General features: G+C 38.7%; 2 protein-coding genes across 3 annotated transcripts; one reads left to right on the forward strand and one right to left on the reverse strand.

Moving 5' to 3' along the window:
• Positions 1-5,068: 5,068 nt before the first annotated feature.
• On the forward strand, positions 5,069-86,187 carry med13l (mediator complex subunit 13-like). Of its 2 annotated transcripts, none has more exons than XM_002939191.5 (31): positions 5,069-5,340; positions 20,304-20,541; positions 43,346-43,430; positions 44,204-44,287; positions 47,260-47,405; positions 48,329-48,517; positions 51,054-51,242; positions 54,949-55,114; positions 55,705-55,803; positions 55,916-56,635; positions 57,850-58,069; positions 59,906-60,011; positions 63,437-63,546; positions 64,317-64,410; positions 64,659-64,879; positions 65,397-65,602; positions 65,688-66,616; positions 68,151-68,330; positions 70,042-70,265; positions 70,909-71,068; positions 72,216-72,552; positions 73,878-74,097; positions 74,623-74,811; positions 75,764-75,987; positions 76,433-76,575; positions 76,654-76,812; positions 77,995-78,153; positions 81,714-81,847; positions 82,710-82,871; positions 83,029-83,141; positions 84,191-86,187. In XM_002939191.5, exons 1-31 carry the CDS (start codon positions 5,269-5,271, stop codon positions 84,321-84,323), a joined length of 6,411 nt encoding a protein of 2,136 aa, XP_002939237.3. In that variant the 5' UTR covers positions 5,069-5,268; the 3' UTR covers positions 84,324-86,187. The 2 variants fall into 2 exon arrangements, with proteins under 2 accessions (XP_002939237.3, XP_004910681.2); XM_004910624.4 differs by having other exon boundaries at positions 64,662-64,879.
• MGC75582 (MGC75582, possible similarity to act2) lies at positions 25,480-27,296 on the reverse strand. The gene has a single exon (NM_204024.1). The coding sequence runs from the start codon at positions 27,254-27,256 to the stop codon at positions 26,123-26,125; it is 1,134 nt and encodes a 377-aa protein (NP_989355.1). The 5' UTR covers positions 27,257-27,296; the 3' UTR covers positions 25,480-26,122.
• Positions 86,188-144,179: the final 57,992 nt, after the last annotated feature.

Below are 144,179 nucleotides of genomic sequence, written 5' to 3' on the forward strand. Positions count from 1 at the left end.
GCAGACTAAGCAAAAAATTGGGCATTGTGTATAAAATCTGTCATATAAGCATAGACATCAGTCGACAAACCCTACAACTGCAGGTGGCCAGGTATGGACAAGTGTGGAGAACCACGGCGTATCAGGAGTCAACTTGGGGGCCCCAGTTCCTTTTTAAAAAACTAACTTCATTAATCACTCATTAAAAAAAGTACACAAAAAAGTACATAATTGTGTTCTTGAGAAAGGAGATAATTTCTCCACATTGTGTACTAACAAGCAATGTCCTCAGGAAAAGCTGTCCCAGCCACAACAGGACAACCCTCAGCATTAGACAATATCTTTGGTAGTATATAGAATATTAGATAACCAGCTCAAGAAAATCTAAATAGTTTCTTAATTATATGTAATAATGTATGAATGTCAGTCACAATCATTTCCATCCAATCCCATCCCAAGTCCATTGATCTTTGCTGAAAACCAAAAATAGAATCTAAACTCATTCAAAGTAAATCTGTTTGTAATGCATATGAATGTAGTCGAACAGCCACCAGACACTAGAACTATGGGTATGTATGAAATTATAAGTACTCCTATCCACATTGTGAACACATTATGTCTGTCAGACACAAGGCGCCTCTACCTGCAACTGATGAATCAAAATTGCTGTATAGGCCTTGTGGCTGTTGTGAATTTAAAACATCCTAAAATGCACAGGGACTTGTTGGCTGAATGGAGACCTTACAAGAGGCCATACATAGGCAGGGGGGACAATCAGAACTGCAGTAAGTGAAGAGAAGCTGCAGCTTCACCAGAGCCGTCAACCAACCCCATGTCATGAGGGAGATAATGATCCATTCCAGGCCTTTTTGAGACCTTTTTCCATGTTATCATTTAGTGTGAAGAGGAATTCAGACCTAAAAAACAGAATCGGATCATTATCTCCCTCATGACATGGGTTGGGATGACAGGTCTGCTTCACTTCCTCATCTGCTGATGCAACCTGCATTGGCTGACATAGTGCTTCACTGATTTTTCAAACCTGCTCTATTAACAACTTAACTGATATCCACAGGGCCGCTGCTGCCATGAGACAAGTTGAGAAACTAGCCTAAGGCACCAGCACCTGGCAAGTTACTGGGGGTGACGAAAAGCCGCTCCTGGTAAATTAAAGAGTGGAAATTCCAATTTCAAATTGGAATTTTGGCTATTCTAGTGAAGAGATTGCTAATGCACTATTTGCACTAGAGATGCAACCCCCCCTTGCCCTACTCTGATGCAAAAAAGCTAAGCGTGGAGGGGGGGCGCCACCAACTTGCCTCAGGAGGCCAGGACCCCTAGGGCAGCACTGGATATCCATAGTATCCATAGTCCATGGATATAATTCGTAGTATACATGAAATGGTAATTGTATGAAACAAGGATTTTACGGATATGTGTATGGCTCTGTTTAAACAGGGTAGTTCACCTTTTAGTTAACTTTAGTGTAATGTAGACATTACTATTCTGGGGCATTTTGCATTTGGTCTTCATTTTTTTTTCTCTCATTTAGCCTTCTGTTTAGAAGCTATCCTGTCAGGTATTTTAGCAGCTATCTAGTTGCTAGAGAATGGTTTGAACAAGAGATGGGAATATGAATAGGAGAGGGCCTGCATAGTAAGAAAAAAGTAACAATAACAATAAAATTGTAGCCTCACAGAGCAATGGTTTTCGGCTGCCTTGGTCAGACTGCCACATGAAAACTGAAAAAAGGCAGAAAAGAAAGGCCAATAATTAAGAAAAAAAATGGATAATAAAAAACAATTCATTGGATTTTTACCCATATTCATATTGAGGGTTTAGTTCTCCTTTAAAAGTAATAAACAAACATCACGTGCATTACATTTATCTAAGTTTAGTGGTGCTCTTACTCCGGATTCCAAGTTAGGCATCGCCATGTAGCATTATTTTGAGTAATGACAAGAACGACACTCACATGCATTTAAGAAATTCAGACAACTTTACTGAGGGACAGATTTACTTGTATTGAAGCTTAACATTTCAGAGAACATTTCAGAGGAAGCAGACCCTGCGACTGCAAGAGTGAGGAACAGGTTATTGGGAGTCAAGTGGGGAACTAATGAGCAGTTGCATGATGTTTTATAAAAATGATAATTATTAAAGTTTAGGGGGGCCCTCAAATGACTTAGCTGTGGGGAACAGTAACTGCTAAGTGTCATCAAAGGAGGAACATCTGGCAAACATTTGCAAAGAGATAGTAATTGAGACATGATTTTGTAGTGTAGGGACTCAAGTGGGTAAGCAGGCTCAAGGTAATTCAGCTGAGCTCAGTACTACATTTGACTATAACTACTATGCTCTTACATGTCATCTTAAAGATTATAAACTGTGCACCATCTTTAAACTGGATTTAAGATTAAGTCCCGTCAATAAAGCAGGTATTGTGATTTTGTTCAGAAACCAAAATCCAATAGCAGGTGTAGACTGGTGACCATTATTCCACTTGTGAACTGTCATCAGAGCTCTCCAACTATCTGTATTAAGTTACATGAACCTGATCATTATAAATGTACTTCTGGGTGTGCTAAACCAGACAAAAACATATATCACACACCAAGAGGTTTGATTCAGGTGTAGATCATAAACATCTGTCCAAATCAGATCCTAATGCATTTGTTACTAAGTTCCCTTAACTACATCCTGTTCATCTGTACTGTATCATAATTTAAGGGCTTACAATGCCAGCTCAACTATACTTGGGGCCGGGGGCATGAATACAGAGGAAGCAGACCATGCAGTAGCAGGGGGCCCAGGAGTGCAGAGGATCTAGTGAAGCCCTAATTAATCAGCAATTTCAATATATTGTAGTAGAAAAAGTCAACCTTCCAATAATTTGGGCTGTAAATTAAATAAATGCGGTCATAGGAAGACTGTTTTTTTTTTTTTTTTTTCAAAACCCAGTTACGATATTAGAACTTTTAGAGCAGAATCCTGCATTGAAATCCGTTTTTCAGAAATGCAAACAGATTTTATTATATTTCATTTTGAAACTTCACATGGGGCTAACCATATTATTAATTTCCTGAGGTGCTACAGCCATGTGACCTGCGATCTGATAAACTTCAGTCACACTTTACTGCTGAGCTGCAAGCTGGAGTGATATCACCCCCCTCCCAGCAGAAAATGGGAAGGAAGCAAGATAGCAGCTCCCAATAGATATCAAAATAGCACTCAATAGTAAGAAATCCAAGTCAGGCTTGGGACTCCTCCAGTTACATGGGAGTAGGAGAAAAAATAGGTTACCTGAAAGCAGTTCTAATGTATAGTGCTGGCTCCTTCGGAAAGCTCAGACATCCAACTCATGTGCCTTTTGTGCCTACCCCTAATTCCAGCCCTGCCTTTGAGGAACATCAGTAGAGAGGAAATAAAGTGAAGTGAAGGTGGAACCAAAAAAAACAAAATTAATGGACTGATCAGAGAGCAGTTGGGGTCTGCTTGCTCTATAGCTTTATCTCCCCTTCCTGCTGCCCTGCTACCTGATAGCTAGTGAGCGGGTATGGGGGACATGAGGAACAGAAGGGGTGGGCGGGAAGGGGGACACTAGGAGCAGGAAGGTGTGGAACAGAATGGGTGGGTAGTGCTTGTATTGAACACCAGGTCCTTTCAAAAAAACACAAGGTCTAGGACTGCCACTGTCAGAAAGGTTTGAACCATAAAAAGATGGTTCAGGAATTCCAGTAGAGTACAAGAAGATTTCTACAAGTACATAGTTGATGGTTTCAGAGACTGCAGAGATAAACTGGATGAGCATTGTTAGACTTTGCAAGGAGGTGCTCATTGTTTACAGGGGTTTATGAACCTCATTACCCTGTTAAATAATAATAAAAAAATATATATTTTTACTTAATGCGCCCGATTGTGCTTAAAAATGGTAACCCCGGTATTTTTCATCAATGTCCCATATTGTGCAGAAAATAATGTTCATATAAAAGGCAGAAAAGATGGGACAGCAATATATAAATAGATACCATCAGTAGCCAAGTAAATGCATGGCAAAGATCCCAATTCTAATTACAAGTAAAAAAGACTGCAAGGGAACATGATCGATTAGCGCAGTACAACAGGTACTCCAGATTCCATTGCACAATAGCGAAACGGATAACAATAATATAGTACAATAACCCTGCTGATTGTACTACTAATAGGCTGTATGTTCTCGCCCAGGATTCCCATACACACAGCGCCCTCGCCTGGCGTCGCACGGAACATTCGGGCAGAGGCCTGCTGTAGACACAGGGCTCGATTTGCCTCCCCCTCCTCGCCACGTGACCGGCTCCTGCCAATCGGGCTCCGTGTTGTCGCAACCGGACGCCATTGCTGCTGTCAGAGAGGCGAACCTACGGTCAGTGTGTGAGGCACAGGAGAGCGGCGGGATAGCCCGTGCCCGAGTCAGCTGTGAAGCCGGTGGGACAGGGAACCTTCCGAAGCCCTAGTGACTTCTGCGCAGGATTAGACCAGGGCCTTACAGCACAGGCTGCGCGGCATTCACCACGGAAGAGGACAAGGATCCCGCGGCCTCCTTCTGTGACCGAGAACCGTACATCTGTCGCTTCGTCCAGATATCCGTGCGGCGGGCATCTGAGCAGGGGGGCATCGCTGGCCACACAGGCGCCTCAATGACAGACGCTTGCGGGTTCTCATGTGACTGACATGGAAACGTGTCCTGTGCCATGAGTGGCACCAGTGGGGGCTCCTGTATCTGGCACCACCAGGATCCCATTGGCTAAGGATTGGTACCTGCGGGGCCCTAACTACCCATTGCCCGCTTGGCTCCTGGGCCTGTGCCCAGCACTGTGGGCGCCCATGCATACATTTGAGTGAGTGGGAGCCGGTGTCGGGGTATTGACGCCGCCAGTGACAAGCCTGCAGTATTGGATGTCGGTATCCTGGCACTGGGCGGCCTGGCTGCTGGACTTGCACTGCATTCCCTGACAAGCAGGGGGAGGCCGCACTGTTTCCTTCCTCTCTTATCCCCCGGCCCGGAGCGCCCCTCCCCCACCCGGGTGACTCATTGCTCTGCGCCGCCGGACTATCAGGAAAGTCAGGGTTTTCCTCGGCACCCTCGGGGTTTCCCGGGACATGGCCATAGTCACCGGAGCTTAGTTCTACTCGCAGCCCAACTGCGGATCTTGCGTGGATCGGACACTGCCTGCTCTCTTTCTGATCGGAAGCCCCTCATTTGAGACCTTTAGTCATGCTCAGCTTTGGTAGCCAGGCTCCCGGTGGATCATGACTGCGGCGGCTAACTGGGCGGCCAACGGGGCGAGCCTGGAGGACTGTCACTCTAACCTCTTCTCATTGGTAAATGCCATTTATTTCCCCTTTAAACGGCTCCACATCCTGAAGCCCTCCAGTTGTTGTTAAGCAGCACTTAGGCGCTGGAAGTTGTAGTTCAAGGACAGCTGGGGGGGGCTCAGGGTAGACACCCCAAGGGCCTTCCTGCTCTGAACACTGCCAATGGCTTCTAACTGCTGAATTGTCTCTCTCTGTCCTTGTCATATTGGTGATGTCATCTGGCTATTACATCTGGCTATTACATAGCCCTAGGAATATGCTCTCCACATGGGTTGCACCAGACATCTCTTTATTCTGTTTGTGGACCACTTCCACTTTGTGTCTGGAGGATGCTTGCTTTTGGTTTAGCCTTCCCATTGGCAGCAAAAACAGAATCTTTTGTCATCAAAGTATCTCTTTGATTGTAGTATTTTCCTACTCATCTTTACTTATAATAACTGCTATTTACACTGTTTACGTTGTTGATATGAATTGCTAGATTATTCAATATGTATATGTTTATTGAGACATGAGTGTCATTAAAATTCTGGATGAAAAGCTGCAGCTTCCATGAAAATGTCTATGAAGATTCTCATTCATCCAGGTCATGATATACAGTATCTAGTAGAATTAAGTCTAAAACAACTGGACTTTTCTGAGTTTTTCTTGAAAACGTTTCACCGCTCATCCAAGTGGCTTCTTCAGTTCAAATGACTGAAGAAGCCACTTGGATGAGTGGTGATACGTTTTCAAGAAAAACTCAGAAAAGTCCAGTTGTTTTAGACTTAATTCTACTAGATACTGTATTCCATGAAAATGTTGTGTTTTTGTTAGGGTATTAAAGTGTTTCCTGGTTTTGTTTGTTTGTAAGACCTGTTGTAGTTAGTCCTTCAATTTAGTGCATTTTATTGCTGACAATGTTTCATATTATACATTTCATTTGGTTTTTGCAAGTTTTCAGATTACAGTCCATTGGTAAAGACACTTTTAAGAATAGTTGTTATTGAAACTTTCAGAATATTTATCCTGAGCTTTAGTTGGTTGATTCTTTATGGAGGCCTGGTGAGATATACGAGGATGTGCTTTCTATTGGTAGTTTTATTTTTGCCCAGATTGATTTGCCTTGTATGTACTTGTTTCTTTAAAGGACATGTCCAGCCCCAAAATATTTTTGCCTAGTAAAAGAAAACATAATTCAAAGCAACTTTGCAATGTATATTCATTACAAGTTTGTAATGGTTTTTGAATTGTTTGTATATAGAATTGCTATTAAAGCAGTGTTTGCCAGTCCTTTTCTATTCTCTGCCCTGGAGCTCTGGCATTTGAAACAATTTAACACAAGCCAGCAGACTGACAGACCTGCCTTGCTGGAGCAGACTGGCTTTTGCAACATTGTTTAAAAAATAACAACCAGGAGTTCAGCAAATGCTAAAAAATGTAAAAAATTTTTAGAAACTTATTGGAAAGTTGGTTCTAATTATGTTTTGTTTTATTAAGCAAAACATTATTTTGCATGTCCTTTAAGTACACAAATGTCTGTTTATACCAGTGACAAAAAAATTAATGTTATTCAGTCAAAGAACTGAACTTTGTGTAACAGAAGAGCTGTCAGTCCAAATTATAGCTGCATGAAACATTACATTATAGTTACCAGTCTGGAGTTTTGAGTAGCACTTTTTTGTAGGCTATCACTTTGTCATCATCTTAGTTTTATTGATTTATATGTACTGCTTCTTTTTATAGTGGTCTTAAGTACATTACAAAGCAAAGAGGAGGCTGTTAACCTGCTTAAATGATTGTGCATTGTGGAAGGAAACACATGTGGGCATGTTGTTCTGTGTCTATGTGCTGTTCAATGAAGCCAGGTTGGCTCTATTGGCAACAATTTCCCAGGGGACATTTGGGGGCAGAGACGAACACCAAATGCAAGGCTGAAGTCACTAGTGGTATTTTCTCCAATGATGCAAAACAATGCTGCTGGATGTCTCTAGCGCAGACTGGCAATGACAATAATGTTAACTGACTGTCGCTGTGCACGCAGGGAAGTTTTTGTGTAGAAATCCGCACTGTATATGTAGTGACAGCCAGTTGCCATTTAAGTCTATTTCAGTCTGCACTAGATGAACCAGATATTTCTCCACTTTACAGAGATTTGCTGGAGGAGAAAATGGTGTGTGTGGAATTAGCTTAACTGTCCTTGATCAGATATTTTAGTTTACTTTGTTATTCTTTGTACTGTCTGTGGGAAAATGGACTTATGTTGGATACTGTTGTATTTGACCACAAACATTTTTCTATGTGCATAAAGGACCCACACATATACAGCTGTCATTTTTTTTGCAGTGAAGCTTTGAGCAATAATATTTTGTACTTCCCACTCCTACCCCTCAAACTTTTTTTGTTAACCTGTGAGATCATGTAAGTGTTTGTATCAGCACTAGCCCATGTGCACCATCATTTGGGAGGCTCCCATAAGTCAGTGTGATATGTTAGCTGTCTGTGGGAAATAGATAACACTTAATACACCAAACTGCACATTAATCAGACAGTCATTTTTGTATTTGTATATAATTTGTACATCATAGAATTCCAGGACTTAACCACAGGAACAGTGTATTTACCGTTTCCAAACTTTGGCTAGTCTCCAGGTTGCTCTTCCCATGCCTTGCTAATTGTATATGCTGTTGCATTTACATTTTTTAAATTACAGAGACGTGTGATTTACTGAGTCATTTTCTGCTTGTTTCCTTATTTGCTCTGTTTATAATCATACAAGGCATATGTCTTTATATGAATATATGCTCTTTTGATGTCTGAACTAGTAGTGGAGATTTTTGAAACATTTTCAGATTATTCAGCTCTGCAAGTGAAGATATTTCATATCATATTTTATACCCAGGCTTAGCTGGTCTTTTTATTTGTAGGGCTAAACTACACAGGGGAGTTTGAAGAGATTTTGTGGTTAAGACTTCATCTGATGTGTCTATAAGATCCGCTCGCTTGGCGATGTCGGCCAATGGGGCCAAACGATCGGATTACATTTGCGGCAATGGGGCAGTCGGTTCGGGGACCGCATCAACGAGCCGATGCGGTCCCCGATCTGACTGTATTTTCTAACCTGGCTGATCGAGATCTGGCCAATTTCAGGCCAGATATCGGTCGGCCAGGCCGCTCTGTTCTGCCCATACACGGGCCGATTAGCTGCCGAATCGGTCCATGGGACCAATATCGTCAGCTATAGTCGGCCCGTGTATGGGGACCTTTATGCATATGCTTGAGAAGAAAAAAATCTTGTAGACCCCATCAGATATTATCTTGTCAAATGTAGCTGCAGCATGCAGTGTTTGCATCCGACAGGCATGTTGGATGACACTCCCATGTAGTTAACATATTTCAGTCTCATTATTTTTTGACCCATGCAGCTACATCAGACTTGTAGGTCTGTTGATCTGCCAGCATCCTACCAAGTCTCCCATGTTGTTTAGCTTTTAAAGTTTCCCATTTTAACGCTAGCTCAAGTGGCACAATTGCTCCTCCATGTGTATGCTGCTTCTTTTATTGTATTGTTTAACATGTTCAGATTTGCTCGTTTGCCAAGGTCACCAAGGACTTGAATAGTCTGTTTATATCTGCCCTTGTATAGCCACCTTTAGTATCTTCTCTCACCATTCATGTGCGTCCACAAGTTTTTTGGTGACTGATGTTACTCCACTTTTTAGGAGAAGGTACAATGAAGTTAGTGAAACTATTTGTAATACTGACGTGCTTAAGATTTTTGTTTCCAACAAATCTGTATTGAGCAAAATTATAACAGTATAGCTTACAATCATCTTATATTATTTGGAAAAAAGATAATTTTAAATCAGAACTTAACATTCCACAGTAGCAATTATCACTGGGCACATTTACCAATGCTTCAAAGTTCCTTTAACAGCAGTTATGGAATGGTGTGTTCAGTTCGGCTCATATTCAAGATGTGTTCAGAGTTCTATTTTTTAATTGAGATGGGCACTTTGTAAATGGACTGAAATACTTTACCTGTGATTGATGAACTAGGACACACATTTTAAATCTCTCTAGAGGCAGGTGTGCTGTTTGTAGCCTGTAGTCCATACATGATTTTACCTCATTTAAAGAGTAATACTCCTACTTGGAACATATTCATTGTATATCTGTGCAGGAAACCGTGAACACAGGTAGAATATCTATAAAGCACTCATGTACTGTATTTATCAGGAAGAGATGTTACTCAAAAACTGTTTTTGCATAATTTTAAAGCATTATTCAGTATTTACTAAGTGCAATTTTTAAATGGTTTTAATGTAATTTTTATATTAAGTTGCAATTAAAGCAGTATTTGTTGATCCATTGCTGTGATACTTTGATACTGACCCTTGACACAATGCAGCAGAAGTCAGTTCTCTAAGTCTGGTAATGAGGTGTCTTTTTCTACATTGTTTCATGAGTCAGAACCAGAAGTCCAGAAACAGCTAGACCAATACTGCTTTCAGTAGCAATTACATTTGCAACTAACTTTAAAATCATTGAATATTTTTAACTAATGTAAAAATGTATGTGTAGGGTTGGAGCTCGCTTTTATTTGTCTCTACCTCAGGTGACAAAAGAGTTGGAAAACATGAATGAACATGAAAGAATGAGTGCCACTGCATATAGTATACTTTACATGCAGTCATCTGGCTTAATAGCAGAAAAATACCTTCTTCCAAATTTTCCCTGTGATTAAATGTGATTGCCATGTGTAAAGTGCTCAACGTGTGGTGACCCTTATTCTGCTTTTAAAGGTTTTATTGTATGCTTTGTCGCCTGTGGGAGAAATAGTGAGAAATTGCTATGTGTGCGATTGCAGGAGGGAATAACTGAGCTTTGGTAGTCAAATGATCTGCCTTGCAAGGGCTTAGCATGGAGTAGCTTAAATTTTCTTTTTGCTGTAGCTCATGAAGTAACAAAAAACAAAGATTTTTCATGATTATTTCAAGAGACAAAAATTATGTTCAGTCCTATTAATTGCACTTATGTTTAATGTTGTGGAGCTCTTTCTGCTCATTACAACCAGAATTCTGCTCTCATAGTTTTGCTGGTGGGCCTTGCTCAGCTTGCTGAGAAAGTTTTTTCCATTTTAAAGCTTGTTACATCTGTGCTGTGTTCCCACAAAGTAGGGGGGCACACAGCAGCGTCAGACACTTTTGTGGTTCGGCAACTGCTTGGCTTTGGTTTTGCATGTTTTCCTGCTGAATCTTAATGGTGCTCAAAGATGTTTGCACAGATACATAAGGCCCTCTGCCCATGCATGCCTCTTCATATTGCTAGGTGTTAGTATGAACGTGGGAAAACAAGTTAGAGTTTAGTATTGTTTGGAGGGAGTATATTTATGTTGCGCAGCATTTATTTACCTGTGTTTTTTTTACCTTCACTGATCTACTACAAGTAGAATAATGCTTACAAACACATTTTCTATGTTACAGTATATCCTTACTGTACAAAAAACAAGTCTGGTGGGATACATCTTCAGTGTAATTGTGTTTTGTTTTATATTAGCCCTTAACTGACATTTTACTGACCATTTATAGATCTAGAAAAATATAGGATAATAAATAATACTCCCATCATGCATCAATAGTAAATTTGATGTTACATTTTTCTTTTTAATCTGGCCACACAAGGGCTCTATTTTATTAAAGGAACAGTAACACTAAAATATGAAAGTGTATAAAAGTAATTAAAGTATAATGCTCTATTGTCCTGCACTGGTACAACTGGTGTGTTTGCCTCAGAAAGTCTACTATAGTTTATATACACAAACTTTTGTGTTGCCAAGGGGGCAGCCATTCAAAGGAGAAAAGGCACAGGCACATAGCAGATAACAGATAAAGCTCCATTATATTCTACAGAGCTTGTCTGTTATCTGCTATGTAACCTGTGCCTTTTCTCTAGCTTGAATAGCTGCCCCCATAGCTACACATCAGCTTATTTATATAAACTATAGTAGTGTTACTGTAGCAAATACCTCAGTTTTACCAGTGCAGGGCAACAGTACATAATATTTTAATTACTTTAAAATTACCAACAATTTTTGGCGTTAATGCTTCTTTAAAGTCTGTGGTCAAGGTCAGTGCAGTCACGGCTGATTCCCCTCATATAAATAAACAGTCCAATCAAGGTGGAGGTATTCTATATATACAGTGCATGTTTGTTTTACTGTAAACTTTGCTTACTCTTTTAAAACATTTAAAAAATTAGTTTATATAGTGCCCTAAAAAGTATTCACCCCACAGTTTAATCGCTAAAACAGAAGTAAAAATAGATCTTAGCAATAAAATAACACAAAATAATTGATTGCATAAGCACACACCCCTTTTTAATAAGGCACACCTAGGCAATCATTGGTTCATCCAATACTTTTTTTCACATAATAAGTTAGTAAATGGAGATTACCTGTATGTGGTTATGGGGTTTATGTGATTGCAATATAAGTACATGTGTATCTGATACAAGTGCTGCACCAGTTGCAGGTCAAGAGTGATGGTAATTAGGGTACTTTGTCGCCTGTGTAAAATAATCTTCCCTGTGGCAAAAACGCATCTGAAATTTTCAATCCACATTAATAGAAATCACCACATGGAAAACACTTGTAAGTAAGTTTGAACTGGTGTAATCATAGGGGGAGATTTATTAAGACACGAATGCACGGAGTGTTCACACAATTTTTTTTTGTATGCTTGTGAGAAAGATTCGGAAAGGTTCTGCCGCTGTTTACAATTGTTTGGTACGAAAATTTTGTGACTTTCAGATCGCCAATACAATATTATCGTGACTAATACGATTTTTTCGTAAGCATTTTCGTGATATTTGCGATCTTCAGAAGTGATCATATCCAATCCGAATTTATCCCATTAAATCCCATTCGGGATTCGAACTCGTGTTTTAATGAATTGGCCCCTTAGTATAATGCAAAAAAAGACATTTTCCAAAGACAAGTACCAATTCTACCATCACCCTTATGGGAGAGTGGCAAACAGAAATACAAATACAGGATGGTGTCTCTACCACCAAGTTATTAGCCTACAGCAAAGCAGTAATGGCAGCATAGAAACATAGAGACACTATGGGGCCCATTCATTAAAGTATGAATTTCGGATTGTTAAAAGTACGATTGGAAAAAATTCGGAGTAACCATGATAATTTCTGATGTATGTAAATGGAGCTAAAATTCGTGTCGTGGTTGTACGAAAATATTGTGGTTGCAAGTTTAGAAATTTTCGTATTCGAATGATCGTAAATGGTGCAAAACCTTTCTGACTTTGAAACTTCAAAGCATGATTTTGGAAGCCTTCCATAGGACTTGATAGCACTCTGCAGCTCAAACCTGGCCAAAATATAGCCACGATACCAAAGCTTGAATGAATTCCGAAATTTTCGTTGTCGTTTCGAAAAGTACAACATTTTTGTGCAATAAAGAATGTATCTCGAAAAGAATACTTTTTCAACGATATTATTGTTAACACTACGAAAATTTCAAAATTTTAGAAAAAATACAGATTTTTTCAAATCGTGGTCATCATGCTTTAATGAATGGGCCTCTATCTGTTCAGGTAGATGAATCCTTTAACTAGAGCAGTTATCTTCTTACCTCTCCATTGATAGGCTGCTGGGTTGGTTGGACATTACTAAAGAGAGCCTGGAGTTTATAGGAGCACAAGTGACAAGGGTTAGGGATTAGAAATGTATTAAAATAGCTTGCTTCATGTCATTAATTTTTTCTTTTATTATACTGCTTTGTGTTTTAGTATTTAGATACTAAAAACATTGTATTTTAAAGTACAATTGTTACATTACGCCAGGGGTCCCCAACCCTTTTAACCCATGAGCAACATTTAAATATAAAAAAAGTTCCTGGGGGTGACCAAAAAAGTCTGTTATTGGTTATTTTGTAGCCCTGTATAGACTGGCAGGCTACAGGAGACTCTGGTAGTACACATGGTCTTTATGCCTCCAAAAAAGAAATTCAAGAATGAAGACCTGCTTTGAGGCCACTGGGAGCAACATCAAAGGGGTTGGGGAGCAACATGTTGCTCGCGAGCCACTGGTTGGGGGACCACTGCATTACGCTTATAGGAATATGTGCCAGATACGTAACTGTTTTATCAAAACATTTGGTTTAAAAGAATGCTACTTGCTTTTATACTGTAAAGCATGTTGTGACAATTATAATGTCACTAAAACACAAACATCAGTTTATTATAGCAAGTCAGTTGTAAGATTTATCATATATATACCCAAACAAGGGTACAAGATAACCATTTCTGTGTTGGTTCAGTTTAATCTATTACCCATTTGTTTTGCCAGTAAACACAGGGCACTGCATCAGTCATCGAAAACTTAGGGGGACGTTTACTTATGTTCGTGTATTTTTCCAGATTCTGTTTTTTTTTTTTTTTTTTGCTTAAACATTATCTTTTGCAGAAAAACAAAATTTTCTCCATTTATTATGTGTCAAAACATGAATGTAAAAATACAAGGTCGTGTAGAAGTCAGTGGGAGCTGTTCAAGGCAATATTTTTGCAGTCTTTTTACTTCAGGGTATTGAATGCATTCTGGTGTCTGAGGTTTTTTTTTTTCTTTAGCTGTGTTTTTTTTTTTTAGAAATAAAATATTTCTGCTTTTTTCATTTGTTAGTTTAGTAGTCATAGAAAGAACTCTTAAGCTATAAAAACTCAAATAATGGTAAATCTGTCTATGGTACTAGCACACTGGTATTTAAAAATCCTGCCTGGGTCCAGCCAGAAACATAGAAGAGATATGTGGTTTATGGAAGGGAGGTGAACTAGAAGAAGGGAGGCGTAGGAACTAGAACTGAATGCTTTTCTGTATCCAGGAAGAAGTACAACAAAATCAGCTTTCAACCCATTTCTCATTACCTGCCCATGATCTGCATTGCATGGGTACTTGTTTAGTTTAGTTGCAGGAGTCTGCCTTGCGCCAGCCTTCATGTAAAGAAGGATCATGAGCTAGAATGTGTGTTGTAGTGTGTTTTTGCATATTATATTTGTTATAGTGTTTAGGAAGCTCCAACTATGTTTATGTAATACAAAAGAGCCATGAATATCCTGTAAAATATATCTTTCTAAACATTTGCTTTGTTATGTCCCTATTAATAATTGGTGTTTAGAAAATTGTCACATGATTTACTGAAGCTTATACAGGTGTGGAATCCATTGTCTGGAAACTCGTTATCCACAAGGTTACAAATTACATGAAGGCCATCTCCCATAGACTCCATTTTAATCAAATAATTTAAATTTTCTCTGTTTCTCTGTATTAATAAAACAGTACCGTGTATTGGATCCTAATTGAGTTAAAGAATTAAGCCTTATTGGAAGCAAAACAGTCCTACTGGGTTTAATATTTAAATAATATTTTTAGTAGACTTGAGGTAAAGGGATCCTAATTAAAGAAAGACCCCTTATCCAGATTACCCCAAGTCCTGAACATTCTGGATAAAGGATTCTATACGTGTATATTATAAAAAATAATCTACTCCCTGTTTTAAAATATATATTAAATATCACCTATATAAAAATAGTTGGCCTTCAGCATCATGCCTTTATATGGTCATGGAAGATAAATGTAAACTATGCTTTTTTTTAATTAGGATATGCATTTTGATTTTTTTTATGCTTTTTTTTTATTTTTGTTCTTTTAGGTAAAGCTCACATCAACTTAGAGTTTTAAATCGGGCAATTTTTTAATATGTTGTGATTTTAAATTGAATTTTTTTCCTGCAACATCCCAGTTTGACATTTAAATTTTTCTATTTTATTTTAGGGTCACTGACCCTGGTAACAAACAAAACATAGAATGTCAGTATCTAAGATGGATAGGGAAAGTCTTGAATATAAAGCTAAAGAAGAATTACAAAGGATGCCTCATAATGAGCCTTCTTTCTAGTTGCGGAGGACACTTACTCTGGATAATAGATACATTCGTTTGAATTGTATTTAATTTAGAGGCGGAATTGGAATGCAACTAATGTAGAAGCCACAACAATTAAAAAGATTGACAAAAAACAAAGTTTGTTTTATTAGCCTCATCTATACATCTAAAGTATTTTAATTTAGTTTGCATTTCCCTTTAAATAGTTTTTCAAAATATGAATGAAAAGTTCATTTTGTACACAGAATATTCTCTGTGTGTGATAATACCTCAGAGCTAGCAGTTTGACTGAATTCAAATCTGCAACAATAATATGTCTGTAATCTGATGAGTATATTTTATACTGAAACTGGATTACAGTGTTGTTTTTTAGTATTGCTTTGAAGTTGTAGATGTGCTTAAAGCCTCTCAGATGCTTCACATTGGCATTTGTTATACTCTCATTTAAATGTGTGGCCTTCAGTGTTTACACTGTTTGTGTATTTTTCAGCATGGATTTGTAGTTGCATTTTCATTCATTCATAACTTGGGAGAACCTTCTTGCGCAAGCTAGTGTGCTATGAGTATATGATGGTCCGTTTCATACTGATTCAATGCCAGATGATTTTCTCACTTTGTGTTAAATACTGGGTAGCTTTTAGGCATTTTATGCCTAGAACTGTAAACTATGCACTTTATTCTGTTTAACTCCCCTTCTGTAACAATATATATGATTTATAATACCTCACAAATTAAATATGTACATCCTTTTAGTAATATATACATTGTAATATATAAAAATTAATTTGGATTCCATATTTCTGATTTTTTTTTTTTTTTTTTTTAGCATGATTTTGTCTCAGTTAGTAGTGACCCATGTGGAAGTTCTGTTCACATTTTGCAGGTGGAAATTACATTGCAACAGTGCTTACCATGTTGGAAATTTGGTGCAAGGTGCCAATATAGAGGAACATTTTTTGGCTCATGTAGGTTGTGAAAAGATGGTCACTGTTTTTACCCAGTTGTGCGCTTTGTACTGCACCATATATTAGTAATTGAGCCATTATGTGTCATAAACATCCCTTAAACAATAGTTTATTCAGACAACCATATTTTCCAGAAGCTACAATTTCTGAAGGATTTAAAATGTGTAAATATTTATTTCTGCTTCATATTACAAAGCTGCAAATCCTTCCTAAAGTTAGTGGTTTTTAGAAAATTTCCTGAAAAGCAACTTAGAACTCGCATTTTATAGCATTGTATCTCCCAGATGTTCTTTGGTACAAAGACAGAACCTGCTCTCTAACCTGTTACCAGTCAGTAATCAATCACTTACTTGAGGGGGGGGGGGGGGGCATATGGGACATAACAGTTTGCTTTTGGATCTGACCTGTGTGTTCAGGATCAAAAGCAATCTAAGTGAACATGTGGCCCCCCTCAAGTCGCTGACTAAATAAGAGGTTAGAGAGTTGAAGGGAAGAAGTAGTGTTCTGGCTATTATGTTAGACATTCCCTCACACCAGCCTCTATAGATTATATTTTTGGCTAATTAACTGTATTAGAAACATTTTTTATTTTGCACAGCCCCCGCATCTTTTTTTCCAGTTTTATTTTTACACTGAACTGTTTCTTTAAGGTGAGATTCTGTGATAGCCAGGGTGCGTAGGATTAGCCAACTATGTGGCATGTTCAAGGCCCAAAATGTTAACAGTGCATACACTTTCAGTCTCTGCAGATATAACACCATGCATTTGTTTTGCTTTTGTACAGTAACTAAACTATAGAAACCATATATTTTGGAAATTACACATTCTTCTCCAAATTGCAAATTAAAGAACTTATCAACCAAATGTGTTAAATTGATTCAAAAGCCAGAGCCACCAGGGCAGAGAATAGAAAAAAGAAGTCAAACACTGCTTTTAATTGCAATAATATATTCAAATACCGATTACAGATAAAACATTTTTAATGAATGTATATTGCAATATTGCTTAGAATTATGTTTTCTGTTTGGGTTGACATGTCCTTTAAGAGATTTTTATAGAATTTCAGAACTTATCTTACAATTTACAGCATTTTATCTACCATATGTCTTCTAAATAGGTTTATAACCAGTATGCATAGGGTTACCCAACTATCTGCTATGTAGGTACAATAAATGTCAATAGTAGATATAGATTTCCCTGGCTGCATAAAAATGCCAAGAAGCAAATTTTTCATTTTTACAAAATCTCCACAAATGCCAGGTAGATGTCTGGTCACCCCCACATATCTATATCCAAATAAATATATTAATATATGGCTTTCAATATTTTGTACAGCTTATTTTTAATATACAGGTATGGGATTCCTTATCCGGAAACCTGTTATCTAGAAAGTTCGAAGTACGGAAAGGCCATCTCCCATAGACTCCATTATAAGCAAATCATTCTAATTTTTAAAAATGATTTCCTTTTTCTCTGTAATAATAAAACAGAACCTAGTACTTGATTCCAACTAAGATATAATTAATCCTAATTGGAGGCAAAACAATCCTATTGGGTTTAATATTGAAATGATTTTTAGCAGACTTAAGTTATGGAGATCCAAATTACAGAAAGATCCCTTATACGGAAAACCCCAGGTCCCGAGCATTCTGGATAACAGGTCCCATACCTGTATATAGGTATTAAGGAGTAAGATCTTCCTTTGTGTTAAAAACAGCTTCAGTCCTTTGTGGAATGTTGCCATATATATGTCCAGAGCTGTGTGTAGGGCAATATTTCACCATGTTTCAAGAATAAAAGCCCTCCAGGTCTTTAAGAAATTCAAGATAATGGATTGCATTCTGTGATCTCATAATTACTTAAATATTCAAGTATTATTATTAACATTATTATTATTAACATTTATTTATAAATAGCCAACATATTCCGCAGTGCTGTACAATAAGTGGTTTTCATAGACATACAGAGTAACATATAAGGCAATCAATAACCGATACAAGAGGTGAAGAGGGCCCTGCCCAAAAGAGCTTACAATCTACAAGGAGAAAGGGTTGAGACACAAGGTGTGGGAATGTTTAGATCTGTGATTGGAATGGCCATGAAAAATATCTGACTTCACCCCGTTGATCACAATCCTACTCTTACATTTATTTGGCTATGTGTATAGCAATATAATCTATTCATCCATATCATTTTTGGATTATGTGGAAAATGTGTTTGTCCCTATAAGGTATTCATATTTTTTTTAAGTGGCTTCATAGTCCTTGGGCATTATAAGATCATGTAAACTTGTAAAGCAATCATCTGGCCTAACTTCCTCAAGATGACTGTCATATACCTTTGGGGATCTGTTATCACAGTAGGTTGCAGACAGTGGGGCTGGAATGCTTGATTTGCTTTCTTAAAATGTAAACATGTCTGGATGTGGAAAAAATAGTAAAAGATAATGCTAAAGGCCATATTACTTTTTTCCCCACATTCATCAGGGGTCCAGATTTTGCAATACTAATCAGGTTATGCATCTTGTATGTTGGACCTATATCCAAAACTCTAAAAAGTAAACATTCTGATTATTTTCAGATTAGGTTTAGAGGGTTAGAGGCTCTCCATTTTGGTTTTATGCCAATGTATTATATAATGCTATTAAATGTACATAGTATGTGAATTCTTTCTTTTTTCAGAGGGCTTCATTTCTGCAGAGGGCTTTTTGGCTCCATTTAACCCTGCTCACTGTAACCTCTCTGGTTATTCCACTTTCTTTACTTCTGAAACTCATCATGACTTAGGTTTGCATGGGGGAATCAATTTCCTGGTGTTTAAGTGACTAGCAAATGCTAAAAAAAAATGCTTTGCCTCTAATAAGGATTAAGTATATCTTAGTTAGGATCTAGCACAAAGTAATGTTTTATTATTACAGAAAAAGAAAATATTTTTTATACATTTGAATTATTTGCTTATAATGGAGTCTACAGGAGATGGACTTCTCATAATTCAGAGCTTTCTGGACACGGGTTTCTGGATACCGAATCCCATACCTGTATAAGATTTTGCATTTTTTTTTTCTTTAAAAATAATGGTTAATTAGGAAAAATACAAATTTTGATAAATACAAAGGGCTGTTTCAAAACTTTTAAATACTGTACTATGTTTTTAAGTAGCCAAAAACACTGTTTTAAAGTGCCAAAAATATTCCCCCCATGACTTACTTTGCAGTCTGCATGTTCCCTAGACGGAAAGGGAACACAGACTGATTCAAATTCCAGCAGGAATTTGCCAGGTGGTATCCAACTCTATAGCACTATTATTGTTCACTATAGCCTTGTGCATCTGTTTGTGAACATATTCTTGCTGGTTTCCCCAGTGAGTGTCTGAGCTGGTACTCATTTGCTAGTTTCTGTGGTCTTTAAATGCAGAGAAGGTCTCCTCTAATCTAGTATCCAAAACTTGCACCTTTCATTTATTAGTATGGCTTTCTGAAATCTTCATCCACTGCTACAACTTCCAGCATTCCCTTAGTAAACCAATGGATGGCAGTATATGCTGGGAACTGCAGTTTTCAAACAGCTGAAGCAGCCAGAGATGTTAGGTTTTACCTTACTCTTCCACTGTTCCATTTTTGCCGACAGCTTTTAAATTAAAAATTACTGGCATTTTGAAATGTGGCAACAGAGCTCTGTAACACCATAGATTTTCTTGCTTTGTTTTTCTCTTTGCTTTTTAACTGGGCTACAATTTCCAACATTGTCCAAAACCTTTTTTGTTAATGAGTTATCAGGATATAATCAAAGTTTTACTTCAGATTTATATTATATAGTATTTAGCTGTTTTTTTTTTTTTTTATTTCCGTAGCAGTGATTACACATGTATAGGATTCTTGATGAAACATAGGTCAAAGCACCTGGGATTGCCCTTTGTGCTATTGCCGTTATGGAGTATGCAATAATAAATGACTGTGTGTAAGGATTTAGTAGATTCTGTTTGGATAAGTTATTTATTATTACACATTTTATTAGACACTGAAGCTTTTCTTAAAGTCAGAACAACAGCATTAACCTTAACTTTGTTCTTCCCAAGGCTGAACTGACTGGCATCAAATGGCGTCGCTACAGATACCAGGGGCCTGGCGAATGTGGACCAGTCATCTCTGCTCCTGCCCAAGACGATCCCATTTTGCTAAGCTTCATCCGCTGCCTACAGGCCAATCTTTTATGTGTGTGGAGACGTGAGGTCAAACCTGATCGGAAGGAACTCTGGATCTTCTGGTGGGGTGATGAACCAAACCTTGGTGATGTTATACACCATGAATTGCATAGTAAGTGAATATTCTTTTATCACCTGTTTTAATCTTTATATATTAAAAGTTTGTATTTGCTCTGTCATAAAATGATTACATTGTAGATTTTTTTAAGCAGAGTATAAAACAAGTCAATACTTAATTTTGATGTTATTTTAATAGGGTCCGTAGATTTGGTGTACACCCAAATCAAGTCTTATTAGTGTTGCTTCCTGATTCTGACTCTCCCTTGTCAGTATGTGGACCATGCCAGTACTAACCTATTTAATGCTACCTGCCAGGGTTTTGGGGATTGTAGGAAAAATGACCATGGAATCATTATTTCAACAAGAAATTAACAGGTATGCCACTTCCTTTTATGGGAAAAGTAAATACACTCTGGGCTCTAATAGCTGGTATTGCCCTCAAGTAATAGTCTCTCATAATGTTCTGCCAGTCTCTGACATGTACTGGGAGATATTTTGTCCCACTCCTCCGTTAGAATTTCTTTTGCTGTGCTAAGAAATGTTGCACACGCATCTCTCACACATCCACATCTCTTGGTACTGTGGCCAAAAAACTCTATCTTTGCCTTGTCTGTCCAGAAGTCCTGATCTATGCTTAGGTGCGAATGATAAGCTGGCCATATACTGAAAGATCTTCTTTGGCTAGGTCACCAAACGAGCGGATCTTTCCCTGCTGTTGGCCGATTTCCTTGAAATCAACCCTTGGGACAAAAGATCAGATCACATAGATGGGATGCAGGCCCTTGGGGCAGGGACCTCATCAACATACCAATGCATTCCTGCCAGAATGGGATTTTTAAACCTACCTGATTGACATCAGTTGGGTAGGCCCGTCTGAGGGCCCCTATACACAGGCCATTGTACGGCAACCTTTAGTCTTGCCCTGTTGTTTTTTCTGGACAGCAGAGGTTTCCACTGGCACAAAGTAAAATTGTGCACCTTGACATCAGAAGTAGGGTAGAGAGCTACCTGTAGCCCCCTTGGTAAAATTTTGGGGCTCTTGTGTTCTGCTCTAAAGGGAACCTACAGGGATGGCTTGGCCTGAAAATCTTCTCCAATTGTAGATGATCTTCCAGATGTTGTTATGGGCATCTAAAACTTCTTTCTAAGGCATCAGAGAGCTCTTTCAATGTAGGCATGGTTATACCACACACAAACAAATCATCATATGTAATAAAAGGCACTTAGTTTGCCAGGGAGCAGTAACCTATAAAAACCTATAAGATGTTTGATTTTAAACAAGTGACCAATACATGCTTCCTGTTGATTGGTTGCTATAGGTATTGCATAGCCCATACAGCCCCATAAAAGTCATTTGCACATAATTCTTATTTTCCACATGTGAAATTTGAATTTATATTTATTTGATTTTACAATGGAGCAAAAAATGTAAACGGTACAAGGTATTTGTTATATCTCCCTTATCTACCAATATTGTTAAAATGAAGATTGAATATCTGTATGCCGAAAAAAAAAGATACATTCTTGAAGCATTTTTTCCAGATGTAATATCTGAAAGATATTCAATGAAAATGTTTTTTAAATATTATTGATTACAGTTTATGATTGAAAGTGTTATTAAAAGTGAATAAATATAGTATTTGTAGTAATTGTGGGGCAACAGATCCTTTGTATGTACTACCAAAACCAGTATTAAAGGTTATGAATTGTGCAATTTTATGCTATATTTGAAACAGTTGATGGTCTAAACAAGTGTTTTTTGTTTCAGTCTGGTGTAAGACCATTGCTCATATCTTATTTTCAAATAATAATGTTTAGTATGACTTATAAATGCAGCCTTAGCTCTTAGGAATCTAGTAAGAATTCCCAGATTATTCCTGCTTTTTTTTTTGTGAGCTATTGTACAGCTGTTGCCAGCTCTTTGTGTATGTGAGCCTGTATCAAGGCTGTACAGGCAGTCATGTTTAATTGAAATACTAACATTAAGCTATTCAAGCAGTATAAATCTTTTATAAGGTACCTTGTCTTAGTGGACATGGTAGATTCATTCCTGTTCATCCAGCTTGCCTTGAATAATACATGATTGTTTTATTTTTTTTTTGTTCTTTTCCTGGTTATGATAATAAAATATTCACATTTGTGGTGGTGTTCTGTTTGATACAGTTGTTGCTGAAAAGTGGATTGAACTGTTTGTACTTACATGGGTTTTGGAAAAGATTGTATATTACTCAATGTGCTTTAAGGCTAATGCCATTACAGCATGTCTGGACTGGGATTCAAATTAGGCCCTGGAATTTTAGGTACACAGAGGCACAAACAGCCCCCCACCAGCCTAATAAATAGTGGCTGTCTGTAGCATCTTACAGCAGCCCCTCTGGCATTTGCCAGAATCCACAGATTGCCAGTCCTGGCCTGCACTACAGCCTGATGCTGCCAATACAGACTGCTATTGACTTTAATGGCAGCTGCCTGTTACTGCTCACATGGGGGTGATCTTGGTCTGGAAATGCACATTTAAGCATTTTCTTGCCAGAATCAACCCTATGTGACATTAGCCTGAAGTGCATAAAAATCTTCTTAAAAGTCATATTGTTTATTCAGCAGATTTGAGAAAAAGGCATTAAATTAAACTCTCACATGCATAATCCCCTATTCTGGTCACTTCTTCAATTCTCTTGTCACACTGCTGTTAGGTCACAGAGCTGTTGTCTTGAACCCTAGCACAGTACTATGGCAGCTTCAGCACAATTGTCTAAAATGTTTATACTGGTAATGCATTTTTCCCCCATGATTTTAAATACCACTGGTCAATACCAGGCACACACAATAGATTATTCTTCTTACAGTGCATTGTATACAAAATGTTGTCGCAGTGGTTTTGTTCCTTCTCTGAACCCTCACTGGCAGAGTTTCTATGGCGCTGCTTTGCGAGTAGGATTCCCTCTCCATAGCTATTAATAGAGCATGTTACATTCCTGAATTTGCTGACACAGAGCAAAAATGTTATGTGTTAAATTATTTGTCTCATGGTTTAGTCTGAACTATAGATTGTGATATTATGGTATATGATCTAATATATAAAGGGGCGGAAAAAAGAAAAAAAAAAAACTTCTGTTACAGGTTCAGGAGTTATAGTATATGCAGCTGAAGGATTGTCTCTTCATATTTCCATTTATAATATCTGAAGCAGAGGAGAAAAACTGCATTTTACAATGTGTTGGGGTAGATTATTTTTTCCCCTGGCCTTAGGTGTATCAGTACCCATACCGTACCTATTTAAGGCATCACTTCTAAAACCGCAATTAGGTCTGTACATAGTAGTGTTATCTACACCTAGAAGCAACTTCAAAACCAAAGTCCAAAACCTTTCTAAATTGGGCATTGTATTCAATAGGAATTGCCTGAAAAGTATAGCTTTTGCATATATTAGAAAGCCAACATGCAAAGTTCTTAGCATAAACATTAAAACTGTAATTTTTAACTTGTAGTTATACATATCCTGATGTTATATATATATATATATATATATATATATATATATATATATATATATATATATATATATATATATTAATATTATTATATATTAATAATAAAATATGGAAATATTCATCAACACAGAGGATAAAACTCTACTGTGCCACTCACTTCCTGGTTCAAATGTTATCTGGGTTAGTGACTTGATGGAATCCTTAGGACAATCTTTGCTAGCTTTTCCTTTCCTAAGCATGTGGTCATAATTGCACAGTGATTCATTTGGAATCAGTATGCCTAAATGGAGCAAATGTGACTACCAAAAGAGCTCTGTAAGGTTTTTTTCAGCTTCTATTTTCCTATATATAGACAGTATTGCTTTATTCGTCACAAGGTATCAGGCTTTTTTTTTGCTTTTACTATTGTAGGTAAATTAAAATATTTGCCTTTGTCAACACTGCTTACATTTATAAATGTACCTACAAAAGTTTCTGCTTCCAGCTTGGATGAGTTTGTTCTGCCAATAAGATTCAATATATGAATATCCAGCTGATAATTTCCTGCAGCTTACCAAGGCATTGCTGGGACCTGTAGTTCAGTAACAGATTGTGTATCACTGGTGTAATTTCACTGCTGCACTGAATCATTTTAACAAACTGGGGCTGTGGGCTTCTACCTAAATATGCATACGGTCACCTTTAAGTTGCACTTAAGTATGGTGCTAATTGATGAGACTGGGGAGAAAGTTATGTATATAGGTATTGAACCTGTTATCCAGAATGCTTGGACCTGGGGTTTTCTGAATAAGGTATGTTTTCATAATTTGGATCTCCATACTTTGTCTACTAAAAACCCATTTAAACATTATTTAAACCCAATAAAATTGTTTGCCTCCAATAAGGATTAATACCTTTACTAAATTATGATCTGTCAGGGGACCAAATGGAGAAGCTGTACTGTATGAACACTGGGGAATGAGCTATGAGGGAGCGGTACTTGTAGGGTAACTGTAGATCATGTAGCTGTAGTGGGGGGGGGGGGGGATGCATAGTTAATGGGCAATGAGCCGTGAAAGCATGAAGTTGAGACAAGTGAAACAAAGGTGATGCGGGAAATACATATAGGTTGCAGGAGACACAGCACCCTGCATTGGGATAAGAACTGTGAAAGGGTGTGAGGAAGATTGGGTACCTCCAAGGGTCCTGTCACTCCAGTCAGAAAAGACCTCAAAACAAATTTCTATTGGTGTTGACCTGTAGCAGTCTTTTTAATGTATAAATAAACACATCAAAAGATTGAGTGAACCAATATTCTACTGTTATTTCTGGCTTCTCTAATAATGTATTTTAATGCTTACCATTGATATAATAATTATATTATACCTTAAATCTTTTAATTCCTTAAACGCATAGTATTTTTATGCTGATGTGCCACACAAATGTCTTTTTGTTAAAAGCAAAATGCTGTATGCTAATAATTCAACAAAACATGCACAGAAAGTATGTGTTGAGGCAAATTGAGGATTGCAAAACATTTTATTATGTTCTCCCTTCACAGTAAACAGAATTTCAGTGCTGAATGACCATAGAAAACTAAATCTACATGTCACATATTGTTATTACCTATCAAGATGTAAAAAAAAACACAATAAATGTACATGTGAATAATGATACATATAACATAGCAGCAGTTTGTGCCAATTACATCATGGATTTAGGTATTTGCAAAGATTTTGGAATGAGCCATATTTTATTAAAAAGCAATTAGATAAAGACAATGCAGGTTGCACCAACTCCCCCCCCCCCCCTTATACTACAGGTATTCAATAAGCTTTCCACTCGAGTAGTTGTTATAAAGTAACAAAGCTACTGAAAACATGCACTGTTGGAGGGTTACGGCAGGCATCTCAACATTGATATATATCTACCCTCTTCTCTTTTAAATTAGATTGTAAAACAGAAGAGTTTGTTTTAAATTAATGCTTGAAAAAGCGAAGAATTGATTGCTAAAATGTAATTAGGGAGGTAAACTATATCTCCATGATGTCACTTACATATTAGTCTCTGTAGGTCTTCATTGTACCTTATGGTAAACATTATTTTTGTTTTATACTGTGATTGCTGCACTGATAGAAAAACTTGCACCATACAGTCACAAGCTTAGAAGCATTTACGGTGGACAATGGAAGGTCCAGCTTCATCGTATTCTTGCTTGGTGATCCACATTTGCTGGAAGGTTGAGAGAGATGCAAGAATAGAGCCTCCAATCCAGACAGAGTACTTGCGTTCGGGTGGTGCAATGATCTTGATTTTCATGGTGCTTGGAGCCAGAGCAGTGATTTCCTTCTGCATACGGTCGGCAATACCTGGGTACATTGTGGTACCACCAGAGAGAACATTGTTGGCATACAAGTCCTTGCGGATGTCAATGTCACATTTCATGATGCTGTTGTAGGTGGTCTCATGAATGCCAGCAGATTCCATGCCGATGAAAGAAGGCTGGAACAGGGTCTCGGGGCAGCGGAAACGCTCATTACCAATGGTGATAACTTGACCATCTGGTAATTCATAACTCTTTTCCAGGGAAGAGGATGATGCAGCTGTTGCCATTTCATTTTCAAAGTCCAGGGCAACATAGCACAACTTTTCCTTGATGTCACGCACAATTTCCCTTTCTGCTGTTGTAACAAATGAGTACCCACGTTCAGTTAGGATCTTCATGAGGTAGTCAGTCAGGTCGCGACCTGCCAGGTCCAGACGCATGATGGCATGAGGCAAAGCATAACCTTCATATATGGGGACATTGTGGGTGACACCATCTCCAGAGTCCAGCACAATACCAGTGGTACGACCAGAGGCATAGAGAGACAGCACGGCTTGGATTGCAACATACATGGCTGGCACATTGAAGGTTTCAAACATGATCTGTGTCATCTTTTCTCTGTTGGCTTTTGGGTTAAGTGGAGCTTCTGTTAGCAGTGTAGGGTGCTCTTCAGGGGCAACACGAAGTTCATTGTAGAAGGTGTGATGCCAGATCTTTTCCATGTCGTCCCAGTTAGTGATTATGCCATGCTCAATGGGATACTTCAGGGTGAGGATACCCCTCTTGCTTTGGGCTTCATCCCCAACATAGGAGTCCTTCTGTCCCATGCCTACCATGACTCCCTGGTGACGTGGGCGACCCACAATAGATGGGAACACTGCCCTGGGAGCATCATCTCCTGCAAAGCCAGCTTTCACCAGCCCAGAGCCATTGTCACAGACAAGAGCGGTGGTCTCCTCATCGTCACACATGGTTGCTTGTCTTGAAAAGTTTGACTGACCGAGCGGAAGGACGGTGTTGTATGTTACTGCTGCAGCTCTTGACTGTGTGTTTGGGACTTTATATATTCATTGCCAGCCCCTTTTCATTTGATTTGTTTTTTTTTTACGCCTTAGGTCCCTTCCCTAGTTTAGGAATGCTTTCTGTAGAAGAGGTGGCTTCATTTGCTTAGCCATATTTGGCTTTGATAAGACCAGCCCCTGCCACCAGCCTGGATTCCTTCCTTACATGGGGGAGTGTCTTGTCTCAGGGCCCTGTCGAGCCATACAAGGGTTTTTGTCAACTGTAGTCCCTAGCATGACCCAGCCCCCGGAGTGTGGATGGTAAAAAAAAAAAAAAAAAAAAAAAAAAAAGAAGTTGAGTGACAATGACATATTCCTGTGGGACAGCTGAGGAGAGAGAGAGAAGCTACAGCAACTGACTTTTTAATCTTGGAAAGCTAAAGACAAATAAATAGTGTGGGTTTTTGCAATGGCAAGGGACCTCCTTCCTACTGTGTCTCATACCACATGGCACTTATATATATATATATATATATATATATATATATATATATATATATATATATATATATTTATTTATTGTATTTATTTATTATATCACTTGTCCTCCCTGTGTGTAATTTTGTATTCTGTGAGATTGTACAGCGATGCGTACCCTTGTGGCGCTTTATAAATAAAGATATACATACATACATTAATTCTGTACATTTTATTTAAATATTGTGTGATGTTTTTAATACCTATAGAAATATTCTAACAAAAAGGTATATTTGAAAGAGAGATTATTTAATTTGTGAGCTGCTGTTTACATAACAGTAACTGCCCTGAGGCTTTATAATCTGTATGTTGAGCTACAAATGTATCTTCCTGGAGATAGCTATTGAAAGAGAAGAACAACTTTCCATCATCTATTTCTGTGATTAATGAAACTAATTCTGAATATTTGTTTTTATATATTATCAATAGTTGTGCCAAGCCTATTTAGATAACTTAAATGCCAATATATGGTAGCATTAGGCCCCTGTCACATTTTCTCGGCTTCAGTTGTTGTTTTTTAGTCAGGTGGAGAAAAGCTGATCCGCTTTAATACGGCCTCCTTTAAGATTTGCAGACAAGTTTGGGTGCACCACCCACATATGTAGTAAATTGCAGTTAAACACTAGTGGTGTGCGAGGTAGTTAAATTAATAATATACAAACAAATCAAAAGAAAATGTTTTTAACTGTTTTTGTGTAGTACAAGACAAGCATTTAAGAATACCGTCTAATAAGTCTATGTTGATAGCATAAACACTTTTTGTAGGATTTCTAAAGTAGACTTATTTTGAAACGGCATTAATGCATGGTGCTCCAGTTTATAGAAATATCCCTTATATGAAAAACTGCTGTGTTCCATACCCTATCCCTATACTTTCTTTTCATGCAATTTAGCCATAGTCTAATTGATCCATATTTGATGGCCATGCCAATCAAATAGTAAACGATTGCCCCAAGGCTAATGATACATGGGGCTGGGTTTCGTACGATAATCGGTGCGTGTATGGTATGTCGGCGAGTCGACCGATATCGCAGGAAGTGCTGATATCGGCCGACTCGCCGATCGGACCAGTTGGAAAATTTTGATCGGGCGCCATAGAAGGCGCCTGACCAAAATTCTCCCTTCAGATCTGAATTGGCAGAAGGAGGTAGAAATCCTATTGTTTCTACCTCCTTACCTGCCGATTCAGCCCTGAATGGTGTGTGGCGGATCTTACGATGTTTCGTGCGACCTATGGTCGTACGAAACATCGTCAGATCGCCACGTGTATGGCCACCTTTAGAAAAGCCGTTTCACTTATCTTCTGTGTGTAGCTTCTCTGACAAGCACAGTGTAGGCCATTGTGCAGACACACAGACAAAAAAGTTAAAATTCATCACTGCTGCTTCCCATTCATTTAAATTCACTTAAATGGAGAACAGATTGCAGCATTGGTCCTGTAGCAGAGTATAGTGCTGGACCAGTACCAGAACTGCAGCATTTTCAAGTGAATAAAGCCTGTGTGCCATAGCCCCTGCTAACAGTGTGTGATAATCAGTGCAAATGGCCTAGCAAAATTGTGCAAATGTTCTACTTTGGGTCATGTACAAAGTAGGGTTTTGCTTCACAAGTATCTAATGTGTGCCTATATCCAAAAGAGCGAAAGCTATGTTTATGGCTTATGACAAGTGATACTGATTTTATGCCAAGGTTTATACCATGAATATCCCTAATAAACAATAAGCTCATACTAGGTTTATGTGAAATGTGTCTTATGTAATATTTAATAAACTCAAACAAAAATTTGGTTACTTTAGTTAAAAAATACCTGTAGGACATTAGTGCTATAGAGTCCTTTAGTAAAAGGTGGATTAGACACCTTTTCTGCTTCCAAATTAAAATATTAAAAATGTACACACAAATTAGAGGCACATTCTAAATTGGGGATTTATTTGTCACAACAAATTTGCACAGATTAGCTGTAATCTGTGTATCAGATTTAGAAATATTTTATCCAATACAGAGGCACTTGAAAGTTGTACAGATTGATAAAGGTTTTAGCTGGCTTGTCAAGTGGAATAACTACATAATTTTATATGAAGCAGTGTTTCTTAACCTGTGTGTGTGTCCATGATACCGACACGCACACAGGTAAACATTACTGCTATACTATAACATGAAAAAAACTGAGGTTCATATCTGCCTCTTTACTTATTTATGGGTGTCAAAGCTGATTTTCAGGTACTCTGAGAAAAGGTGAAGACTGCTAATACAATTAAATCTTATAATGGTATAGTTAAGGAGACTCCATATATTACACTGTTTTTATCATTGTCAGCATTTGGAACTTAGTTCTGCTGTCCAACTAATTTGTTAATCTGCAAACCCAAATGTGTGTGTGGACCCAGATGCACTTGTGTGAATAGGTTCCAATTCCCAAATAAGGAAGAAAGTTTGGTATCTATGTGGAGTTGATATACATATGCCATGAATGGGCTTCCCTATTAACTTCAGATTGTCACAGACCAAGGATCACACCATGCCTCTTAACTAGGGAAGTGACAGAAATAGGATGGAATTTTTTAGAGTAGGCGGGGGGGGGGGGAAGGCTTTGGATCAACCAAGGAGAATTTCTAAAAAAGACAATGTAGAGCTGTTAAACCAGCTGTCCCAATGCTTGTGTGTTCCTCACTCATATGCAAACATATGGCAAGACACTTAAGTGTTTGCTTAGAAGCAGTGCTCGGTAAAAAGTGCTGGAACTAGTGTTTGAAATTTGCTTTAGTTTTGTTTGAATCAGGCCAATTATAGTTTAAAGTAGTTAAGGAAAGTTATGTATGTTTATTTTTATTCACATACATGTATGGGACCTGTTATCCAGGGATTTCTGAATAAAGGGTTTTTCTGTCATTTGAATCTCCATACCTTAAGTCTATTAAATAATCATATAAACATTAAATAAACCAAATATGATTGTTTGCCTCCAAAAAGAGAAAAAGGAAATATGTATTAAAATGTTGAATTATTTCATTAAAATGGGAAATGGCCTTCCTGTAATTTGGAGCTTTCTGCATAATGGGTTTTCAGATAAGGGATCCCATGCCTGCAGTTCTACTTAAGTGCACAGCACTACATGGCAGAAAAAAAAGTTAATAGATGAAACGTATCAATACCATAATGAATAGTACAAATAAAGTACTGTTACACCTAAGATTATGGGGCACATTCATTAAAGTAAGAATCCGAATCCCGAAATCCGATAATTTCTAATGATTGCAAAAGTCACGAACATTGTGTTCGTTTGAATATGAAGATTTCGTACTTACGATCTGAAAGTTCAGAAATTTTTGAATTGAAACAATCATTTACGATTGGCGATCTGAAAGTCACAAAATTATCGCATCCCAGCGATCGTAAACAGTACAAAACTCTTCCTGCCTTTGAGCCTTCAGTGCTTGTTTTTGGAAGCCTCACATAGGACTCAATGGCACTCTGCTGCTCCAGCCTGGCCCAAGGATAGTCACAATATCGAAGCTTAAATGAATCTGAAACTTTTGTACTCGTTGCAACAAATACGATTTTGTTGCGCAAATTGTCACAAAGTACGAAAAAGTAGGAAGCAAGTAACTGGAATCCTATTGTGTGCCTAAAAGCTTGCCACCCTGTAGTGATTCCACCTTTCCATCTCCTTTAAAAACAGGTTGACGTATCTCATGCAGTTACTTACTGACTAAAGTGGACCATGGTTTAAATTTTGTAATTTAAAATACCATTCACACATGGTGTTTCTCTGTTAGGCCCCCATTTGTTTTCTGAGCACTCCTTCTTTATGAAATCCTTAAAGAGGTGCCTACTGGCCATGCTTAATGCCTCTACTCCAAATAAAATCAATCCGGCGTGTGCAGAGTAATTTTAGATAGTAAAAAAAAAGTTTACTTTTTCTTTAAGTGTGCATTTTGTGCCCAAAATCTGCCTTGTTTGTGCTGTAACAGGCAGATTGTATTCAGACCAGTTACTTGTTTCATGTTGTGCTTCTGGCCATAAGCAAATCACTATGTGTATACTTCTGGTAACAAAAAGGGAAAAGAGGTTTACTGTACCAGTTCTATTCGTTAGCTGCATTCAAAAACAAGTCATACGTCATATGTCCTAGAATGCATATCCCAATGATGTTGGCATCAACCCTGTACAGCTTACCATAAATCTGTGCTTGTGCAAGTTAGATATCAGCTCAGCAAGCACAGAGCAAGTGCTGGCATTGCTTCCCTTAAGGATTGGCAGGACAAGGGAAGCAGCATGAGTCCAGGGAATGAATGTGGGATTCTTTATTTAAATGTATTAAATAACTAACATTTTGGACCAACAATATGGCTCTTCTTCAGAGTACATCATGGCTTTTTATTAAAAAAAAAAAAAAGAAAAAAATCCTGAGAGACCTGGAGTTTCTCTGCATTTAAATATTTACATTTGCATAAGTCAGTCCAGTGAGCAACAGGTATTCAGGTTGTCTTTTTGTAAAATGATAATGCTGTGTTGATGTGAGAACCGAGGCACTAAATTTTATTTTGTCTGTACTGGCACAGTGAGCCTGCAGTATAAGTACATATTATCTTTATCATTAAGGGGTTCCACTGCAAAGGATGAGCTACAAACAAAGCTTTTATACAGGTTATGGTGCTCTAATCTTTTAATGTTTTAATGTAGTTGCCACATTTCTTCTTATAAAGCTTTTAATAAGTAATGATAATAAGCAATAATAATGTTAATAAGTCATTAGACAAGTGCCAAATAGCAGACAAAAATATCCAGATAACATATATTTGTTGCACATTACTCAGCTCCATTACTTTTAAAGCCATGACACATTCCTGTACAAGAAATTAGACAAACATATTAAAATAAATGTAGTGGAACAGAATGCTAGCGTGCCCTTCTTCTCAGAGCCAGTGAATATATATACAGTAAAGTCTCCAAGCAAGCAATACCATAGTAGCATTTTGTTGTACTCTTTTGTTGGAAAATGGGTATAAAAAAGTAGAAATACCCACAGATGAATGAATTATTGTTTGAGTTTATCTTCTATTTATCTAGTATGCGTAACATGCTGAATGAAAGTACAGGTATAGGATCCCTTATCCGGAAACCCATTATCCAGAAAGCTCCGAATTATATAAAGGCCATCTCCCATAGACTCCATTTTAAAGAAATTATTCTAATTTTTAGATATGATTTCCTTTTTCTCTGTAGTATTAAAACAGTACCTTGTACTTGATCCCAACTAAGATATAATTAATCCTTATAGGATGGAAAACAATCCTATTGGGTTTACTTAATGTTTAAATTATTTTTTTTTACTAAACTTAAAGCGCGGAGATCCAAACTACGGAAAGATCCCTTATCCGGAAGCCCCAGGTCTCGAGCATTCTGGATAACAGGTCCCATACCTGTATTTCAGATTTACTAGTAATAGTGGTTGAACAAAGTCTTAAGTAACAGGACACATACATTCATGTTATCCAGAATGCTCGGAACCTGAAATTTTCCAGATAAAGGGTCTTTCCTTTACTTGGATCACCATACTTTAGGTCTACTAAAAGATAATTAAACATGAAATAAACCAAACAGGATTGCATTTTTGCTAACAAGGATAGATGATACCTTAGTTAGGATCAGGTACATGGTACTGTTTTATTATTACGAAAAAATAAATTATTTTAAAAATGAGAATTATTTGCTTAAAATGGGTTTTCTGGTGGTGGCATGTGAACAGTGTTTACCTAATTTGTGTTCACTTCATTCAAAAATTACTATTTTGTGTAACCTAATCTAAAACCATTTTCATATTTGTATAAAACATCAGTAATAATATTGGGAAATAAAATGGTAAAAATATTTGCATATGTATTTATTTGCATTGGCATAATAAAATTTTTGCCAGGTTTCATCGCCAAAAACGCCCATTGACTTTAATGCGTTTTGCAAATTTTCCAGCAAAATGGAACTGATTCAGCTCATCACTAGCCTTCTAAGTCATATTTTTCCCTTGTTGAATTTTTAATAAGGATTTGTGTTTTTGAGGGATATTCTGTCATGAGGCACCTTTAGCCAAATAGGTAATAGTTTCTGCAGGGATCAGAATTCTGCTGCAAACAACTTGCATCTACTTCAGACACAAAGAATGATTGTTATGCATTGGAATTTTTGTACCAAGTCAGCAAAATATATTAATTCCCTAAAACAGAATAGAAAAGTTGGAGCAAAGTTGGAAAAGACAAACCACTCTTTAAACTGTCAGAGGAATTATTGTTCTATATTGTTGGTACTGATTTATTACGAGTTGGAACTTAGCATACATTGGGATCTACTGGACAGTGTTGCTTGCTTGCTTGCTTGCTTGCATGCATGTTGAGCAAAATTAAAATTACTGGCTTGGGTCCCTTACGGTGTTAATGACTGAAAATGTAGTGCGTATTTCTGCCTGTCCTTTAAGGGACAGGCGAGTGGTTTGGGAGGTTACATATCTTCACAGGCCATCTGTCTCCCTGCCAAATTTAGTAAAATCGCACACGGCTATATTTGAATAGCTATATTTGTCAGCTAGGCAAGCCTCAGGTTTCCCTGCTAGTCCTGATTGTATATTCTCACCTAAGTGACAGGAACGATAAAATGGATTATATATACAGGTATGGGATCCCTTATCCGGAAACCCGTTATCCAGAAAGTTCTGAATTACGGGAAAGCCATCTCCCATAGACCCCATTATAAGCAAATAATTCTAATTTTTAAAAAAGGAAATTTTTAAAAATGATTTCCTTTTTCTCTGTAATAATAAAACAGTACCTTGTACTTGATCCCAACTAAGATATAATTAATCCTTATTGGAGGCAAAACAATCCTATTGGGTTTATTTAATATTAGAGCTTAAGGTATGGAGATCCATATCTCTTATCCGGAAAACACCAGGTTCCGAGCATTCTGTATAACAGGTCCCATACCTGTGTGTGTGTGTGTGTGTGTGTGTGTGTGTATATATATATATATATATGTATACATACAATTTATAATAAATAGCATTTATCATTTATTTGACCTTTTTCTTAAGGTTGTTGCATTTTAAATAGTTTCTAACCTATGAAAACTGGAGCAACAAGAGATCCTCTTGTTTTTAACAGATTTTTAACATATTTAAGTTATGGAGATCCAAATTACAGAAATATCCCTTATCTGGAAAATCTCAGGTCCCAAGCAATCTGGATAACCGGTCCCATACCTGTATATGAATTCTTATAAGGAAACACCAAGGAGATGAAACATGGGTACCTGGCGCCACCTAAAAATATTTCAGTGATGTAAACCCAAACATAATAATTTATCAAATGAAAGAAGTAAGCCTAAGCAACTTTCCAATACACATTAATTGCACATTTTATAGTTATTTGTAAATATAAGTGTTATTTAAAGCTTTATCTCTGAGGCCCTGTTAGTTCTGACTTGTGAAACAATGTAGTAAGCATGCAAGGCAGACTTCTGCTGCATTATGTCCGGTGACAGAACCAGAAGTGTGGAAAGAGAAAATAAAGTTTTTAGCTGCAATAACATTTACAAATAATGTGAAAACACTAAAAAATATTAAATGCATACATATTGGAAGTTTGTTTAAAAAAAAAATATTTTAGGCAAGATGTTGTTGGAAGAGTAGCACTATAAGGCTGTTTGCATCAAATAGCAAAACAGAATATACTATATGGCCAGAAGTATACAGGCAATCGGTCTAAAATTTGTTTTTTTGGGGAGTGGTTAGAGGCAAACACGATTAGCATCACCACGTGCAATGCCAACCATTGGCTGGAGTGCTATAAAGGTAACTCACGTTTGAGTGGAAATGTGTCCTCTGGTGTGATATATGGTATATCAGAATATTGCAGTAAGATGAAAAAGTCCGACAGAATGGGTGTAAAGAACTTGACTGGTCTGCACAGTACCCTGCCTTTAATCCTATGAACTCCTGTGAGATGAATTCTGATGCTGACTGCTAACCAGGCCTAATCACCCAACATCAGTGCCCAGCTTCACTAGTGTGATCTTGTGGCTGAAGCAAATTCCACCAAGATTGTTCCAAAATGTAGTAAACAACCCTCCTATAAGATTAGAGGCTAGCAGCAAAGGGAGAACCAAATTCAAATTGATACCCTTGGTTTGAAAATTTGATGTTGGACCTGCAGATGTCTAGGCCTTTGGCCTTGAATGTTGACCATGTATACTTTGGCATGCTTCTTCCGCTTGCTGTGACTGGCATGCAAAGTTGCATTGAATCTTGGGTGCATTTATCACAATTTGCATCACTTTATATTGATTTTTTTGAGCCTCAATCTGCAGCAAGTAATAAAAGTTTTGGTTACTCTAAATCTGGCCATACACCAAGTTGACTGATATCAGGCTAATTAATTGGATTACAATGATGATGGGCAATTTCAGGCTAATTATATCAAATTACAATGATGGGCATAGGTGCTGTCAGAACAAAGACTGTATCAATGAGCCGATGCCCAACCAGCTTCTGGACAATTTTTGGCCAGGTATTGATCAGAAAGGGCTCATCTGGGGCCCCCATACACGGGCAGATAAGCTACTGAATAGGTCTAAAGGTCTCAAATCAGCAGCAGCTTAAATCTGTCTGTGTATGGCCACCTTAAAGGTGCCCATACACGAGCAGATCCGCTCGCTTGGCGATGTCGCCAAGCGAGCGGATCTTCCCCCGATATCCCCACCTACGGGTGGGCGATATCGGGGAGCGTTTAGGTTAAAAAAAAAATAATCCGATCGTTTGGCCCTGGGGCCAAACGATCGGATTATGTGGGTGGCAATGGGGCAGTCGGATCGGGGACCGCATCAACGAGCCGATGCGGTCCCCGATCCGACCAGATTTTCTAACCTGGCCGATCGAGATCTGGCCAATTTCAGGCCAGATATCGGTCGGCCAGGCCGCTCTGCTCTCCCCATACACGGCCCGATTAGCTGCCGAATCGGTCCAAGGGACCGATATCGGCACCTATAGTCGGCCCGTGTATGGGGGCCTTAAGGCTTATGGTACCCAGATATTTAATCATTGTTACTAAAGTAGGCTGCTTCTACACAATATAGAATGCCACATATCTCAACTGAGTGTCGTTTTCTAGATTAACCTTGCTATGAGCACTGCAGTAGGTAGATAACTTTGTCTATATTCCCTGATAATAGAGGTGAGGATTTAGAGCAACCACATAGGGCAGCAACGTGACTCATGTAAGTATTGCAATTATAGTGACAAAAGCTCTATGTATCACAAACTTTAATATAATGTATATAATATATTTTTATATAAAACAGATAAATGTGAAGACACATGGAGCTACTTGTCACAGCTACACAAATAGACAATGCTGATCATTTACTGATAACTGTCTCTATGTGTGTTGTAGCTGAAGCAATTCTCAGTTTTGTCTATGGCAGGGTATTTTCTGGTGTTAAGTAGCAGGGACAAGTAGCTGCTACTAAGTAGCTCCATGTGTTTTCACCCTAAGGGCAGCCAGTGTCTACTAGGATTAAACATGTCTTAAAACAGCTTTTTACTTCCTCAGTTGACTGATGGGTCTCACATGAAAGTAAATTTTTTTTTGCACCTTCAGTATACAGAAGAATGTGTGCCATATACACTTTTTAACCTTGCCCCTGATTATTACATTATTTACAATAGTTATAGATTCCAGCATGGAGGAGTCTGTTCCCCTGAGATTCTCACCTAACTGCTACTGACTTTGGTGGCCTTCTTGGGTTAAGTAATTCTTACAGATTAAAAACTATTTTATCCTTGTGTATACTGCAATTGAAACGGAGGCTTGTAAATAAAAGAAAAATAGTTTGCTACTAATGAATTAATAACTATGTTTTTTTTTTGTTTATTTTAATCCCACTCCTTTCTGGGAACAGAATGAAATAGTCACAGGTTGAATATATATCTCAACAGCTGACATTACAGAAACAAAGTGAATGTGCAGTGATACCTTCAGCAGTGTGTACATAGAAAACACTATATGACCAGAAATCTCTGGCAGCTGCCTTTCCAACAACACCTACCGTTTAACATCTCATCTCATTCTAAAAAAAAAAAAAAAAGTGTTTGGATGCAGAGTTGGTCCTTCTTTAGCTGCTATAATAACCTTTGCCTGTGGGTCACAATAATCTTAAAAGTACCTTTCTACAAACTAAAATTAGAGTTATGGTATTCACGTAACCACATAAAAATGCTGTGTTCTGTCTTATATCCTATGACCGTTTTTGCACTTTAAAAATTAATTTGATATTTTTTCCATCTTGTGTTCCATTACCAGCTCACTGTCTAAAGCCTTACAGCTTTGATTCAATGGTACCTATCTTTTTTTCACGCTGAGTGTGCTCCCTAACTGGATACTTATGTATCAGATCTAAATGTGTGGAATTAAATTTATCAGTTTTGTGGTATTCAAGTATATTAACTAATATATCAGTGCAGAGAGCAGCAACCCAAGTGCATATGCTCTGTAAGTGAGTACAAAGCTTCTCATGTCCACAGTCGGAGCTGAGTCTGTGCCACCAGTGCCCTTAGCTTTAGTTACAACTTATGTCTGACAAGGCAAAATGAAAATAAGGAATTTGTCAAGAAAACCAATAAGTTTGATTCAGGTTGGTCCAACTGAAACAGAATTGTGTGCAGATCTGCATTCTTTTACTTGTGGTCTGTGAACTCAGGTCCATTCACCTTTGTTGGAAGCCATTTACCTCATGGTAGGGATGATTTTATAAAATAGGTGCTAAATTGCACCAGCGCAGTTACTAATAGCAACCAGTGAGTGTTTGGGTAGCTTACTCAAAAAAAGATTAATGTTTCCTTTGCTTTTATCTTGTTTGACTGTGCTGGTGCAGCCCAGCACCTGTTTTAGTAAATCACTCTTGTGCCTTGCCAATGCGATATGTATTTATGAGCAAATCTGTCTTGTTTCGCTTTGCCAAAATATTTGTGAAAAGCATTGAAGTTTTCACAGTGACTTTTTCTGAAAAACTGGCAAAAAATTTACAAAACAGAAAAAATTTGGGAACTGTGACTACTGCAAACTTTTTTGATGCAACTACAACTTTTCCCTCACGCGGTGAGATTTTTTTCGTGGCAAATTTTTGCAGACATTTTGCAACAAAATCTGCCAATGGCCAAATGTAGAATTTCATTGCGAATACATGCCTGCCAAAAAATTTCTCTCAACTACCTAAGAGCCTTATTCACAGTGTTGAATCCTTTCTTATAGATAGGAATGTGGCTTATGAGGAAAAAGAGTTTGGGGACCTTACATATTATTTTATGTATACCCCTGCATTGGTGACCTACATTTAATTTGTAAAGCCAAACAAGCATAGCTGAGACTTTGGTTTAAAGTCTTTTGAATGTTTGAAAGGAACGGTAGAAACATTCATTTTTTCAGCTTGTTTTCTAATGAATGTGCTTTACGGATCATAAGTCACAATAATGCAGTTCACAATTGTTAGATAGGCATCTAAAAGTGCTGCTAAAGGAAAAAATATGCTTCTGTAAAAATGCTGTGAAATCTAGTGGTATTTAATTGAGGGTTTGGCAAAACGTATAGGTAGCTGTTGTACATCTGCTATCTAATTTGAAAAAGAGCATTGGATTACATATTGTAAGGTAACACTTAGCTGGCATTGGGTACACTTTCCTAAAGAGCTGATGCATAATAATATAGCAAGAAGCAAAACAAAAATGCAGGTGCAGCAAATATCTTCACTGCAGAGCAAAAATGTGTAAGATCAGTTAGGTATTCTTTGTACCTTGATCTTTGTTATTCCTTTTCCATTCTTTATGAGAGTGTAGTAAATGTTTATGAAGAAAAAAAAATAACATGTCATTTCCTATTACAGTTAAGTTTTACTGGCATTATGGCATAGATGTGCAACTAATGGCTGATAGTAAAGGATGCTGAAACAGTGTATGCATTGCGGTGGAACAGATGAATTTCCATAAATGTAGATTGTAAGCTCTTTTGGGCAGGGCTCTCTTCACCTCTTGTATCGGTTATTTGTTGCTTTATATGTTACTCTGTATGTCCAATGTATGAAACCCACTTATTGTACAGTGCTGCGGAATATGTTGGCACTTTATAAATGTTAATAATAGCATGTCAAAATCATATCGCCATACTCTTATTTTAACACCTCTTAACCAAAGTAACTACAATATTAAAAGTAGGGTTTGATATTCTGTTTAAGAAGACAGTACACCTCCTTTTCAACATTAGCTCAATAAATAGGGCTTTTGCTAAATATTATTTTTCCTGGTATTTTAATTAAGAAATATGTGTGGGTTTTATTTCTTGCTCTGAACAGGTCAAAATGTAAAAATGAAACTTAGCAGCCTACTCCCTGATCTCTGCAAGCACAATCATAGCAAATCAACAATACTCCTAGGCTAATGCTCAGAATGCTCTTGCCGAGAATACGCCCCCTATGCTTGAAAATCTTCCTATCTGTGTATGCACCCAAAATCATTAAATACACTTTGGTGCAGGCACATGTAGCCGATATCTGCCGAAAAGGCAAAGTCTTGGTTTATTTTTTTGCTGGATATTGGCTACATGTGTCTGCACCCAAGCGTATTCAGTGCTTTCAGGTGCATACACAGGTAGGAATATTTTAAAGTGTAGGGGCGTAAAACACTTGCAGAGAATACGCTACGTGTGGCATTAGCCTAAGGGCTCATAATTATGAGTGTTTTTTTTCATGTTCAATGCATGTTTAGGGCGCATTGTTGAATGCACAACACAATATGAGATTTTTGCACTCAGTATGTGTTTGCAAACGCATAAAAGCATCGGCAAAAAAGAGTCATGTGCTTATTTTCACAATTGATCAGCCTGTTCTCTGTCATCTTTACCCAGGCAGAGAAAAAATGGACCACTAGCCTTAAAGTGTTTTTTATTAGAATGACTGAGGTAAGAAGGCTAATCATGGCAAAGTAAAAACTCCACAGCGACTTACAAATGTTAGTAATATATTTACTAACAAAAATTGCCCTAAATTGCACTAATTTAATAAAGGGTCATCTTGAAATAGTTATATCGGTCTGTTGAAGCAACTAAAGGAAGTGTAATGAGTACCATGAGTTTATTATTATGCAGAGAGACCTCAACAGCCCATTTGTCCTTGTCTTTTTTTTAGGGTATTGTAAGTGTTAAAAGCTCAGGGACATCTGCTGCACTGTGTCTGGAAGTGTGGCAAAAGGACAAACTGACTAAATGGAAGGGTTACTGACATTCTCTCACTTGTGTGTCGCTGGAACTGGGGAGTTCTGAACTGTGATGTGTGTGGTTGCGTATATCTGCCTCCCTTTTCTTTGAGAGTATATGCTATACATAATTTGCTATTTCTGCATGGCAAACCTGTTTAGGGCACTCTGCCAATTTATAATATAGTCTGTGTGTCTTAGACCTGCTTTAAAACTCCATGTGAAACAAAGCTGGAGTTATGGACAAAGCCAGACAAATTTTTAATGCCCTCTAGAGTCTAAAGTAGCACATTTTAGAGGGTTTGTGTTATCCCGGCAAGGAAGATTAAATGTGATAAGTTAAGAGTTTTTGCTAGAATTGTTTTAGGGCCAAAGTACATGGCTTGTTTGGTGTAGTCATGCATTGAGTAGTTCCACATCCCCAAGTGTACAATATTGAAGGTTTTCCATTCCTTTTAGTGATCCAGCAAGTAGGGTCTGATGTAGGATATCCTGGTTATAGGATGTGGCTGGAGTTGGCAATTTTGAATTGATTTTGTTGAACTGTATGTAGACATTGATATTTTTGAGAAAAAAAAATCACTTAGCCTTCATTTTCTATTTTTTGTAGTTTTTGAAGTGCTTAACTTTTTTCAGCAGCTTCAATTTAGAATTTCATCAGTGATCTGGTTGCTAATGTTCAGTTTACCATTGCAACCAGTCAGTGGATTAAATTAGACACTGGATGATAAATAGGAGAGAGTCCGCATAGAATCAAACTAAAGTAACAATACTTAGGGGCACATTTACTTATGCATGAACGTTCCGACCGTTCGCTCGATAGGTCCAATCGTATTTTCCACGACTTTTCCGTACCATGCGTGACTTTTTCGATGCATGCGCGACCTTTTCGTATCTTTAGCGCACAAAAAACGGATTGGTTTTGCCGCTGTTTACAATCGTTCGGTACGAAAATTTTGTGACTTTCGGATCGCCAATACAATATTATCGTGACTAATACGATCTTCAGAAATTTTTGTTTCCAATTCGAGTTTTTCCCGTTCGGGATTCAAACTCGTGTTTTGATAAATCTGCCCCATAATGTTCTGGTAGATGTGTCTCCTCTCCTGCTTGTATATGTAACCTAGTTTGTAATTAGGCTGAACTAGAATACAAAAATACAATCTACAATTAGTATTGATCTTGGTATATGTGGTTTATGTTTGTGAGTGTATAGATAGGTCAGTATAGGTTTATATGTGTGTGAGTTTAATTGGTAGGGTTTAACTTGATGGACTTTGGTCTTTTTTCAACCGAACCTAACTATGTAGCAGAAAATGTCCATCAGATCAGCTGTTCTTTATATTGGTATTCTGTTGTAAAGCTGAGTGCATCTAAAATACTGTGATTTCATTCATGTGGAATAAAAAAATGCCACAGGAAAAAATAGCTGCATTTGCAAATGCCTGGTGTTCAGAGCCAATACTTTCAGTAAGGAGGAGTGTCTGCTGGATTCAGACAGCCAAGGCTGCTGCACCCCCTCCAGCTGCCAGCCATTAATCCTTATAACCAACCTTAACCCTCAGAGTTCCAAAGTGGAGTGGAGTGAACTTTATTCCTTTATGTGGACTTTGTGAAGTATTGCCTTCAAAAGGAATAAAAAACATAAACCACAAATAATGTGGACTTTTGAGATCTTGGAGGAAACCCCAAAATACACGATTGAAAATACTTTTGAAAAAGTCCTTTTTTAATTTAAATTCATCATGGATAACTAAGCTAGCATTACTACATGTTAATGGCAAAACAATCCTGATCCGAGGCGCTGCCTAATGTGCTATAGGCAGAAGTATGTGTCTGGTTACTTGGGGCTGAACAATTGTGTCCTCTCTGTATTGCCCAGGCCTGCCCCAGGAAAGCAAACCATTTTTATCAAGGTAAAGTCTGCTTTCTAGTATTGTTTATGCTGGCCCAAAACATTTAGGTTAGGTGAGTTCGGCCTGAATCTACCCCTGCCCTTGCATACCTGTGATGTCCACATGCTTCAGCCCCTCCACTCGCCGTCGTTTATATATTTGTGCATGCCCTACCTCACCCCTCGGTGTCATTACGGTTATTAATGAGGGCACTATGGATTGCGTAGAGAGGGGACAGGTTATGTTCGACATCTACGGTCACCTCTTGGTTTCCCAGATTTGTCTTTGCATTGTGCTTCCTGATTTGGTAATTTTAACGTCTTTATCTTTTGCGTTTTGCAGTGGATGAAGAGGGATTCTGGGAGAATGGTCTGTCTTACGAGTGTCGAACCCTGCTCTTCAAGGCCATCCATAACCTTCTGGAAAGGTAAAGACCCTTATTTTTAACCCAAAACTGAATCCCAAAATGTGGTGGTCATACAAGACAGATAAGCTCTAAACTGCCATTGAAATATAATATTTCATGCTTGCTGTCATTTTCTGACATTGTTTTACCCAAACCTGTACCCAACCGTAATTTTTATGCAACTGTATTTTTTGTTTATTTGTATTCATTATTGCACTAAATCTTTTATTGTAATGACCCCCTGTTTATTAATTTATTGTTCTCTGTTTCAGTGCTGCATATTGAAGTAGCGCTATATAAATAAAAATATACATACATACATACAAACCCAAGCATAGATGTATAATAAATCTTCCTGGTAATGCACATACGCAAATGGGAAAAGGAGGAAAGGTGGTGCCATGGCTACGGTGTAGAAAATAATCTGTAAGCAATTCAACAAGTTCACTAATTTAACCAAAGATTTTGGCATCAACCGTGAATTAGGCTTTCCTTGTGCCCTAAAAGAAATAATCTGAGTCTCCTATAATATTCACATCACGCACAGGGGACTTTGCCCAGTTTGATCACCTAAATTGTGAAACAAATTGGACTGCACACATTTTTTAACTCCCGCACCATCCATCTGGTCACACATATACTAGATATTGCTGCAGGCCAGCACTTTTTGAAAGAAGTGTTTTTGCCTGAATCATGTGAAAAGTATTTTGGCTATCAAGTAACTCAAAGAAGACTGATCAAGAGACAAATATGTCATTAACACAATTCTATCACAAATATTTTCTATATTTCAGGTGCTTGTTGGATAAAAATTTTGTGAGAATTGGGAAATGGTTTGTGAAGCCATGTGAAAAAGAGGAAAAATCCCTGTCCAAGAGGTATGAATACGCTCTGAAGCAGATCACTTTATTGACTTTTTAAAGTGTATTTTATGCATTGAACAGATGCCAACTGTTTTCATTATTGTCCTTTGTTTTGGTGGCTATGTACAGTACATTCCGATTTGTACCATTTAGCCACACATTTGAATGGCCAAATGACACTGATCTGGCACTTGTACAGTGGAGGTTTTTTTTTTTTTTTTTTTTACACAGTCCTATTCAGAAAATACACTACCATAGACAATACTGAGAATTAGCTCTGCTAAAACAAATGTAGAGACAATTATCAGTAAATGATTAGCATTGTCTGTTTTTGTAGCAGTGACAAGAGGCTGCTACTAGTAGCTCCATGTGTCTTCACCCTATTAGAACAATAGTGTTTGTCTATCTAGATATCTGTGGGTACATTGTGCAGTATCCATTCAGCCTCCTTGCTTATTGGTTGGATCCTTAGAGCAGTGATCCCCAACAGTGACTTTGAATGTTGCTCCCAGTGGCCTTGAAGCAGACTGGCTTGGAGTCAAGTTTTGCTTGCATACAACTGCTAAACAGAGCCTGTAGGCTGCCAGTCCATTTAGGGTCTACCAAATAACCAAACACATCCCATATTTGGTACCCCCAAGGTACATTATTCATTCTTGTGTTGGTCCTCAACTCTTGTTATATTTAATAGTGGCTTAGGGGTAAAAAAAGTTTGGGGACCCCAACCTTAGAGTATAGCAGTCATAACTCTGCTTCACTGACCCTGCTCACTGTTGAAGGATTAGTTACTTTTAAATGAACTTTTAGTATGTTATAGAATATATATTTTTTGCAACTTTTCTTCTTCTTTTTTTTTTTTCATTTTTTATTTATTTGTTTTTATAGTTTTTGAATTTTTTTTCCTTCCTCTTTTGCCTCTTCACAGCTTTAAAATGGGGGTCACTGACTCAGACAGCCAAAAAAAACAAAAAAAAACAGTTGCTCTTTGAGGCTACAATTTTATTGTTGTTGTTACTTTTCATTTATTATCTTTCTATTCAGACTGTCTTATTCATCTTTCATTTTCTCAATCAAACCACTCCCTGGTTGCTGGGGTAAATTGGACCCTAGCAACCACATAGCTGCTAAAACTGGTAAACAAAAAAGCTAATATAAAACCACACCTATTTAAAAAAAAAAAAAAATGACCAACTGCAAATTATCTCAGAATATGACTATCTTGATCATACTTAATGGCAAATAACTGCTTTAAGGTTGATATATATGCAGCTTCCTTCAAACCTTTGTATTTGCTTTGTTCTGCTTTGTGCTGTGTGCAAGCGCCTGTATTGTTTTCTCTTGAGTGATGACTCTCAGGCCCATCTGTCTACATCCTACTGTTCTGGAGTTTAGAGTAGCTTGTGGCTTCATCAATTTCAAGATCCTAGTTAAATGGGTGGCGCCTTCTCTTTTTTTTGTCCACATATGATTGGTCCAGAAAAGGCAAATATTCTCATTCTCTAGACAGATTTTTTTTTCCTTCCCCAACCTTGTAATTATGCACAGGCTGACATGGAGACATTAGCAGTTGCCATAGAAACCTGCTTTAAGATGACAAGTTGCTGGCATGATGTCATTAGGACTGAACCCTCTCCTCCTATCTGTATCTCTGCAGCGAATGAGGTGTTTTTTTTTTCTATCCAATCTCATTATCTGTCTTGTAACCCCCCCCTCCACACACATGAATCCTGTTCTACACCATGCCCTTGAACAATGCATTTCTTGGGACATTTTAATGAACTTGTGAGAAAATGTAATTGCTGAAAACACCCATCTACTTACTCAATACATTTAGATCATAACTTCAGATCTTTAAATGGCATGTTAGGAACTGTCAAGAATTTCTAAGAAGTTCTAATTAAAAAAAAAGGCATCTTTCTATTTGTTGCAGGTTCCTAATTACTGTGATGCATTGTAACAATATTCCTTCCCCACTTTTTAGCTAGAGTTTGATGATTCTGGTATAGGTACCTGATTCTAGTGGAAGATGCAGTGATTTGTACACAGAGAGAAGTATAGCACTCCAATTCCTTTTGTTTAACCTAGACAGGCAGTGCTGCTGCCTGTTGTGAATAGTGACTAGTGGCTTTACTGCATCGTAGCTCTCTCCTGGTTGGATCTAACATTTTATATGCTACATCTGACATATTGAGAAAGCAGCCATTTTTAGACATGTATAATGCAATCACAAAAAAATTTCCTTGACATTATGTGGCAGATTTGTTACTTTTTGAGTTTTGGCACAAAACGCAATTTTTTAATTTAAATTTTTTTATTAATTTTTTAAAGCTAACTCTCTAGGGCTAATAAAGTACAGAGGAATCTGCCATGGGGGAAAAACAGGAAAAGTGCCATGTTTTTTTGCACTTTAAGTCTGCCCTGTTATCACTGCCCATAGGCACAGCTGTTTTCCCTCCAGATTGGCACAGGTTACAGGAAATGTATCCCCAGTGAACAGCAAGTGCTTGAACCCTAAGGGATGCATAATTTGGCCCTGATGCTCTTGCATTTGCACCTGGGGCATTTGTAAACCAGACATCTAGTCCTCCTTTGGTTATAGGAAGCAGGACTAAGCCCTGATAGGTGTAGTAAACAGTGCTCCAAACTTTAGGCTCTTTGACTTCGCTCCAAGCCCAACCTTACCCCTGAGAAAGCAATGGGTGAAGCCTCGTCACTAAAAAGCACTTACTAAATGCAAAACCTTTCTCCCAGAAGCATAAAAATAAATCCTCTGCGTTACAAGGCCTCACTTTTTTCTGTGCCCAGCACATTCACAACCCTCTCTGTTGAAAGGTATCAGAGTTGGGGCTGATTTAGCTCCAGGCAGAACCACAAACCCTTCTCCTGGCTTCCACAAAAGTGCAAGAGGCGATACATATGTTCAAGGGAAATGTCAATATAAAGTTTCAGTACCCTGGGTAACATCTTGCCATTGTTTTTCTTCACAGCGAGAATCTTTCCTGCTCCTTTACCTTTTTCCTACATGGTGAGAGCAACGTTTGCACGAGTGTAGAGATAGCTCAGCACCAGCCAGTGTATCTAATCAACCAGCAGCATCTCCATCTAGCACAGACTTCTCATGCTCCATGCCAAGGTAAGAACACACAAACCAAAGTCTCAACCATTCCTTCATCTGTTAAGATTATGCAATCCTGATATTACTACACTGGATGCCAAGTTAGTTATGGTCTAGTTTGCAAAATCAATCAAGACTGTAGGCCAGATTCTTCATTCTTACCTGGGGGCTTCTTGATGAGTGGGCAGATTTATGTTACTTTGCAGTCTTTAACAGTTTTATAACTTACAGAACCTTGCCAGTGGTTACAGTTTAAAGACAAATTTTAACTTCTGTTTTTATTAAGCACAATTACTGTGAGCATATTAACGCTATCCATTAGTCTATAAAGTGTAAGAAGTTTTATATAATCTCTAATTAAAATACTTACTGTGACTCATTGGCCCACTTAAAATCGTGCAAGCTCTACTGCTCGTTGCTATGTTAAGTGCTTGGATCTGTTGCCATAACTTTTACAGAAACAAAACACAACAGTAGAACATTTGGAATCATCTTGTAGAAACCTATTCAAGGCATGTTTTATTGAAAGCTATGTCCCCAAAATGCAGAAATCCTCATTGTGGGTCAGTCAATACAGTGTCTTTTGTTTAATGTTTATTCTCTGTAAATCATGGGTAAATATATATAGTCTATAATTAGTTTAGTCCAACACTGGGCCACAAATGTCAGTCTCCTAGCATGCTTTTATGGTGACTGACAGGGGTTATAGTTTAGAACATCTATAGATGAGAAAAATTGCCCTATTACAATTAATTAAGAGCATTTATTTGGAGGCTTTATTAAGGAGAATCTGAAAAATCCTAATTTCTGTGGAAATGGTTTCCTTTGGGGGCCAAACTGCCATGTTAGAATGCTTGCTGTTCTTTACTAAACAATAACATCTTTAAAATACTTCCTTCATTGGCATACTTTTAACTAATTACTTTATTCTTTATCCTTAGTAATCTTAAGTCCATATGGACTAAGTGGAACTTTAACAGGCCATGGTTACAAGACCTCTGACCCCACTACCCGCAAGTTGCTAGAGGAATGGCGGCCCTTTTACCCCACCGTGCTGCGTGTGAGGCAAGATCAGCAAGAAGAACTGCAATACAATGATGATTTCCCTGCAGCTGTTGAAGTTATTGTTGGTATGCAACTTCTTGCACATCTAATATTTCAATGGTTTCCTAGATCTATTTTTGAGATGTTTAAAAAAGTGTAAGGATCAGTAAACATCCCATTTGTTGGGGAATGTTCATGTCCTGATTATCAGTCCATTTGAGCTGCTTTCAGGATATTTGTATTGTGTGGCAAGAGTTAAAGGGGCGGTTTAGAATTTATTTGAATGAAGTAGATCGTGATATGCTGAGGTGATTTTTTTCTTTTGTGGCTTAAAATATTTAGCTGTTCTCCAATGTAGAATTTCAGCAGCTATATCTGATATTTGTATTGTGTGGCAAGAGTTAAAGGGGCGGTTTAGAATTTTTTTTGAATGAAGTAGATTGTGATATTCTGAGGTGATTTTTTTCTTTTGTGGCTTAAAATATTTAGCTGTTCTCCAATTTAGAATTTCAGCAGCTATCTGATTGCAAAATAATAAGGGAAATTAGACTTTAAAACATGGTAACTAGTTGAAAAGTTGCTAAGGATAGGGCATTATATTACATTCTACGAGTTAAATTAAAGTGACTTACCCTTTAAAGATATACAGCTTAAAAATACATTGTTTTGTTATTTTTATTATACACACAGGTAAGGAAAAAAAATCACTTTGGCTTTTGGTAAAAAGCTGCATAATGCTTGCTAAAGCAGAAGTTTCTTCCAGGTTCCATGTTTAAGTGATAGGGGCTACCTTTTAACTTTTCACTAAAATAGATGCAAAATGTAGTGCTTATGCTAATACCTATTACTAATATCTTATGGCCAGGGCAAATTCAAGATTTTATTCTGTTCTAATTCAATGCACACAAGTGCGCATGTATGCTAGGGAATTCTAAAACTACTGCCAGCCTGCTCTTTGAAGTAATTTCAGGTATCCTTTAGTGGACTGGCTCCATGGATGATAATATTTATGACAATTGCAGTAGCAATTAATTGAACCTGTATTGGCTTATTGCACACGTGCTGCACAGCTACTACTAATGTGTATCTCCAGTTAGGATGGAATTTGGTGGAAATAACACTACATTGTGGATTTAAAATAATGTGAGTTTGTGTCCCAGTATTGATTTGCTTTACTTAGACATACCTAATATGACCAAAAGTATCTGAGCACCCATTTTGATTAGTGAAATTTGCTGTTCAGGCCACGCATATATCTGAAACTGGTATATAGTTAGGCACATCACCATGTAGCCTTCAGCTATAGCTATTAGAATAAATTATACTGAAGATTTTCATAGAATGCCACTCTCTCAGCAAGTCATATCATCAAATATCTGATTGAGAAGTAGAAACATGCAGGAGCTACAGTTGTAGTTGTAGCATCATGCTTTTACTTTCTGGCAGTCATATGATTCTAAGCTTGGCAGTTGGGAGAAGAACACTACTTGGCTAAATGTGTAAAATTTAGTGTGGGAGAAATATTGGACTGGAACAGTGTTTTATTAGTATTATTAACATATTTCAGAGCTGTACAAAAAGAGGATTTATACATACAGAATTACATAGAAAATGAACAAGCACATTTAGTCTATAGCCCCGGTACCAGTGAAAATAGACCTTAATGTTGCCTTACAGTTCAGTGAACACGTGTGGAATGAACTGGACTGGACTTGGTTCCAAAATGAGATGTTGGGCGTGCAGTTGTCTGGACACTTTTGACCACATAGTGTCTATCTAGATATGTATGCATATATACACAGTATTTTATTTTTATGAAAAAAAGTGTAAAATTAAATCTTTTTATGAACATGTAAATTCTTTTTCGCTGGAGGGTGCCAAATTATTATGCACTAAGTTTTCCCCCCAGACTGGTGCTCCTGTTAGGAGAGAACTGTACCAGCCTGTAGATAAAATTGCCTAAAAGCCCACTCTGACATTTTAGTTACCTTTCTACCGGCATCCCAGGCACCCCCCTGAGAGAACTTCTTATTAGGCATGTGCAGTAGAGTATACTCATCAAGATTTACTCTACTGTGTATGTCCTGAATGCCAAGCACCATGGAATAAGAAACAAATGTAAGGAGATGCGTGCGTGGCACTCAAACAGTTTTCTCCACAAGCTGCAGCAATCTGGGGAAAAAACGTATACCACATTTATTGTGCATTTAATCAAAGGATGCCTGGAAGAACCCTTTTCTCTATCTATTAAAATGGGCTATGACAAGCCTACTCAGCTTTGCTTATATGTTGGGTTTAGAGAAGGATGTAGTGAGGTGGGAGTTTTAACTTTGCTGTGAATCACTGGACAAAGCAGAGCCAAGATATGCAGGTAAAATCAACTTTACATGTTATCTAACATTTTTTAAAAATGTTAGGGATGCTTGGTGCTACTATTCTTTGTAAATGGTGGACATCATGCTTGGCGCCTGTTCTACTCATGCCTTGCTGCCTACTCTAGCCATGCACAAGATGGGTAATCCTCAAGTTGCAGCAGCAGTGGCATGCTTTAACAGTGACTGAGTGGTTGCTAAAACTCTGTCTTTATATATGTTCTTTATGATTTATTTCTTGTCTTTGTAGGTGGTGTTCGTTTGGTTTATCCATCAGCTTTCGTTCTTATTGCTCAGAGCGATTTGCCCCTGTCTTCCAGTGTGGGGGGTGCCGGACACAGCAGCACAGGTGGCCAACAGTGCACAGCTGTTACTAAAGACCCAAGCCCATGTCGGATGCCTCTTACCCCACCCACCTCTCCAGAGCAAATTGCACCTGGTAAGCTAGTGCTGAACATGCCTTTGTGCTAGTCATAAAAAAATCTACAGAGATATATACATTCAGTTAATGTTTTGGTTCTACTCAGTCTTGATAAAGACTCCATGAGTGAATGCAAAACGTAATGACTTTTCCATAATGACTTCATTATTTATTCTGTATCTTTTTTTTTAATTTAATTTAATACTTTATTACTATTCCTCCTATTTCCAGGCTTTAACTGAATATGCTATGCTGTTGTTAAGGTCTCAGCCTCTGGAAACCAAAATGTTTTGCTCACTTTTCAGGCCCCCTCCTATTCATGTTGTAGGTCTTAATTCCACTGTTACCTGATTATAGAGTAATTAAATCCCCAAATAAACCCTGCACACCAGAAAAAACTTTCCTAGGGAGGTATTATAGTTAAAAAAATATATATTTTTATTTATCAAATCCTTATGCAGCCAAAATACTGCATTTTAAAAAAATATAATATCCATAAATAAACAAATCAATACATACCACCCAGTGAAAAAACGGAAAAAAAAGAGATATGAAGGCAGATACTCTGGATGAGAGAATACCCCAACGTTTCTTCTCAAACGCCTTTGTCAAAGGAGCTCTAGTGTCCATAGTGTAGTACACAGTTTTTATACTCTGTATGGCACCAAAAAATTACTGCACAAGCGCACACTCTCCTCTGCGTGGATACCGTGACGTCACTTCTGCATACATCATTTCCGCAAACATTATATTCGCTTCCGCGATGATGCACCCTAAACACTACATGTTATCGCATACTCGTAATCGTGCACACCATGTATATATACGTAAAAGCACACGCACCTGGAGTAATTAAACCCTAACTATCAGATAGAAGTTGAGCTTTAAAGCTTGACAGATACAGAACAGTAAATGTAGCACTTCAAAAACTAATAACAAAGACCAATAGCACATTTTCTAGATATTCTGCTGCCAAGATCATACTGATAGTAAATTTTAAGATACACTACTTTTTTACCTTTTAAGGTAAACTGCCTTTTTTTCTATCTGCTAAAGTAACTGTATAATGTAACCTTATGGTATATACAGTGAAGATAAGATAGACAAGGCAGTTAAATGAAGTGCTATACTGTGTGCCGCTGGTATGCCCTCTTTTGGCATTATGTTGAATTACATCTCACGAACAAATCACATGGCTATAATAATAAACATTCCTTTAAGTAAAAAAAAAAAAACTTGTGTCTTGTATATTATTTAATTTTGGAAAATATTCTGTGCAAAGCTTAATTTTAGGGAGGTAGTAGCTCATGTAGGTAGCTCAAGTAGGTTACAACTGTGCACTTTTCTATATTTAATAGCCTGTTCCTATACTGAATGTGTAGGAAAAATGCTACATGCTACTAGGGTGTTTGTATGCAAAACATTATGCTGCCCATGCCATTTCTACCCTTTGGGTTGCAAAATGCTTTTAAATACCCCTCCATAAACCTGCAGTCTGGACAGGTGATACAATTTTTTCGGTAATTTAGTAGATTATGAAACGCAAGGTTTTTGGGTTTTCTTGCTTACGGAATGGTATACTACAGGAACTGTAACATTTGTAAAAAAAAAAGTCATGATAGCTTGCAATCCCTTTACCTATAAGGCTATAGCCATACTGGGCTGTTTTTCAGCATGTGCTTAGCCCCTCCACTGGCATCTATATACTTTTTCCAGTGTTTGCACTTAGAGTCATGCATAAGTAAGCTTTTTTACACTGAAATTCTCTCTGTGTAAACGCAGTACCTTATACACATACCGATAAACAACCCAGTGCAGCAGTAGCCATGAAGAGGCCCACTGTGCTAGAAAAATACCAAAAGTTGTGGGCATTTTAGGATAATGCAGTTACAGAAAAGAGAAGTAAGTGACTGTATTGCAACCATTATAAAGCCAAAAGTAACAGTTAATGACAGTTGTCTGTTGCAAATTTTACAGAATATAATAAGCTGTAACACTATTATATATGATATGATATATATATATATATATATATATATATATATATATATATATATATATATATATATAGCATGAAATAATCCATGGCCGGCACACCCTTAAAATTCAAAAAAATTTTTAATTGAAAACTCATTGTTTAAAGGATGATGATAAAGGTCCTAATGAGGACCGAAACGTTGGTTTTTAAACAATGAGTTTTCAATAAAAATTTTTTTTGAATTTTAAGGGTGTGCCGGCCATGGATTATTTCATGCTAAATACTCAGATTTTGGCTGTGCACCCCACAGAATACTAAAGCCTTGGAGTGCAGACACCATCAGGACTGATATATATATATATATATATATATATATATATATATATATATAGTAGAAAGAGTGCCGCACACACAGGGACTTGATACAAAAGAAAAAGTGGTTTTATTGAAAAAATTCCAACGTTTTCGAGCACAATCTGTGCTCTTCCTCAGGTTTGTCCCTGAGGAAGAGCACAGATTGTGCTCGAAACGTTGGAATTTTTTCAATAAAACCGCTTTTTCTTTTGTATCAAGTCCCTGTGTGTGCGGCACACTTTCTACTATATTTTTGTTTTTTGACCTGCACCAAGGGCATTTGGACTTGTACAGGGTGTGCTCCTCCCTGTATACTCTATATATATATATATATATATATATATATATATATATATATATATATATATATATATATATATATATAATTACATAATTGTTACATCAACGTTTCGGTCCAGGTCTAGGACCTTGTTCACGATGTTATACCCTCGTATAACATCGTGAACAAGGTCCTAGACCTGGACCGAAACGTTGATGTAACAATTATGTAATTATCTACAATAAAGTCAAATATTTGGAGATTCATGGAGAAATGTATATATGAAACAACCATTTGCAGCACCCAGAAAGACTCTGTGATATGTGAGTAAAAAGGGAGTGCGGACCGTTTGCAAATATTATATATATTATGATATATATGTGTCATTGTTGTATTATAATTCCCATATAAATGCATTGGTGGTAGTACTAAAATTCATATTATATTATATATTGTAATATATTATATTAATATATATTTTTTATCATTATATTTTCTGTAAAGATTTGTTTCATCAGGGCTGCAATATTATTACCAATCTTTTCTCTAATTCTATTATCCTATGATACTTGACCGACGCTATGAGTTTCTAGTTTCCAGGCAACTTCTCTAAAAAAAAAAAAAGCAAAGGTGATAAGGGCAGGACAATATGTATTGCTGCAACTGTGGGTGTCCTGTGTTCTCCCTTAGTGGCTCTAAAGGAATAAGGGAGTCAAGTTTGAACTTGACTAACTTTAAGACTCTCTCAAACTTTATTTAATAGCTTTATAAGCGGGTTAATAAATTGATTACTAAGCTATATATAACAAGGCACCATTCATATTTCTACTTTTTTTTTAAAGCTTGCCCAACTAATCACGTTAAAGGTTTTGTTGAAAAGTTATGTCCATTTCTAATACTGATGACGCTGTTTTGGGTTTACAGTACTGCAGGCTTTGATTTGAGTGGCATTATGCCACAGACAAAACATATTGAAAATGAGCAAAACATGAAACAGACCCCTACCTTATTTAATTTGACTTTACAGGACCTTGTGCTTCAAAACATAATCATTGTGCTGTAGAGTTTGACTTATAAGGACAGACTCAAATACTGATCTTCGTATTTTCCAGGAGATGGGAAGGAAAATCCCTCAAGTATCAATAGCCATTCAACAGAGGATGGTGTCTCCAACCCAAAACAGAGTTCAAAGTGTGGGGAAAAGAGCTGCCACAGACTTAGCAGTTACATGGCACAGAGAGTTTGGAAAGAATGCATAGTAAACCGTTGCCAGCCAAAGTAAGGCTTACGCTAAATGTGAGGTGTTTATATGACATTACTATGTTAATTAAACCTTTTAATTGTAGGTATCCAGAGGCACAGGCAAGTTTTCCATATTAGGCCATCCATCTAAACAGAAACATTTGTATTTTTATACAGAGATGGCACATTTATACACTGCTTTAGTTCACATCAGTCACTCTCCCAGTGGTCCCTATTTCATACACACACTAGGGCCAGTTTTTATCAGAAGCCAGTTAACCTACCTGTGTTGTGTTATGAGTGTGAGAGAAAAGAGGAACATCCAAAGGCAACTGACACAGATTCAGTCACAATATACAGACTTACTGTAAATAGCACCCAAGGCAGTGCATACTGTTTATTATGTGGGGCCCTATGGTCATCATGGTGCACAGAAAGCTGCACACAATAATAAGACATAGTTTGTAGTATTTCTGGAGAGCTACATGCATAACAGTTTATTAGAAATATGAAACACCAGTGCTGTCTTATGTTTAGTTACTGTGTTTTTAAGATTGTCTAAGATGGAAACCTGTTATGAATAATAACAACCACATACTGCGTTTCTCATGTTATTTCTTACAAAGGTTAACCGTTTCCAGCCAGCAAGAAGGGGAGATTCAAATCAGCAAAGCACCATGGGATTTTGTTGATCCCACTCATAGAGCTACATGCTCCTGTTCCAGGTGAATAAAACGAGCTATGTATATGAGTATGAACTGACTAATTTACTAAATAAATAGATAAAATTGAATCACTTTACTTTTTTTTTTAATTTATTTATATTTTTTTAAATAGACATAAATATTCAAAACAACGCAGTGCACCTAGTGGTTCTCGGCCTTCCTCTGTTACTCAACCTAACATGGGAGGAATCCCCACTTCTTGCAGCTCCTCCCTTCCACCCCCTGCTTCTTCTAAGCACAAACCCACTGATCGTCAGGAGAAGGCTGAGAAGTTGCAGAAAAAGACCACCACTCCTTTCCACCATCGTGCTTTGCCCATACAGAATGAACAGTGTCTAACACAGGAAACGGCTATACAGCAACGGCAAGGTGCAGAGGCTGCAACAAGTACACCACCAAATAGACAGTATCAATCTATGCCCTCTGCAGGAGAGTTAGATCAACTGTTAACTTCTCAACCCTCAGACTCTCCACACTCTCCTGCATCTCCAATGCCTCCAACACTTAGTCCACAACCTCCCCAGCAAGAGGTTGCTATCCCAGATCCAGAGGTTCAACCTTGCAACTCCACTTTGTATCCTAATGGGCTGGAAATGCAGCCACTTGATGATAGGACGATGATGGCGGCTGGACTTGGTTTGCCTTTGATGGCAGAGCTAAGTGAGACCAGCATATATTGTTCTAGTCTGTCTCAGAGCCAGCAAACGGAGAACAGCTGGCAGGAGTACATGCTACCATCTACAGGCAATGAAGACTTTAGACCGCCAAACATCCCGGTGGAATGGCATGAGAGCATACAGGAAACTGGAGATGATAGCACTGCATTAGAAAGGTGAGGTGTTTGTTATAGTGAGAGGAAAAATGGTTTGACTCTTGCCATCAGCTTGGAAATGGCATAATTTATATCAGTGCCTTGGTTTGCCTTAATAACAGTGCCCACAAAATAGCACCTGCCTGCTTGCTGTTATTGTGACTTCCAAGACTGAAGGAAGCAACATTTAAGTAATGATTATAGTGTAAGTGAAGTGTATTTTGCTCAACTGACATGATAGGAAAGGTTTTTTAATTATTTTCTAGGATGACCGGTTAAATCACTCGCCCATTGATTCTTTTATGCTAACTTTTTTCTTTTCATGGGATTTGGGGTTTTGTAGAATAAGTTAGCTTCTTTACCTAGTGGTAGGCGAGGTAAAAACCAAGGCCACAACCCCTATTTTTCTGCCTTTTCCCACTTTGTGGTGTCCCAAGAGATTAGACAGCCAAAGTTCAGTAGTTTCTTTGGGTTATCTGCACACTCTTTTAATTTTCCATTTCCACTTCTGCATTTAATAAAGGTGAGTTTTACAAAAATCAGTTTAGGAAACAGTACATCATTTTAAACATTTTTATGGGAATTTAATCAGTTTTACCAGCACAAATCACTTTGATCTCATTGATTCAGGGGTTTTATCAGTTTTGATTGATAATTGCACTCAGTCACTTTTTGATAACTCTGAGGCATTAACTTGGTGTTTGGTAATGTAATGATATTTCCCTACACAAATATTTTTGTTGATAGCACTGACACTTTAGTAAACACTAAGCACAAGTCACTTTCCCATTTAGATGATGAATTGAACCACTGTTTGTGCATGGTGATATAAACCAGATATTGTACTTAATAACTAGCAAGATAAAACAAATAATTTAGTGTAACCACAAAAAGGGTTGTCTACAACTTCAATATTTATAGCTGAACTACACCCTCAGTGGTTACAACATCTTGAGGAATTTGTTAATAATAAGACAGATAAGGTTCCAATTCTTTTTTCCCTTTGTCTTAAATTAATTAAGCTGTGGATAATTGTGTTTTTTTCTGTCAGGATCAAATAGAAAAACTGTTCGAAGTTTACAAGATTAAAACATCCTTAAGTAGAAATTGTAGGACAATGTTATAAATGTCGAGGGTTATAGCTGTAATATGACACTGGTGCTACGTGTCAAAAAAAGCAAAATTTTTACACATTGGAAATGTACAAACAGAATGTAATTGTATTCTTCTATCAGACTTTTAGCTCAGCCAAACAAACGTTTCAAAGTTTTGGATGAAAATCGCCCAATTCTATCGGATAATCGGACCTACCTGGACCAGCCTCCCATGTATCTCGAACAGCTTGGGGACAACCTTGACCCTTACACTTTTGAAGATGGTGAGATCAAGTACAGTTTCACAGCCACCAAAAAATGCAAGATGGGTGCTGAAAGAGACCTGTCCCGGAAATTAAAGGTACCTACCTTTTAAAAAGCTCTTTAGGATGTTGCGGTCATTCAGCATAAGACGTTATTGATGTGTCAAGTGATGTATGCTTATGCTCCTCTGGCCCAATTAATAATGTTTTTATATGTATAATCTTGCAACAGAACTCTAAAATGTTCTCCTTAATTTATGTATGCAAGTTGGTAGGGGTCACAGCACAGGGTGGTTACAAAGTGCAAAAACTTTGCAAAACTTGCCATGTTTTTTGCGCTTTTGTATTAAGACCCAAGTATTCTGGCATGCAAAGACTTGCGTTACCCCTAGTTATGAGGCACATAGGTAAGATCCCTTTTTCCCTGTCAGGTAGGGTCAGTGGGTTCTTCTGAAGCTTTCTTCTGAAGCTTCTTCTGAAAGGAGAAGGAAAGGCTACTAAAGAGTTAACCTCAAGCTGCAGGCATACCTTCAGTTGTCTCAGTAGTGCCCTTAAGTCTCCCCATATTTCAATCGTTCAGAAGATCAGAAGCCAAACAGGAAGAAAAAACGCTGAGCTGGGTAAAGAGGATTCCCATGATGCTCCTGCACAGACACTAAGACCGGCTTCTTTAGGTGGCGCATGCGCATCTACTTTGAGCACGCACAAGCAGGAGCGCGCCCCTTCCCACGGATCCTCTGCACAGTACTGCACGTCGTGCTCGAGTCTAGGGGGAAGAAGGAGATTCGCGCAAGCACATTAGGTTAAGCGGCGCCATGTAGGACTAATTTAAATATCCAACATGGCGGCCACAATAGGAGATATTTAGTGTTCAGTTTAATCGGACGGTGCAGGGAATATACAGCATATAAAGGTAAAAAAATATAGCGATCAGCTACAGGGACATTAGGACTTTGCATTAATGGGGGGGGGGGTGTCGAGATTTTAACCCTTTCCTTCTCTTTTAAATTAATTAGCTCACATCAGAGACTGGTGTTTTGTCTCCACTTCTATTTGCTGATCTCCGAGGTGGTTGATTTAATTCATGCTATTTTTAATTGTAACATACACTTTTTATTTGATTGTTGTAAATAAAAGTTACATTATACAGTTCTTCAAGCCTTTACACTGCTAATTGATATGGTGGCGCACCAAGGGGTTCTTTTTTTGTCATTAATTTTTATTTTTATGATTAAACCAAGTGTTCATCCTTCAGTTTTTTATGTTCTGGTTTAATAATTCTTTAGTATTTATTCCTTGTGCATTTACATTACATTACATATGTGTCTTTTGGTGGCCATACACGGGTTGATTTCAGCTGCTGATTCGGGTCCTTAAGACTGACTCTTTTTTGCCTGTGTTTGGTTATACTATTTCTTATACTAATAAACCAGTGACTTTTTATAATGTCACTGCAGAGGTTTTGGTGCCATTCTCTTCACTAAAGAGACATTTAATGGGGGTATCTGTTTCTTGTCTTGACAGCAGTCCCAGTGAGAGCACAAATGTTGACTTTATAAACGCTATGAGTGTTGTTGCATATCAAGTGTCGTGGATTCTCATTTGTATTTGCATGCCACTGTAATCCCTACTGTTTCTCAGAAACATGAGCTGTTGCATTGCAAGTGTTTGACCCTTAGGGGTGCTACTCAAGGTTTCTGTTTTATCCCCTGTGCTTATTAGGCTACTATATATTAGTCTCACCCCTGCAAGCTTTTGGAAACCATATTAGCATTAAAGGTTTCTTCATCCAGTTTCATCAAAAGCTTGAAACACACCACCTGTTCATAAAATTCTAAGTTTTACTTTTATAAATATAGAATTTTTATTTTTTTTTAATGATAAATGAGCCAAATAAATTCTGATGCCAGAACCTAACTTTTGTATTGTTAAAGGCTGATGAGGGGTTTGAGAAGAATGCATCACCAACAGAACAACCTGCTTCAGTGACTGACCCTGGGAAAAATGTCATGTCCATTTTCAGTCCTGCATCTAAACCTGGTAAGGCCACACCCTGCTAAATAGGTCATGCCACAGTATTATGTTTGTGTAATGCTACCAAATTAACAGATTAGCTGTCATCAAGTAGGCTGTTTGTTTGCTGCAAAAAGAACCACCCATTCTTCATGACTTAGCAAGCTTTTATGACTAATGTAGAAAGAGAACCCTCAAAAGTCACATTCTAATTTTCACATTTTTAAATTGTCTTATAATTATACAATATTAATTGTGTGGCTGTTAGAGCCAGGTCCAAAAGCCAAGGGAGCACAAGGTGTCCAAAACGTGTGAAAAATGTATGTTTTCAAAATGCCTAGCTGTGCAGTGTCTTGTTTTGTTTAGTATTCCTTGTTTGATAACTCACTTGAATAATAAACATTGAAAGCTATAAATTGACATAGTCTTGGTTTTAAGGCCAAAAGATTTAGATGATTGAATTTTTTTAATGGGGAAGAAAAAAAACTAAAAACAATATAAAGCTTATTTCCAGAGCGTTTTTCCTTTTGCAGTTATTTTTTCTTAATTGCAGTATCATTTTATGCAGCACCTGTAAAAACACTGGGCTGGGTTCAGAAATGCTGCTCCATCCATCAGAGCCCAGCCAATTTGCCAGCTAGAAATCTGGGTACTTCTTGCCAATGCCTCTGGACAAGAGGATATTCCCAAATGACATGTATAAAAGTTCCATTATCAGCCCCACACCTTAGGCATTGCAGGGAGGGTCTTTTCCCAATGAGTTTTTGGGGAGAGAGGTATACTTGGTGTAAACTTTTTATGGATATAACCTTGGCCCTAGTACTAAAAAGGGTTGTTGCATGCTGTCTTGAATCTCTTCCCATTCTTCTTCACCTAGAGGGGGTTTTAGAATTCATACTTCAATTTAACTATGGGTAGAAGGTCTTTGTTCAGTGATATCTTATATTTGGTAGACACTAGCTTCTTAGTACTAAGGTGATTCTCTACTGTAGTACACCTTTTTATTATCTGCCTGGAATTGCCTAAGGTATATGTGTTTTAATTGCAGATATTGAAATTGGGGAATATGCTTTTGTTCCATATGTTCTTGTAGTTGAGGTTTGGTCTTAAAGCTGCCCCGATTTATCAGGTCTCTGAGTTTCCTGATTTTTTTTTCTCAAGGAGTTGACATCAGGTCCATCTTATACTCAGGAAGCTTAGAGCTAAACTAAAGGTGTGTGTTGGCCGGGTAGGGGGTCCTTTACTAGATGTGAAAATCCTTTCTGTGTCTATATAGTATGATTCTACTGACTGGGCCTTTAGCAGTGTGGCAGAGTTATCTGCATCAAACTGCAGCCAGTCTTGTGTGTGTGGTAACTCTAATGCTTGGTGGTATAGGGCATAGTCAAATATGGCTAGTCCCAAGTAGGTAACTTCCGCAGTGTCAGCCTAGCTATAAATGTTGTTTTATTTGTCCAGATAAAAGTTGTAGTCATTTTGTTAAATCTATTCATATTGGCTTTAGGGATGTAGATTGGTGTATTTCGAAAAATATAAAACAGCTTTTACAGATATATCATCTTGAGGATGTTGACCCTTCCAGTTAACGTGAGTAGGAGAGCAGCCCAGATTCTAGTGAACTTCATAAGTTGGGAAGTTGAAAGTTATCGGCAATCTGGAGAGCTTCAAGCATCTTGGGGATTCAGTCAGTACCATTTGGCTGGAAGGCTGGGGGGTCCTTGTTGGCCTGCATAGATAGCAAAGCTTTAGCTAATTCAAGTTCAGTTATGGGTGAATCTAGATAGTTGGCTTGTTCTGTAGATATGGGGATTTGGGTGAGGAAGTGCTGGAGATCTTCTGTGGTAAATGTAGCTTTAGAGGTATAGAGGATCTTATAGAATTTGGCAAATTTTTCTGCTATGACCTTGGAATCTGATTTCTCCAGCTGATACACTTTCAGTACAGGTCAACGTATTATTGTGCTAGAGCAATTTGGCTAAAAAAAGCTAAAGGTTTTCCATTTTTATCTCCCAGGGCAAATGTCCGTTAGACTGAGTATAGCATAAACTGTTCGAATTCGATAATTCTACTCTTTTAGAGTTAATCAATCTAGAGACTGTTAGGAATTTTTCATATGTAACAGGGGATGGATCAATAGGTACAGAATACTTTTGGTCGAAAACTACTCCTGCATAAGGAAATTATCCCCTGCTAGAAACATCAAAAGCATTTTGTTTTATAAAAAAAAAAATCTGTTTTTTGAAGCACGACATTAAGCAATTACATAATGTCATTTCATACTTTCACCTCTGTGGAGAAATTAGTTGCAGTTCAACTTTGACTCTTGGAGGGCCAATGCATTTCCAAGGAGTTCTGAAGTGTTTGTCAAGTTTTGTTCTTCATTCACAGTGATGTTGGCCGTAACCATTTGTCTCTCTATTGGAATGCATCCCCTAATTTTATTACTAAACTGGGTAGAAGACTTCTCTTACTCCCAGGCAGACTTAAACTTGATAACTTGATAATTATTTATGCAAAAAACTTAATAGCTCTACCTGGAAGTCCAACTCACTACTCACCTCCTTTCAGTGGATAAATTTAGTGAACGGCAACATACCTCTATATAAACTAATCTACTTGAAAATGGCTTAATAAAAAGTTTAACAGTATGGATGGAAGAACTCTGTTCAACCTAGACTGGCTTGATTATTATGGCGCATCTTCATTATCTATCCAAGAACCCCTCAACCTCTCCTTTCTTCTTTTCTTTTTTTTCCCCTTCTCCCTTATAATACACTTTTTCTTATAAAACAGGCAGTGAAAATATCTGTACTACAACAGGGCATAGTTATAAAGTTTTTATTTTGCATTTATATTTTTGGGTTGGATTTTGGTGTTACAGTTTAAATAGTTATATCATTGTGCAGGAGATAAGAATTGTACAAGGAAGAGTGCTAGACTTTCTTTGTTCTAAATAACTAGCTAAGCTGCAACATAATCATAACATTCCTTTCCAGCTATGATCTTAGCTAGTTTGACCTGAGCTCTCTTCCCCTCTTGACCTGTTAATAAAATAAAAATAACCCAAATACACACATATATTGTACAATACAGTCTTGCTCACCTGAGTGGGATAGTTGCTGCTAATTATTAATTATTGTTACTGCCAGATCAAATATAACATTTTTTTTAATGTCGTTTTGAAAAACCATATTTCATTGAAACCTTAATTAAACCCATAAGGATTGTTTTGCCTCCAATAAGTATTAATTATATCTTAGTTTGGACCAAGTACAAGGAACTGTTTTATAATTACAGAGAAATTAAAAAAAATTGAATGTTTTGCTTATAATGAGAGTCCATGGGAGATGGCCTTTCCTTAATTCAGAACTTATTGGATAATAGGATTCTGGATAACATACCCTATACCTGCAGTCGTTTGCTCTGAAAGTGTTTCTTGCCTTGTTTTGCAGACCCACGACAGGACCGGGGAATTGCTGCGAGCCTGACGCAGGTTAAAGATCTGGCTCCTTCTCTTAATGACCTGGACAACTTGTTTGATAATTCTGAGGATGAGGACCTGGTATGTGTAATGCCAAATTGGCAAGCAGAGCTCTTTATGCAGTTTGTTGCCAAACCACATAATACTTAGAAGGCAGAAATTCTAAAAGATATAGCATTCCAATTCTTTAGATAACGTATGCTTAATGTCCATAACATACTATTGGTGGATTTTTTTTAGGGTTTCTTCTGACACCTACTGGTAAATTGTAGCAACTACACTTTTAAAAATAGCCTTGGTATATCATCATCATCCTTTAAATAGCAGTAGCAAATTGTCCAGCACTTTAAACTAAAGACAACTCTTGTGTTCAATATTTTGGTCCATTTCTATTCTACAACAGGTTTTAACTTAATTTAATGTGTGTGTGACTGTGCGCTTTTCTTTTCTAAAAAGAAAATTGGTCTATTTTTTTTTTTTTTTTTTTTTTTACCAATCATGAATATAGTTATAGCTTTATTATAGGTATTTTTTCTGTTGGTATTCTAGCTTTGTTAAAAAAATTAATTATCTGGATTAATACATAGAAATGTTTAATTATGGCTGTATTATTTAACTGGGTATGCTCTTCTCTAAACCTATTGCACACTTATTGAAGAAATGCAAGATACTCATCTGTGTCACTTTGTCATTCATTAGAAGTAAATGACCTTTCAGGACAGTGACTGTTTACATTCATCTTAATGACAGGGCTGTACAGAATAGTATTGAGTATATTTACCATAGGTCTTACACAAATCTTCTCACTAGTTTATGGCTTTTGTTGACCACTAATAACACTTACCTTTTAGGCTGGCTCTCCAGGAACTCGAGCAATGAAAGCTCCCTCAGTAGGGTCTGAAGATCGGGCCCTTGGTAAAGATGCAAGGACAGCTGTTGCATACTGTGAGTAATGATCATTGTCTGTCTTCCCCTTCTGTAAAATATCCAAAGATCGACCTGCAATAAGGCGTAATGAGAGTGGTAGCAGATTTCTTTATTTTCTGCATAAAGCTGCAAATGCCTCTCTGTTATAATATAATAACAATGGGTCTTAATATTATAAAGTCAGTGCAAAAATATTCATGTAATACACATGTATTTTATGTCTTTTTGGACCAGTGTAGTAATGCTCAATTGTTGTCTTTGTGCAGCAGCCACAGATCTCCAGAGAATGTTTCCCACACCACCTTCCCTGGAACAGCACCCTGCCTTCTCCCCGATTATGATATACAAGGATGGAGTAAGCTCCGAGACCACGGCGACTCTTGCCATGATGGAGAGCCCCATGGTCAACTTGGCCTCAATGCATCATCTCGAGTTCAAAATGGAGGTGGAGGAGGGTCTGTGCAGCCCTAAGCCAGAGGAGATAAGGGTAAAAAAGAAAAACACAAAACATTAAAAAAACAAAAAGCCTTACTTTGCTTAGCTCTGCTTCTGCTTTTTTCCTCCCCATTTATTTTGCATACTATGGATGTATTTCATGTGATTCATAAAATAAACATATATTTTTCGAGAGGCCAACATGCAGATTTTAAATTGTTGATGTGGGTTGAAAGAGGGACATATTTTCATCAAGTTCAAGCCTTTAATGAGGCATCTATGCCAAGCTGCTGTTAACAACATCAAGAAAATCTGTCATAACATCACCAGGCACTGAACAGCCCCCCACCAGGTGGGGAACACGTTACATTAAATTACCAGTTGTTGGGGAGGTGGTGTGACTTTGTTTTTGTTTTGTGAAGAAGAAAAAAAGGTTTAATTAATTCCCTGTAAGTGCTTACAGTTTAGGCGCCAGTTTACAATTATAAAATGTCATGCTTTTGAAAGGCCAAAGATATAATATAGCTGAATATTGCATTTCAACGCTTCAATTTTTTTTTTCTTAATAGGATTTTTCATATGTGCACAGAGTAGCGTCCTCTCAGCCCTTTGTGGGTACTTCAATGTTTGCTCCTCTAAAGTCTTTGCCCAGCCAGTGCCTGCTGTCCTTAAAGATTCCAGATGCCTGTGTATACCGTCCTTCTTGGGCAGCCCCCCCAAAGATGCAACACCTTCCTCTGCCCCCAGCTACATCTTTCAACAGAGATGGCTATATGTAAGTACCAAAAGCCAGCTGCGTTTCTGCTTTTTCTTCTTTTCTGCCTGGTACTTTTTCAATACTTTATTTATGTATTTTTAAGGAATGTGCCAAGTGTGGGCAGTTTGACAGATCCAGACTACCTACAGCTGAACACTCCACAGACCAACACACCTCTTGCTCCATGCAGCACAGCTCCAGCCAGCAACAGTGGAACTGGGGGCGTTCTTCCCTCTCCTGCCACACCTCGTTTTTCTGTTCCCACCCCTCGTACTCCAAGAACTCCTAGAACACCACGGGGTGGTGGAGGAGCCAGTGGTCAAGGCTCTGCCAAATATGACAGCACCGACCTCTGCTCGCCTGCTTCCACACCATCCACCACAAGACCTCTGAGCTCTGTTGAACCTGCAAGCAGTCACCCAGCTCCTGAGGCCCACAGCCTCTATGTTACCTTGTTACTGTCAGACTCTGTACTTAACATCTTCAAAGACAGGAATTTTGATAGCTGTTGTATTTGTGCCTGCAACCTCAACATTAAAGGAGCAGATGTGGGTATATACATTCCCGACTCATCAAATGAAGATCAATATCGATGCACTTGTGGATTCAGCGCAATTGTCAACCGTCGTCTTGGCTACAATTCAGGTCTTTTTATAGAGGACGAAATGGACATTTTTGGCAGATCCTCAGATCTTGGCCAGGCAGTGGAAAGAAGATTAAATATTAGAGTGACAGAAAGGCTTGGCCAGGAACAACCTCCACCAGGTCTTTTGCTACTGTTACAGAGACAGTGTACCCGTCCATTTAATAACTGTAGTAGCACTTGGGAGCTGTCATACTGCCAGGGAGTTTCACTCTTAGATAGGCCAAGTTGGAACTACGACAGAGTACGGGCAGAGAGTTCAGATGCATGGCCAGAGTGCTTGAATGCATTGGAGCAAGGAAGACAGTATGTGGACAATCCTACAGGGGGTAGAGTTGATGAGGCACTTGTAAAGAGTGCTACTTTTCACCTTTGGCCACACAGCAATGGTAAAAATTGTTCATTCTTAAAACAGTGGTAGTGTAACCACTACTTTGAATACAGTCTAAACTATAAATGACATTGGGGGGAATTCACAAAAGTGGAGATTGCCCTTTTTTGGAGTAAAAGGGGTGAAAAAAACTGGTGGAAAACACTTTCTCCAGATTCACAAACTGAAATCTGCCTAAATTCCGACTCAACCGCTACTTTTCTGTTTTTGGTGAAAGAAAGACAATTTACAGACACTTTTTGTGAATTTGTCGTTTAAATTACATTTATACATTGTTTTAACAACATTTTCCCCGCCATTTTTAAAATGGAGTAAAGCTCAGTGTAATTCTGTCAGACCAATTCGAAGCTCTTCAGTTTTGTTTCACCCAGTCTCCAGTTCACACCTCTGGTAGGGGCCCCATTAGGGACTTATTAACATATTATTGGGGTTTAGTAGACTATTGTTAGGGGACAAGTTTCTGTCTAACCCTAGAACAATAGGTGCAAAAAGCCTCATTAACATTTTATAAACAAGTAAAACACTATTAAAAAAAAAAAAAAAAGTTAATTTATATCTTGTCTATAAAAAGTTTTTACCACCCATTTGCATTGTTATGCTAGTTTTAGCTTAATGAATGAGGCAATAACATTTTGAGTGAATATATTGGATACATTTTTATTTAAAGGAAAAGTAAAGCCTCCCAGGCAAATTTTTTAATTTTGTCAGCAGTGCCCTCTCTTTAATCACTTCTGTGACGTTTGCCCCAACTTATTTGTGCTCCCATAGCATGTCCAGAAGTGGAGAGCTGCTTGACAGCATTGCCCCTCCCACCTTTAGCTGTGTTCCTTCTGTTCCCAGCAGCCATATTGGTAATCAGCAAACAGTACATGCACACTGGCACCCAAACTGGGATATTGGGGTACAGGGTTGGACTGGCCCAACAGGGCACTGGATAAAAACCTGCTGGGTCCTAGTCCTGTTGTATCCCCTTTCACCAGTCATGTTTGTGTGGGGGCCGGATTTCTGTTGACCAGTAATGAGTAGGGGCTAGAGAAGAAGGTATTTAGACCCTTACATCTTGTTACAGAAGTGGAACACAGAAATATAGAAAACATTAGCCCAGCTTGCCCTGAAAAAAATTATGTATAGTTTCCCTGGGCAAACTTAAATTACCCCTCAGGAAATACCCCCAAAATGAAATGACAATGGCAAATAAAATGCAAAATCTTGCTGGTAAAATCCTTATTCCAAGGCTCATGTAGCTGTGAGACTGGGTTTGATGACAACAACAGATTTGTGAAGAGCTAAAGGCAAATTCATAAAAAAATGTCTGTAAAATGACAAAATTTGAAAACTGTTTAAAAGACAAATTCACAAAAGTAAAGATAGAGGTTTGTGAATTAGGTGGAAAATCCGACAAATCTCCACTTTTATTTTGTCGGAATACCACTTTTGTGAATTCCCCCCATAGTGTTAACATTCAACCCATATAATTTAGTGGTGACATTTTTTTCTGATATATTGCTGCTCTGGTGCTTTCTTTTTTGCAGTGCTGGATGTGAGCATGTTGCCTTCACAGGATGTTGTGCGCATGCTGCTCTCCTTGCAGCCATTCTTGCAGGATGCCATTCAGAAAAAAAGGACAGGCCGAACTTGGGAAAATATCCAGCATGTGCAGGGTCCCCTGACGTGGCAGCAATTTCACAAGATGGCCGGACGAGGATCATATGGTAATGGAAAGCAATAGACCACCAATAGTGAATAAACCTGATAGAAAATCCACTGTGTTCTAAACTATGGATGTTGAGTTATCCTTATGGGAGTGCCAGGGCTGATATTTATATTAATCAGGTTATACAGGCTATGAGCAAAATTATGGGGCGGCTCTTTGGCTATGTGATTATTATTACCAGACATTTTCAGCATGACAAACCCTCTTATAAAATGCTTGCCACTGGCATCTTGTACTAGAGGAAAACTGTTGAAGGCTATACAGAAGGTTGTGACTAAACAGCTAGAAAACAACAGGGACATATTTAACTACAGATTAAGCCATCTTCTTTATAGTTAAGAAAAAGCAGGAATGCTTAAAGGGAAGGTTCACCTTTACATTAACCTTGAGTATGTTACTGACCTTCTGTAAGCAACTTTTCAGTTGATTGTCAGTATTCATTTTGCATGTTTATTTGCTTTCTAAAAAATGACTAAAGCTTTACTTATATTGTTATTTTGTGCTTAAAGGAATAGTTCAGTGTAAAAATGAAACTGACTAAAATAGATAGACTGCACAAAATACAAAATATTTGTAATATAGTTAGACAAAAGGCTGGAGTGGGCAGATGTCTAACATAATGGGCAGAACTCTACTTCCTGCTTTTAGCTCTCTAAGCTGTTAGCAGTCATAACTCAATCAGTGACTTGAGGGGGGGGGTGTCATATGGGACATAACTAAGTTTGCATTTGAATCTGACCTGCTTGCTCACAAAATAACTGAATAGTTATGTCTCATGTGGCTCCCCCTAAAGTCACTAAGTCAGGGCTGAAAGCAGAAAGTAGAGTTCTGGACATTATATTAGACATCTGCCCACTTCAGCCTTTATAGATTACATTTTTGACTAACTATATTACAAATATTTTTTATTTTGCACTCTGTTTATTATGTATGGCAGGGTGATGAGAAAGAAGCCTTTTCTGCACTCAAGCCACAAACAGTTGCTTGTAGTATGCAAAATCTCATTTAGACAAGCCACAGTCATTTGGGAACAAAGTGCTTTGGACTGATGAGACAAAAAAAAGCCAACACTTTGCATGGCGGAAGAAGAAAACTGCATGCCAAGAAAAACACCTGTTACCTACTGTTAAATTTGGTGGAGGTTCCATCATGCTGTGGGGCTGTGTGGCTAGTTTAGGGACTGGGGCCCTTGTTAAATTTGAGGGTTGGATGAATTCAACCCAATATCAACAAATTCTTCTGGATAATGTTCAAGTATCCGTCACAAAGTTGAAGTTACGCGGGGGTTGGATATTCCAACAAGACAATGACCCTAAACACAGTTCGAAATCTACAAAGGCATTTATGCAGAGGGAAAAGTACAATATGCTGGAATGGCCGTCACAGTCCCCCGACTTGAATATCATCATGTCACTGCTGAAATACTACTGTTTCCATAAGACATGTTATATATTAAAGGGAAATTGCTGCATTGAAAGCTCAGCCAATGATAAGCAAAACTCCAAAGAATTAAGAGGGGTTCCCAAACTTTTTCATATGACTATCTGAATCTTTCAAAAAGTGCTAGGATTCGAGCAAATACCGAACCAAATCCTGAATTCAGTGCATACAGCATATATGGGGTTCCAAAACAATGCTAAGTGGTTTTTCTTAGTTTGTACTTATTTTTTTAGCTCATACATGGTTATATTCCTTCCCTGTTTCTGCAGGTTCAGAAGAGTCTCCAGAACCATTGCCTATTCCAAACCTTCTTGTTGGTTATGATAAAGATTTCTTGACGATTGCTCCTTTCTCACTTCCATTTTGGGAAAGGCTGCTGCTTGAGCCTTATGGAGGGCAGAGAGACGTGGGTTATTTGGTGCTGTGTCCAGAAAACTCTGCTCTACTTGATGGCGCAAAGGCCTTTTTCAGGGATCTGAGTGCAGTATATGAGGTGAGATACATTAAAAAAGTTCTCATTGCACCATTTTAAAATATATATAACTGCCGTGATTGTACCATCTTCCTAGGGTCTGTGAAATTAGCGATCTTTACATCATATCTTTTATGGTGCTTAGTCACTTCCCAGTTTTCTTTGCTTGCACAAAGATATACATTAAAGTCTGCATATGCCATATGGTTTGCATTATTTTCTGTACTCACTAGTGGGCAGCAAACTGTATTTGCTCCCCCCTGTCATTTTTGTTACTGCCTAGAACAGTGATTCTTTTTTTAGTAGCATTTTAGACAAATACGAATAATAACTTCATCTCGCTGAAGCAGAAAATTATGTCCATGTATTAAGAAACATTGGGGTTAAGAACCTTGCTCGCAAAAGCTTTTAATCTATCTGAATCCACACTGCTGGGTTTAACATTACATGAATACTGTTCACCTACCTTTCATTATAAATATTAAAATTACAGTACCTGCTTTCCAACCTTTTTTAAAAGTACCTTTAAGTATGTGACTCCTTACTGGCCCTGTTGGCAGCAAGGCTTGCCATGAAATGTTTCATGAAGCTGTAGATACTAGCCTGTCTGTTCTACCATGATACAGTAGTAATACAACTTACTGGTTTCCTTTCTACTCCAAAGATGTGCCGTCTTGGTGAGCACAGGCCAATCTGTAAAGTGCTTAGTGATGGGATCATGAAGATTAGCCAGCCTGCAGGTGACAGTGAAGAAACGTCTTGTGAGGAGATGGATAACCAAGCAAGGCTCCAGCTATTTGCACAGACCTGCCGCCAGCATCTTGGTGAGCCAGATAACTTCCCATCTGCATACTGCACCAGATTTAGTTTTTGTCCATTATTCTTTATTTTTTTGATAAAACAGTTTGTGAGGTTCTCTCGCTGTTTTCCAACCCACTGTAAAAACCAGCTTGATCTTTGTTTTAATAATGGTCCAGGTTATTTATTTTTTTAGAGGTGTGGGGCTGTAAAAACCAGCTTGATCTTTGTTTTAATAATGGTCCAGGTTATTTATTTTTTTTTAGAGGTGTGGGGCAGAGGCTGGTTTCAGGCAATTTGAGTGCCATGTTATATATAGGCAACAAAAACCTGACAAGCACTTGTGAGGTGATTCAAATACAATTACAGTTTTGGGACCGGTTATCCAGAATGCTTGGGACCTGGGGTTTTCAGCATAAGGGGTCTTTCTGTAACTTAGATTTGTACTAAAAAAATAATTTAAACATTATTTAAACCCACCAATATGGATTAATAATTAGTCGCTATCAAGTACAAGGTACTGTACATTAAAAATTTTTAACTATTTGCTTAAAATGGAGTCTATGGGAGACTGCCTTCCCGTAAATCTGAGCTTTCTGAATAACAGGTTTCCAGATAACTCTGATCCCATACCTGCACCTTGTAACAGTATATGTGTTTGTTAATATAATGCCACAGAATACCGATCACCTTTTTTCTCTAATATTTAGAAAGGATATTTCTGACCTTTTGCCGCTCACCATCAGCAGGTGATGGAGGGGAAAGGGGGTTGAGTTTGACTAAAGGTGTGAACCACTCTCACTCCACCATGTGATAATGTAAAAAAAATTTTTGTCGGTGGGCTGACTCCTTAACATTATGCCATTTGTTATACTATTGTGAACTAGCACATTAAGCAAAAGTGGACCGTTTGTAGTTTGTTAAAATAAAGTACTGTGGGCAAATTCATTGCTTCTTTTTCAGCGTTTTGGATAATGGGTTTCTGAATAATAGATCCCATAGTTGTAATTTGTAGTTACTATAACTCTTTTAATAAACACGAGAGGAAAATAAAAAGTCACAATTGCTGTTTATTATATGCGCTGTACAAAAGGGATTAGCTGGAACCTTACATTGATGTTATGACATGGATGTGTAAGTTTTGCTAATGCCCATTGTCTTTTTCTGTTTTAGCTCCTTACTTATCCACATTGCAACTAGACAGCAGCCTGTTATTACCTCCTAAGAACCAGCCACCTACGGTACAAACCAGCTCAAGCCCAGCTGTGCCGTCTTGTCCTACTGGTGTTCTTTTTAACACCACTCCTAATGGCACAAGTACTACTCCTTTACCACCACCACCTCTATCCTCCTCCACATCTCTTCCTGCTGGAAACAGCACAGTACCCACTGGGTTCAATAACTGCCCATCACAGAACACTTCAAGTATTGTGGAGCGACCATTAGGAAACCAGACCACAGGAGACCCAGAGCCTAGCCAGCAGTCCATGCAGCAAGAGACCCCAGAAAAGTAAGTACAGATGCTGTATTAAAATGAAATTAAATATTTGACTTCTTGCCCAACACAACAGCAGTTATATGAAAAACCTGGTAGTCAGTTCTTAGAAGGGGATATGGAAAACAAAAAAAGAAGCTTTGTAAGAACTGTAAAAATGTACTTTTGAAACTGGGTGAGAGAACACTGACATTTCCACTGCAGTCAGTAAGTCAGACAATTCACTCCTGTACCTAGAGATTCATACACATTAGGCATCACTAAATTATTGCTGACATATATATGCATGTTTATGTGTCTTCACTTTGGGCCTGATTAGCAGTAGCAGCAAAAAGCTTTTAAGGCTTTCTATGCAGTATCCCACATGACTCCAAAGACAGTAGCATGTTTCAGCAGAAATTGCCCTTATCCTTTCCCGCTTAGATTACTGCAATCTCCTACTAACTTGCCTCCCAGACTCCCACCTCTCTCCCCTGCAATCAATCTTAAACTCTGCTGCCAGGATCCTTCTGCTCTCTCCAAAGAGGGAACCTGTTCAGCCTCACTTAAGCTCTCTTGCATGGCTGCCTGTTAAGCAAAGGATTGCTTACAAAATCCTAACATTCAAAGCCCTTCACTCCTTTGCTCCTCGCTACATTTCTTCACTGGTCTCCCTGCATGTTCCTGGTCGTCACCTCCGCTCCTCTCAGAGCCTCCGTCTTTTTACACCATTCACACCCACTGCGCTCTCTCGTCTTAAACCTTTCTGTCTTGCTGCTCCTTACCTCTGGAACTCTATCCCTGAATCCCTCCATAGGGAACTCTCACCCACTCTCTTTAAGAAAAAGCTCAGCTGTTACCTTCTGGAGCACTAAAACATTTTGCCTAGTCCTGCGCTTAAGGGAAAATGCCCATACCTGGTGCACTCTTACCTTCCAATTTGTGCTTGTATGTTACCCAACCACTTAGATTGTAAGCTCTACGGGGCAGGTACCTCCTTCCTACTGTGTCTCATACCACATGGCACTTATTCCCTGTGCATTTATATATTTATTGTATTTATTTATTATATCACTTGTCCTCCTTCTGTGTAATTCTGTGTATTGTAAGATTGTACAGCGCTGCGTACCCTTTTGGGTCTTTATAAATAAAGTTATACATACATACATGTATTCGTTTTTAGTATTTTTGTATTGCTTATTTTTTCTTTTATATGCACTGTAAATAGACTTTTTTAATAATAATATTAGTAAAATCCTGTCAAATATTTTTATGATTCAAAGGATATTTTGCTTTGTTTAATTTAGAAGGATTTTTAAACATATAATATACAGCTTGTATTGTCTCTTTTACATTAACAGTGCCACTGAGCGGGAGAAAATTGGCATTCCCACAGAACCAGAACCAGCTGGAGCACTCAGTTCTTGTCCAACAGTAGTTATATACATGGTGGATCCATTTACATACACAGTGGATGAAGACTGCCACCCTGGGAACTACTGGATGCTTGGCCTGATCAGATGTTTTACTGACATGCTGGAGAGTTTACCAGAGCCACTTCGATCAGCTTGCATACTTCAGGTAAACATTGTTTGTTTTTTATGTGTGTTACCATAACCTTTATGTGCTTTTCACATAGAGCTTTTATAAGACTTTTCTCAAGACTTGAATCGCGCTTGCTTGCAGTGACACTTATAATATAGGGGGGTGGTGGCAAAGAAATGATTATTATTTAAAAGATCTGTATACAGTGGCACCCATATTGTACGGCAACTTTGTCGACATTTTACTATTTTCCCAGGCAACTGTCAGCAGACATAGACACGCAGATGTGTCGAGTAAAACTGTTCGTATTGTACTCTACTGCTCATGCATGAGTCTAAGTTTGTGCCAGGGACACCTGGGAATAGCAAGTAAAATGGTGGAGCTTTGCTACTTTTTTCCCTGGGCTGGTGCTTCTCTTATTTTTCCTAAAAAGAGCACTAGCCTGGGGAAAAAACTTACTGACTGAATTCACTTGGGGGTCTACCATAAATGTTTAGCATCCTTGTATTTAATTAAAAATTTGTGGTCATCAACAATATCTTACCCTACTCTCTTTTTCAGGTGGTTCCCTGCCATTCTCTTCTGCAGACTGTAAATGATGAAGTGGTCTCCTACATTCAGCACTTGAAGTCTTTAGCTTTTTCTGTATACTGCCAGTGCCGGCGACCCATAGCCACACAAATACCCATCAAGCCTCTCACTGGCTTTGGTCCAGCAGCCGCTCTAAATGCAATACTCAGGAATCAAGAGGTGATTATTTTAGAAACTGCTTGATGCATGTACAGTGATTATTTTTAAACCACAAATATCTGCAAAAACAAACACAAATATGTGCAGTAACCCACTAAAACCAGTTTTTGTTTGGTTTCTACTAGAAGTTGGAAAATAAAAATAAATGATTGGTTGCTGTTTTTTTTGCGCCTGTGTTTGTAAATCAGCCCACTCAGTGAATTGCAGTTCTGCCTACAGTTTGTAAACAGTATGTGGGTGAAAGACTCAGACATTTCATAGAAATATAAAGAATGATATACAAATTGTTATATAAGTTTAGTACTGTTAGGGGCTCTGTTATATAGATTACTTGGAACCTGGGGTTTTCTAGATTTTTTTTTTCTTCCATTTTGGATCACCATACCTTAAGTTAACTAAAAAGAAATCTTAACATTGACATTAAATAAATCCAATAGGATTGTTTTGCAGCAGTATGAATTTATTTAGCTTAGTTACAAGGTACTGTTTTATTACAGTGCAGATGGAAATAACTAAAAAATTAACTGCATGGGGGATGGCAAAGTTTTTCAATAAGAGATCCCATACCTGTAAAAGTGATGAAATGCCAATGGAAAAAATGGAGAGGCATAGAAAAATTGTTGGAATTAGCGGTTGAATTATAGGTTAATGGTGGACAGGGTTAGAATGCAGTCATACTACTATACAAAGGCCACTTACTTGCTGGTTTGGTATGATTTTTTAGTTGGCCAAAACAATCAGATTTTCAAATAGCCCAATGCAATCCTTTGGTAAATTTAGCACACCACTGTATATGCAAAAGTGAGCTACTGCTGTACCACTGCTGTAAAAGGAAATTAATGTAAGGTTCTAGACTCTGAGTGATGTTAAAATAAACATTTGCATGTGATCTTGAAGTCAAAAGAGAAGTAAATATTGCACGTTCCTAACTTCTGATTTTCATGCCTGACAGCAACCTAGCCCTGGACAGATGTATTCTCCTCCATTTTTGCTCTCCCCCACCAAGGACAAGCAGACAGAGTTGGGTGAGACATTTGGTGAAGCTGGACAGAAATACAATGTGCTGTTTGTAGGTTACTGCTTATCTCATGATCAGCGCTGGCTTCTGGCGTCCTGCACCGACCTGCAAGGAGAGCTTCTGGAAACTTGTGTTGTTAATATCCATGTGCCCAACAGGTTGGTAAAAATATTCTGTATGTCTTAGTTCACACAAACAGCAAGAACAACCATATACTTCTGCTGATATGCTACAGTATTGACTTACTGTAATTGCTTCTCCTAGTGTCCCTGAGAATTATATATGCTGTTTCTGTGGATAGAAGGAGCAGGTAGAAAATGTAGCTAAAAGTAATATTACATTGATAATTGTCTAGAAGAACCATCAGAATGCATAATGGTAGAATGGACATAAAGAATTGTCTTCTGTTAGAGTTTTTTTTTTTTTTTTTTTTTAGAAACTCTATTATCACACTTTATATTTTTTTGGTGTGTTGATAACTGAAAAGTGAAGTGCTAATGTGAAAAAGACTAGAGACTGTATTATATAGTTCTTGTCAAGCTAGTCTTGCAGTAAGTCTATGTGAATATTTTGATCAGTAAAATAATTGTAATCACTTCTCAGGTTTCGGAGGAGCAAAGTTTCAGCAAGAAAGATAGGGCTGCAGAAACTATGGGAATGGTGTGTGGAAATTATACAGACAACATCATTACCCTGGAGAGTGGTGATTGGCCGTCTTGGACGACTAGGCCATGGCGAGCTGAAAGGTATATAGGTAAAATTAGTGAGCTGTTATATCAGCAACCAGTGACTGATTGCCTAAGACTATTCTGTTCCCTTTGCAGATTGGAGTATTCTGCTTGGAGAGTGCTCTCTACAGACCATCAGTCGTCAGTTAAAAGAAACATGCAAAATGTGTGGAATCTCAGCAGCTGATTCTCCGTCTATACTTAGTGCCTGTCTCGTAGCAATGGAACCCCAGGGATCTTTCACTGTCATGCCTGGTGAGACTTATCTTTTCTGTATTCACCTAAAACATCTGCCCTTTGGATGAAGGGAAAATGGTAGTTTTGCATTGCTATTCAGAGATTGATCTTTACTGTGATTTACTGTGAATACCATGATATTACCTATGATTATTTGCTATAACAACACATCAGCACTGACATGTGTCCTTTTAGGGGACATTGAGTTAAGTTCCTTCTTGCAGGAAACAGCAATTTTAGAATGGGTAACAGACTTGCTAATATTTTTACACATCCTGAGCAGTGCATTGTAGGCTTTGATGTTTTTTGGGTAGGAGTGGCTGTCCAAGGGATTTGCATGGCCCTCTGTCTGTCCAAGCTGCATTGCATGCCATCCTAGTTTAATTATAATTGACCCATAAACATGTTCATTATGAACTTGCTGACCACTGTCTTTCTTTGTGTATTTCAGTCTGTTGGTAATGTCATTATTAGTTTTTATGTGACTCAACACAGTATGGCACCCAGCATTAAACAGTTATTACACTGAGATTTGACATTTCATTTCAAAACAAAAATGTCAAAATGTCCTGCCTATCTTGTTGAGCCAGAGGGAAATTCTTGCAGGTGCCTATGATGCAGAATGATGCAGAATGATGCAGTTCTACTAAAGTATTCATGAATGTAATAATATGACTTTGTTTGTCTTAGAGTGTGTTCAGGCATGGCAATGCTGTTCCTGTCTCACCGGGAAGTGAAAGTCCAAGCTATTTAACCTTAATGAGTACCTTCAGTAGATTAGGAAGCATCTTGGCTTCTGTTTTTCAGACTAATATCACTGATTGCAGTGACTGTACCCCATGTGTGATGTCAGGAATAGAGTGCAAGTTGCTACATTTGCCTGGCATCTCTCATCTCTGGATTACAATAAGGTTCAATTTCAGGGCTGAAGATGTATGCTCTAAATGTGTTAGTGTCTGTCTCAGTGAACAGAAAGACTACAACAACATTGTTTTTTGTATTTATGACCCCCAAAATCCTGTCACAAATCATAGGTATTTTGATAATAAAAAAAATAATAATGGTACAGAATTCCTGTGTAAATGCATTTTAGGTGTTTTCATTTTCTGGTGTTACTGGACCTTTAAAAACCACTCGCCAGTGTAACTACATTGTATCACATATGATTTGTTCTCTGAAGCGTGCATGCTTTTCTCACAGATGCTGTCACTATGGGTTCAGTGTTTGGCCGCAGCACAGCTTTGAATCTACAGACATCTCAGCTGAGCACTCCACAGGATGCCTCTTGCACCCATATCTTAGTGTTCCCCACTTCCGCCACTATCCAGGTTTCTCCAGCTAACTATCACAATGAAGATGGTAAGTGCACATCACACTAAATAGTACTACAGAAACCAACAGGGAATCTGACTTTCTAGATTCATTCTACATTTCCTAGATCACCTAGGAACACAGTAGTTTATGAGGCAAACTTGATTTAATGTAATAGGAGCAGATAATATAGTTTTAAATGAATACTGTCATGGGAAAACAAGTTTTTTCATATGATATAGCCATAATCTTCATTTCCTAGGGTGCCACAGTCATGTGACCTGTGCTCTGATAAACTTCAGTCACACTTTACTGCTGTGCTGCAAGTTGGAGTGATATCAGCCCCTCCCTTTCCCCCTCAGCAGCCATTCAGCAGAACAATGGGAAGGTAGCAGGATAGCAGCATCCTGACATCTGTATTGCTAAAAGTGGTAGATATCAGAATAACACTCAATGGTAAAAAATCCAAGTCTGGCTCATGACTCCTCCAGTTACATGGGAGTAAGAGAAACAATAGGTTATCTGAAAGCAGTTCTAATGTGTAGCTCTGGCTCTTTCTGAAAGCTCAGACTCAGGCACAATGCACTGAGGTGGCTGCTTACACACCAATATTACAACCAAAAAATACATTTGTTGTTTGAAGAATAACATTTTAAATGGTAGAGTGAATTATTTGCTGTGTAAACAGTGTAATTTAGAAATAAGAAGTACACCATAAAAATCATGACAGAATCCATTTAACAATTTTCCATTTCAGTGTTCAATTTGCTTAAGCAAATTAGGGTTTATATTCAGTTCGGCAGGGTTCAACTGGATCCTAAAATAGTGGATTCTGTGCATCCCTGTGAGTTGTACAGGCAGTTGTCAAAACAAAGAGGTAAAATCTAGGGATTTTACCTCTTTGTTTTTACAGCTGCCCGTGCTACTCATATAATTATATACAACGGGAATAGGATAATCATTGGTTCTATACTTCCTGAACAGAACAGAATCTTTTCTTTTACAAGCCTGCTATAACATGGTCTACTATTTCTCTATACCAATGTCTATGAAAACCAAAAAAAAAAACCCTTTAGAAAGAAAGTAGATGCACAGTATAACATAGAAAACTACTAGTTTACATAACTAAACCGCTGTTGAGTAGGCAAGCAAAGGTCTTATGTAGTATTTAAGCTATTTAGAGTTTTCCTATACTTTGCCATTTTAACCTGTGGGTCAGGACTGACAAATACAGCCCAATGATGTTTAATAATGTGATGCCTAGTTTGTATCTGGGTCCCTCAAGAGTGTGTTCTGATCCGTTGTTTTCAGTATTCCGAGACAAGATTGTAAAAAAGACTTGCTTTCAGAATATCAAAGCTAATGAACAGAATAATGTGTTTGCGTGAGAGCAGAACTGGATTTGTTTGAAGGATTTCCACAGTTTTTTGGATGCATTCTTCTCCCAGAGATGTTGTATAGTGATAGCCTTGTTGGATATGTAAATGCTATGCTTTGTGCAGAAGCAGCCTGCTGTACGAGTGAAAATAAAAGAACAGCTGTAGTGTGAGAGCTCTCCTGGGCCCTTGGCAAAACCTCGGCTTTGTCACCTTTATTACTCTGAAAATACCATAGCTTGCATTTTAAAGATTTATACATTGTCGCATTGGTTTGTGTCCATCAATGTCATCCTTTTGTCTAAGTGAAGCCTGCCTGACAGCTAGTTAGATGTTTTTATTACATATTTGTTCATATGTTAATCAGGTCTTAGGTAGAGGGTTTGTATTGGCTACTACTTACGCTACTTTGAAAATTCTTTAATTACCTTAGAAGTCAAAATGTATGAAATAGAAACAGTGAGAGATAGAACAGTGAAATAATAAAAACCCATAAATAATAGCGATCAATTTACAATCTTCTGTAAAGTGTGGGAGCATAAGAGATATGGTCAAAAGAAAGCTTGCAATTTGAAGTGCAAGGTGCAGGTCGGCATAAAGAAAATTAAGAAAAATCAAGTAATTTCCTCCATTATTGATTGTAAATGAGCCTGTAAAATATTTGCATCTTTGCAGTCTTTAAAGCCTGAATTATGGACTTAGTCCAAGGTCACAGGCTCCTAAAATAAAGTTGAAAATATTCCCTTTGCCGGTAGCATTGCTGCCTCCAGCTCTCCCCTCCTGTAACATAATTGATGTGGGCTTATTTTCTCACTATTAAGCAGAACCACTAAATGAAGTTATTTGAAGTCTTGCTCTTTACATAAACCCTGCAGTGTAGTTAAGAAAATGAACAATTAAACTTTGCTAACCGCTTCATATGCTGCCTATGCTGCTAATGGCCTTCCTGCCCTTAGTCATTATTGCTACAAGTTGTTCCCATAATTAGGGTATGTAATTAAGTCTGCCGAGGCCATTAACCACTGGTTTTTGGACGACAGAGCAAATCACAGTTCAGATACAGCTTTGTACTACAATGTATCCTGCAAAACCAACACCGTAGCCACAGGGTGCAGTAATGTTGGCAAGATACCTGCGATACATACACACCTGTCACTATAGTATTAACTATGGCGCATATTTCCCAAAGGGTGAAAGTTATATTGTATAGTTTTTGTAAATTAAATTCACATATAAGTCACTTATTTGTGGTGAAAATGTTATATGGGTTATGTATGTATAGGGAAAACATACTGGTGAATTTTTACAGAAAATTTACGCCAAGAAAATGTACCACATTTCACTTGTAGCAGCATAGTTATGATTTTTAGTAAATATCTGAGGAGGTGTTTGTTATGGGGAAAATTCTTACTTATGCCCCACTGGCGACAAAATTCAACACACATTGGCAGTCTTTGCCACGTAAAAAACTGTATAGTTTTTTCTACGTTTTTTTCTTCCACCAGAACTCACATAAAATCTGACGTTCAGACAGCGAAATTCACCATTTAATTTACATTAAATTTTTATTTATTTTCGTGGAATTTGTTTTACACAGCATAAGAAATAGGCCTCCTAATGTGCATAACACAAGGAACTTAAAAGACAGCACTGTCTACTTAGTATTGTAGCAGCAGCATAATCCAATCGGTTCTTGAGCTGAAGATACCTGTGTCTTTAAATCATAGAAATCTACACCTAGGGGCACATTTACAAAAGCACGAACGCTCCGAGCGTATTTTCACCATTTTTTTCGGGCGTCCGCACGACTTTTTCGTACAGCGCACGACTTTTTCGGACGTTTGCACAAACAAAATCGGAAAGGTTTTACCGCTGTTTACAATTGTTCGGTACGAAAATTTCGTAACTTTCGGATCGCCAATACGTCATTTTCGTGATATTTGTGATCTTCCGAAATTTTCGTTTCCAATACGATTTTTTCCCATTCGTGATTCGGATTCGTGGATTAGTAAATGTGCCCCCTAGAGTTTCCCTTGCCCCGTTATATTAGGACAGTGGTTGCTGGCCCTTTAGATCCAAGGTCCCACAGGGATGCACTTTGGCCAGTGACAGGACTAATAATAAAGAAATGGGCTTGTTTTTATTTTATATTTGTGTTTAATGCAGACAAAAAACATTTCATGTGGTCTTGTAATTTTGGGCCCCCGTTAAATTTCAGTGTCTCTTTTTCAGATATGTTAGACCTACCCTTTCTGGATGATATGGATAATGACATAGGAATATTAATCACAGGAAATCTGCATTCACCTCCAAATTCTTCACCAGGCTCTCCCACCGGAGCAGGACCCCATTTTCAGCATAGCCGCGTAAGTAGGGGCACTGGCATATTCAAACTTTTTGGAATAAAGCTCCATAAATGTATCTCTAACATTTTTTGAAATACAAAAATAAAGGCGGGGGGGGGGGGGGGTTCTGCATAGGAAAATGTTGTGTGTAAATGGCTTGGCCCTTGTTGTTTTAATTAATGTTCTTGAAATAAAATCTGAGCTTTAGGTATTCATTTCCTTTTACACAGATCACATTCTGTTGTGTGCTCTGTAATTAGCAGATCTCTGAACTAGAACTGCAGAAGCATACATGCCATTATGGCATTGTGGGTTAAATCATTGGGGGAACCCTAAGCAAGTCCTTGCCCTCTCACCTGGCCCAGGGAGATAAAATCATAGAAAGCTGAACTAAGTGTAGGCAGGCAGATATGAGGTACCTGCTTAGAGCCCCCTGCCACACAGACACACACACATACCTTCTGTTGTGCCATAGGCACCTGCCTCTTTTGCCTATACATAGTTCTAGCCCTGCATTGTGGGAATTGGAGTCTTGATTGGAGGAAAATTGAGAGCTGCTACATTTTTTCAGTGGTACAGAATCAGCAGTGGAGAGAATAGCAAACAAATACTGCTTTCGGTAGCAACTGCATTTACAAATAACTGTCATTATTAAAAAATGTAATGAAAAAGGCAGGTCAACTTGACAAATGTCAAAAAGTACTTTCCCATTTCTTTCTGTTTTATTGTATTTTTAAAGTTTATTCCCCCCTCTCATAATTTCCAGTAGCCGCTTCATAAGCTACCCTGCTGACTTCCTAAACAATGTGATTGATTTTGTCTAATTAAGGCTCAACATTGCTTGCCAGAACCAGTTTACTCATTGTGTTGTTCTTTATATCAGAGTCAGGTAGAGAGGCTTCTTTCCCGAGAGACACCAGAAGAACTAAAGCAGCAACCACTTGCACTAGGGTACTATGTGTCCACAGCCAAAGCAGAGAACCTGCCTGAGTGGTTCTGGTCTTCATGTCCACATGCACAAAATCAGTGTCCTCTTTTTCTAAAGGTAAATTGACATCTTTATACTTAAAATCATGAAACAATAAATATGATGTGTTTTTCTTTGCCATTGTCCCATCCTCTATTTCCAAATTCCTGATATCCTTTCCCCTGAATCTACAGTACTGGAGTAATATTTCTCATGCTCTAAATATTTCCCACAGGCCTCCTTGCACCACCACATATCTGTATCTCACAATGATGATCTTGTTCCTGCACGTACTTCTCAGCGTGTTCCTCACCCTCTGGACTCTAAGACCACATCCGATGTATTAAGGTAATGCTTTCTGATACAAATACTGTGTAGTAGTAAGTTGGGGAGAATTAGCATCTCATGTCGCAGGCAAGCGGTTCCCCCCCTACATTCTGATTAAGGTTTGCAAGAAAGTAGGATTATGAAAGGTGTCCCCCTTTTTACCCTCTTTTGGGCACACAACACTGGATCACTGGAATTTGTTGCCTGATATATAACCATCCAGATGTTTAGTGGGGGACTCAGATAGTAACTGTAAAGAAGGAAGTTCACATGGTGGGAGGGAGGCTGAGATTTAGAAGTTTAGAGTGCTTGCTGCAGTGCTGTGAGAACAGAGAGCCCAAAAGTGGCGTGAAATCTGTGGTGTGCAATATATTACACTAAAATGCTAAGTGTTTGGTAAATCTTGGCTAGTTGGCTCTTGGCTCACGCAAGTAAAACCGCCAGTGCTTTTTCTGATCTATGTACTAAACTCAGATGCATGGATAAGGTTAATGCCACATGGGGCTGTATCTCTCAGCCTGTGGATTAAAGTCCCTCTGTTGGCATTAGCCTTTCCTTGTGCCTGCACCCAGAGCCAATGTGTTGGTCCCATGTGGAATAGGCCTAATGTGAAGCAACACAATTAACACTATTGTTGAGGGATTTGCACAACACCGTATTGTAAATATGGGACTAGCCAATAGTGTTTGCTTCATAATTATTTATATACACTTCATATAACTCCCAGTTGGCTTGAGGGCAGCCATTTAATTATTTCTTTCATCTCTTTGTGGCTAGTATGTGATATATTGTGCATGTTTTTGCAACAATAAAGTTTTCCTGTCTCTTTTGTTTTTAAGGGTTAGGATTTGATTTTAACATTTTGTATTCAATAAATGTGATAAAATATTGAGGGAGATTTTGTGAAGTTTATTGTATCTGAGCAGTGATCTGTTTAAGGGTATGGCCCAGTTTTGGCCCAGGGGTCCCTATTTCTTGTACTAATATGATTTGCTGCACCAGTGTCTCTGTATATTACTGCAACCACCTTGTGTAAATTAAATTCTGATTTAATGTACTTGGTTTTCTAGGTTTGTCTTGGAACAGTACAATGCTCTCTCATGGTTGACTTGTAACCCAGCCACTCAGGACCGGACCTCCTGCCTACCAGTTCACTTCACGGTGCTCACACAGATGTACAACATGGTGATGGACTTTCTTTGAATACTATCTCCCTGCCTTGATCAGCAACATCTCAAAGACTTGTGATCATCAAGTTCAGCCGTTCTTGCTTAGTTTACCACATTGCAACCCCAGTAGTGTGCACTACAGTTTTCTATTTGCCCATAAGGAACCATGCACAATGGATCAAATTACATTTGCTCTGTGCAATACACTAAGCACTGACTTTACAGTGATCAGCGGATTGGCAAGAAAGTGATATTGCTCTGCCAAGTGTGTGAAGGAGGCAATGACAGGCCACATATAGTGCTGGCAAACCACGAGCAACAGTTCATAAAGCAAGCTTGAAATAAACTTTTGTATTGCAAAGATGAGGATGTCCAGCAGTATTCTCCCTAGGTGTGCTTTAGTGCTGCAGGAGTGGCTCACTGGATGATATAACACTCTGGGGCTGATTTACTAACATAGGTGCTAAATAGCACTAGTGCTGTTGTCAGAAGTTGCGAATCACCAATTAGTTTAGATAAGACTACTGCAATTAAAAAAAACCCAAAACAAAATGAAAGAATAGACCTGATTGTTTGCTCTGGGTAAATGCACTCTTGCAGTTTAATACCTATGTGTGTTAAACAGCCCATCTTAGTACAGAATCTGCAGCAAAAACCTATCAGTATAGTGACAGTGAGTGACCCTGCACCCTTGGGAATTATTTCATCCACTCCTTTGTAAATTCTTTATTGCCAGTTGGTCCTTATTGACAGCATAAGACTAGCAGTTGCACTTAGACTAACCAATCAAAAGTATTTAAGCATAGAAACTATTCCAAATCTTTCATATATTCCTTTCTGGCCCATGATGTTATTATGTAATTGCTTTATGGGGTGCAAGTGAGCACCACCTGCTGCCATTGTACAGATTTTGGCACTGTGATCCTAGCCTGACTGTACATTCACAGGCTGAGACTGTAGCAATATAATGGCAGCTATATCCCCAAGACCAAATTCTTTGTTGTGTCTTTGAGGGGAAGTACCAAACCATTTCAGATTCAGTAGCAATCCCTCCATTGTGATGCACTTAATGCAGTCATTAGCCGGTTAGCCAGTGTGCAGTATTGATGGCCCCCACACAGCAACTGGGCCAGTATGGCAACAAAACTATCTAGTATTTTCCTTTATACGCCACTGCTTCCAACATGGGCAGATATTTATTCATATGAATCTGATTTGTCTAATTCTGCATTATGTGGTTTATTTACCCTTCAGTGGCAGATTGAGAGAAGCAGCATCTGTTCCACCTCTGCATATTTATACTTTTCTTGGATCTGGCACATCTGTCAATTCCAAATAAATCCCGTGTACTTTAGCACCCTGCTTATTGCAGGGGGACTCTTACACAAAAAGTCTGATATGTGGGAAAATAAGGTATTTGTACATAATATCAGTTTTTTTTAAGCAAATGTAAAACTTGTACATTTCTCGATGAACCTAAAAATTTTTTTTTCTTTCCTTTTTTTACAAAGTATTTACTGGCTGTTTTTTTTCCTCATTTTATATATAATATATAAATATATATAAATATATATACACACATTTACAGATATCTATAAATAGGCATACAATTTGAAAAGATGGGGGAAATTCTACCCAGCAGAAATATGAACGTAATGAAACAAAAAAACAAAACGGGAAAAAAAAGCTTTTGGAATTTCAGAAGAAATTTTAATCCTGCCTCTGGTACCTCACAAAAATAAGATTTGATAAAAAAAATGAAAAAGAAAAAACATGACGTTAAAGAGTTAAAGAAATTAGTTCTTCAATATAAATGTGCTTCATATATACCTTGTAAACAAAAAAGGTCTATACTTTTACACACTTTTTTAGATGAATAAATTATTGATTTATTGATACCTGATTCTGAGATTTATTTGTGAAAAAAGAAATTGCAATGAATTGGGCAGCGCAGAAGTTATGAGAGCCGGTGTCCGGAATACAAGAGACAGGAGACTTGGTGGATAAGGGGTTTCCAGGGATTCTCGGGGATACAGGTATGGGACCTGTTATCCAGAATGTTTGGGATCTGGGGTTTTCTGGATAATGGGTCTTCCCATAATTTGGATCTACATATAATTTAAACATTAACTAAACTTTAATAGGATTGTTTTGCCTCCAGTAAGGATTAATTATATCTTAAATGGGATCAAGTACAAGGTACTGTTTTATTATTAGAGAAAAATGAGTCCATGAAGCAATTGGAATACATTTGTTGTGTCACTAACATGGGTTTATGCCGGTCTAGGAAACGGCAAGTATGAGGCACTGACTTATTACTAAAGAAAAGAATGGATTCGTAATAGCCACGCAGTGAGGAATGGTATTGCCAGCTTTTATTTGCATAAGCACATTTTAGTGCATGCACTGCTAATACTCATTCTTCAGGCGTGCCAAGGAGAGCTTCACTTTAAGCTCCATTCTCTTGATATTTAAACAACATGTCAATATGCATTTCAGCCCTGCATAAATACTGTGGGAACGGGAGAGAGAAAGCCTCGCTTCTTAATGATGCCATAATTAACCTTTTGGTTATCTGACCAGTTTACTTGCAGGGGGTGGCCAAATAATCATTGTTCCATTCTTTTCTGAATGGCCCCTCTAACTCATCTGCCTATGCAATATGCACCTACTGGGAAGGTTCAGGCTTTAGTTTAGACTGGAGGAGATCGGAACTCCCCCCGGCATATATGCACAAACAGATATGGTTAAAATCGGTCAAACTGCTCCACCAAAACCAGCCATAAAAGGCCAATTCTGTACAGCCCAATTCCCCAACTGACAAGGAGGATGGAGGGAGAAGGGTAAGCTTTAAGGAGGACAAAAGTCATAATCACCAGGGGTGCCAAAATGTTAGGAACCCCTCCAGTGATTCAAATCAGTTATGATACCCTGGGAGAGTGCTCCTGTTAGCAGAAAACGGCCTGGGGTACCTGCGAGCAAGCAATTCTCTCCCTTCTTGTTGCTTGTGCATGTGCAGTAGAGTAAAAAGCTACACTGTAACAAAAAAACATTTTTGTTCACTCTACTGCGTATGCACCGACCCCAGGATTGTGAAGAAAGAAGATTGAAGGAAGAGGATCACCCCCAGCCTCCTAACAGGAGCACAAGCCTGGGGTATCAGGTAAGCAATTACAATCACTGGTGTGATTCTACCATTCCATCTCCTTTAAATAAATCCTAACTACCAGAATAAACTTGGATTCATTTTAATGAGTCTGGAGCTGGTGTGTAAGTTTAAATAGTGTCACATTTCTTGTTTTATAGTCATACTATAGTTTTATAGTGCATACTGTGCAACACCTACTTGTCATATAGGTACAGTACGCCCCCCCCCCCCCCCACATAACCCACATTTCAAAAACATACACGCAGATTAATTTGCTCTGGTTAGACTGACTTTAGTGTGTGATGTGTGTAAGTAATAGGGGGATCAGACTGTAAGCGCACAGTCTTGGTAAAGTGATGCATGATGTTTGCTCTATATAAATGGAGGATAGTAATACTGCAGATTAAAGCTAGAGCAGCAGCTATCCACAGGGCCTGATTATGATATGTAAGGCCCCCTACTGTGGCACCAAAATGAAGAAGGTACTGTTAGGGCCATCAGTACAGGAAAAACCCGCTCAGCTCAACATCTGAGCTGCATTGTTTTTCATCCATAACAGCAGCTCACAGACCTGCTCAAGACCTGAAGAGAAAATGTTGTGGCAACATCCTCATGGCTGATGATCTGTATGAAAATAAAATTTTAACAGTAATAAAATGCATAACGTGTTTGAGTCAGGTGCAAGTGCCCATGTTTATACCGCCATACATGGCATTCTCTAAATAAAGCATATTGGCAGCTCATGGGACCTCTTGCTTGTGGCACAGAGTGGAACAATGATGGAATGGGTCATTTTGTAATGTAGGGAAAAAAAATTCATGAGGGGTGATTTACAAAGTGCCAAGCACAGTTTGGATGCAAAATTAAGCTTCACAATTGGTACTTGAGTGCATACATGCTGCTAGCAACTTGTGGGACCCTCGGGTCTACATAGAGTGCAAGTGCACTCATAGATGCCAGAGAATCCCAGATGTACCACCAGTCTGTCAATAGCTGTAACTGATGTGCCAAATGAATCAGAAGCTAATGCCACTATTAACATTATATCACCCCATTAAATTATTGGTAGAGGGAGCCAAGCCCAATAAATAGTGATGCATTTGCCAGAAGCCACAGATTGGTAGTCCTGGCTTTACCCCTGTACACAGCACAGGGCAAACAATTTACCAACCAGCTTCATAAGAACTACATTATAGAATAATTTAAATATAGTTGGAGGTCTGAAGGTGAGACAGCTGTAAGGTTGCTGATGCCACAGCATGAACATCTCTGATTTAAGTAATGCTTTATACTCATCCCCCCGCCCTATTCTATATCCTCCTGGAAATGGTTCAGCGTGAAACATCCAACATGAGGAAGTTTAATAGCAGCTTTACTTTTTTATACTATAGGAGAGCCCTAAGGGAAACCTGGAAACATACCACCAGAGGGCAGTGTCACTCCATTTTCATATCTCTGTCTCATCTGTGAAAAGAGAAGCTCCATTGAAAAGTTAATATAAATGGAATCAATGTAATAACACAGAGTTTGGTTATTCTTCTGGTGTTTCTTGCTGGCAATTTGAAAAGCATAAGATGTCTCTTAATACCTGTTTGTGCCCTGTGCTGCACAGGGTAAAGAGGAGGCAGAGCAAAATCATGACACATTTTAACATTAAACAAATTCATTTTTCTCCACTTCTTCTAAAGGGAATTGTCTGTTTATTTCTGGTAGAATATTACAATATCCTAAAGGGCTTGATCTCAAGATCCCATTTCTGTAACTAAAGAACTGTGGCACAGAGACCATCAGAGCTGGGGGAGGGCAGCTTTAGGGGCACAACAGGGGATACTGGTGAGAGGAGCAGCCAATGCCACTGGGAAAATATTTGTAGGCTGAAGTTTTGTGCCAGGACACACCTTGCTTGCTTGGATGGATATGAGCATTATCATGTACCTCTATCATCTCTTTTAATTTAGTGCTATTTACTTTTGCTAAAAAACAATAGATATTAATACATGAAATTTGCAAAGCAGCCTAAAATGGCCAATGTCCATAGTACATTAATATCAAGTGAGAGCAGGGGTAAACCATACATGTTCGTACCATATTACTGGTTTGTTAATGGACAGTTGAAATGTTTGGCTAAATCAAAATCCTGTATGAGTGAGTTTAAAGCCCTGTACAATGGAGAAGGAGAATATTGTGGCCACATTTAATATAATTTGATTTGTAAATGAGGGATTCAATTTTGGTGTCAGTCCAAATGCTAAAATGATGGATTTGGTGTACATTGTGCATGTAGGGAAGGACTTTGTGTATAGGCTTTAAATGGTTCCCACACAACACTATAGCAGCTTCTTTGGTTGTGCTAATATAGTAGGTTTTCAGTTATTTGCCTTCTTTTTTATAATCTTAACAGATTTCAAATGGGGGTCACTGGCTACAGCAGCCATAAATCAATTCCCTGAAGCTACAGGGATTGTTATTGTTATGTTTTATTACTGATCTATTCAGGCCTCTCCTATTCATATCCTAGTGTCTTGCTCACACTGCTGCATAGTTGCTAAGGTAATTTGGACCTTAGCAACCAGATAGCTGCTAAAATTCCAAATTGAAATATAAATCATTCAAAAGCCACACATAATGAAAAATGAAAACCAATGGCAAATGTCTACCTCCAAAAAAGTCTTCATATATATTTATGAACTGTGGATAATGGTTGGGGGGTTTGGGCTAATTGTATGCCTTGTGTCTGCCAGTGTATGTGTGCTTCTGTGGCATGCCCGAGGCATCAGAAAAGGAAGGTGCATGTGTCAGTTCAACCCAAGGGTTGAGCAGTTTGATAACTAGTCTTGTTGGCCTGATGTGAGTCAGATGGCAGCTGCTGTATCTGTGCTGTGTACGCCTTCCTTGTCTACTCTAATAGTAAGTATACTCTTTGTCTCTGATGCAGTGAATGTTGGAATGTAACAAACCCAGGATATTTGCATGAGCCTTTAATCCAAATGCTGCCTCAATTGGCCCAGCCTGGTACCTGCTTTAATCATGTATTGTGGATAAAAGATCCATTATGATATGGTTTGCCGCTGATCAAAACTGTACAACACAGAATCCCTCCGCAGCAGAAATATCAGCCTTAAGCATGTATTGTCCCCAACTTTTAATGGCCATACATGAGCAGGTGCAGATCCTCTCCTCCTCCTCCTCCTCCTCCCATGTACAAAGCATTTACCCTCTGTGTAATGAAATGTGTTATTGGCCAGTGCTTCAGGCTACTTTAAAGTGCTGTTGGACACAAGGAACGTGTTTGAAAAAGTTGTTAGCAATGAAATGGGTCATTAACTCACCCGCCTTGTTAACAAGGGAACTGACTGATTATTGCTCAGGTTTGTAATAATCCAGGAATTACTTTTGTGTAAACAAGCGTGTGCCCTCACCCCTGGGGCTCAGTGATACTAACACAGGAGGCAGTGGGCCCAGTTAACCCTGTGTGATGAGGACTGGTGCATTATACACATTAGAATTGGTCTTGTACAGAAGTGTTGCCATAAAATGTATACAGAATTATGGAATTTCTGTAATATATTATCTGGAAACTGGAGACATTTTATTCCTCTCAGAAACAGATAGCAAGGTTCTAGTGGAAGAACACAAATAATTCACTATTCCACACTGACAACATATTGGAAGTGCAGCGTGCATGTGTTAGCTCTGTGGCCCAGCACAGCTGCCAAGTGTATCTTGTGTTAGCACTTTCAAACAGGTGGCTGGCAATGTGCACTATGCTAGCGCTTGTCTCTCCCTTCCAGAGACTGAGGAGCTCAGAATTATGTTCAGGGGATCGGACAATACTAGAATCGGAGGTCTGCGGGAAAAGCTGATCTGTAAGCAGGCTTTGAGAAATCAAAATCAATAGAAACACTAGCATAGTGAACACTAAGCAGCCCTGCACATGCTCAGTGCTGCTGTCAGTTACCTGAGCTTAGGGACCGACACACAATATACTGTATATATAGAATATAAATGTCACAATACAAGGATGATTAGTAATTAATTCAGATTCTCATTTAACAATCAGCCCTGTATTGTCAGCTTATATGACAGATGAATGTAATTTTCTGATTGATAATTTGTGACGACCTCTAAGCTTAGTCTCTCACTGAGCATGTACAGTGTCAATGACACTTTTGACAAAATCCAAGATGGGGATCTCCTGTGACAACTGTGAAGGCCTGTATCATTACTGCTATAGAGATGTTGAAACTTTAGGGGGGTTTGATAAGTTCACTATATAAAATGGGGCATTTCTAGTCAGATTTATTTTTAGGGTTTAGTTCTCCTGTAAGGCATTTATTTGCGAAAGGTTGTTCAAATTTCCTATAACTAATTATATAACTAATTATTAGAAGTGCAAATGTATTCAGCCAGTTAATTAATACTGTATTCGCTACAAAGTATATAAATTTTATATTGAAATATATCATACTATGTGCCAGACTTTAGTAAACCCTAATAAACTGCATAGGTAACAGTCAAAAATATACTGCATGTAAAATTCAAAATTACAGTGATCACAGTTACAGTAAATAATTAATTCTGATTAATTCAGAAATGGCAAAGCAGTTTTAATTGAGTATATTTAGAAAGTTTCTTATGTTCATTAGATAAAGCCTAAATAAAATTCTCCCAGTTGTTCCCCTTTACTAATTGTTACTATAGAAACAGAACTCATAAAGTGGTTAGCAAACCTGATAATATAATAAGCTGTCTGTGAAGTATCTATCAAAACAGAGGAAAGCAAAAGATGCAGACTGCATAGAAATGGTAGGGCATAAACAAGGGGCAACACATATGGGATGTATGCTGGACCAATGAGGAGGAAGCAATTGAGACGAAAAATTAGCTATTCAGCAGAAGTGTGTGTAATTAATAAGCATGACAATACCCAAACTCAATGGTGCTGATATTGTAGCCCAGGATAATTCTTCCATGCTCTGATAGGGTTATGTAATAAAAGGCACTAAGTTAGCCCAGGAGATTTTTTTATACTGTAGCTGCCTTATATGTATATTTAGGTTAAGTTTAACTGAATATACAGTAAAATAGCTCCTATGTTATTATAATTGTCAGTTTACTGTGGCAAAGAGGAGACCAATGTGAATATAAATGGGGAAACTTAACCCAAGAACTGCTTGTGTGAAGGTTATAACCACAGATACCTCTCAGCAATACTCTATCTGATGGCCCCTAAATGTACGGACATGTTCAGCCTGCAGTGGCCCTGCTAAGCAGAAAGTGCGCCATGGGAGCTCCATCCTTCACCTGTTAATAGCCTTTTTGGCCCCCCTTGCAGATTTATGACAAATAGTGTCCTTGTGAGTGATGCAATTGTGCCCTGAGTGCCTGAGAGCAGCAGGTGTGTTGCTCTCTCCCATCCTCCTCTCCAGCTCTAAGCAAGAAAAGAGCTATCTGGGGTGGCTCAGGTGGCTAAATACACAAAACTCCTCTCTCAGGAGCTTTAGAGACGCAAACCACTTGATTGTTCCAACCTCTCCACCCTTATTTTATGCTGTCACTACTTTCCTCTTCAATCAATCTACTCAAAAGCCTCAATGCAGAACTCTTGTTTTCCAGTTTGGATGTTTATTGAAGAGCCAGCCTGATTCCAGTCTCAGAAAGACTTATTATAAACTGTCCACAGCTGCCCTTGCTCTATTCTACAGTCAGGGACGATCCAAGTCGATCTTCCACCTGATGCAAAATTGTTTAGCAAATCCCCTTCCCCTCCCCCATTCACCTCCCTGCACCTGAGCCATTTTTCATACACAAGTTAGTTGCTGCCCAGATTTTACAAACCTCTGCAAGTTTGGATCATAAACGGTCATTTTGCTAAACTGCATTGCATGTGACTTTACCTTTTTTTCCTACAGCTGTTCATTACATTGCCTTATGGTAAAAAGGCAACTGTCAATTTATTTTGGAAAACTAAGGCTGATGCCTCACGGGCATATTCTCGGCAAGCCGAAAAAGCTTGCAGAGAATACGCCCCGCTACTGTACACTTAGGCTGATGCCAAACTGAGCGCATAGCGTATATTTTTGGCAAGCTGAAAAATGCTTGCCGAAAATATGCGCCATACGCACCATATGCCCCTACCTGTGCCTGCACCAGAATGGATGGAATACGCTCCGGCGCAGGCACATGTAGCCGATATCCGCATAAAAACAGTTTTAATGCCTATTTCGGCTACATGTGCCTACCCCCAAGTGTATTTCATTCATTCCGGTGCAGGCACAGGTAGTAGCATATGGCGCATATTTTCAGCAAGCGTTTTCAGCTTTTTTTTATGCCTGGTTTGACATTACCCTACCTTGTGCCTGCACCCGAAGGAATGAAACACGCTCAGATGCAGGCACATGTAGCCGATATCCGCCAAAAAACGCGAGACTGCATATCTGCAGCGGATATTAGCTACATGTGTCTGCACCCGAGCGTATTTCATTCAGGTGCAGGCACAGGTAGGAGAGTATGGAGGTATTTTCGGCAAGTGATTTTCAGCTTGCCGAAAATATATGCCATACGCTCAGTGTGGCATCAGCCTAAGAAGCATATTATTTTAATACGGAGCACCAGAACAAGATTAGAATTAGTACACAATGCTGAGTTATCGGAGCACCTGGAGTAAGACTGACCTCTTTGCACAACAGTCTCAAATGAGACCCACTGTGGGCTATTGTCCCAGGGAGGAAGCATTTCTTGACAGCTCTCAGAGTGGTACCTTCTCAAGGCAGGGTAAAAAAGTAGTTTGCTCTGGGACCCAGAATGCAATCACGTGAGGCCTATTTATCAACATTAGTGGTTTTTAGAGGTTATTGAAACCATGAATAAATTCATTTTCTCTAAAACCATGAATGCCAAGTGATTTATTAAAACAGGCTTAAAAAAAAGCACAAATTGAAAAAAATGTGGAAAAAATCAGAAAACACCTCTAAAGTACAAAGCAAAGAAGGATTAGCCAATTGAAAAAGGACAGTTGCCACTGTCAGAATAGTAAATGGGAAAAAATTGCATTCTGTTCCTGGAAAACCCCCCCAAAAAGTACATATAATACAGTGTAACACTTGTTAGATATCTGTATCTTTGGGGTGTACTACTTGCCACTTTCCTGGTGTTGAACTTCATGGGAATTCCCTTAGGATTTTGTAGTTCAACAACAGCTAGTGACTTGCAGTTTGCACATCCTAATGTATTTCCGCCCCCTTCTGTCTTCCACTATTGGATGTAGGGGGAGTAACACAGTTAGACAGAGATTCCCACAAATGATTTTGTTCCTGTATGGGAGTTAAGGGAAAACTATACCCCTGAACAATGCTATAAAAATGTATTGCATAAAATAGCTCATATATAAAACCCTGCTTCATCTAAATAAACCATTTTCATAAAAATATACCTTTTAGTGATATGTGCTATTGGGTAATCCTAAATAGAAAATCGCCATTTTAAGTACTAAGGGCCGTCCTTATGGATAGTATGATTCACACTGGAAACAAACAAACCAAGGCACATATACATGTCAGATCATATCAGCCAATTAATGGACAGAGTTCTGTCTTTTACTCCCACACTACTTCCTGTTACAGTTAGAGCTGCATTATTTCCTGTCAGGTGATCTCTGAGGGAGCACACAGCCCATCCATCACTAAATGGTGGGTCAAGGGAAAGAATGAAAAAGGACAATAATTACATATATATATATATATATATATATATATATATATATATATATAGAGTCCAGAATGGGAAGCACACCATATAATGTTACTATACCTTGGTGCTAGAGCAAAACAAAACTTTAAACAGGAAAAGTGTCAGCACTCTTAGGAGTTTCATAGAAGGACAAAAAAGTCACCAGGGCTTTTGTAATGCAAACGGTGAGTGTTTATTTCCAACGTTTCAGTCCCCACCTGGGACTTTCCCAGGTGGGGACTGAAACGTTGGAAATAAACACTCACCGTTTATATATATATATATATATATATATATATATACAGTATATATATATATTCCAGCAAGATTCTTTAATAGGTCACTAAACATAATATAAACTATCTGTTGGTTAAGTATTCATTCTGGGGGTATAGTTCCCCTTTAAATACCATGTGAAGCATAATAACGTGACACTCCCTATTCTGTATAAGGGTAGGTAGGAAAACAGAGTAACTCTTATGAATTCTCTTCAGAGATGGTATTCACAGAGATTGTAAGGACAATCTTCTCTTTTACAGAGAGCAGGGCTAAAGATGTCACCATGTAAAGAGCTAACATTTTATGGGCTTATTTATCAATTTTCGAGTTTGTGAATTTGAGAGGTTTTTTCTTATTCTAATAACTCACATTTAAAAAAAAAAACAAAAAAAAAAAACCTCAAATGCTTGCTTATTTATTAATATGGAAAACTCGTTCAAATGAAAAAACTCAAATACCTTGAATCCTAAATTCTCGAATTAAAGACAACTCCCATTGACTTCTGCATGAGTTTACAAGTTTTCAGGGTTTTTTTTGCACTTAATAAATAACAGACATTAGAGTTTTTGAACAATAACTTGAATTTTATCACAAAATACTCGAATTATGGAAAAAATTCAAATTCAAACATTGATAAATCACCCCCTTAAAATAGGCCCTAGCATTTCAAGCACACAAAGGCCCAAAGAGCCCTTCATCAGCCCACTAAATAGTGACTGTCTGTGGCATCTTACGTAGCTTCTGTGGCATTTGCCAGAACTGTAGCTTAAAACTGGAAGTCACAGACATCGATGTATCAGGTACCATGGGAATGAGAGCATGTCCACTGCAGTATTTCACATGAAGAAACAAGTAGACACAAGCTAGGGTTCATCACCTTGTCAATAAGAACTCTACGTAGCTTGTGCTTTTTGTTTTCCTGTTCCCCAATAAGTTGCTAGGGAAATAAAAAGGGTGAATGAAACTACCCCGGCACCATCAAACATGTCATATTATTGCAACCCCACTGCTGAGCTGCTAAACTGTTGCTGTCAGTTATTGTTTGCTATGTGTTGTAGGCTGAACAGGCAGCACTGAAAGTATAATACCTGAATGTTTAGGGAGGGCTAGACCCAATTTGTGCATGCAAAGATGGTGAGAAAAAAATTGTTTTCAAGTGAATGAAATGATTAGAGACAGATGTTCTTTTTGAGCAAGAATAACAATGGCAAACAGAGCTGAAGAGAGAATACATATAAAGTGCAATGAGAGCAGTGATCTTTAGAAGATGGTAAAGTGACAGCGCTTACAGACTGGGGATTCCCAGATCATAAAACAAGCTGAACGTCAACCCAAAAGTACATAGCCTGGAGCACAAAAGTGAGACTCGTGTCACTTGGAACGCCCACCTCCTATTACATTCCTCTCCATAGCTCCCGGGGCACAAACTGACAGGCCCTTTTACACCCTAACACTACAGTATTTGTGGGTAAAGTGGCTTAACCCATTCAATTTCTGAACACTTACAAGGTAATAATACTTTAGCACAGACTAAAGTTAATAGTGGCACTTATTTACCTGCTTTTGGGCAGGGGCAGCAGCGGTTGAAAATTTTGCTACCTGGGCCTTTTGCATGTAGTTTCATCACTGGTGTGTTTTTAAGGGATAATATTTTAAGATAATATTTTATTATATTTTGTATTCAGTGGCTCTTTTGCTGTCATGAGTTACATAGTTACATAGAGTTGAAAAATGACCAGAGTCCATCAAGTTCAACCCTTCCAAGTAAACCTAGCACACACAACCTATACTTACCAATCTATACCAACACATGAGTGTAGTTGCCACTTTAAGGTTAAATTTCTAACTCACGTATTGGCTATGTGTTAGGGTTCTAACCCATAGATTTCAGCAGGTTCTCGCACACTATCAAGTTTCTGAAAATCTAAAAGTATAATACAAAGGGCACGCACTAGTATCAAAATACTGAAAATCTAAAAGCATAATGCAAAGGGCAAAACTTATAATTACATGTGTGATTAAAAAGATATTTGCTGTCAAGAGCCAACTAAAGGGGAAGTTAAAGCTTCTAACAAAGTTTAGGGATTTAATTAAAATCCTAAAATAATTGCAATATAGATGTTTTATAAAAGACCCAGTACGGCCACCAAGTGCTTTGATTTGTGGCCCTTCACAGTTGGGACTGCCTGATGTGGTCACAGCGCCAGAGGCTATACATAAAATATTAAGAAACAGTAAGAATAAATGAAATCTCAATAAACTGAAACATTAATAAATCAAAATATAGTTAATTTAACTTTCTGCTGATAGTGTAAGCAGGGATTCATCCAAAAGGATTTAGAATAAGTAACCAGCCTGCTATGAAGACAATTACTATGGAATGATGCATTCATGGACTTGATGTCCCTCTGCTTTCCTTAGTTGGTAATGCACAGATCCTCTGAAAAGCAAGGGGCAACAAAGGCTATACTTATACTGTGCAATATTAGAGCACAGCTATTATAATATTCAGTTCTGAATTATCTCATTTATGTCTGGGCAACTTGGGTGCCTATATCACTCAGAATGACCCTGCCTGCACAAAGCGCAGTGATTGGCTGTTTGGGGCTAGACGTACTAGCATGGAAGGTGCCATGGCATCTTAGCTGATTCATCGGGATGCACTGAACCATGAAATATTGTGGTGCTTCCATCTTCTTCTGACTTTATGTGATTTGCCCTTATAGCCAGCTTATTCACTCCCCAGTAACAAGTGAACTTTTCTAGGATTTCTCTGCCCACAGTTCTCCCTGGATGCATTTAATTTGTCTATACCTGGGGTATGTCAAAATATATGAAATGCCATATTCATTAATTATGCCTGTCATATTCAGCAACTTTATTTTCTGTATAAATTCTTATTATTAAAGAAGAGGCTTGTGGAAATGAACCACTCTACATTATACTTATGAAAATGGAATCTCCACCCCAAAACACATTTTTTTACATTAAAAAAAAATCTAAATACTGTTTTAAATTTTTATTACATATGCAAATAATGTTAAAGGACATTTAAGCCACCCACAAAAAATTTAATCAGCACACAGCCTTTTTGAATTCTTTAAATACCTGCCACTCCAGTTGTTAATGTTAATAGTAGGGCTGCAGCATCCCCACTTGACCCTATCCCTTAGGCTTTGGCTACTTTGGCTGTTGGCTACTGAGCATGCTCACACTCTCCAGTCTAGCAGCCAATAAAGAGATGGCATTGCTGGTTTCCTGGCTCTAGTTGTGCACTCTGCTGGAGAAACATGGTTTTTTGCCTAAATTCCTGTCCTGAGCTCAGTTGAACTGTTACAAGGCACAATCCAAGGAAAGCAATCCAATCAAAGTAAGTTCTGCCTGTGTAAGGCTGCATTTTTCATTGCATGAATTTTACAGGGCATGTATGCTGTTTGCAGATGTAAACGTTACTGATTATGTGTCAGAGGAAAAATGGCCACTAGGAAAATAGGATGGTGCTGGCTAACAGAGGGGATATACTGTATGCAGTACAAATGGTGTGGTTTGGGTGGGGGAGATGTGCCCAGCTTGCCCAACTTATATACATGGTAGGAAAATGTCATTTAACACCATTTCCCAAAAAATTCGGCACATGGATGTTTTTACACCTGAGAGAAACTGCGCTCCCTGCGGGGGTACTTAAATCTCCCTATGAATAACATTCTTATAGCTGGTGCAAAAATGTGGAAAGGCAGCCATGCAAAAGTAATTTTGGATGTGTTGCTACAGATGGGGGATAAAATGACCTTTCTGATACTGCCTTTCATGCTCCAAAGATGGCATCCACTTGCAATTGCTGCTGGGGAGCTCTATGCATTTTGCCACCCAGCCATTAAGCTGATCTGTCAGATGATCCCCTAACTACAATCTACCTGCAATAAAGGAGTGTCAATTTGCAGTGCACACTGGGTTTGTACCAAACAATCTTTACAGGGGGGGCCAGCATCACTTCATTGCACTGCTGGCTAAAACTCTGTATTAAAAAACCATAACCATATGTATAACATGGCATTGTGCTAAGGTGAGTATGCACTTATCCCTCCAATACATAGTGCTTATTTATAAACACTGGGCAGTAACCCATAGCAACCAATCAGTGATTTTTCTTTCACCCAGCTGCAGGTTGAATAAAGCAAACACCTGATTAGCTACTATGGGTCTCTGCCGAGATTCAAATTTGCCCAGTGCCACTTTATCTTTAGGTATCTGCCCCTGATTGTCCATAATTCTTTGAAATCCCTTCTCCTATTAACTGAAACCTTTTGTTACCTCCCCATTTTGAAGTCATTTGCTCTAATATTGCTGTTTCCTCATGTCTGTGTGTATATTCTTGCTGTTCTCGAGTTAATTGAAACCATTCTATTTCTATCTCCCATCCAGAGACAATTAGCTGTTTAGTGCAGATTGCATACAATTTGGGTCATTTCCTGTGAGCTTTATATTCTTCATGGCTTTCAGTCTCTATCATTTGTTCCAGTTTACGCTAAAAAAAAAACCAAGAAAGAAGAAAGAATCCCCTTCTACATTGCATTGCCTGCAGGTTGCACACTGCAAAGTTGCCTAACATTTCTTTCTTTCTTTTAGTGAATTCATACATCTCAACCCCGGGCAGGTTTTCACTGATAACAATAGGTGCAGTTTAGTAAAGGAGGAATTGCAGTTCTGCTTCTTAATAAATTGCTCATTGGTTCCATGTAAAATCACAGACAGTAAATGACATTGTGATCACAGTTGTTAGCCTAGACTGAACCAGTCATAAATAACAGAATGCTCATTAGTATTTGTCTTCTGCTACAAATTTCAGTAGTGCCCAGGTGAAGGGCAAATGCATTCATGGCAATGTAGTTGCTGGTAAATTTGTACCCAGCCTGCACATTCAATCCCTGATTCACCTAAATACCTAAAATCACAGTTCCCCCCACCTATGTCATTGCTCCACCTACTGATGTTATGGCTTCACCCATCAACATTATTGGCCCACATGCCGTCACAAATAACTCAACACCTAAGGGGTATATTTATCATGCTGTGTAAAAAGTGGAGTGAAACATTACCAGTGATGTTGCCCAGGCAACCAATGAGCAATTAGATTTCAACAGTTAGAAAACCAAAGCAAAGCATCTGATTGGCTGCTATGAGCAACATCACCGGTAACGTTTCACTCCACTTTTTACACAGCATGATAAATATACCCCTATATTCACAGTAAGTTTTATTTAAAAAAACCATAAAACTCATCTCCATTATTCAATTAAAACCAGTTGGGTGGTTTACAGGTTTACAGGTTGCCTAAGGCTGCCATCTGCAGGCTGGAGGTGCACTTTGCACAGTCCTCATTTGCCTGCCTATTAAAATACTGTATAAATATGTATATATAAGACAGCAATATACACCATATAGAAATGCTTGGCAATTTATCAATTCAATATTTAAAGATTTCTTAAAAAAAGTTTAAAAATTAATTAATTTGTGGTGCATTTTGTATGATTCCAGCTAAGACCTAAACTCCCCTAAAATAATCATAGCCATCTGATAGGAATAACACAAAGCCATGGCCTTTTCTTGTGCAAAATGAATGGTTTATAACAATGTAAGTTGGTGGGCAAGAAGAAGAAAATAAGACAAGATATTGTCTCATGGAAGACAAAGTTCCTTAGTAAATTCAAGCCAACCCAGGCTGGAGTTGATGAATGGAGATGAGATGCCCCATACAGGGACCTGCTGCTACTAATAAGACATAAAACAAAACCCACTTAAGATTAAAATCCCAGCCTGTTGTATAATATTTCCTAATACTTACAAACACCAGTTCTTTTGTCCAATGGGCCATGACTTAATTACCCAAACACAATGCTGTGTGGTAGGTTTTTTGCCCCTGGCATTGCAGCATGAACCCTGCAGAATGCAGTCCATTTCTTCATGAGCTTTTCTATTTAGGAAAATCATTGCAGGCAGTGGAATTAGGATTCATTGATCAAAAGGGGCAGTAGAGTGAAACGCAAGAAAGTGGGGTTACACCTAATTTATCCCTACATTGCTGGAGGGCCAGGCACAGACATGGAAAATCTGCATTTCATAGGTGTGGGTGGGGGAAGGGTGAGATCATAAGTGACCAGTTTTCCACCTAGGTTCTTACCAGGAATCCTGGATATATTTAAAGCTCAAGTCCTTTTACAAGGCCATATTTTACAGAATAAAATAGTCTTGTTGCAATATTTAACATTATTTTTTGTGACCATTAAAACTATATAATTTTTCAGAATACTTTCAACTCACCCGCACAGTGTTACTTTGCCGCTGGAAGGGGTTAATAAAGATGCCAATCTGAAATAAGGCAGTTGTAAACTATGTCTAAATCATAACATATAAATATATAAGGCCCTCTAGCTTTATTTCCATATGGGTCCAGTTAAGAGAAATATTAAAAACTAGCCAAGTCTATTATGTGCAGGCTTATTAGGGAACATTTGCCTGATTTATAAACTGTATGTACTTAATCTGCTGAAATAACAAGGGGAGGTTGGAGAACAGGAGAAAGAGAGGGAAAGAGGGAACAGAAATAGAGGAGGAGGGAGAAGTGGGGAAAAGAATTGGGCATCAGACAAAAAAGGAAAATGCGATGAAGAGAATAATGTGCAAGAAAACAAGAACAAAGATGTAAAGGAGAATTCTGTGTAGTCTGGGTAATTAATTTCCCTTGATTTACCAGGTGCCCTGGTCAGAATTGTTTTTCTTGTTAATTTTTATACTTTTAGAGATTATTTCACATACATTATTATAAGAGTGAGCCTGTACTTTCTTGGCACAGTACAATACAATACAACACAGGAAAAACAAAATAAATGAGAAGATACATGTCAAACGACATACTGGAAACTTGGATGGTGTCTAACCCTACTGCCCATCTCGGCTTGCTGTAGGAGAAATAATCTGACATGAGGGGCTCATATTTATTGAAACGTAATACTGTAAGCTGTAAAGTCATCTACTCTGTGTATTACTCTAGATTTCATTCCCCGTGATGGCACTGAGTTAATGCCTTTAGGAGGAAGCTTATTTACTAAACACCCACAAAAGTAGCTTGGGTTCAGCTTTGTATTATTTCTGCAGCAATTAGATTTCAACAGTTAGAAAACCTGCATATAGAGAGACGCTGAGATTCTGAGAGGGGGGAAGTGAAAATTAACTTTCAGAAAAGTATGCATGTTTATTTTTATTTATATAGTGCTTATGTATGCAGTGCTGTACAGTAGAACAATAAATAAACTAGACAGGGAAGTTTAAGAACAAACTTTAAGTAGCCCAATGACCCGTAGTGAAACGTAGGGAAGCCGGGGAATGACGGAGCCGTAGGGCAGACATAGCCACTCCCAGTTGTAGGTGATTGGTGGATTTGTAGTACAGGTATAAATACTGAAAACCGTTCCCGCTTCTCAATCCATTTTAGGAAGCATAGTAAAACGCCCACCCTCCCTCCCTATAGAGGTGGAGGCAACGAGATGTTGTTGGCGGGGTGATTGAGTTGGGGGAAAACAATGGTTGGGTTAGGAAGGGAGTTTAATAGTTAATTGGGGCTGGCATGCCTGGAACCTCAGGGGTAAGAAAGTGGATCAGGAGGTGAGTTTTGTTGGGTAGGTGGTTCCGGGCTGGAAGGGCAGCTGGCAGCGCCAGTTGCGCTGCGCAGTTATTGGCTTGTTACGGTTTATGGTTATTCAAAAGTTGGTTGTTTGTTATACAAACATTTGTATTATGTTTATGAGATGTTTTGTATCATATTTGTTCTTTATGATATGTTTTAAATTAAAACTTTGGTTGTTATTAATAAATGTTCTGCGGCCATTTTATCCCAAGAATTGGTATACGTGTGTATATTGGGGATGGTAAGTAAAAGAGGTAAAGAGGTTAGAGTTGGGAGAAAGGCGGGTCAAGATCCGACGTTGCTCATGTCATGTTGGGTTGAAAAACGTGAAGTCTGATCTGTTGTTGGCTCCGCCCACTTTTTTCTAACCTTGGACCACAGTTATATAGTAAAACCACTGTGTAAAGTTTGGGGACCCTGGTTTTAATAGTTTCTGAATGGCAGCAATTTAAATTTCCCCACTGAAAGTCAATGAGTGACATCTGATTGGTGGCTCTGCCCACTTTTTCTAACATGGTGCCTAACTCTGCAAAGTTTGGGGACCCTGGTGTTATTACTGTGAGAATGGCAGCAAGTCAATAGGTACAATCTGATTAACTGTTCACAGCTCCGCCCACTTTTAGGCATCCAACAATCATCATATTTTCATTCAGGCTGACCCCATGACTATGTGATTCAAGTTTGGGGGGTGTAACTTCAAAGCTGTAAGTGTGGCAGCGGTTTGAAAATCTTCCATGTCAAAGTCAATGGGAAAATTGGGGTGTTCGGAGCAGCGCCACAAAAAGACGGGGGGGGGGGGGCGGGATCGCTTAGAAAAGCACAAGCAACCTGCTCCGCTATAGGGCAAAGAAGTGTGGAGAGTTTGGGTGTTGTACCCCTAAAACTGTAGGAGGAGTAGTGTTTAGAAAATGGGGGGCGCTAAGAATAATAATAATAATAAGAAGCGGAAGAATAAGCCAAAGTCGAAGAACAGTATGTTGGGGTTTTCAACCCAACACAATAAACAGGGGGGCATACAATAATAGATAAATTCACAGTACAATAATGGATAAAAATATATATAAAATACAGTTGCATTAAAGATTTTATTGAGCTGAGTGACAGGAGGCAAGAGGAAGAAGATCCCTGCCCTGTAGAGCTTACAATCTAAATGGGAGGGTAACTTACAGACACAAATATGAGAATAGACAGTGCTGCAGGTTACAGTGGGTGACACTGTTATATAAGTGCCAGTTCCCGGTTCAGGTCCCATGTGAGTGCTCCAAGAGGTAGTTCTCAAGAGACTGAGAAATTTTCTAGGCATTTTAATTAGTTACATTTAGAAAGTTTCATATACTCAAGAGATAAACACATTACAACATGAGGACAACCTTGGCTTGAAACAGCATCCATGGAGCCTCAGTAGAGCATCAGTCTAGTAATGAAAATACTGGTGCAGCGTCTGTACAGAAGAAACACAGAAGGTGTGTGAGCAGACTAGAAATGATAACAGGCAACACAAGTTTGTAAACATGTAATTTGTTAGAGCAACCAGCAAAAATAGTCCACATGCATACTGCAACAACAACTACACAACTGAACATCTTGACATAAACAGATTAATGCAGCTGAACTTCATATATATATGCGCTGGCCATCACCTAATTCTGAGCTTTCTAGCTATCAGGCTTCCCGTTAATTGACCCATACCTGTGTTATGTCTCTGCATGATATATGCCTATATGTGTAGAATTGTTCAGCTATCACTTTTTTGTGTTCTTTTTCACTCCATTGATAGTCCACCAGATGGGGCTAATATTGCACCGTTACCTTATTCAGGATCTGGTACTACATGCCGCACACAGCATTAATGTTTGCTGCCAAGTATTCTGATTATTCACATGCAAATTCAGCTCTAAAGCATAAATATTTTTGGGAGTTATGTGAAACCCCATAATAAAAAGGTGAAAGGAAAAAATATCCCATATTTCTTGCTTGCATTGCCTTCTCGTTTTCAGAGTCTGTATACCAAGGGCAAAACACTCAATACAAATATGGGGCTTTATAAAATCCTTTATTAAGAACAAGATGCCAGCTCTTCTGGGTTAAAAGGACATATACAGGCGCTTTTTCACCTAATTCACTGTTTTTACAGCTCGTTTTTATTCTAGCAGTGTAAGTCTTTGACAGAAGAGTCTTTTCAGCAGAAAAATCTCTCTCTGAGCACTAATATATCCAACTGCATTCCAAAATTCTATTACAAAAATCTACATTTGCAGGTAGAAAACAAATAAAAATGTATTGTTCAAATCTACAATTAAATGAAATTGAGGTAAAAAGAAACTAAACTAATTGTGTTTCTATTGTGGGAGATGTGGAAACTCTGTCTAGTTCTGCTTAGACACAGCTTTGTTCCTAAACTACCCAGCAACACTGCCTGGTTACAGTTAAATATTATGCAGAGCAGTAGCAAAAACTGGAACATATACAGGACCCAATTCCCCAAACCTGGAAATACCATAGCAGGGGCTGACCACAGTAATCTGCTAATAAGTATCTATCAAAAGACTGGATTAAGTAGTAGCATAGCTAAAGTCTGCCCTGGTCTATAGCAAGCAATCAGAAATTAGCTTCACTTTTCCTAGTGCAGTTAGAGTGATGATACTAATATTAAATGTCTGATTTGTTGCTATGGGTTACTGGACTGGGAACACTTAGTTTATGTTACTTCATACGCTTGTGTATGTGTAGAGAAAGGTATTCTGACCAGCTAAAAGTGTAAAAATGTTATACCCAATAACAATCAATAGCTGTAGCGGTTTAAACACAATCAACATCCCCCCCCCCGCCAGAAGTCCTAATCAAGGATATCAAGATAGGACTAGGCCTAAAAGCCATTTCATGCATGGTTAAGATGACAGAGAAGAGAAAGCCCAAATTTTTTTGTGCTGATAGAGATGCAAGGCATCTACGTTTTTAGTTGGCCTAGGCTTTTCACAGCTTGGATACATATATATCAAGGGTTCCAATGTATCAAGCAAAAACCTGACTTATTGTATCGGGTGCACAACTTTGTGAAAGTGCTGTACATCACTGGAGCAGTATATCAATCCATTCCTGATATCCAGCATACACCGAGCCTCCATGGTAACCCAGAAGTTTTACAGAGATTAATCTGAGGAAATTCTAGGGTGTCCCAATTAAGGGTTTCTCTTATTAGATTTTGGGGTAGTTCCGTTGTATTGGAACTTATTTTACTATTCTCAAATTGAGTACTCACAAAGCATTTTACTGCATTGGTCCATAGCAATGGGATAAATTGTGTGTATGGCACATTATCATATACAATATATCATCATTTATTTATATAGCAGCAGCAAGCTACATAGTGATTTACTTTACTTTATAACAAACAGGATATATTACAAATTGTCAGGAGCAGCAATTATGCAAGAAGTCAGTTTTGACCACGGTAACTTACATAGGGAGAAATACAAAGATATTTTGGGTGCTTTGTTGCCCATTAGGAGGGTGATTTCTTGTGCAAACATGAAAACAGAAATGAACCCTTTAGGAGTACACACACCACATGGAACAGTGGGTCTAGGTGCACAGCTAGAGGAGAAGTCATATGACTTTGTAGAAAAATAAGCTGGCACAAACCGGACCTTAGCCAAACAATCCTGCTTAAAAATATCTATTTAAGAATTTTTACTTTCTAGTCATTCTACAGAGATTTCATGAGAGTCAATAGTGGCTCATATTTATCTTAGAGGTGCAAGGTTGTACTTGTATTTTTGGAACCACTGAACTTGGGGTTTAAATCAGCACTATAAGTAAAAAGTATACAGATTTTCTCTATATCTGGCAAAAAAGGACATTGAAACCAAACTAGACACAGTACTACTGAATGTTGTACATACACGGGGCTGGTTTCTTCCACCGTCAATTCTATTGGATGGGAGTAACAAGAACCTAAATCAAGTACATTGTGGCTTTTTGTGATAATAGCCTTTTGGGTCAACACTGAAAGATAAACACTATGTTCTCAAGAAGGGCTATAAATCTAATAATTAAGGCAAGAATGGGGGACGCTTTAGAGATGATGGCACTCTCTTCATATAATTATATAATTACCATCAGCTCCAAAAATATTCACTTCTGTGGGAATTGCTAGCTGCAGGCAGGGACAGTGCGCCTAATACATTGTGTACAAGAGCATTAATAGAAGCCTGACATAGTGGCATAGAGGAACCACAGTGAGTAGATTTCTGTGATCTCAGCATGTGCTGTCCTAGAACAGTTACAAATCAGCAGGACATCATAAGCTCCTGGCTATGGGTAGCCCATCAGAATGCTTCCAACGTATGCATGCTTTGGCCACTTGAAATGATTTAATTTGACAAATCAGAACCCTATTTATTGCAAAATATGATGCAGCTCATAGCAGTTCTACCAGACCTATATTTGATTGCATTTAATTAACCAATGTATCTCAAAGACAAGTTCGTTATTATGGGGAGAATTTAATAAATGGGCTACTTGTCTAGTAACCCATAGCAACCCATCAGCAGTCAGCATTTAGTGGTTAGCTATTTTTAAACAAGCATGTGTTTGGCTGCTATGGGTTACTAGATGTGGACAAATGTTGGATTTGTTATTACATTACCCTGCATGTTTCTCTTTGTTTATAAAGGGGAGGTGAACCCTCAACAACAAAAATTTGCAGTATGCTCCTGAGCACTTTTGCAATGTAACTGTTTTTCTTTCAGAATATGTCATTAAGCACTAATAAAGGAGTGCAACTGGTTTGCCACCACTGGGTTAATTCCTCTATGCAGAAGTTATCTCCATAGAGGAGTCTCCATGCTGAAATTTCCCCAGAGATAAGAGAATGACGGTCAACTGATATTGGCTTGATGTTTTCAGTATGATACAACAGGATGAACCTTCTTCTATCGTATAACTTATTGAAAGTATAGGACGTACATATGAGATTTACCTTGCTGGAACTGGGTAAGCTTATATACAGTGCTCTATGTCAATATGGTATCACTATAAAACACATTTTATTAAACTTGACAGGCATTATGCAGCAATGAAAATGCCTTAAAGGGGATGTTTGCTAGTTTTCTATATAAAAGCTTCTATAAATGTGGCCAAAGTTTGACAGGGTGTGCTGATTACTTACTAAACTATGTCTCAAGCTGGCCATACATGTACCAATACAATAGTATAAATCAAAATACTATGGGTATCAGTCCATATGAATTTCTGCTGATGCACCATTGGCCAGTGCATGGTTTATTCAAGGGTGTCATTGCCATGAGGTGAGTTGAGAAACTTGCCTCAGATTCTCCACAAAAAGCCACTCCTGGTAACTTTGAGGGCATGGTCAGGCGAAGCGCATATCTTCTTCTCTCAGCCCTGCGCTTCTCGGCCTGGCTGAGAGAAGCTTCTAATGCACGCACACAGAGCGGCATACCGAAGCGGATCCGCTTCTCTCAGACAGAAAGGCTTAGGGCTGAGAGAAGAAGAGATACGCTTTGTCTGACCATGACCTAAAAGCTGCACTTTGGATATCTGAATTTCAGTTCTTCTAGTGCAGAGAGCGTTGACCCACGCTGACACTCAGTTCAACAGGGGCAGGAGAGCAGCATTGGAAAACCTAGCTAAGGGTGGCCTTGTACAATATTAAGAACCAAATAAACAAAAAAGAGCATTAAGGCCACCCCACACAATAATTCAATTCAAAATACACTGAACCATTTGTCTAGACAAATAACTATGTAAATGGATGAAACAGGGATAATGAGAAGACTGGTTCTCATCATTTCCAGGTCTGCCAAAGACAAACACCAATGGACATGGGTCTATCTACCACAGAGGTCAGTAGAGACCTTGGTCTGGGGCAGTGGTAGACAACTATTTGATATGGAGGAGCTATTATAAAGTCTATATACTTACCTAATCAATTTAAAAAATTGGCTTAATTGCATCAAGTTAAAGAGCAATATTGAATCTGAGTGCCAATAAGGGTGAGATAGCATGAACCTAGTTTTAGGAACAACATGATTAATCGATTTGGGAAACCTAACAGCTATCAAGTTTTCTCCATATTCTCTGTTACTTTGCTTTTATGTTTTCACTTGACAAGGCCACATGAATCATTAAGTGTTGAGACTTATTAACTCCCCAACACCTCCTACATCAGGAGTTAATCAGAGGCCCGCTAAGGAACCACAACATCTGTTTCTCTCTCACACCCTGACAGCTCCTCCTTGAAGGAGCCACAATTTCTTATCCTTCTTCTTGTTGCCTTTTTATGCTCATGGGTTTCCATTAGGAAAAACAAGGATATGTACTATACTCTCCATCACTAAGTGAAGGCCTACAGTTAGGATAGTATACTCTTTGGAATGTTATAATTTCGATATACAATATAGCTCTTAACATGGCAAACTATTTTTTTACACAGTATCATAAAATCACATTTCAGATGGTAACCCAGGAAGAAAGTTATCTTCTTTAACTAAAAGACATGAGTATGTCTGGTAGCAGCATGACTCTACCCAGCTGCATTCCCTTCTGAGCGCTTGTCTCCCTTCCTGGGAATAGTGTGTGTGAATATTTCATGCCAGTGATTGACAGCTCTGTATGATAAGTCTATGGGTTGGCGCCCGATGAAAATGAAACAAGTTCCATGGATCTGAGGGGGGTGGTGACTCATATCCCATATACAGCACCATTCATTAGCAAGTTCGAGCTCTAGCTGTATGCGCAGTGCAGAATACATAACCACATCACATGTTCTCTATGTTTTTCTCCTCTGCCAAATTATATAAAGCATATCATGTTCATATAACCCCCCCTGAACAAATACACTGGGACTGAGCGCCATGTATGTATCAACCCTCTGAGAAGCATATAAGAATCTTCTCACTCCTACCCTAGATTCTCAATTTTTCATGCCTGCAATAAATTTGATCTGTACTTTTTACTGATCATACTTTCTCTAATTATGGGGCTGCTGCTTCTAATACAAAAGCAAATGCGTGAGATTGTATCTTAAGAGATGATTTATCCCCATGCTTGCAGATGCGGTGTCCTACATAAAACACATTTTTTCAGATACAACAATTTTGAACAATTGTAGAACCCTGACATATATAATTCTCTGAAGAGGGATGGGTACAGCTAATTCCTCAACCTCTATTCAGGCTGAGCTATATTAAATTCATGGTCAGCTTTGTGCTGTTAATTAATTTATTTTCAATGTTTATATTTGCAAGCATTGTTCCTTACAAGCCAGTAAAGGAGGAGCATTCATTCTTAGATTGAATGGAGTCTCTGTCTGAGGATAATTGTCCAAAATATATGGAGTGCACAAGATTAAAAAAATAACCCATAATATCGTTAATTCCTTCACTTTACATATGAATCCAGCTCCAGTAAAACATAATTCAGATAATAATTGTCTGATGTTTAGGTTTAACCAAGTTTATCCAGCTCAAATGCAATCCATTCTTTCAACAATCTGATGCCAGTGTGAATAACCTTATTAATTAATTAATTTGATTTGCAAAAAGCATATGTGTAAGAAGTGCCAGTGCCAGCATTTGGTATAGGTGGCATGTATCCCCCATTCAAACAAATGGCAGGGAAGAGACTTATGTATCTGATCATTGCAGACTACAGTGCCACTATAAAGATTATTTGTGCCACTGCCCTATAACTGGGGCCCTATCCATGCAAGGCTTTTCTTAGTAATGTGCATTTACTTTAATTACAGCAGAGTACAAAAGTGAATACTCTGACTGATATCAATAGATAAACATTAATAAAAAACAGAAAAAACAACAACAAACTGGACTGAAGAAGAATACAGTACATCCACTTAAGTCTGGGAACATAGAAGTCAGGAAGGGAAATCTGGCCGTTAATAAGCCCTGCCACCCTCCTGTCCTACTTATTTTGCGGTAACAAGATACAGTAGCCAAGGAGTCTGTAGTAGCGCTGGCTCAATTGATTAAAATGAGGGAGGGGGGACTGTTTCTAGATGTGGTTGAGAAGTAGCTGTTTTCTCGCCTTGTGTGTCCAAGCTAATAAAGGCAAAAAAGGGACGTCAGTTGGAAAAGGGATTGGTTTCCACAGCACATGGAACTGTAAAGAATCGCATATCCGAGTAGTAAGGTTGGCCAAGGTTTCTCTTGTAATATGACAATTCTAATTTTGAAGGGGTTTAATTCTGGCCTTGCAAATTAGAGGAACCAATAGACACATAATAATAACTGCTAAAGCCACATCCTATGTACAGAAATGTTAAAAACATTCTCCAGATTATTAATGTCACTTAAAGATAGAACTATCTAGGTTCTTGTGATAGAACGCTTCTGAAATTTAAATGAGATTATAAAAAAACACACATTTTCCCCCAACGTGTGAACCCCTAAATTTAAATAAAGGGCATCATGAATATCTAGATATATATTAAGGAGATGCCAAAAGGGAAATAGGGGACGGTAGATGAATCAGTGGTAAGCAGTTGTTTATGGCGCACAGGAGGGAAAATGCAGATACACACATTTCTCCAAATGGCCAGCACGTGTTATGGATACTGTGCCCTTCTAGTTGACAATACAGGGGACCAATTGCATGTACTTTGCAAGAATTATGATCCCCATATGTCACGCACAATGAGACATACTCCATTTAGGCGGTTAGGATACGTCTGTTTTTATAGACAAGAATTTCTCATGGTTCCTTATGAGATGCCTTCCACATTGCACTAATTCCTTTATACAGTAGATGTACTTATTTCTATACAGTAACAGATCAGAGATTTATTTGAATTATTCCCTTCCTGCCACAGTCAGTTACAATTTAGTTCAGGGGTGGGCAAACTTTTTGGCTCAGGGGCCACATTGACGTTTAAAATTTGACATACAGGCCGGGCCGCTGTGCTTACATGCAGTCTTGACGCCAAGTCTCATGTGATGAGACTTGCGGAGTCGGGATTTTTCAATCCTCGGCGGGCCAGATTAAAAAGACCAACGAGCGGACGTGGCCCGGGGGCCGTAGTTTGCTCACCCCTGATTTAGTTGCTTATTGGTTGCTATGGGTTGCTGCACAAGGGCAAATATGCCCAGGCCCCACAGTAACTATGTTTAATAGTTACTATATTCGTAGTAACACAATTGCCTGTTCCAAGCCAGGGGCAGCTGGAAACTATTTTTTGTGCTTTCTCCCTCACAAATTCTCAGCTAGTTCTGCAATACCTTTTGCTCCCTAGGCTCCCACTACTTTATTCATTTGATCTCAGTATCAGCACCCGCACCTCATCCTTGGTACTGTTTCCTGGATGCTCTTTAGTCTCACACTTTTTGCTCTCTTTTCCTCTGTGTATCTCTCACTATCTTTGCTCTCCCTCCCTGCGACTCAGTTTCACTCCCCTCTGACTGAAAGCCTCCAGCCCTAACCTTGTATCTTTGATGGCCAGAAATCAGGTTAGCACGAAGGCTGACACTGATTAATTGGGGACTTGAGTATCCCAGGGCCGGGTCCCCAGTCACATTCCCAGGCTGAGCCAGCAGGCAGTGGGGTCACATTAACCCCTGTGTGTGCAGGCTCTGAGGGATTCTGTCAGTACAGTTTAGGGAACACAGAGTAGAAGCTGCCAGCCTGCAGGAGACAACATTATCCTAGCAGCAGCAACACACACTAGGCAGAAATAATGCAGACAGTTGGTATATGCAAAAACTGACACTTGTGCTGAAAGGAAAGCTGAATATTGTTCAAGGCACTTATAAGCAGAACAGACATCTGAATCTCCCAGCATAAATTGCAGCACTCTCTCCTGACTTGCTGCCTACAATCCTAAACTGTGAAACCGTTACAGGTATGGGATCTATTACCTGAAATGCTTAGGACCTGGGGGGTTTTCCAGATAAGGGTGTTTTTCTATCATTTGAATCCGCTTTCCTTAAGTAAACTAAAACATTAAAAACAGATTAAATACACTCAATACTTAATTGTTTTGTGCCCAGTTTACATTCATGCAGTTTGTTACCAAGTACAAGCTACTGATTTATTATTTACAGAGAAAAGCAAAAAATTAAAAATAATTAGAATTATTCAAGTGAAATTATTAGCACTTTCCCTCCATGGGGCTTTTTATAGTAAGCAAGGCAACCATTATAGGTGCACTAAGTAGTTACACCATGTGATTGAGTGACTTGTCTAGGGTCACAAGAAGCTGCCATGGAAAATCAGACGAGGGTCTATAGCATGATATCCATGAGATTTACATAAAATTAACTCTATTATTATTATTTATATAGCGCCATCAATTTACTCAGCGCTTTACAGAATAGAGGGGTACAAAAGACATAACAGTTAACATGTACATATAAACAATTCACAAAAGTGGTTTGCAGTTACATTGGATGAGGATCGGAGACACTAGGAGGAGGGCCCTGCTTGCATTCTAAAAGAATGTAACTCTATTGGATGGCCTTAATGTGGGCGTAATTCTAGCATAATAATGTTTCATGCCATACATCTTGATAACCCACTTATTAGGCAGTTTCCAGGCACTTCCATGTTTTTATAAGATTTTATTCTTAAGTATTATTTGTTCACCAACTAAGGTGTAGTTAACATGGGAGAGATTAATAGTTGTGTAGTGGGAAAATAAAAAGACCGAGCTTTGAACATGAGATGACCCTAGAAACAATATGTTGGGCCAACATCAGCTCTGCACCACATTAATAAATTTACTACTTCTTCATATTATCAGTTTTTCCTGAGTTAACACAGATGTTCAGTAAATGTGCAATACTATTTAACAGTGCCAACATCATAATAAAAGTGCTACCAGGTGTTTTCCACTGATGCCAATGATAGAAGTGGTAAATTATGTCATACATTTGTTTTGTCTTATCAACTTTCAGTAATGATTCACTGACCAAACAGACTGCTAAACAGTGGATATGTGGAGAACAGGATATGATGGGTAGTGATGGAGTTGTATTATGTCAGCTTGGCCCTTGTAGTTGATGAAGGAAAGAGGGAGATGAGCTTTGCCACAACTTGGAACATCCCAATTTCTTGGGGCACATTGCATAAAACAAAGATATCCTTTGACACAACTTTTGTACTATCCTCATTGAAACATACCCCATTATTTCTTCACAAACACACAGTTCTGGACAGATCTGGGTCCTACATATGTCTAACCCTGTAGCCAGAGCATATTTAGGGATGTTTTGTTCACACTGACCAGACCTCATTATCCCCAGTTACATTCCTAATCCACCCAATTATACCCTAGGTCACCAGCAGACCTCAATGTTTGAATTCATAATACACAAAATTGTGGAGCAGTTGACGTCCACTTAGATATAGTAATGATTAACTATGCTGAGTTTGTGCAATATTTATTTATTTTAGTATTTGTGTAACATTTTCATTTTTTTTTACCATGTCCAAAGGGAGTCAAAGCATCCTGAGGTGTGTTGAGCACACATTGTTAATATGAGGAGCGTGTTTTGGCTGGATTTTGGGTGCATTGCAAATATGGCACATGTTGTATTTAGGTCATTCCAGGGTGCTGCAGGTAGTCTCAAACATTGGCCATTAACTAAAAGAAAGGGGTAAACTGTCTGTTTAACAACATACCTTAAGGAATAATGACCTCTAATCCAACTGTTTTATTCTGTAATTTATTGTTTATTTAGTGTAAGATCGCTGTTTGCTATAAAATAATTGTAAAGCGCTATATAACTGAATAGCGCTATATAAATAAATGATAATGGAAAGACCTTCAGACACACCAGACTGTGGTTAATTAGAAATGTAAAATTTATTTCAACCATAGGCAGAAGGTTCAATGTACTCTAAATGGTAGGACATTATATGGTGCAAACAACAACAAGTTTAGGGGCAGATTTATCAAAATGTGAGTTTAGAGCTTAATACATAAAAACTCACCCATGTTCTGTTCATTCCTATGGGATTTTTAGAAGCGTATTTATCAAATGGTAAACTCTAACTTTTACCCATTGATAAATGCGCTTTTAAAAATCCCATAGGAATTAAAAGTGGATGATTTGGATAAATCTGCCCCTAAATGTTACATTGTATAGGCTTGTGTTTTTCTATAATAATTTGACTCCATTTGTTTGGCATATCAAGTGCACACAGGATTAAAAAGGGGTATATACAGAAATAAGTGAATTCACTTGCTAACGGCTGTTCTCATTGGAACTGTGTCTCAGTTATTGGAAGAGCACAATGCAATGCTGAGATGCAGTAAGTAGAAGCACAGGCTAATCATCCTTTTAAATGGCCAAGTCACAATGACTGAGCAGTGTTCACAGTTTAAGTATTTTGCTGTTGAATTTTCAGATCCCCCCGAGACAAAGGAATAATGATCTCAGCAGAGGATAGAGTGCAGTTAAGCTGGGCTCCCAGGGAATTCTGGGTTACTTGCTCTAATTGCGACAACCGTATAACAAAACCGCAACAAAGATCCCCCACTTAACCTAATTGAGTGTGAAGGTTTCCCAGGGACGCAGGACTCTTCCATAATATATACACTATTGACCCACAATTGGCGCCACAGGGATGCTAATTGTGCTCCTGCCGTCAGCCTGGCTGTGGCTCACATGTGTGTGTGTGTGTAAAGGGATGGTATTGTCAGTGTTAGGTAGAAGGATGGAGACACGCGTCTGTCATGAATGTAGGATTGCGCTCCTTAATTCCCTATCATGTCCTCTACTTACTGCTGGCTTCTTTGTGTCATGGGGGAATAGGATGAGGAGACAGCTTGTCGTGGTCCTGTTAGATCACTGCGGTATCCCACAAAGGCCTCAAAGGAATTTCAAGTGCTTCTTAACCTATTATTTGCCAGCGATATAGATTGTATGATTCTTTACAAGGTTTCCTGTTTGCCCATTGTTGACCTCCACATGATTCCTTTTAAGTTGAATTCATAGCATATGTAAATGTCACGTCATAATTACAGAACATAGAATGAGCCTGTGTTTTGTAGCTGCTAAAGGGATTGTTCACAGAATGCAGAGAAAGCTGATTGTCAATTGTGTGGGGCTAAGCAACCTTTGGCAATCCAACTGCTGCAGAACTATAACACCATGCTCTAAGCTAGCTAGGTGGGCAGGCTTTGGAAGTTGTAGTTCCGCAACAGATGGACTACAGTAGCTTGCCAATGCCTTGATTCTGTCACTGATATAAATCATATATTTACCATGGCATCAAAGGAAGCCCAGGGCAGGCACAGTAGCAGGATGGAAAAATACAAGATTGTGTACTGGAAATAAAACTTGCACTGGAGGGCAAAGCTTGTGCTGCCAACTCATAGAATAGAGGCTTACGTGTCCTGCATCCCTGCTATATAAGCAATGTAATAGTCAACTCATTCAGGTTAACCTTCAACTTCATTTAGATTAAATCTGCAGAGTGAAAACACCTATGTTATAGAGATAAACACTGATTACTCACGATGGCTCCCTTAAAATAACAATATATTGATTTATGGGGAGTGTTTACAGTATGGTATAGAGTAATAGGGCAAAGTAGACAAGAGAACTCGGTGTATTGTATCCCTAAGGGCCCATAGTGCACATCCTGCTGCAATTATTCCCAGCACGCTGAAAGTTTCATGTGAGCCACATTTGTAAATATGGTTTGCGCATTGTTAGGCAAGAATTGTGTATAAATTGTCAGTTCTGGCATTCTTTTATGATTCCCAGTGCCAGCAATGAAATTCGATTTTGGAAGTTCGGCCTCATGGGAAAAATTGCCAGTATAAAATACCCAGACTGTGCCATGGGTCTAACATGGCCACAAAAACATATGTTAGCTGGCAGTAGGTTGTCTGTGCACTTAGAATGCTGAAATGACCTTGCTGCTGTCATACTACAACTCCCAGTATCCTACCAACTTTGCTAGGAGTTTTGTAGTAGTTAGGAAACAGTATTTCTTCTCAAGTACAGAGAAAAAAAGCAAGTGTGTCTATATGGTCCCCCTGACATTGGATCCTGGTATTGTGTCCTATGATTCAAAGTACATACTAACACCCCCCACTCACAGTATGTACTCCCGTACTTCTGCCAACACACTAAGGATGCCCAGGTTGCCCTAACTTGTAAATCTATATTCAAATATTGTTTCAGGATACTGTTTTATCATTAAATCTTTGTGTTGTGCTTACTTTAGCCCATATAGTTCATAACACATACAATATACTACTCCTAAATCCAGGTTTGCTCATGCTACCTGCTTTCTAAGCTGGGACATTTATCCATCCCCATAGCCAGTGAACATGGAAATACAGAGTACAGCATATGGGGGGCAGATACAGTTACACAGTATACAAAGCCAGCAGTGTGAAGCTTGCTTTAATAATTGCTGTAATTGATCATGTTTTGTCCTGTGAAGCACTGGAACTCACACTGAATTGGCATCTAGAATCCCTGGAAGGAAATAAAATCTGGATTCCTCCATGCACCCATGAGAAGTACTAAGAACTCTTCCTAACCCCCCTCCAAACTAAACTACTTACCTCAATGTTAAGTCAAAAGTAAAAGTTTTTAATTTTGATGATAGTATGCCTTTAAGTGTAACGCTAATGTAGACTGTCCAGCAGCAGCAGTGTTCCACTATGGCTGTCACTATGCTGCAGCCTGATGGAGCACGTTAAGCTGCAGACATTATTTCAGAAGAATCCTGCTCATAGTCATAAAGAATCATGGGAGCTCGCTTCTCACTATACTTTGGCCAATCACTTTCAGCCTTTTATAACAATCAAAGCCGCCCCTCAAAACAAATTACTCTTAATTAACTTTTATGTTAAGCCTGTGCCTTAGAGTAAAGTTTTGTGGGAGTCTGCATTGGGGGCACCTGGGGAAGGTAAGCAAGTTGGCACTACTGTTTATATTAACCCCAAAATATCCCACAGATTTCAGCAAAAAATTAGCAGAAATAATTGTTAAATGTGACTAGTATCCTCTTCCATAGTACTTTATTAAACCTGACCCAAAAGGCCCATGGGTCACAAGGCAAAAGAGCTTTCCTTACAATATGCTGTAATCATTATGTGTGTGTAATATCCCGGCCAGTTTATTGTTGCTTCTTAAATCCAAGGGAGGTCAGGGAAAACAACAGGAGCGTGGTGTTCCAGCTAACGTAATGATTCTCTCTTTGAACAACAATAGCAGAAAGGTCACAGTAATTGTCTTAGATTTGTATATCTGGTCTGCATGACGCACGCAGCGTCTTCTCCCTCAATTTCAGGGTCCCAGAGGGACAATTCTTTGTGCCCACGCACACCCTTCTAACAATAACTCTGATGTGACCATTTTCCTTCTCTCTTCCAAGGTATGCACTGCTCAAGATTTGTCTTTAATAATAAAGCCCTAACATACTTAACTTTAAGCTACATTACTGAGTTACAAAAATGAAATAGAAATTACAAGGGCAATCTACAAGGTAACAAATTCACAATGAACAGCTGATCAATGTAAATGTAAATTCTTAAAGGGCTAATAACAAAAAAAAATATTGTGCAATCTAATCAGACAATTCCTTTTCAGACATCGCATGGGATTGTCTCCACTGACTCCAGTAACAGTCTAATGATTTTTTTTTGTTTTAGTTACTGGGTTGCTATGGGATGGTCTATTTACTATCCTGACAACAGGAACCACCTTTTTTTCAGTAGAGTAGTGGTGGTTACTATTCTGATCACTAGCTTGTAGAATTATGGGTACACACAGTGGCCCTTGACCTAACAGTGAAGACGTGTTTGATGCAGTCATACTGATAGAATTGGCCTTCCAGTGTATCAGAAGGTATTTTGGTGGGGCCAGGCCATAACCAAAGACATCAGACCTTTCCTATTTCCACTATAGTGCTATATAACACTTAGCACTGTCTACATCTAATTGTTAAAGAGGGCCCTGGCACTCAGAGTGAGGCTACACTAAGGGGTATATTTATCATGCTGTGATAAAAAGTGAAGCATTACCAGATGAAGGCATCTGATTGGCTACTAGAAGCAACATTAACGGTAATGTTTTACTCCGCTTTTTACATAGCATGATAAATATACCCCTAAGGGTATTATTTATTAACATTGGAGACAAACATCTCCAGTGATGACTGGACCAGTGTCAATCAGCAATTAAATTTGAACATCGCCTACAAGTTAGAAAACGATGGCAAAAATCTCATTGGGTGCTATGGGCAACATCACCAGTGATGTTTGTTTCCAGTGTCAATAAATACACCCCTGTGTGTAGAGCAAAGGGAGAAGTATAAAATAAATGGGGTTAAGCATAACTGCCATTCTGCATGTGAAACCTTCTTGTGAAAGCAGTGTACATCTCAAGGGCCGTGCATTATACTTTTCCATGTGTCTCAACAAACTGGAATAAAGGCTGCCTTGATAGCTTCATGGTCATATTCTGCTTCCTGGCCCTGCTAAATAAGTGACCTTCAGTTCCAACACATTATTTGTGACAACCATTCACCACAAACACATATTTTCCTTTCATTTCTTATCACCAAGCTCACAAATGAATACAACCATACTCCATGCACAAAAATAGTTTGACTTTTAAATATCTATTGTTTATTATATCTATTGTTTACAGCACGTGCATTACATTGCAGCCATCAAGGGCTTACAGGCGGGATGACTGTCGAGGCTGGAGCCAAATGTTACACTCATACAATGTGGACAATTTATGACAAGATATTATTGTCAGGAGACACTAGGGTTTCATGGAAAAAAACATAGTTGGTAAGACTGAGAAAAAGACACATTTTCATCGGGCTTAACTTTTATGTGGAAGTAAACCAGAGTTGATATAGAGCAAGCCAAAAAACCCTCATCTGAAGCCTCTCCAATTGGTAAATGCACCAGTCCCTGGGTCAACTTTGTCCTATGAGTATTTTCTCAATTTCTTTCAATACATTCAACCCTCTTGTGAAGGTGTCTAATGTATCTGCTAGTAGAACTGCTTCAAGAATTACACAAATTCTATTCTGAATGGATCTGAATGGATGCCCTTGTGTCTGCTGCAGGGATCTACAGGTGAATAAAGCATCACATAGTTTATTGTATGATTGTCTTGTATATTTATACATGGTTATGAATTCCCACTTCCAGTTTTAACTGATCGTACCCTCTGAAGTGGTCCCCCAGGCCCCCCCCTCAACCACTCTGGTGCCTGCCCAGAATAGTCCCTGGTGTTACTAGCAGCCACCATGTTGAGCAGCTGGCTCCTGGACAGTGATTGGCAACTAGCAGCATGGGCTATGGAAATTAGGACAAGCTCAGCCTTCACTGGTCATAATTCTTGTCACAACTTAGACCTCCCAATACACTTGACCAGCTTAGCCACTTTTATTTGGACCTTATTTATCTAAATATCCCATGGAGCACTGGGGACCAAAACTGCACTGTATATTGTAGATGGGGCCTTCCCAGTGTTTTGTAAAGGAGACGAATCTGGTAGTTTGGTAGCCCTTCCTGCCACTGAATGGCATTGCTTGAGACAATTACATTTTTTTTTCCACAAGGTCTTCAAAGTCCTTCTTCGGCCTCACTTAGTCCCATTAAGGGTGTTCCATTAAGTTACCTGCATATCTATTGCATATTTTGAAACCCCAAAATTATAATCTAACATTACATCTCATTTGGCAATTATGGGCCCAGATTGCCAACTTTCCAGACACAGAGTGACTGCAAGTAAGAATGCCCTTTATACACATTTAGAAAACAGTGAAAAAAGCCCATACATTCTTCCTATCATTGTACATTAGTAAGGGCAGTAACAAAATTATAAGCAAAGACCTTTTACCTATTTTCCATTACCGTTTAAAATTACAGAAATACATTTTCTTTTAGAAATGGGATGGGAATTAGCAGATGAAGTGAAAACAAGCTGTATTTTTTTTACAATAATTGACAGGCGCTTCAGGAAATTTCGACATGCTAAACGCCGGCAATATCACATCCTCTCTACACAAATAAAACACGGGCTGGCCAAAGGCCACTTTAGTTGTCTTCCGCCCTCCTCCACAAGCCAGGCGCTGACTCCAACGCTCTCGGCCTGTCTCCACACAGGAAGGGACACTTTAGGACCAGCTTCCTGGTATTATGCCTTCTTAATAGACTCTAGGTGTTACTGGCCTGGGCGCGGCTGCTAAAAATATTCCCCGACACTTGAAAGAGTCCTTTATTGTTCTCTGAATTTGTGAAGGATCGCTTTCCTTATTGTTCGATGGGTCTTTGGGGGGTTGCAGCGGAGACGCTCACATTGTGGATAAATTTAGGCCGGCACTATATTGGTTTGCTGGCTGGATGCCCTGGTGCTTTCACTAATCAGAACAGGAAGAGCAGAGATTCTGCATTGGAGGAAGGAGCGAGGCAAGCAGCTTGCAAACACTTCTTGCTGCAAAGATGTTCAGAGTTGTCAGTAGATTGTTTTTAACATGTTCGTTGCTGAGAACTATCTATAGGCAATGTTGCTTATTGCAGATGTATTCCATTGGCCAGAATGACTACCAGGGGATCAAATGATACTACTGGAAATGTACAGAACATTTAGGCGTGTGTTGCCACCACATATATTTTACCATTTTACCTAGAAAGAATGGACAAAGACTAATAAGGACCTCTGAGGCACTTTCAGCACTTAAAAAGTCAAATTTCTATTTAAAACCACAAGTTTGGCTCTTAAAGTTACCAGAGTTGGCTATTTCCCACCCCTGGCAAAAATGTCCCCTGGATGCAATGTATCGGTGGTGCAAGTATTCAGGACATAGAAAGGAGAGAATAGCAAGAGACAAATACAGATATATAGACATATTATAGGTTCTGTATATCCCAGAAAGTGTAACACCTTAACAGAAGCTCCCAGAAATTCTATAATTATTCTTGCTTAAATACAGAGTTGTTACTGAAAAAATACTGCTGTGTTTCAGTTTGATGCAGAGGCAGCAACTGGTTTGGGTTCTATTTGCAGTCTCATCAAGTGTCCAAAACAGCTGCTATCAGTTACACAAACTGTCCCCAGCAGCTGTCAGAATGGAGTCTCTAAGCAACTAGCAGGCTGCTTGTGTGACAAAACAGTCTCGCTCACAGCTTCCTTGAGTACCCACCTGCTTCATTTTCAACCTAAGGTTTGGTCCATTCAAACCCCACTCTTCCTTGCATTTTTTCATCTGCTGTTGTACATCGAAAAACAGCGAAAAACACACACTATTGTTTGAATATGGGTGTGTAATTTTCAGTGTCACCAAAGCTGCCACCTCAGGGGCCACCCTCCCTTAGTTGCGAGCTTCTCTGCAGGGCAAGATCAGCCCCAGTCGCAACCCCCATCCCCCTGCCTCATACACGCATGACTCTTTAAGGACGCTATAGCGAAGGAGGAGGGAATGGCTGAAACCCACCAGGTTTTTTCCTAGGGTCCCGCTGGCCCAGTACGACCCTGGTGATTTTCACTGTTTGATGTACAACAGCAGATGAAAAAATGCAAGGGAACATGAGAGACAAGGGGAGTTTTGTCGCCCACGGCTAGATCCACAACAAATTTCTCCAAAATGCTTTCCCACTAGTAAATCGCTGGTGGGAAAACATATGCAGCTCAAAGTTGCCCAAAGTAGTCCTCCTAGAGAGGAGACTTCAGAAGTGCTGCAAATGGTTCACATTGGTGATGCACTTTATTGCCAGTGGGAAAGCATTTTGGGGAGATCTGTTGCCTGGGGTATCATCTCCTTATGTGGCATTTGCCTAACCAAAAAGGTTTATTTTTTTTCTCACAACAATGAGGAAGGTTTAAAATTTTTACCTTAAAAAACTTTTAGATAATGATCTAATGTTTTAGAAATAAAATTTTGCCCCCCATGTTGCCTTCTCTTCTTTCCCTTCTTTATGCTAGCCCATGCCAGCCCTTAATTTATAGCTGCAGGAATATCTAGCTTTGAAGGAGAGGCTGGACCACTGATGTAAATAGTGCCTCCATTCTATTGCGTCTTTGTCCTGCCTCCAGTTCACGGCCATGGCAAAAGGGGTGCTGGAGGCACCCTGGAGGAGGTAAGGATTTTGTTTCAAAAAGCCTTCCCAGAAGAATAGAGACTATTGTAGCAGGAAAAAGATGACCAACTTTACATTAATACACTTCATTTAGGAGTGAGATGTTGAACAGACGTGTTCAGATACTTTTGGCCATATAATGTACAGGAATCTTTGGTGGAATAAGACCAACAACTGGAAACAGATATTATACCTGACAGGCACATTTTCCCATGGGCCCCATTAAATTATGTGAAGCCATTAGTTTCATTGTTTGCTTGTGTCCATGCTTTCATTGCTTTTATAATGGTTAAAAACAGATATTCCAAATCTAAAACCTGTTTCACAATTCAACCATTTCAACAGATACACAGTATTGTAGAATTTAGAGACTATTACATCAGTGCATGTTCTTACAAATGTTGTAGATGAATGCAAAGGATTGTTCAAAACAGGGTACAAGGGTTTGATCAGCTGCTTGTTGTACTTGGAGACCTTTGAACACAATGTACAACGCTTCCCAAAACATCCCCTAATCATCTGTTACCAGCTAAATGAAAGGGTGCCCTGTGGTAGAATATCCATTGCTAACAGAGAAACATAAACTAACCAATTATAATTCACCAAAAACACCACAGCTAGCCAAAATCTTTCTGGGAGACAGCCCAATGGACAGAAGATAGAGTTTCCTGGCAAAACACATGATCTCTCTGTTTACAGGAAAAAATAAATCTTTATCCTAATCCCTATATCTATAGTCAAACATTGATAAGGTTTACTAATGTTTTAGGATTGATTTGCTGCTTCTGGAATTAGGTGCTTTCACCGACCATAGATTTTCCAGCAGGACAATGCCCCCAGAGAAGGCACCCTTCAATTGTGGGAGAACTAGAGCAGTTTGCAAAAGAAAAGTTCTCCAAAAATCTTCTATTTTATTTTCTCATGGGGCAGTGACAAAACATCTACAAAATGTTCCTCCTTATAAAAGAGTTAAAATTGTGTTTTTTTTTTATTGATTTTTAACACTGTTTAACATTTGGACAGATATCACTTTAGCCCTTAAGCTGGCCATACACGCACCGATAATATCGTACGAAACCTCGTTTCATACGATATTCGGTGCGTGTATGGCAAGTCAGCGAGTTGACCGGTATCACAGAAGGCTGCTGATATCGGTTGACTAGCCGATCGGACCAGTTAAAAGATTTTGATCGGGCGCCATAGAAGGCGCCTGACCAAAATCTGCCGTCAGAGCTGAATCGGCAGAAGGAGGAAGAAATCCTATTGTTTCTACCTCCTTATCTGCCTGTTTCAGCCCTGAAGGTTAGTGGCGGATCGTCAGATTGCCAGAAGATCGTCAGATTGCCATGTGTGTGGCCACCTTTATTCCTGATAATAATAATTTAAATAGACATAGGGCAGTGTTGGCATATAGGCCATCTAATGTGCGCCTGCCTGATGCTTTACTTAGTTAGGTGATAGCAGTTCTTCTTTTTCCTTTACTGAGGTTGGGAAACCTCCATCATTGCTGATATGAGCAGGATACCCAGAATAATTGACTGCACCATGTTGCACCCTACATTATACCTATCTAGTATCTCTAGTGACACCCACCTGTCTTGCAGAACTGTAGCCCTAGGCTATCATTTGTGAGGCAAATTTAAATACTTTATCCAGTGGTTTATATTCTTGGTGAAAGGCTATCATCTGGCCATAAATAACAAAAACACAATATAATTTTCCTCCCAAACATATTTTTGTGATATATTTGTCCCTGTTTTACTTATGTGCTATGCTATTTGCATTCTGAAGAGGTTCACTTAACAATGAAGGTCAAAAATAACATTGGGGCTAAAGACAGAGATAGGATGGAGAGACGTGAGAATGTCTAAGTGATGGAGAAGAGACACTTACAAGTAGTACAAATATAGCATCATGCATACAGGATATCCCAATGTTAAAGCCTTCCCTTATGGCATACATCATTACCCTTTCCCCTTGAACAGGGAGATTGGCTCACATCACATCATTATCAGCATGCACAATGAAATATCACTATTCAAATCATATCTGCATAATCTAAAGACATTTAGACAAAAATGGATTTCATTAGATAACATGCCGAGTGCATTCAGATCTACCCTTTAAGATCCACAAATCTACATCTGGGAACTGAAGTGTCACAGAACATACATTCTGCAATCTCAGTCACTTCTATAAGCAAAGTTGAATCACCAGCTTCTACAGATCACATTGCTGCCCCCTAACATCTTGGGCCACTTACCTGAGCCCCCCCCCTGCATCTTTGCTTGCCTTCAGCCATGTGAGACCCACACACACTTACTTTTACACTTTTTTGGGTCAGTGTGTGAGTGGGATCAGGTTGACAGATGTTTCTGTCACCAAAATGTTCAGGTCTTTATTGAAAACAAAAGGAGCAGAGGTACATTATTTACCCAATGCACTTAAAGGGATTCTATCATGATTTTTATGATATACTTTTTATTCCTAAATTACACTGTTTACATACAGTAGCAAATAATTCACTCTACCATTTACAATTTTATTCTTGAACCAACAAATGTATTTTTTAGTTGTAATTTTGGTATGGAGGTGCCATCTCAGTGCATTGTGCCTGAGCTTTCAGAAGGAGCCAGCGGTACATTAGAACTGCTTTCAGATAACCTATTGTTTCTCCTACTGCCATGTAACTGCAGGAGTCCCAAGCCGGACTTGGATTTCTTACTATTGAGTGCTATTTTGATATCTATTGGGAGCTGTTATCTTGCTCCCTTCCCATTGTTCTACTGATTGGCTGCTGGGAGGGGGGGTGATATCAATCTAACTTGCAGCTCAGCAGAAAAGTGTGACTGAAGTTTATCAGAGCACAAGTCTCACATGGCTGTAGCACCCTGGGAAATGAAGAATATGGCTAGCCCCATGTGAAATTTCATAATGAAATATAAAAAAAATCTGTTTGTTTTTGAAAAACTGATTCCAAAGCAGGATTCTGCTGCAGAAGCTCTATTAACTGATTTTCCCATGACAGTATTCCTTTAAAAAAGGAATATTAAAACAGAGCTCCCTCTCTTCTCGGACACTAAATAGCCCAGTCCCAAACAGGGTTTACCGATAATATCCAATTGGGTAAAGACCGCATTGGAGTAATGATGCAGCCCTTGCCTGACAATTGTGCTCTCTGTCTCACATTAACGTTAATGTTGCATTGTATGTGTATGTATGTATTTCTTTATTTATAAAGCGCTACTTATGTACGCAGCGCTGTACAGTAGAATAGATTGATATAAACAGGGGGTTATTAAGATAACAATAGATAAATACAAAGTATAACAATAAATACAAATAAATACAAGGTACAGTTGCAATAAGGTAAGAGACAAGAGTATGGAGGTCCCTGCTTACAATCTAGATATTGACATTGAAAAGTTAAGTTTTTAGGCATTTTCAGATAGTAATCCAAAATTAAAGACTATTTTCCATTGCTCTTTTTAAACTTCAATATTACAAAAATGGTAAAAAAAATAACAAATATGAAGTCATTAAAAAAATCTTTGTTTCTGGTGTCCTATCTGAAAGCTCTGGAACGAAAAAAGGTGACCAATTCCATATATTCTTAAGCATTTTTTATTGTTAGGACTCTACTAATAATAAGCGAAACTGCTGTATTTTGCTTCCTCAAAAAGTTCACGAAAATTATAAAATAGTGAAATTTCACCAGAATGCATTGGGAAGGCAAAATTACACTGCAGTTAAGGAATCTTTACTTTTGCAATAACATATATATACTGTATATATATTGCTCTACATCAGGGGTGTCAAACTCAATCACATAAGGGGGCCGAAATCTAAAACACGGGCTAAGTCGCAGGCCAAATTTTTTATTAATATACTTAGTAAGATACTAAGGGGTATATTTATCACAATGTGTAAAAAGTGGAGTAAGACATTACCGGTGATGTTGCTCGAAGCAGCCAATAGATGCTTTGCTACTGTTGAAATCTGATTACTGATTGGATGCCTTGGGCAACATCACTGGTAATGCTTCACTCCACTTTTTACACAGCATGATAAATATACCCCTTAGTCTTAAGGTGGCCATACACGTGGCGATCTGACAATGTTTCGTGCGACCATCGGTTGCACGAAACATCGTCAGATGTGCCACACACCATTCAGGGCTGAATCGGCAGGTAAGGAGGTAGAAACAATAGGATTTCTACCTCCTTCTGCCGATTCAGCTCTGAAGGGAGATTTTGATCAGGCGCCTTCTATGGCGCCCGATCAAAATTTTCCAACTGGTCCAATCGGCGAGTCGGCCGATATCAGCAGGTTCCTGCGATATCGGTCGACTCGCCGACATACCATACACGCACCAAATATCGTACGAAACGAGGTTTCGTACGATATTATCGGTGCGTGTATGGCCACCTTTAGTTACTATGTGAGGAAAATGGAAATTGATCAGGCTGGATATTCTAATTGGTTATCTAGAGATATGTCCATTCCTCCTACTCATCCTGTGTGACTAGTATCCAAATAAACTAGTTCTAAATATCTCAGGTCTTCCAGTGATGTCTCCACATGAATCACACCCCTCATCTTGTACTTTATCTAAGAAATCCATGTACCCCTTTAACCATTCTGCAACTATTTGTTTTTACTGGGGGAAAGCCTGCATGAGAATAGGACCCCAGGGAAACAGCCGGCTATACAAAGAATAGTTTCCTCTCACTGGATAGCTCTGTAACAAACAGGAAATGTTATCATTTCTAACCCATCTCCGTACTGCCTCCATCAAGAGAAAAAAATATATAGTGCCTGCACACAGTGTACAGAATGGAGTAAGTCTATTACTATTTAAGGCCTTGAGAGTATTTACTAACATAGGTTCTAAATTGCACCAGTGCAGTTGCCTATACCAACCAAAAAATCTTTGCTTCCACTGACATACAGACCCTGCTGGGCCTGCTGACAACTCAAATTAGATTTTGTTTGTGCTAGTAAAGGCATGGGACCTATTATCCAGAAAGCATGGGACCTGGTGTTTTTGGGATAAGGGATCCCTCCTTAACTTCGATTTCCATATCTCTAGTCTACTAAAACATTTCAACAGGAGAATAGTTTTGCCACCAATATGGATTCATACAGCTTAGTTATCATCAAGTATAAGGTACTGCTTTATCATTACAGAGGAAAATTAATAATTTGTTTATAATGGACTCTATGGGAGATGACCTTCCTGTTATTTGTAGCTTTCTGTATAATAGGTTTCGGGATAAGGGATCCCATACCAGTAATGATTTGGTTAAGCATTTTAAAAAAAATCTGATTGGGGTTAAAGCATAATCGTACAGACTTCACGCAATATGTCTGATTTTTCTGAAGTTGGAAGAAATAAAGTATGTATTCTCACAGTTTTTGCATTCGTGCCCCAAACAAAAGCAGTTTTTTTAAAAAGCTGTAAGGCACAAAAACAAATTTGGGAAGGCTTTGATATGACATGATATGGAAACATGGCAGAGATCAATAGGGTTTAGGTTTTAGAGCAGACAGGAAATTTACACTGTATTTCATAACAGCCTTCAGTCTCTGTTTTCACATACCAAGTTAGCAGTCAAGAGCAGTTTTGATGCAGTAAGGCTTATAATCCTTTTCCTGCAAAGACCATTAGAAAAGTGTTGCTTTGCAGCTAACATCGAGAGGTAGTTCACGTTTAACTCTTTCCCTTTGACAGTAAAGTTGATTGTATTTTTGCTACTGAGTAGGCAAAAGGGTCTGAAGCCATTACTATCTAATCATAAGGTAACCCTGCTGCTGCTGCTGCTGAGTGCCTGTTAACCCACAGATTAGCAGTCCCTAATGCATGACAATCTGATGTGTCTGCTTCCTCTGTTTGCCCCCACCTCTGTGGCTTTCTAGCTGCCATGCCTGGAGCATTGATCAGTTCATGAAGGGAGGGGAGGAGAAGAGCAGGAGACAGAGGGACTGGCCCCAAACTAGAAGCTTTAGATATGAGGACTAGATGTCTGCCTTGTCCTGATTTTTATCTCACCCATGTATGGTTTAACTCTTCTTTCCTGCCTAGCACTACAATCCTAGCACAAAAGCCCCTTGCTATTGTATACTATATAAAGTGTGCCGTTTTCTAATTATGCTATAGCTGTGTAATCCTACTAACATATGTATTACTATTTATCTCCCTGCATGGGAAAGATTAGGAGCCGAGCGCTTAGTTAACACCTGCTGCCATTTGTTTCATAAAAGAAAGGTAACATTCATTCTTGAAATATGTTTTGGTATCACAATAAAGCCAGGCATCAGCAATGTAGTGATATTTCCAGAAAGTTTAAGGGGGGTCTCCGCCCTACAACTAAAAATTCTATGCAACCTTTCAGTACACAATAATTAGACATTTCAGGACATTTTACATTAATTTAGATAAAAAAGTTGCTTAGAAAATGTTTTTTATTATGCAAAAAAATATTTTTAGGTGGAGATCATCTGTAAATAGTGCTGTAAGAAATGCTCCTAGAAAGGCTGTTTGTATGTATATTTTAACTTTGCTTCCTGCCCCCTTAAGAAAATCATAAAACAAAACAATAAATGAGGGTATAGCATAGGAATCACAGAATACTCCATATATATCTCTATCGGTACCTCTGTATATCTATATATGAGCAGCTAAATACAATATCTATATATGAGCTGCTAAATACAATATTTAGTTCCACATCTCTTACCTAATATTGTCCATCCCCACATCTTAACCCCTTTTCCTTTTAGATTGTGAGCTCTTTTGGGCAGGGCTCGCTTTACCTCTTGGATTGGTTATTGGTTGTTTATAAATATGTGTAACTATAATAATATTGCAAAGTTGCAAAGTCACATATCTAATTTGACATACATCCTGTCGAGCAGCTACAGGGTTAAACTGGTAAGTGTATTGTCCACTAACAGCAGTACAGTAAGTATTGCTCTGTATTTTTAAATGTTTATATTATTAATCTTTGCCTTAGTTGTGCCCTCACATGGGCATTTTATTTAAAATGATGAAAACAGCAGCACACCGGTTGTTTTGAAAAAGTGATAACTTTACTCAAGTGCCAAAAGCACTCACATGGGCATTTTATTTGTTTATTTTTTGAAAATGTAAGAAGATAAGAAAAATGACTATAAGTATTAAACTACTATGTCCACTAGAGGGCACCTGACTCTCCGCCATGGGGAGGTATGACAAGGACAATAGTAAGTGGTTCCCACGTTAAGCAATAAATAATAAAAAGGAAGCCCTGAACAGATACAAACTCATCTTAAGGCAGAATTTGTTGTCACTTTAACTGTATACCCAGGTGCAACACTGAAAACTGCATAAGTAACACATGTAACTAAAGGTGGCCATACAGGGGCAAATTTAAGCAGCCGATCCAGCAGTTTATCTGCCCCTTTATGGGGACCACCAACAGGCCTACCCAGGGTCGCCGGGGCACTGGGAAAAAAAAAAACGGTGGGCCCCAGTGGCCCAGACCCAATCCCTGTGGCTGCTCTCCCGGCTGCCGGTGTCCCTCCCCTGACGCGTTTCACTTACGCTTGCTCAGGGGAGGACATAGAGCAAGTGGTGGGGGCCCCTGCAGGGGGTTAAGTGGGGCATGGAGGGGCCCTTATGGGGGGTGCGGGTAACGTGGCAGTGGCACCTGGGGGGGTGTGGGGCCCCTAGGGTGATAGCCCTGGTGGGCCTTGCACCCCCCAGTCCGACCCTGGGCCTCCCTGGCCGATATCTGGTTGAAAACTTGGTTCTCGTTTTAAGGCTATCTTTCGTAAAGTTTTCTCACATTATTTATGAATACCCCTTAAACCTCTTAAATGCATTCATCTTCTAAAGGAACAGAAAATAGTCTAATCCAATTCTAAATATGCTATTTACATATGCAACAAACAATAAATATGCAGAACTTGTTATTTTTAAACATCTGAAATGAAAGAAATCATTTTTATGAAATACCTTACAGCTCCGGTGTGCTCTAACCCAGCAGCAGGAAAGGAACAGCTCCCAGCATCAGTGTTCAACAGATCTTGTAAAAAACAGAAAACACACAAGAATTGAATATTTATACATTTCTTTATTCAGCATAGTTGTTTGTTTTTATTAGGGTTATTTCTTCTAGGGATTCTTTTTTTATTTTTCTCCTTTTTGAAGATTATGCTCAACCTATATTCATACATGTTTCAGAACCTTGATCAGTAGGTGGTTAAAACTATGCTTGGAATAAACATGTCACGCCACTCCAACACCTATGACTAACACTGACATGTCGGCTCCTTCATTAACTTAATGGGTTTTTTCCACCCAATTTTATAATGTAAGACTGCTTATGTTTGCCACCCTGCATCTGGCGTGTTGCTTCATACAGGTACTTTGGTATAACCCGTATTAATATTGTCAGTGAGGAAAAGAAAAAAACAACAAACACTTTATAACCATTTTATTGTGTGATATAACTTGAAGCTGCTGAGTCTCACAGCAACATTTTAAGGGACCCCAATAACCCTAACCTTTGGGAAGCTGGCCTGTTTTGCATGTATATGTTTAAAGTGCACAACCCTAAAGGTGGCCATACACGCACGGATATTATCGTACGAAACCTCGTTTCGTACGATAATCGGTGCGTGTATGGCATGTCGGCGAGTCGACCGATATCGCAGGAAACTGCCGATATCGGACGACTCGCCGATCGGACAAGTTTGAAAATTTTGATCGGGCGCCATAGAAGGCGCCTGACCAAAATTCTCCCTTCAGAGCTGAATCGGCAGAAGGAGGTAGAAATCCTATTGTTTCTACCTCCTTACCTGCCGATTCAGTCCTGAATGGTGTGTGGCGGATCTTACGATGTTTCGTGCGACCGATGGTCGTACGAAACATCGTCGGATCGCCACGTGTATGGCCAGCTTAACTCACCAGGCCTCCATGAAATAATTAGTATATAGACCAATGCCCCTGATTAAATTCTGTTCAAACAATAAAATACAATGAAGATAAATAGGCCAGGCTATCTTAGTGCATTGAACCATGAAACCCTGCTTCATCTAAATAAACCATTTTCATAAAGATATACTTTTTAGTAGTATGTGCTATTGGGTAATGTTAAATAGAAAACTGCAAACAGGGCCGCCTCCTGGGAACATAGGATTCACAGTGCAGACAAACAAGACAAGGCACACATACATGCTAGGCCCCATCAGCCAATTAATGGTGAGAGTTCTGCCTTTTGCTTCCACACTTCTTCCCGTTACAGTTAGAGCTGCATTATTTCTGGTCATGTGATCTCTGAAGGAGCACACAGCCCATCACTAAATGGTGGCTCAAGGGAAAGGATGTTAAAAGGCAATATTTACTGATATATATATATTCCAGTTTAGCAAGATTCTTTAATAGGCCACTTAATATGACATAAATTACCTGTTGGTTAAGTATTTATTTTGGGGGTATATTTTTCCTTTAAATTGCAGGTAATAGCCATGCACAAGAATGTTGATGTTTGTTACAACAAGCATAAGCTCCATAATTTTAGAAGGTCAAGTAATTAACCAACCCTAATTAACACTAATTAATTAATCAACCCTAATATGACCATTCAGGTTATTATCTGCTAATTTGGAGATGTTGCCAAATATGCCCACCTAATGTCTGGCTAATTCAATCATGTGGCCCTTGGGCTAAACTTTTGAATTACAACAATGGGGATAGGGGCCGTCAGACCTCGGACCGCATCAATAAGAGAGAAAATAGACCCAACTCCTCTTGTGAGCTATCTTATCTGTTTTTTTTTTTAATTGGTGCATTGGATACCTGTAAATTATTACATGATCTATATAATTGGTGTGTTAATCAAATTGTTTTTTTTTCTTATAATTTCTTATAGTTTGAGACATAAAAGTTGTGTTAGTGTGGTTTCTCAGCCTTTCCTACTGCAAACAAATCAGCCATATTGTGTCAGATTGCTTTGCAAGTTGCTGATTTGTTCTTGAATCAGCCAAATTAGATGAAGTAAATTTGTCAGTGACTCACAGCATTTCATGGCTGTGAAGGGCTTTTATTAAAAAAAATAAATAATAAAATTAAAATTATAAATGCACCTGAGGGCTGCCACCCCCCTAAGACTGCCACCCTAGGCTCAGGCCCTCTGGTGCCTAAATATAGATATGGTCCTGGTGACAGTTCTCTCTCTCTGTATTTATTTTGATTACTGAACATTAGCAGTAGCTGCTACATTTTCCACCTTAGGCTTATACTTGAGTCGGGGATACCTTAATTAGTCTGTGAATCAAGCCTATAAATGCTTTGCAGATGAGTAATCAGTTCTGACTTTTATTTATTAGGATACCACAGCGTGATGCTTCTGTGAATATTGCTTACTATGTATATATGTATGTATGTATGTACATACATACTATGAGCAGATAAGGGCTACAGGGGCAGAATTCACTTTTGGTGAAGCTGAGACAATACCTTTCCTGCTTCTAATTCACCTTTCAGGATAAAAAGCTCCAGCCCCAGTGCTGTCATGCATTGGAGGCAAAAGAGCTGTTTAAACACATAAGGGCACATTAGCTTACCTAGACATAGGGGTTGATTTACTAAAGGTCGATAAGTGTTATCACATGTTTTTTTTCGTTCAAATCGTTGTGTTAAATAACGACGAAAGTAATTTCGCATGTGCTAAATCGCACGCTACTGCATGATTCACAAACACATAAGAAGTGGTAGATGCGCTAAATATCGCATTAGTCTGTGCGAAGATTAACACCTACTTGGGGCAGGCGGTACTTAAAGAAAATTGTGGTTGGTGAGCTTTTGGCAACACAACATGGACTTTGCAGTGGGATTTTTTCGAGTATGTGTTGGCCCTAGAGTGATGCAGCCTCCAGTTTTCAGGGAAATGGTAATTTTCAGAAAAGTAGTTTTACGAACGTAATGGTTACGTGCATTAAATCGTGCGCTAATATAGCAAGCGGCAAAATATATTTGCGCAGCGGGAATTAACGCAAGCATGGAAAAAAATGCAAGAAAAATGCTCATCGTGACTTAAATAACGCAAACAACATTGTGTCTAAATTAACGCAAGTAAGAAGCGATAACATTTTTAACGCATGCTATAAATAGCGCTCGTTTTAACGCACTTTAGTGAATTGGCCCCATAGTGTGTAATTTCAAGTGTAATTGCCATGTTTTTCCCACAATGCACTATTTGTTCCCAAAATTTCTGCATCATTGCAGATGTAAAACGGAAGATTCACTTGACACAATTGTGCTGCGCTTAACATAGATGAATCCAATTTGCCAAATGTGCATGTGTTTCATCTTAAATTGGCAGCACTTGCGCCTGGTGTTATTTCCGGTGTTCTTTAGGCGCAAGGGTGCTGTGCCAATTGACGCAGGGTGCTGAGTGATCCCTGGAGCTCCCATCTGGTCAGGAGGTGGTGGCAGTTCCAAGGTTCCCCTGCATCACTAGATGCAGCAGGGCCAGATTTGGAGCGAAAGGCAGGAGGGTATGAACTGCACTGAGCACAACTATATGGAAGTGTGAATACACATTTTGATGCAAATGTAATGAAAGTTGTTTTAGGCACAACTTTTTTGTCTCTGCAACTTTTTTGTCTGAGCGAATGCATGCCTGGCGAAGAAATCCATTCATCACTAAATAAGACTTATTTTTCACTAGTACAGAAAACCAGTGGCAGACCACAATATCTTATGGTAAACAAGGTTCTACAGCAGGCACGGTTGCCAATTCAGCATCACGGGGGAAGAAAACCTTTTTGAGCCCAAACAGCAATACTCCTTAGACCTGCAGTAATTCTAGTGAATAAATACAAAGCACAACTAAATATGGCACGTAACTCACCTAACTACTTTATTTTACCACTAATAACCTTCTCTCATAGAAGGTAATTCTGTGACCTGACTGTCGTTATAGTAAAGAAGCTCTTCCTATACCAACGATGAAGTCTCCTTTCCTCAAAACTCAATGCTGAGCTTCAGTTGAACTGAAGAAGCCGGATAAGTGGTGGTGAAATATTTTAAAGATTACTCAACAAATCCAGTTGCTTTAGACCTATCACCACTAGATACTGTATACCAGGAATGGATGAATGAAAACCTTCACAGACCCCCTACTGCTTGTCAAAACAAATCCAATGCTTGACACTAACTGCTCAATTCGGAAGATTTTGGGGAACCTTCTCTATAATGTTTTGCCATCATTTTAACTATACATGACATAAACAGAAGGGCTCTTATACAGGTATGGGATTTGTCATTCAAAATGCTTGGAACCTGGGGCATGGCTAAAAAAACATTTGAATTAAATTGTTTTTCAATCAGCATGTATTTATCCTAGATTATTTATCATTAAGTACAAATCTGTCTTATTTTTACAGATTAAAAGCAAATCTAAACAAGCAATGAGGAATTGCTTGTTTAGCGAGGACCCTATAGGATTGGGTTCCCTACCATTTTACTCATATTTAAGCTACATATAAATATTAAAAAGTTGGGGAGCAACACAAGCACTAAAAAAGTTCCTAGGGGGTGCCCAATAAGGGCTGTGATTTGGGTTCTGTTTGGCAGTGATCTTTATGCCTCCAAAACTAGTCAGAAATTCAAAAATAAGAACCTGCTTTGAGGCCACTGGGAGCAACATCAAAGGGGTTGGTGAGCAAAATGTTGCTTGTGAGCCACTGGTTGGGGATCACTGGTATAGGAAATAGCAGTGTCTTTTTACTGGATAATAGGATTCCGAATAACAGATGCAATACTTGTTCATAGCTTTAAAATAGGATGAGATAATATTAGTTTAACGTTATTAATATATTGATCAGCACGGGCCCATACTACCTGTGGAAATGGTGACCCTGTGCTTTCAGCTATGGGAATTCTCAGTCTTTCACTTACATAATTTGGAATATTCAAACCAATGCTCAAACAACAACCAAAGGGTTACAAACATAATTTGCCTTTGAGACACTTATTATGCAATAACATTGTAATTAATTGTAATACAGTATAATAATTAGGTAATGAGAACATCAATGTCCTTGGCAGTTTCATGAAACTGTAGGAATAAATGCTGCTTAGGCTTACTTACATAAATACATATATGGTAGGGGCAACTTGCACCAAGATGCTTGCTGTTCCCTGCCCAGTATGTATGTTAGTGCCTCTGAAACTGGGACCAATTCTGTTGGAATGTTACTAAACAATAGTGTATTGTGGGTAATATACATGGTGCTTTACAACAAAATAATTGTATTATTTTGTACTTTGCTTACCTTTGATAAATGAGTCCTTATATTTAAGGGCTCTGGCACATGGGGAGATTAGTCGCCCCCGGCAAATCTCCGTTGACGCGGGCGACTAATCTCCCCGAAATGCCACCCCACCAGGCAAAATGTAAATTGCTGGTGGGATGGCATTTTGGGAAGATTAGTTGCCCGCAACAAGGGAGATTTGTCTCGGGTGACTAATCTCCCCGTGTCCCAGAGCCCTTAGTAGAGTTTATCATAAAGTCAGTTTTCAAATGCTGCCTGGAGCTGCTTGATTCCTTTTTTTTGACTTTATGATATACTGTTGGGGTGTTTCACAGACACCCGGAATCTGCAGCCGTATACTACTGATTACTTGTGCTGAACTATAGCCCAAAATTTTTTGCCCTTAGTAGAGTTTAACAAATAGAGGTAGATTAGCAAAAAGCAGCAGTGGTCTACAGTGGGCAGCAATAAGGGCCTGTATGAATGAGTTGTGGTTGTTTACGTAAGAAGAGACAGATCTTGGTGATAATATGAAAGGAAAGAAGTCAGCACTGCCTGGAAGCTCTCAGAAGAAGCCCCATGCATTCCAAATGTAAATATGCAATACCCCATTCTCCATATGTTAATTTACGGATAGAATATACAAAATAAATATACTATATGAGGCAGATATCTACGTTACAGCAGCTCATGCACTGGTGTTACCATAGGATTTAATAGAAAAGGATCACTGCTAAAACTACTACTAGAATTGTTACTGTAGCTCAGTACTACTACTACTAAAGCTCAGCTTCTTCCACCTTTGCCTTACAGACTACTAGTGGCTGTCCACAAACAAACATGGGAAGCATTTAAAAAAAATAAAATAAAAAAAATAAAAAGGTTAAATATGTCTGAACTGGAATAACACCAGGTCAAAGTAATTTTATAACATTAGCAGTACCACACCTAATTGTTACATGACTAAAAGTTTCTAAAGACAGGAAAGGGAACTTTTAGTATTTAAGTGATACGGTTTATGTAAAATGCAATCTTTTCCGATAAAGCTCAAGACGTATGCATTTTGCCCTGTTTCCTAGCTGCTACAATTCTCTCCCTCCCACGCAGCTACTTGTATCAGGAGTCTTTACAACACCTCTCCTGCAGAAGATTTATTATCTTCCATTGCTGGCAGGAAAAAGTTAGGCCAGGGAATTAATTTATGACTATGTGAAAATTCATGTAAGCGTCTGAGCTCCAGTACAGAGGGAACAGTGTTTGGTTCTATCACTGTTGGTTCTGTAGAGGGTGTTGGGTGTCCCAGGGGAATATCCATGACTTATTTAAGGTGTGTGAGATTAGAAGTGCATTAGCTCCACCCTTGTACACTCTTCCCTAATATCCCAACTCCCAAGAGCTGTAAGGAAGAGATGGAAGATAAATTCACAGCTCATAAAGATAAAGCTGATCAGCTTGAAGTCCTTGGTTAGACTATAACAGTACTGCTTCTTCACACGAAGGTGAGCCTCACTGTCTGGCTCTAAAAGCAGTTAATTGTAATAGAATAAAAGGAATGCATTAACAAAATCATGTCCAGAAGCCACTACTGGAAGTATTGTCCTACCAACTGTAAGGGACTAGTATCGTACTGGTATTCTTTGCAGATTTAAAAAAAAAAAAAAAAAAAAAAGTAGTATGAACAAAAGGCAAGAATGTTTATTTTGCAGATTTATTCATTTATGAATTGGTATCCCGATCTCATACAAGTACTGTAAATGTGGAAGTTAAAGATAATGGTATAACTTAAAAACAAAGCACAAAAGAGAAGCATTTAACAAATGTTTAAAACCAGCCATAAGAGTTGCTGGTATGAGAAATCAGCTTAATCGGACCCCCAGGGCCAAAGCAGATCACATAGGGGGAAGGGTCTATGAAGATCTGTTGAGAGGAGACCTTTTCTACAGACCAAAATAGTCCTCATAAAATGGTGTTTTCTTTCCAGCCCATTAGAAACATGACCAAGCTCTGTCAGCAACATATTGACTCTAAACAATCTGGCCACACTCAGATATCATACTGACATAAACATATTATGAAACCCACTTTCCAGTGGACCTTTATTTTTTGCATAAAGAATATCTGATAAATTGCCAATACAAAAACAGGAAAATATAGACAATTATTTGAAAGATATGGCTGGAGCTCCAACATAGAAATGAAATGTGGAAGAACAGAGCATGTTGATGCAAATATAAGATATGATTAAACTTTATTGGAGACAAAACAACCCTACTGGTTTTAATGAATATTTAAATTATTTTTTTAGTAGATTCAAGGTATGGAGATCCAGGTAACGGAAAGACCCCTTATCTGGAAAACCCTAGGTCCCAAGCATTCTGGATAACAGCCCATACATGTATTAAATTTCATTGGTTTCATCTTTGTTTTCTCTTTACTCTTAAGTCCCCTAAGGGCAGTGGCACACATGGAGATAAGCCCGCGACAAATCTTTGCTATTGCGGGGTACTAACCTTTTTTAAATGCCATCCCACCGCCAAGAATGTAAATGTCCTGTGGGATGGCATACACGTTGCTTCAGTTTTCTGAAATTGCCCAAAGTTTCCTTGCGAAGAGCCGCGTATGCCATCCCATCGGCGATTTACATGACAAGGGGACTCCTCAATTGGCCCCTCGCCTTGAGGCACCCCACTGAACCCCCTTGTTACATGCCTTAATGAAACACCAGGAGACAGAGGTGGAGAAAATGGCCACAGCATTTATTCACATTTTATCAAATAAATAGGACCATGCCAGCCTAACCCAAGGCAATATTCTAAAGCCATAATTCCATAAGAGGTCGCTACTATGCTCTGCCGTTCCTCGCTGAAGATTTGAATGAGTATTAGACTGCCTCTACTTACAGAGAGGATGGCCCCAAACTCTGCTACCAGCAGGAGCTGCATTACCAACCATGAGAGAAGTTCAGCAGCCCTGCTGCTGGTCCTGGATCTGCAGTGTCTCAATGATAGGAAATCCAAGCAAGCTGTCACCTAGCACAAGCAGTAGTAGCGTCTGTATCTATCAATCCACCGAGCAGTCACAGGAGAGAAGCTCCTTTCTTCCTCTGCTAAAATGACCTGTTCAGTACCCTGGCAAGGTCCTACCGCTGCTGTGACAAATAAAACTTAAAATATATTATCATAAATCCACTGTTTTGATCCAGAGGAAGGCAAAAAACACAACCTGAAGCTAGTGCCAATTATGCCTCAAGAGGGAAAAAATTCCTTTCTGACCCCCTTGGCGATCGGAAACAGTCCCTGTATCAAGCAATCATAGTTAGCATGAATTAAATACAATGTTGACTCTCAAGTTTATACTGTATAAAGATACAGAAAGCACAATATAACAATGCATTCAGGAAAACATCCACATTCAGTTATTAATTAGTTACATAGTTACATAGGATTGAAAAAAGACCAGTGTCCATCAAGTTCAACCCATCCAAGTAAACCCAGCACACACAACCCACACCTACCAATCTATACACTCACATACATAAACTATATATATATATACAACCACTAGTACTAACTGTAGATATTAGTATCACAATAGCCTTGGATATTCTGCTTGTTCAAAAACTCATCCAGGCCCCTCTTAAAGGCATTAACAGAGTCTGCCATTACCACATCACTAGGAAGGGCATTCCACAGCCTCACTGCCCTCACCATGAAAAACCACCTACGCTGCTTCAAATGGAAGCTCCGTTCCTCTAATCTAAAGGGGTGACCTCTGCCTATAATCCCCTCTAATGTACTTTTACAGAGTAATCATGTCCCCTCGCAAGCGCCTCTTTTCCAGAGAAAACAACCTCAACCTCGACAGTCTAACCTCATAGTTTAAATCTTCCATCCCCTTTACCAGTTTAGTTGCACGTCTCTGCACTCTCTCCAGCTCATTAATATCTTTCTTAAGGACTGGAGCCCAAAACTGCACTGCATACTCAAGGTGAGGCCTTACCAGGGACATATAAAGGGGCAAAATTATGTTCTCATCCCTTGAGTCAATGCCCTTTTTTAATAGATAATATGAGAACAAAAAGAAGAGAAACTCTTGATATTTTGCAAAATATGCAAAATGTGCAAAAAGGGGGAGGGTGGGTGGGATGTTTCTACCTGCTCAGAAGATAAGGAAGTGAGTGCTTCTTTTTCTGACATCACATCCCTCTCTTTTTCCACCCCCTAGACCGCTTTCCACCCCCTAGACCGCTTTCTCCTGCCTTAATTCTTTCCTTCTCACCTAATCACAGTTGCACCTGGTTCTGCCAATCTCTAAACATAAACCAGTGTAATCTGGCTGCTGGTTATTCTGATCCCTTGTCATGCAGCCCCTGCGCTTATTGCTCCAGGGCTTTCCTTTATGGCTAGTGGGATGGCATTACAGGGAGATTAGTCTCCCACGGTAAGGAAGATTTATCGCGGTTGACTAATTTTCATGTGTGCCACTGCCCTAACGGAAATGTGTCAATGTCTCTGTCCATCAACAAACCAATGAAGGCCAATGGTATCAGCAGGCTCCAGTATAGAAAGATATTGCAGGATCTTTAATAAAGAAGAGGTTAAAAGCAATCTTAATATCTTTACATTTTATCAACATAATTAGCGTTTCTAGGAAATGGCCTTTTATCCCTTGGGACTCACCTGCACCCACTCCCCAGGTGTTACAAAAACAGGACAATAAAACACTAAACACACACCTTCCCTCCCTGACCTGTGTCCCTTCGCACCTATCCGTCCCGGCACCAAGGTAATTGTCTGTTTGGCCTCATAAAACTCTGAGTAAACTCTTACTTTTATGTGTTTATACATGATATAGTTATGAGCTGTAGGTGGAACGAAAAGATGATAGTGAGGGAAAAAGAATAGATAAGAAGATATAATGCCACCTCAATTATACAGCAAGCGTTATCTACTGCATGGAACCTGCTTGCAGCCAAAGTCATTAAGGGATCTCCCCCGCCTGTTTTTTATGCTTAACAAGTGTGTAATTTGGAGAAATATGTAAAGGAGATTGCCGTGGCAGGGATCGGCCTTTGTTGTTTCCCTAGCAATACTTGCGTTTAGCACAGGTGACAGGGCGCCAGTATGTCTGTGAGCTGTAACATTAGTGACAATAGATGGCACCTTTGTCACAAGGCAAAAGTTAGGCTTTAAATGATATAATAAAACACCCCTATCCAAAACATTAGTCAAATTGCCAGTCAATTCAAAGTTCCTCTTTTGTCTGTTGTTGCTAAAAGCAAAGTTTTGACCGATATCAATATCCCACAAGGTGATTTCCCCAAAAGCAGATAGATTTTCAAAGAATAATGCATCTGTTACTGTAATCAATGAAACAACTTCCATTTGTAACTAGAAATGTAAATATAAATATGAAATGTTTTGGACAGCTATAAGTTGACGCCATTTGCTACTGCCAGTTGCAGAATTGACTTGACCTGCTGTGATTGGTGTTGGGCTACATCTGGTGTGAAAATCAAGCATAACACTGATGGCCTACTGTAGAAGAGTGCTTGTTGTCAACCATATGTTGGTCTTGCAAAAGGGCATTTTCTAAATGAAGTTCTCTTTAATATTGTTTAACAAAATAAGAGTTAAATATAACTGTAACCCGCTTCAATATAGTCACAGGCCGACTCACAAACACGGGTGTCCCTCTTTCTGAGAATCTATCCCTTTTAGTTGTAGGTTCGGTGCCTATGCTCATCACGTTAATCCTTCCCTTCAGGCATTTCTGTTTTATCCCCCTTTCTTACACATCTCTCCCTTTGATATGGTTGAAGCCAATAAGTGAACTTTTGCCTCCTTACCATTTCAAGTGGCTGTTTAATCTCAGTTTATTTAAACTTTGATTTACTACAAAGTGGCTTTAAGAGCAGGGATGCCTTCAAGGAGAAGAGCAAAAACATTTTCACGGCATCATATCTGAATGCAATAATACAGAAGATTTATAGGTCTCCTTTTCACCTCTCCACTCTACTGCCGAAATATTAAGCATTAAATTCAACTGCTAGATCATGTTTCACATCAAAACAGATCTTGCTATGCCAATTCACTGCATGTGAACCTTAAATCATGTGTAAATGGTTTACCCAATAATAAACATTAGTTTTGTATGAATACATTTAAATATCCCCACATGAAGGAAGACTGGTTGGGAGTGCCAAGGGATGTCCCCTGTACGAAATTCCATTACTAAAATATTTGAAATAAAGAAAAAACAAAAATGTTTTTTCACAGTATATTGTAAAATATCCTACATATTAAGTGAGTAACTGTGAAATTTCTCTTTGAAGGAGTCTTGATTGCGTGGAGACAATGTGAACTTTGAGAATTTTCATATTCCCAGCAGAGGATACTATTATTTCCACTGTAACCAGGGTCGGACTGCGCCGCTGGGACACACTGGCGGCCCAGACTAGACCCTTGCTGCGCTCCCTCTGCCCGATCACTCCTCCCCTGACGCGTTAAATGTACGCACGGTCAGGGGAGGACGCTGGGTGAGGGCCGCGGCTGGGCGGGGACACCTGCAGGGCCCCTGGGGCGGGACCCTTGGTTGGCCCTGCACCCCCCAATGCGACCCTGACTGTAACCACTAATAATGTAAGCAGGGCCCCCTTTGCCTCCTGTATCGATTAGTATTTGTATATGATGTGTATGCTTGATGTAAACACCCTTCTGTTGTAGAGCACTGCAGAATATATTGCTGCTTTACACATTTGTGTTAATAATAATAATAACAGCACGAGTAATATACTTTTTTCCCTATGGGGTATACCTTGGAGGTGTGAAAAAAATGGCTTAGTAGGAGTGTCATCTAGATTAGACCAAGTGTTATTAGATCCGGTGTTATTAATTAGGTATTTATGAATATAATCTAATAAAAATTAAGTTCCCTGTGCTGATCTGTGCTGCTGTCCTGTTACCTTCTTCTTCTAGGGTTGCATCAGTTTTCCTTCTAAGTTCTAAGTTTCCTGCTTGCTGTACAGATTCAGCTTGAATTCATTAAGTCACCTTCCTGTTCAAATTTCAATCTTTTGGGTGCCAGGCTGCCAGTGTCCCTATTAGGCCTGAACTGGGATTCAAAATAGGCCCTGGCATTTCAAGTACACAGAGGCCCAAACAGCCCCCCACCAGCCCAATAAATAGTGACTGTCTGTAGCATCTTACAGCAGCCCCTCTGGCATTTGCCAGAATCCTGAAATTGCCTGTACAGGCCTCGTTCCTATACACCTGGAGCCACAAGTCCATATGAGAGCACTCAAATAAATAAAGAAATAAAATGAAAGTAGCTCAAATACTGAGGGGATATATTAGCTTTAAAAGACTTCAGAATCTTTAATAAATAACACTTTTGAAAACATTAAACTATGTTGACATTTTACAATTCTTTATCTATTATGTTACTATTACTTGTAAGAAAATACCCTGCAGTCTAGGGGGCAGATATAGATTATTCCATGGTTGCCAGGAACCTTATAGGAGGTTCCTTGCAAGAGCTTGGAAGGACTGGTGATGACACCTCAATTATTCCATCGAGAGATGCTTATCCTAGACATTAAGCATTATGGTTTATTGGTGGCCACATAAAAAAAGTTGCGGTTGGA

The sequence above is a fragment of the Xenopus tropicalis genome, chromosome 1 (assembly GCF_000004195.4).
Source record: "Xenopus tropicalis strain Nigerian chromosome 1, UCB_Xtro_10.0, whole genome shotgun sequence".
In the NCBI taxonomy this organism is placed as follows: domain Eukaryota; kingdom Metazoa; phylum Chordata; class Amphibia; order Anura; family Pipidae; genus Xenopus; species Xenopus tropicalis.

Bases quoted from the DNA above. Each gene is read 5' to 3' on its own strand.
- med13l (XM_002939191.5), top strand. From the start codon at position 5,269: ATGACTGCGGCGGCTAACTGGGCGGCCAACGGGGCGAGCCTGGAGGAC. The intron at 48,518-51,053 runs GTATGCAACTTC...TTGTCTTTGTAG, and splicing joins AGCTGTTGAAGTTATTGTTG to GTGGTGTTCGTTTGGTTTAT. The intron at 72,553-73,877 runs GTAAGTACAGAT...TTACATTAACAG, and splicing joins CAGCAAGAGACCCCAGAAAA to TGCCACTGAGCGGGAGAAAA.
- MGC75582 (NM_204024.1), bottom strand. From the start codon at position 27,256: ATGTGTGACGATGAGGAGACCACCGCTCTTGTCTGTGACAATGGCTCT.